The sequence below is a fragment of the Lipotes vexillifer genome, unplaced genomic scaffold (assembly GCF_000442215.2).
Source record: "Lipotes vexillifer unplaced genomic scaffold, Lipotes_vexillifer_v1.1 scaffold247, whole genome shotgun sequence".
NCBI lineage: Eukaryota > Metazoa > Chordata > Mammalia > Artiodactyla > Lipotidae > Lipotes > Lipotes vexillifer.
Window position 1 is genome coordinate 1,500,066 of NW_006794161.1, and position 105,953 is coordinate 1,606,018.

Genomic DNA, 105,953 nt, shown 5'->3' on the forward strand with positions numbered 1-105,953 from the left:
TCTTTCCCTGTTTTGTCCCTCTATCCCACTGCATCACATCACCCATCAGTTCTATGTACTCCACCACACTAGACCAGAGTGCCTTTTGTTATGACTGTGCAAAGATCTTTCTAAAGGGAGTCTTAAATTCTCCTTGGAAGTGGTCATGTCCTATATTGGTGTTTCCTGTTTTTGGTCTCCTCACTTTCCAACACTTTCTATTGTAGAATTACAGAGTACGAAGCTGTGTAAATCAGCAAGTTCCTCCTTTCATATTGCCTAGGTTTGGAAACTGACTCATCCTCTTTTTGGCTAGGTGAGTTGGCAAGTTGATTTAAGGTCGTGTGACTGTAAAATGGGTAAAATAATAGTACCTTCTCATAGATACTTGTGAAGATTAAATGAATTTGTATATATGAAGCTCTTAGTAACACTAAATAACACTAAATTAATTATTTAGTATATAGTATATTAGTATGTAGTATATTTGATATCAATCTCTAAATGCAGATTTTGTTATATCTAACCCCTACCAGAAAACATACACCAACTACTATTGTCTATCATGTCATTAATTAAAGTCTTCTGCGTAATGTTCAAAACTTCCTAAATCTTACCACATGTTGTCTTTCTAATCATCTCTCTTGTTAATCCTGTATTTCTGGCACATTTTCTACATTGTTCCTTCCCTCATCACATTTAGTTGCATTTCCACAACTTTATCCATCGTATTAACCAGTTCTTTGACACCTTTACTGCAGTCTACTTTGGACACTCAAAGTTTTATACTTCAAAATGCAACTCAAGTCTCTCCTTCTTCCTGAAGTTATTGAGTACTCTGAGAAAGTTCTTTTTCTGAATAACATTTATTTTTCCATATTCCATACTTTAGAATTCAATTATAGAGTTTCACAGGTCTCTATATTTTTTAGTGTGCTTTTCCCCAGTTAAAACTTATATTTCTTGAGATAAATATTTATTTTATTCTCTCTTAGCCTCTATACAAAAGCAAATTTCTGATGTCTGAAAACTCTTATTTCCTCAGGATTAGCCATTGTGAATTTAGAGATAAGTATTAAACAATTAAAATAGATGCTAGCACTTCTCCTGCCATCTAACAGAATCTATATGTATAATATTGTTTAATAATAATAAAAAGTATAGTTGTTCCCTATTCAGCTATTGATCATCAATTATGTATCAGAAAAAAAGTAGTCTTAATATAAAATGCTATGCACTGGAAGATTGTCATGACTTTTCTATTCTGAAAACTTTTCCATAGTATAAGTTATAGTCTGTGTGTTAGACCTGACCCTGTTCTCTCTACACAGAAAATTCAGAAGGGAAGCACAGTTTATAGAATATGAAGTGTGTTGAGAAATGACAATTCTCTGTCACACCATTAGATAACCATCACCTCACCATCACCTGTATGTCTCTGTTGAACTGTATAAAAAATGGTATCAAGAAGCCTGGCAATTCCAAGGAAGGAGATGGCATTCAACTTATAATATTTTTTTCAATTAAATGTATGCAGTTGAAGATAGGCAACCTGTTAATAACAGAAAAGATAGAAATTACTATATTATTACTAAGCCAATATAGCAGGCAAATATAGAAAGTGTACCTTAAAATGTCCTATTTTTCTGTCTTTTATACTGAGACAACAGCTGTAATGGTACAATGAGACAATTTATTTAAACTGTAAAACATAAGCATTTTAGCTAAGCGACAAAAACAAATCATTGGAAAATAACAACTTCTTGTCCTAAAAAACTTGACATGAAATTAAATCTACATATTTATTTGTCAAACATGGATGAGGCAGATAATGGTCTTGGCAGGAACAGAAATTGCAGTATGAGTTGGTAGTCTAGCCCATTTTATGAATCAGTTCTTATTCTCCAGTGTGCACTGTGCTTACTAACATCTAGACCATTGACATCTGAACCACGCTGAGAGCTGAGGCCAGCACTCAGATATGTTTTATTTGGCCAGCATTAGGTTTAGAAAATGAACACACATGCCTTTAGGCAGGGCACACAATTTTAAATTCCAATAGTCCCTCTCTTCACTTTATCTTATTCTTGGCATCTTCAAAATTTTTTGTTAAGTTTGTCTTCAAACCCTTGAAGCCACTTGAAATTTGAATTTTCCATCCCTGGTTTAGGACTTCAGCAGATCTGCTACTCCTTATCCTAGTTTTCTGTCTCTTTATCAATTAAAGTTGGTGAGTTTGAAGCTGAATTAGAAAGAACTAGGATGGGGATAAATTTTGGTTTGTTGTGCAAAGTCTGTATACCAAGTCACTTTATTTTTAGTTAAAACTATAGTCAACTTATTATGTATATACTGGGGTATGTCCTATATATTATTTCTGAAAATATTTTTTAAGAATCAAGTATAAAACTTCATCAATAGGAAATATCAATATTTATAAGACAATCATATATTATTACACATTTTAAAAAGCAGTTTAGCAAACAAAAAATTATTTTTTACCAGTTTTGCCAAATACTCCTGTATCAATATTAAACACAATTATGTTTGTTATATATAAGAAATATCATTTTACTTTTCTGAATATTAACCAGAGTGCAACTACTTTTGTAAATATACTCCCACAAAATACAGTTACTTATTTCTTATTCAAAAGCATATCAATATACAGTTTGGACATAATTATAAGCAATTAATAATAAGCAGTTAAGGAATATAAAAAATAAATAGATTAAAATATAATATCAAAAAGTCATCATGAGAGGAGGAGAATACAAATGCAGGTTTTTAAAAATGCATTTGAAATTGAGATCAACAACTTAAAACAATCATGCATGTATATATAGACTGCTATACAAAAACCACATGGTAACCACAAATCAAAAGTGTATAATATATATACATACAAAAAAGAAAATGGAATAAGTCATAACACTAAAGATAGCCATCAAATTACAAGAGAACAAAAGAGGAAGGGAAGAAAAAAGATCTACAAAAACAAATCCAAAAATATTAATACAATGGCAATAAGAACATAAATATCAATATAAATAAATATCAATAATTACATGGAATGTAAATGGACTAAATGCTCCCACCAAAAGACAGAATGGTTGAATGGATACAAAAACAGACCCATATATATGCTGTGAACAAGAGACTCACTTCAGATCTAACGACACAGACTGAAAGTGAGGGGTGGAAAAAGGTATTCCATGCAAATGGAATTCAAAAGAAAGCCAGAGTAGCAATACTTATATAAGACAAAATAGATTTTAAAATAAAGACAGTTATAAGAGACAGAGAAAGACACTCCATAATGATCAAGGGATCAAACCAAGAAGAAGATATAATACTTGTAAATATATAATGCACCCAAAATAGGAGCACCTAAACATATAAGGCACATAATAATGGACATAAAAGGAGAAATTGACAATAACACAATAATAGTAGAGGATTTTTAACACCCCTCTTACATCATATAGATCATCCACATATAAAATCAGTAAGGAAACACTGGCCTTAAGTGACACATTAGGCCAAATGGACTTAATTGATGTATACGGAACATTCCACTTGAGAGCAGCAGAATACACATTCATTCCAAGTGCACCTGGAACATTCTCCAGGACAGATCACAAAAGAAGCCTTGGTAAATTTAAGAAAATTGAAATTATATTAAGCACCTTTTCTGACCACAGTGCAATGAGACTTGAAATAAACTGCAAGAAAAAAACTGCAACAAACAAAACAAAACAAAACACGTGGAGGCTAAACAATATGTTACTAAGCAACCAATGGATCACTAAAGAAATCAAAGAGGAAATCAAAAATTACCTAGAGAGAAATGAAAATGAAACATGATGATCCAAAACCAGTGTTTTGCAGCAAAGGCAGTTCTAAGAGAGAAGTTTACTGTAATACAAGTTTACCTCATGAAACAAGAAAAATCTCAGTTAAACAATCCTAACTTACACCTAAAGGAACTAGAGAAAGAAGAACAAAAAGAAACCTGCAGTTAGTAGAAGGAAAGAAATCATAAACCTCAGAGCAGACAAAAATGAAATAGAAACTAAAAAAAAAAAACAAACAAAAAACTAAAAGCTGGTTCTTTGAAAAGATAAACAAACTTGATAAAGCTTTAGCCAGACTCATCAAGAAAAAAAAAGAAATAGCCCAAATCAGTAAAATCAGAAATGAAAAAGGATAAGTTATAACTGACACCACAGACGTACAAAAGATCATAAGAGACAACTATGAACAACTGTGTGCCAGTAAAATGGACAACCTAGACTAAGAAATGGACAAGTTCTAAGATACAGTCTCCCAAGACTGAACCAGGAAGAAATAGAAAATATGAACAGACCAATTACGAGTAATGAAATTCAATCAGTAATTTAAAAACTCCGAATAAATAAAAGTACAGGATCAGATGGCTTTACAGGTGAATTCTACTAAATATTTAGAGAATAATTGACACCTATCCTTCTGAAACTATTCCAAAAAATTGCAGAGGAAGGAATACTTTCGAACTCATTCTATGAGGCCAGTGTCATCCTGATACCAAAACCAGACATAGTACAGAAAAAAAAAACTAAAAGCCAATATCACTGATGAACATAGATGCAAAAATCCTTAACAATATGTTAGCAAACCAAATCCAACAATATGTTAAAAGGATCATACATCATGATCAAGTGGGATTTATTCCAGGGGTGGAAGGATTTTTCAGTATCTGCAAACCAAACAGTGTGATACACCACATTAACAAAATGAAGAATAAAAACCATATGATCATCTTAATAGATGCAGAAAAAGCTTCTGATAAAACTCAACATCCATTTATGATAAAAATTCTCCAGGAGGTGGGCACAGAGGTAACCTACGTCAACATAATGAAGGCCATGCATAACAAACCACAGCTAACATCATACTCAATGGTGAGAAGCTGAAAGTATTTCCTCTAAGATAAGGAACAAGACAAGAATGTACACTCTCACCACTTTTATTCAATATAGTTTTGGAAGTCCAACTAGGTCAATCAGAGAAGAAAAATAAAAGTAATCCAAATCTCTTTCCACTTTTCTTCAACATGGTTTTGGAAGTCCTAGCCTCACCAATCAGAGAAGAAAAAGAAATAAAAGGAATCTAAATTGGAAAGGAAGAAGTAACACTGTCACTGTTTGCAAATGACATATATTATACATAGAAAATCCTAAATATGCCACCAGAAAACTACTAGAGCTAATCAATGAATTTGGTAAAGTTGCAGGATACAAAATTAATAAACAAATCTCTTGCATTCCTATACACTAATGATGAAAAATCTGAGACAGAAATTAAGGAAACAGTCCCATTTACCATTGCAACAAAAAGAATAAAATACCTAGGAATAAACCTACCTAGGGAAACAAAAGACCTGTATGCAGAAAACTATAAGACACTGATGAAAGAAGTTAAAGATGATACCAACAGATGGAGAGATATACCTTGTCCTTGGATTGGAAGAATCAATATTGTGAAAATGACTATACTACCCAAAATAATCTACAGATTCAGTGCAATCCCTATCAAATTACCAATGACATGTTTTACGGAACTAGAACAAAAAATCTTAAAATTTGCATGGAGACACAAAAGACCCCGAATAACCAAAGCAGTCTTGAGGGAAAAAAGCAGAGCTGGAGGAATCAGACTCCCTGACTTCAGACTATACCACAAATCTACAGTAATCAAAGCAATATAGTACTGGCACAAAAGCAGAAACATAGATCAATGGAACAAGATAGAAAGCCCAGAGGTAAACCCATGCACCTATGGTCAACTAATCTATGACAAAGGAGGCAAGGATATATAAGAGAGAAAAGACAGCCTCTTGAATAAGTGGTGCTGTGAAAACTGGACAGCTACATGTAAAAGAATGAAATTAGAATACTCCATAACACCATACACAAAAATAAGCTCAAAATGGATTAGAGACCTAAATGTAAGACTGAACACTCTAAAACTGTTAGAGGAAAACACAGGAAGAACACTCTTTGACATAAATCCCAGCAAGATGTTTTTTGATCCACCTCCTAGAGTAATGGAAGATAAAAACAAAAATAAACAAATGGGACCTAATGAAATTTCAAAGCTTTTTCACAGCAAAGGAAACCATAAACAAGGCGAATAGACAACCCTCAGAATGGGAGAAAATATTTGCAAACGAATCAACTGACAAAGGATTAATCTCCAAAATATATAAACAACTCATACAGCTCAATATTAAAAAAACAAACAAACCAATCCAGCAATGGTGAGAAGACCTAAATAGACATTTCTCCAAAGAAGACATACAGATGGCCAAGAAGCACATGAAAAGCTGCTCAAAATCACTAATTATTAGAGAAATGCAAATCAAACCTTCAATGAGGTATCACCTCACACATCAGCAGAAAATCTACAAACAACAAATGCTGGAGAGGGTGTGGAGAAAAAGGAGCCCTCTTGCCCTGTTGATGGGAATGTAAATTGATACAGCCACTATGGAGAACAGTATGGAGGTTCCTTAAAAACTATAAATAGAATTACCATATGATCCAGCAATCCCACTACTGGGCATATACCCAGAGAAAACAATAATTCAAAAAGACACATGTACGCCAATGTTCACTGCAGCACTATTTAAAGTAGCCAGGTCATGGAAGCAAGCTAAATGCCCATTGACAGACGAATGGATAAAGAGGATGTGGTACATATATACAATGGAATATTACTCAGCCATAAAAAGGAATGAAATTGGGTCATTTGTTGAGATGTGGATGGATCTAGAGACTGTCATATAGAGTGAAGTAAGTCAGAAAGAGAAAAATAAATATTGTATATTAATGCATATATGTGGAACCAGAAAAATGGTACAGATGAACCAGTTTGCAGCACAGAAATTGAGACACAGATGCAGAGAACAAACGTATGGACACCAAGGGGGGAAAGCCATGGGGGCCTGGGCGTGGTGGTATGATGAATTGGGTGGTTGGGATTGATATGTATACACTGATGTGTATAAAATTGATGACTAATAAGAACCTGCTGTATAAAAAAATAAATAAAATTAAATTAAAAAAAAACTTGTTTTGGTGGTAAGCTTAAAAAATTAAAACAATAATTATATTGACTTCATATATTTAATGTTCTTCTAGAAACAAACTCCTCTTTTTGAGTAGTTTTTGGAATACTTCATTATAGAAATTACTATAGATTTGAAATGATTCTCTTAGAGTCATGTCAGTTTAAATAGGATTATCTAGGGCCATTCCTGATTTTTGAGTCCTAAACAGAAATGCTATTATATTTATTTCCACCCCAAGTTTTACTAAAATAGTAAAATACTGTAAGATTTGCAGTGGTTATGATTCTGGGCTTTGAATTCAATTAATTTAGGTTCAATTTTGGGTTTAATATTATAGTTTCTCTGTGGCTCAATTTTCTCTTAAATGGGTATAAATACATCATATATGGTTACAGATATCAAATAACATTAAATGTAATGAATAAAAATTCATGTATAATGCATGTTATGTTATTTGAAACATTATGATGAAATATTATTTTGAACAACCATAACAGTGAACTGTTATTGCGTATTGGCCAAGTACAGTATCATTTTTAAAGAATCTAAAAAATAGTTTATAGTTTACACAAATAAGAATGATTATTTTCAAAACACTTATGTTAAAATAACATCTGATGAGATGATTTATTTTTATGTGTATACAATTTAGAATATCACGCAAATGAAAGAGCAGCTTCTATCTTAGAACAATACACCTTGAAACTTTAAACCACAACTTGGGCCAGTGAACTAAAACACGTTGTGATTAATCAGATAATAGTTACAGAATTAATTTCTTCAGGAAGATAAAATCCACAACATTTTTTGGCCAAAATTTTCATAAAAATAAGTGTAGCAACAATAAATTCCAAAATTTTCAGTACATTCTGTCCCAATACCTCTCCAATTGTAATTATGATGTTTCTCCCAGGTTAACCTGCTATCTGATGATTGTCTATTTGACTTGTTTTTCCAGTCTAGTAATGACTTGTAAATGAAAAAATTCTGTGTATTTTTTCTCTAATCCTATGGGCCACTGGGCTCTCTACAAAAAAAAATTTTTAATATATTATTTTGGTTAATTTTTGGATGAATATTAAAAGTGATGTTTCTTTTACTGATTTAAACTACATAGTAAAGGACTGAAAAGTACATGCAAATTTTTTTTTTTTTTTTTGCAGTACACAGGCCTCTCACTGTTGTGGCCTCTCCCGTTGCAGAGCACAGGCTCTGGACGTGCAGGCTCAGTGGCCATGGCCCACAGGCCTAGCCGCTCCGCAGCATGTGGGATCTTCCTGGACCGGGGCACAAATCCATGTCCCCTGCATCGGCAGGTGGACTCTCAACCACTGTGCCACCAGGGAAGCCCCATGCAAAGATTTTAAAAACATCTTTCCATATGTTACTTGATAATTTCAGAAACTGTTTGAAATTTACTCTAGAGAATTTATGCCATTTACAGTTACATATAAATTCACTTACTATAATTAAATTAAAACTTTTAATTTCTCCAGAATGATTTGTCCTTATTAAACTTGGTATTATCATTCAAGAAAACAGTTTGCTGATATTTGTCATAAGCTTCCTAAATATCCAAAAACATTAATTTCTGTTTATTTTTATTCTACCAAATTTTATATAATTTATAAAAATTTATATAAATCAGAATCATTATTTGGAATTAATATAAATTACCATTTCCAGTAGCAATTACAATACCTTTGTTCAATTAAAAAAATGCTTAGTAAGAGCATATCCAAAATAGACATTGCGTTTACTATGTTGACAAAGTCAGGTACCAGAATTGTGCGATTAAGATAGAAGTTTCAACGAACTAATGACTCTCTAAAATAATAAGTAGTTAACAACTGCATATTAGAAAGCATGTTGGCATAAGAGTGGCAAGTTATTTAAAGGAAGTAATTGCACTATACTGATTTTTTTTTTTTTTTTTTGCTGTACGCGGGCCTCTCACTGTTGTGGCCTCTCCCGTTGTGGAGCACAGTCTCCAGACGCACAGGCTCAGTGGCCATGGCCCACAGGCCCAGCCGCTCTGCGGCATGCGGGATCCTCCTGGGCCAGGGCACGAACCCGTATCCCCTGAATCAGCAGGCAGACTCTCAACCACTGCGCCACCAGGGAAGCCCCTATACTGATTTTTATTTATGTTGATTTTCATTCATAATTTAAACTAAAAATCATGTATAAATAGCCTAAGTAGACAATGAAAATTCTGCAGCCATCAAATTGGATAGTATGTCATTTTAAATATTAACAAATAAATGTTTACAGATAAACATAATATTTTAAACATCAAGAAACAAAATGCCATAGACTAGTGGGCAAAGTTTTAATATTTTTTAAACATAAAAGGTAGAAAGATTGATAACTTGGAAAACAACACAAACCTAATTTTTAAAAAAGCCTAATGACTTCAAGAAAACAATTCCTGTTGCTGTTGTTGTTATATAACTTCTTAAGAGTGTTTATATAATAGTGTCATCTCCTATCATTTGGGAGATAGAAATCCATTTATTTGAAACAAATCATTATGACTTATCTTTAGAAAGGCTAAGAAGGACTTTTCAAACAAATGCTCCAATATTTGAACAGGGAATTCTTAGGACAAAATAGTATATTGCAGAAAAACCCTACAGTGAAATCCTCATTACAAAAAGTGTGTGAGTTTAAATATGCTTAAAAAATCCAATGTCAGAGCCCAGTGAGTGATTTGTTGCAAGAGGAATTAAAGCAGGAAGGAAGGAAGGGAGGGAGGGAGGGAGGAAGCAAAACTGTTTTAAAGTTTTGTAGTTCACATCCCAGGAAATTTTACCTCTGGGTGATGCCTTTTCTTTATTTTTTAAATTTATTTTAAAAATTTATTTATGTATTTATTTATTTTTGGCTGTGTTCGGTCTTCCTTGCTGCATGTGGGCTTTCTCTAGTTGCGGTGAGCGGGGCCTACTCTTCATTGCAGTGCATGGACCTCTCATTGCGGTGGCTTCTTGTTGCAGAGCATGGGCTCTAGGCATGTGGGCTTCAGTAGTTGTGGCTCGCGGGCTCTAGAGTGCAGGCTCAGTAGTTGTGCCTAGGCTTAGCTACTCCACAGCATGTGGGATCTTCCCGGACCAGGGATCGAACCCATGTCCCCTGCATTCTAAGGCAAATTCTTAACCAATGCACCACCAGGGAATCCCCTGGGTGATGCCATTTCTAGGTGGAGTTTCCCAGGAAAAACAGCTCTATCCATACATGGGAATAATTACAGATTCTCTGAGAACTTTCTCCGATTTTCTGAACTACTTATTGGAGAAAGGAAGGAAGGAAGAGAGAAAGAGAGTGAGAAAGAGAGAGAAAGAGATAAAGAAAGAAGTAAAGAAAGAAGGAGAGGGAGGGAGGGAGGAAGGAAGGAAGGACCCATATACATCCCATTTCTGACATGGCTTTTAAGGGTCTATTTTTATGTTTTGGTGAGGACCCATCTATCTAAGATCCTCAGCAGCATTTTTTTGGGGGGGGATGGGTGTCCATTTTTTCCCTCCAAGTAAGTCAGAGGCCAGAGAGGCAAAAGGAACTAACTTGCTGAGTGGCCTCTAATATACTCTGTTTTACTACACAGGCATAATCTAGATGACAAACTGAGTCCAAGGGATGAAAAGTGAAGATGAGAGAATTATCAGTCTCACTTTGCTCCATGATTTAGCTTCCAGATCTCAAATCATGAAGTTTAAATAAAAAGCACTTTTCTATGAGGCATTAATCTAAAGAATGATGAGGCTAATAATTGCGAAAACTGGAGACTGTTAGTCAACAAGTATGACAAAGAGACCTTAAAAAAGGAGATAGCCTATTTTCTTTTTTAATTAATTTATTTTACTTATTATTTTTTATTTTTGGTTGTGTTGTGTCTTTGTTGCTGCACGCAGGCTTTCTCTAGTTGTGGCGAGCAGGGGCTACTCTTCATTGCGGTGCGAAGGCCTCTCACTGCGGTGGCTTTTCTTGTTGCGGAGCACGGGCTCTAGGTACCTGAGCTTCAGTAGCTGTGGCTTGAAGGCTCTAGAGCGCAGGCTCAGTAGTTGTGGTGCGTGGGCTTAGCTGCTCCACGTATGGGGGAGCGTCCCGGACCAGGGCTCGAACCTGTGTCCCCTGCATTGTCAGGTGGACTCTCAACGACTGCGCCACCAGGGAAGTCCTGGAAATAGTCTATTTTCTAACTGGAAGTTTTTCACCACGTTATCATTTTCTGTTAGTTTTATAGAAGTTTCATGACCACAGCAAAATCCTTCTGTGCAAACCAAAAGATAAAATTTCTCTCTGATTTTTTCAGATAAAGAGACAACTACTAAATAACATTTAATTAGAATTACTATTTAGGATGATATTTTAATATAAACAGTATGTTCTTAAGTTATTTAAAAGAAAGTCATTAGTTTAAAATCTAACCAAATAAAAGGCCTTGCACTTTGGGAGAAAAAAAGGCCCTCAATATTAAAAATACATTTTTGACAAAGAAATTCTCAGAATCATACAGGCAAAACTCAAAATCTTCTGAAGGTTAAACTGTCATCTGTCAGACCGACCAGTTGAATAAATACCTCTAAGTCAGCCTTGAAAGACAACCTAACAGTAACAGGCAGAAATACATTTAGTTCATTGGATCATATTTAAACCAGTCCTCATTGGATTGCTTGTGCTGTCCCTTCTGGGCATGGGTTGGATCCTCTCATTTGCTAGCTGTGCAATACAACTGGAAAGGAATCCAAAGCACTCTTCTTCCTCAAGCGTTGCTTTCTTTTTCCAGAGTATTTTGACTGACACATTTATTGTAAAATTAGTTATAAAAAAATTTTTAGGTTTATTGGGATTCTTTTTTCTAATGTCAGACCACTTAATTACGATAAAGTAGAAATGACCTGTGTAATCTCATTATGCTTTTCATTTAAGAAGAGTAACTTATGGGAATTTTAGGTAATCTAAAAAGATGATTCCCTTATATCTGTGATCTTTTATCTTTGTTGTATTAGTAAAAAAGGTAGTTTAAAGGCTAATTTAATAATTATTTTGATTAAGAATATCTATTTTATTATATTTAATCTGCTTTGATACATTTCCTTCTCAGCCTTAATTCTCACAAATACACGCACATGTGCACACCCTCCTGTATGACAATTCAGAAATAGCCCACCAACATAGGAGTTCAGATGCCATTTTAAACAGCATATCTTAAATATATTGAAAGGATAGTTAAATGATAATGAAAATATGAAGACTATTAGAGAAAGGTGATTCAGAAGAAAATACATGTAAAATAGATGCGTAAGTTGACCCTGAATTTACTTGGATCACTATTTAATCAATGGCCTAATGCCATCCAGTCCTCTGTCTCTGAAGAGGAAAATGTCACACCCTCCCATGAGCAGCCCAAAGAGTCAAATTTACATTCCCAAAGGCAGCTGTTAAGTGTTCAGTCCCATACAGTCCCAACAGTTCCTTAGTAGCTTAGCACACAAGACCCAGAAAACGCAGAGCTATGTAAAGTCTGCAATCATATATTTACATTTTGAGCAAAACATTCAGCTTGAGCAATAAGGCAGAAAAATGCTGTACCCATTTCTAATGTATGTTTGGGTTTCCACTTTAAAAAGATTGTGTATGTGCAATATTTTGAAAGGATATTTTTATGAGGGTATACCTTGCCTTATGTAAATACACTAGAGCACTAGACAAATTCAGTGGAGTGAAAGCTAAAACTGTCAACGTGCTAAAGTCAGCTTAGGCACAGTGCTTTGGGAGCTCTTCTTTTTTTTCTGGAAGACCACTTAGAATTTGGAAATAGACAGACATAAGTGACTCCTGATGTTACCAACACTAGCTATACTGATTGGGGATTAGGAGTTAAATAACTACTTATTCATATTTTCTTAATCAGAAAATGGAGTAAACTAAATAAGAGAATCATAATAGGAATTAATTGAGGTGAGCTGTGTGCAACACTTGACAGGGGCCTGATTATGAGGCAACAAAGTGCTTCCCTTTCCATAGGTCCCTTTCCCCTTTTCTCTCTTTGCTCTAGGTCCTGAGGATTACGTATTTCTATCAGACATATATTTGACCTATTTTTTTGTCCTGTCTCTGCATCTACTAGAATGTTGGCTTCATGGGAGGGGAGATAGTTTTATCTGTTTAGAGGTATAAAATAAAAGTCTTGTTCAACCAACAGTTCTGTTCCTCAGAAGTGACCAATGTCAGGTGTGTCCTCATACCCTCCATTAATTGTAAGAATTTTAAACTTATATACATATGTGTATGGACTATTACATACAATGAATCATACTTTCTGCAACTTGCCTCTTTTAGTACGTTGGAGATATTCTCATATCATTGATAGTGTTAACTCTTTTATTCCATTATTAAAAAATAATCCATAATAAATGTACTATTGTCTTTTAAATGACGAGTATCATATTTAATGAAACTTTTGATTTTTCTAGTTCTCTGATCTTACAAAAACAATGCTAAAAATTCATGCCTGTATAGTTTTGTTTATGTGCTTGGGCACTAGTAAACAGAAAGTGAAATTTCTGGGTTGAAAGTATGTACTTTTTTTTGATAGGGAGAGTTTTACCAAATTTCAGTTCATACAGGTAAACAACAACATGTGAAAATGCCTCTCTCCATACATCACTCACGCTGGTTTATACTGCACTTTAAGTTTTTAGCATTTATTGGTAAATATTTCATTAAGTGAAGTTTAACGTATTTTCTTAATTATATTGGCATTTACATTTTAAAATATTAACGATAATATCTTTTTTTCCCCTTGTGGGTTTGTCCCTTCCTTATTAATTAGTAAGGAAGTAGCCAGCCTTCTTACAGTTGACAATTAAAATTTTTTTTGACTATTTAAAACTTTATTTTTATTGTATTTTTATAAATTACTGAAATTTTCAACTTTTATGCCATTAATTTTCACAGTAATTCCTTTTAAGTATTGTATCATGTTTTGAAAGTCTTTCTCCAAGAATATGAAAAATAGTAAACAAACTTTCATCTAGCATTTGTATGGTTTCAGAAAATCCTTTATAACAGTATTTCTAGATAAGCTGATTCATGGAATTTAACACTTGTGAAGTAAAGGAGGTAAAAGAGTAAGTTGAGTAATTGTAAATATCCCAACATATTTGAGTAGCAGATCACAGATGTATAATAAGAGTTCTAGAAGAGGAATCACATGGCCCAAGTTCTGACCACAGCTTTATTAATAATAATGGGTTTTGTGAACTTGGCAGCACACAGTCATCATATTCCTGATTTCCTCTTTTGTCAAAGAGAATAACTGCAAGCCTTAAGCTGAAAACCAAGTCATATGGTAGATTTAAATTTTAAAATGTAAAGCTATATGTATTGGGTTGGCCCAAAAGTTCGTTCGGGTTTTTCCATAACATTTTTTTTTTTAAACATCTTTATTGGAGTGTAATTGCTTTACAATGGTGTGTTAGTTTCTGCTTTATAACAAAGTGAATCAGTTATACATATATATATGTTCCCATATCTTTACCCTCTTGCATGTCCCTCCCACCCTCCCTATTCCACCCCTCTAGGTGGTCACAAAGCACGAGCTGATCTCCCTGTGCTATGCGGCTGCTTCCCATTAGCTATCTATTTTACGTTTGGTAGTGTATATAAGTCCATGCCACTCTCTCACTTTGTCCCAGCTTACCCTTCCCCCTCCCCTATCCTCAAGTCCATTCTCTAGTAGGTCTGTGTCTTTATTCCCATCTTGCCCTTATGTTCTTCATGACCTTTTTTTTTTTTTAAGATTCCATACATATGTGTTAGCATACGGTATTTGTTTTTCTCTTTCTGACTTACTTCACTCTGTATGACAGACTCTAGGTCCATCCACCTCACTACAAATAACTCGATTTCATTTCTTTTTATGGCTGAGTAATATTCCATTGTATATATGTGTCACATCTTCTTTATCCATTCATCCAATGATGGACACTTAGGTTGATTCCATGTCCTGGCTATTGTAAATAGAGCTGCAGTGAACATTCTGGTACATGACTCTTTTTGAATTTTGGTTTTCTCAGGGTATAGGCCCAGGAGTGAGATTGCTGGGTCATATGGTAGTTCTATTTTTACTTTTTTAAGGAACCTCCATACTATTCTCCATAGTGGCTGTATCAATTTACGTTCCCACCAACAGTGCAAAAGGGTTCCGTTTTCTCCACGCCCTCTCCAGCATTTACTGTTTCTAGATCTTTTGATGATGGCCATTCTGACTGGTGTGAGATGATATCTCATTGTAGTTTTGATTTGCATTTCTCTAATGATTAATGATGTTGAGCATTCTTTCATGTGTTTGTTGGCAATCTGTATATCTTCTTTGGAGAAATGTCTATTTAGGTCTTCTGCCCATTTTTGGGTTGGGTTGCTTGTTTTTTTGATATTGAGCTGCATGAGCTGCTTGTAAATTTTGGAGATTAATCCTTTGTCAGTTGCTTCATTTGCAAATATTTTCTCTCATTCTGAGGGTTGTCTTTTGGTCTTGTTTATGGTTTCCTTTGCTGTGCAAAAGCTTTGAAGTTTCATTAGGTCCCATTTGTTTATTTTTGTTTTTATTTCCATTTCTCTAGGAGGTGGGTCAAAAAGGATCTTGCTGTGATTTATGTCGTAGAGTGTTCTGTTTATTTTTTTCCATACATCTTACAGAGAAACCCGAATGAACTTTTGGGCCAACCCAATAGATTCTGTGTAGTAGATAAAGTCTTTATAAAGATTCATTTCTTTTTTTACAGTCCAGCAAATGAAAATAATTTTAATATCATATGCATTGCAATTCTAACAAAGACCTATAAATTACATGAGTAAGCAAAGATGTAAATTACAGTGATGATAACAGTAACAGAGTGAATACGTATTGGGACCTTACTATCTGCCATTTGTCCAAATAAGTGTTTCACATATGTTATCTCGTTGACCTATCATACCACCTTACTGTGTTCTTTAGAGAACTAGTTGAGGTCACACAGCTAATATTTGCAAAAGAAGGACTGAAACCCAGATAGACTGACTGAGGAACGTATACTCTATTCTAAAAGAAAAAAGATATATATATAAATGAGTTCTTGATCAATACCAACTTTACAAATTCTTTTCAAGACATTTGTACACATTGAATAACAATTTTAAATAACCCGAAATTAGAAAAGAAAATGATATCTATATACAACAAAGAAGGAATTAACAATGACAGTATTCTGTGACAAGTAATAGAATTATTTTGAGATTAAATAAAACAAATAAAATTCATTCTAAAGACCTGTAACACATACATTGTACACATACATGGTAAAGTATCTCAAAACATTAGTTACCAGTGTAAAACCATAAGGTAAGACATGTTTTATCACTTTAATCCTTTGTGTAGCTAACCATAGAGATTTACACACATGTATTTATGCACATACATAATACACATGATTGTGTGTCTGTGTGCATATATACATAAGCAAACATATATTTCTTCAATCGCTGCTTTGTTCATTAATAGAAATACTAAACCAATGGGAGTTTATATCTGCTTTGTATCGTGAGCAGAGTCTTCATATGCAAGGGTAAAAATAAAAACATATGTACATAATTTAAGAAGAGAATATTGAATGCACAAGACATAGCAAGGTATGGTAATGCCAGTGAAAGCTTGAGTGATTAAAATGGAGGTTACTGATATCACCTTTAAAAGAAAATTTAAAGGGCACCATTAAAGATGAAATGTAGACTATCAGGGTCATTAAAATTTAGACTTAAACGATGTAGTTTAATGAATCAAACCACAGAATGAAAGTAAACCTACTGCATTAAAGATATAAAATAAACTTATCCACATGTTTTATAGACGCCACAGTAGGAGCTGTGTGTAAAAGACAGATTAAAGAGAGAGCCCTTTTGTGTATGTGGATAGCTCTCATGTGGGCAGGGCCAGATTAATATGTAAATTTCATGGGCCTGCTGAAAATGTTGGCAGACCTAATCTGGACTTGAACTTTTGCAAAGCTGACTTAACTCTCTACAAGAAGGGGGAAGAAGTCATTTTTATGATCTTATCTATATACACATACCTATGTAAACTCACACTCATATGTATCCTTGTATATACATATGCACGTGTATTCATGCACATGTATGTTTTTGTGTGTTGCACCTTGTACTTCCCTTTGCTCACCTGCTTCAAAATTTTATATGTAACAGGAAATTTTTGTCATGACTAAGAAATTAAGGTTCAGGTGCCTTAGGCACTCACACAAATAATCTATTCCAGTTTGGAACTTGACTGCTGCCAGCAGAAGTTAAGGGTTGTCCTCATTAATTTCCATCCAAGCACTTTCTTAGGAGTAAAGAGGGTTCTTTTTTGAGCCAACATGTATCTTCTTTATCTTCCTTATATTGTACCCATTTATCTGGAGCTCTTGAAATATATGAAAGATGCATAGTCCCTCTATCACTTAGCAGCCCTGTTGAAAAGAAGTACTAAACATTTCCTCGTGTTGGCTTTTCCAAACTGGAATTCTGTAAGTTACTACCCCAAATATTTTTTTAGTATTTTAAGTTTTTTGATAGGAATTAAACATTTCACATTTATGTACAGTTAAAATCACTTTTTTGGTATACAGTTTGATGAATTTTTACACATGCATAGACTAGGTTCTTACAGCCTCGTGCACAGACAGCATGCAGAAAATTTCCAGCACCCGTGTAATTTCTTTGTGCGACCCACCCCCACAGCCCGCCCCAGTGCTAACCCGGTGAACCCGGATCTGTTCTCTATGCTTGTATTTTTTGCCTCTTCTAGGATGTCATGCAAGTGGATATTGTTATACAGTATGTGGCCTCTTGAGAATGGCTTCTTTCACTTAGCATAACACATTTGAAGTTTAACCGTATTGTTGGGTGTATCAGCACTTTTTTCCTTTCTGTGGCTGAGTGCTCTTTCATGGTGTGGATAGGCCACAGTTGGTTTATCCATTTCCCAGGGGAGGAACACTTGGTTGTTTCCAGTGTTTTGTGGTTACAGAAGAAAAAACCTGTTATAAACATTACATTCAGGTTTCTGTGTGAATATAGATTTTGTTTCACTTGGATACCCCAAATTTTTCATAGAAAACACTGTCTTCCATGCTTACAGTTAGAAAATTGGATTAAAGAAATATTGGTGTCTTGGAACATATATCATGCTTATATGTTTAGTGACTTTTCAAGGGGACTATTTAGTTTGCAGTATTTCCCAAATATTTCTCCAGCAGACCAATTTTTTACATATAGTATCTATTATACCCAAGAATTAGTGTTCTAAGGGACACCATTTAGTAAACGTTACTACAGGATAGCTTAATTCTCAATCACAAGCACCTTCAAGGTTTCCAAATTTATTAACACAGGGAGTAATTAGGCTGTTGGTGGCTTTGAAAATCTCTAGCTTTGGGAGGCCCCTTTTATTTTTCAAAACTGGTTTTCTTTTCATGATAATATAACTTAACACAATCTCCATGGCTTAACACAACAGTTGATTTCTTTCTCATAACACATGCCTCACACTTAAGAGCTGGTGGGGCTGTGCTCTACACGGTCACCCAGGAAGTCAAGCTGATGGGAGCCCACCATCTCGTCTGCACGTGGTCAGGTGTAACAGCAGCTGATAAGAACATGAATGCTCTGCAATGCTTCTGAGGCACTTTCTATGCCTCAGAAGTATTCTGTGGCACTCCATCCATGGACAGTCAGCCAGAATTTATTGCATAACTGCTCTGAATTGTAGGGGTCTGAGAGATGAAGGGGAGTGGACAAAATATTTGGGGCTACCACTGTATCTGCCACAGCTAATAACACTCCTTAACTTCTTTTTATGAGCAAAATTGCCATGATGTTAACCGATTGAATGTCATGAATGTCATGATAGAGTAATATAAATATTGTACAATGGTGAATAGAGTTTGCCACAGAATGAGGTTGTATTGAATGTAAAGGAAGAATAATCATTAGTAAGATATCCCACATGTAAGAGCAAGAGAAGAATTTCAGAAAGTTACAGCAGGGAATTAAAGGAATGTTTAGCATTCACTTAAAAATGGTAGCTGTGTAGTCCAAGAATGTGTTATATGGTACAAAAAGTTAATAAAACAATGCAGTTACTACCATGACCAGATGATTAAGGTTAGCATGTCAGTGAAAGCCACAGAATAGGAAAGGCAACTATTTCAAATACTGAGCACTTTATATGTACCTCTTTCTGCCTTAGGCACTTTATTTTATAAGTTTTGCTTTCCCTTTTTAATTTTAATTTTATAATTTTTATTGAAATATAGTTGATTTACAATGCTGTGTTAGTTTCAGGTGTACAGCAAAGTGATTCAGTTATATATATGCATATACATGTTCTTTTTAAGATTCTTATCCATTATATGTTCTTAGAAGATATTGCGTACAGTTCCTGTGCTATACAGTAGGTCCTTGTTGGTTATCTATTTTATATATAGTAGTGTGTATATTTTAATCCAAAACTCCTAATTTCTCCCTTCCCCCACTTTCCCCTTTGGTAACCATAAGTTTGTTTTCTGTGTGTGTAAGTCTATTTAAGTTTTGTAAATAAGTTCATTTGTATCAATTTTTTATATTCCACATACAAGTGATGTCATGTGATATTTGTCTTTCTCTGTCTGACTGGCTTCACTTAGTATGTTAATCTCTATGTCCATCCATGTTACTGCAGATGGCATTATTCCATTCTTTTTTATGGCAGAGTAATATTCCATTGTGTGTTCATACCACATCTTCTTTATCCATTCATCTGTTGATGGACACTTAGGCTGCTTCCATGTCTTGGCTGTTGTAAACAGTGCTGCTAAGAACATTGAGGTACTTGTGTCTTTTCAAATTATAGTTTTCTCTGGGTGTAAGCCCAGCAGTGGGATCTCTGGATCACATGGCAATTCTATTTTTACTTTTTTAAAGAAACTTCCATTCTGTTTTCCATAATTGCGGCACCAATTTACATTCCCACCAACATTGGAGGAGGGTTCCCTTTTCTCCACACCCTCTCCAGCATTTATTAGTTGTAGACTTTTTCATGGTGGTCATTCTGAACTGTGTGAGGTGATCCCTCACTGCAGTTTTGATTTGCTTTTCTCTAGTAATTAGCAATATTGAATATCCTTTCATGTGCCTGTTGGCCATCTGTATGTCCTCTTTGGAAAAATGTCTGTTTAGATCTTCTGCACATTTTTTGATCGGGTGGTTGTTGTTGTTTGTTTTGTTTTTTTATTTTTTATTTTTTGGATATTGAACTGTGTGAGCTGTTTGTATATTTGGAAATTAATCCCTTGTCGGTTGCATTGTTTGCAAATATTTTCTCCCATTTGGTAGGCTGTATTTTTGTTTTGTTTATGGTTTCCTTTGCTGTGCAAATGCTTTTAACTTTAATTAAGTCCCATTTGTTTATTTTTGTTTTTATTTCCGTTACTCTAGGAGGTGGATCCAAAAAGGTACTGCTGTGATTTATGTAAAAGAGTGTTCTGCCTATGTTTTCTTCTAGGAGTTTTATAGTATCCAGTCCTACATTTAGATCTTTAATCCATTTTGAGTTTATTTTTGTGTATGGTGTTAAGGAGTGTTCTAATTTCATTCTTTTACATGTAGCTGTCCAGTTTCCCCAGTACCGCTTGTTATGGAGAGTGCCTTTTCTTCATTGTATATTCTTGCCTCCTTTTCTGTAGATTAATTGAGCATAGGTGGGTGGGTTTATTTCTGAGCTTTCTGTCCTGTTCCATTGATCTAAGTGTTTGTGTTTGTGCCAGTACCATACTGTTTTGATGACTGTAGATTTGTAGTATAGTCTGAAGTCAGCATGCCTGATTCTGCCAGGTCTATTCTTCTTTCTCAAGGTTGCTTTGGCTATTTGGGGTATTTTGTGTTTCCACAGAAATTAAAAAAAAAAAATTACTATTTCTGTGAAAAATGCCATTGATAATTTGATAGGGATTACACTGAATCTCTAGATTGCCTTGGGTAGTTTGGTCTTTTTAACAATATTAATTTTTCCAATTCAAGAACAAGGTATATCTTTCCAACTGTTTGTTTCATCTTCAATTTCTTTCATCAGAGTCTTATAGTTTTCCAAGTACAGGTCTTTTGCCTTCTTAACTAGGTTTATTCATAGGTGTTTATTCTTTCTGATGTCATGGTAAACAGGATTATTTCCTTTATTTTTCTATCTGTTATTTTGTTGTTAGTGTATAGAAATGCAACAAATTTCTTTATATTAATTTTGTAACTGTAAGTTTACCAAATTAATTGATGCAGATGACAGGATATTATTCATAGAAAATCTTAAGGATGTCACCAGAAAACTACCAGACCTTGGCACTGTATATTCATGAACAGATTAAGTGTATTACAGTGATTTTTCTTAAAAGATCAGGAAATAGTGAGAAGCAAGCAGAATAGCAACTGCAACAGTACTTTTGAAAAATGCACTTTGTATGTGTAAGTAATTCTTCTTAAGTAAAAGAAACCCATGGTCATAAAAGTTTGGGAAACACTGAACAGTAAATTTTTCTTTTTGGAGATTTATAGCACATTAAGAGCTTGAAAAACATTCCAAGAAGAAATCAGTTTAAAGTCATTAAACCCAAGTTTACCAAGCTGTTTATCATAGAGGTTAAAAGAGTAAAGAAAAAGTAGCATATCACACACTGCTGGGCCTGGTGTACAAATGAAAGAAATAGTAGTTGTTGGGCTTATTGTTTTCCTACGTGTCTTGCTGGGTGTGCCAAGAAAGACAGGACCTAACTGCTCATTATGTGGGCCTTCTCTTGGGCTTATGTTTTCAGTGGTGAACCTGGAGGGATGATATAATGCCTCACTCCTGCCCTCCAAACCATAAGAGGCCTTGCTTACTGCTTGCTGTGCAAGTGGTAGATCCCTGAAACTCAGTCTTCCTGATCTGCAGTACAATCCCACTATGTGCACAATAACCATTTGACCTTGTTGCACCTCCCATGTGAGACTTGAGGTCCAAGGGAAGCGAAAGCAAATAGGCTGATATTCAAGCTTTTTACTGAGCTATAAGAGAATTTTTGTCTCTCTCCCAGGAGTGTCATGTCTCTTCTGCCAACATCCATGTACATTTTAAGGTAGCTTACTAGTTGTAACTAGGGTAAATTTAAATCCAGGATATAATAGTATAATGTAGTAATAATAAACTTTCAGCTTTTTCCATAAGCTGATTAATTTGAGTAATTTTTCAAGGGCTACCAATTTTGACAGAGGAGAAATATGAGTTACTAGACAATCAACTCATAGATGCTATGATCTACCACAGTTACAAGGTCTTAATTAGCATTTGAGTGCTTACTCTTTCATTTACTGTGGAAAGCACTTGACATGAATTAACTTGTTTAGTCTTCAAAGCCACTCCATGATTTAGGTACCAGTATCTTCATTTTACAGATAAGGGCACTAAGACATAGAGGAGTTAATTAATTTTCCTAAGGTCAAACAGTAAGCAGTGGGCTTGGAATTCAAACCCCAGGCACCAGAACCAAATTTCTATCCATCGCATTTAGAGAAAGGAGATTTGGAATTTTAAATTTATTCACAATAGAAACAAGAAAAAAAAATAATAAAATACTTTATTGAAGAACAATTTTTTGAAATATTAAAAGCCTGAATTTGCAAATGTCTACCCATAAAGAGAAAAGCAGATCAAAATTTTGTCAAACAAGTATGAAGAATATCTGAGAAGAGAGCAAATGAGTTTTGAACTAGGAGAGCCCCACCAATTCAAGATATGGTTAACACTCCTTATTTAATCATTCAGATTGTATCAAGCAGAGCAGCCCCGTTCAGATGGTAACACTGGTCCCTAATCCTGAAAGTCAAGAGTTCCTTTGTTGGTGTGGCAAAGCACTTCAGTCAGTTGAAAAGTATCTATTTCATGTAGCCCCAATTCTTCATGACATATACTTTACATAGCTATGATAGGTTAGTACAACTGTAGTGTTATAGGAAACTTTCAGGCTAACCAAGCCATGCAAAATGATTATTCACGATATGAAGATCTACAAATTTTAAGCACCTTCTGGTACAGGGATCAACAAACTGTGGCAAGTGGGCCAATTCTAGTCCACCCTCTGTTTTATAATTAGATGTTTCTTGGAACACAGTCACACCCATTTGTTTGGTATTGTCTCCGACTGCTTTGTGCTGCAGTGACAGAGATGAGTAGGGCAACTGCCACTGAGGCCATATGACCCGTAAAGCCTGCAATATTTCGTATCTTGTCTTTTACAGAAAAAGTTTGCTGATTCCTGTTTTAGAACCTTATGCAAATTTTCATCAGTAATAAATATTTTATTCAGCGTGTCTATAAAAGTGAGTCAAACATGGAGCTTTAATGTTTAGAAATGAACCCTACTATCAGTATACACTGAACTTCAATAGTTTTTGTTTGTAAATATTTCTACAGTGTGACAGTGAATTAAACTAGTTGACCATAAATTTTTATTCCATTTAATGATGTTAATGGTTAAAGCCACACATCATCTTGCCCATTTCATAGTTACCTTTAGCGGTTTTTCCTTCCCCAAGGGATCCATGAATTTTCTCACTTAACATTTCTCATGATAGACCTTGCTAACTGTTCACAGCCTTTGATCTGCATAGATCTTGGAGACTGTATCTTTCTCAACAAGTTTAAATCATTCTCATCCAAATGATTTCAGGCAATTACTATCAAATGGTTGTTGAAAGAAATTATTTGCCACCTGAGCCTTATACTGAATATACTGTTTGTAACTTTTTGTTTACGTAACAAGTCTGTTGAATATTTTCTTCATATTTTGCATGACAAATTATTCTATTGATAAATAAATAGAAACTTGTTTTTGATCATGAAATAGGAACTACAGAGCTGTGTAGGAAATTTCCTTGATGCAACAGTGTCCTCCAAGTACACTTCCAATCACTATCCCAGTGGTCTTAGAACAAAGAAATCTCAGAGCTTTAGAAGATTAAATACCATAATTTTAAACTGAAATTTAAAATACACAGTGATAAGTTAGGTGAGAAATGTGGGGTAGGTTTACAAATTTAGGACAGGGTGCAAGCAGGGTGAAAGCCCTATTATACCTTAATCCTGAAGTACATGATTCAGGAACAAGGGAGCCAAAAATACAGAAGGTGCTTGGTGTCAAAATCTTCTCTCGTTGTATTGGAGAGACACAGGGGCAAGTATCGCCAGAGCTGTAGGCAACCAGTGACTTGATGGAGAGCATGGATTTTGTTTTTGTTTTTTTCTGTGTGATACTGATGGCACAAATGTGGTACCTCTATACCTCCTATAAATGTAACACCTTACACATACTGCCTCATGTATACTTGATATTTCCATCCCTTCCTATTTTTGACAAATGCTCTACTTTAATTAGTCACATTAGCTTCTACACTTAGTTTCATCTGTCCTTGTTATTTGTTCTCTGATTAGCAGCACTAAATACTTTTTTTGTAAATGGTATAATTGACACACAGTTGTCTCTCCATATCCATGGGTTTCCCACCCACAGATTCAACCAAACTCGGAGTTCAGTCTGTGGTTGGTTGAATCGGAAGATACGAATGGTAGACATGGAAGACCAATGGCCCTATGCCAGTTTATATAATGGACTTGAGCATCCCTGGGGAATTGGTATCCATAGAGGTCCGGACCAATCCCCTGCAGATACCTAGGGATGACATTATAACATTACCTTAGTTTCAGGTGTACAACATAAAGATTTGATGTTATTATACACTGTGAAATGATCACCGCAATAAGTCTAGTTAACAACTATCACTGTAAATAGTTATAATTCTTTATTCTTGTGATAAACACTTTTAAGATTTACTATCTTAGCAGCTTTCTAATGTGCAATACAGTATTATTTACTAGAATCATCATGTACAGTACATCCCCAGGATTTATTTACTTTATTATTGGAAGTTTGTACCTTCTGACACACTTTACTGATTTTATCTACCCCCACCCCTTGCCTCTGGAAACCACCAGTTTGTTTTTTGTATTTATGAGCTTTTTTTTTTTTTCCTTTTGGATTCTGCATGTAAATGAGATCATCCTCTGTCTTCATCTGTTTGACTTATTTCACTTAGCATAATGCGCTTAAGGTCCATCCATGGTATCACAAATGGAAAGATTTCAGTTTTTATGGCTGAATAATAGTCCATTCTGTATATAGATAGATAGATGATAGATACATATATCTATCTATATGTATATTTCTATCACAATTTCTTTTTGTATTTATTCATTAATGAACACTTAGGCTGTTTCCTGATCTTGGCTATTGTCAGTAATACTGCAACAATATGGGAAATGTATATATCTTTCAAAATTAGTGTTTTTGTCTTCTTCAGATAAATACCTAGAAGTTGAATTGCTGGATCTTATGGCATTTTTATTTTTAATTTTTGGAAAAACCTCTAACTGTTTTTCCATAGTGAGTGCTTCAATTTACATTTCCAACAGTGCACAGTAGTTTCCTTTTCTTCATATCCTTGCCAAAACTTGTTATTTCTTGTCTTATTGATGACAGCCATTCTAATAGGTGTGTGGCAAGATCTCATTGTGGTTTTGACTTGCATTTCGCTGATGATCAGTGATGTTGAGCATCTTTGCATGTACCTGTTAGGTCATTTGTATCTCTTTTGAAAAATGTCTATTCAGATCTTCTGCCACTTTTTTAACAAGATTGGTTTTTGTTTTTTGCTATTCAATGTTACGAGTCCTTTATTCTTTATGTATTTTGCATATTAACCCCTTATCACACATATGATTTGCAAATATTTTCTCTTATTCAATAATTTACCTTTTTATTTTATTGGTTTCCTTTGCTCTGAAGGAACTTTTGAGTTTGACGTAGTTCTACTCTTTTGTTTTCGCTTTTGTTGTAAAATTAGAAAAATTATCACCAAGATTGACGTCAAAGAGTTTACTGCATATGTTTTCTTCCAAGAGTTTTATGGTTTAAGGCCTAATATTCAAGTCTTTAATGCATGTTGCGTAAATTTTTGTGTATGGTGTAAGGCATTGGTCTAGTTTCATTCATTTGCATGTGGCTGTCCAGTTTTTACAGCAACATTTGTTGAAGAGACTATTCTTTCCCAATTGTATATTCTGAGCTACTTTGTTGTAAATTAATTGATCATATATGCATAGGTTTATTGCTGTACTCTCTATTCTGTTCCATTAATAATGTGTCTGTTTTTATGCTAATGATGTACTGTTTTGCTTACTATAACTTTGTGGTATAGTTTGAAATCAGGGTGTATGGTGCCTCCAGCCTTGTTCTTCTTTCTCAAAATTGCTTTGGCTATTTGGGGTCTTTTATGGTTCAGTAGAAATTTTAGGATGATTTGCTCTATTTCTGTGAAAAATGCCATTGGAATTTTGTTAGGGATTGCATTGAATCTATAATTTGCTGAGTAGTATAAACAGTTTAATATTAATTCTTCCAATTAATGAGCATGGAAAATCTTTCTTTGTGACTTCTTCAATTTACTTCATCAGTGTCTCATACTTTTCAGTGTACAGGTCTCTCACCTCCTTGGTTAAGTTATCCCTATGTAGGAATTGAAGCAATATGAAACAATTGCAAATGGGATTGTTTTCTTAATTTTTCTTACTGAGAGTTTGTTATTACTGTACAGAAATAAACAGTTGTGTGTGTGTGTGTGTGTGTGTGTGTGTGTGTGTGTGCATGTGCGTGGTACGCGGGCCTCTCACCATTGTGGCCTCTCCCGTTGCGGAGCACAGGCTCCAGACGCGCAGGCTCAGCGGCCATGGCTCACGGGCCCAGCCGCTCCGCAGCAATGTGGGATCTTCCCGGACCGGGGCACGAACCCGTGTGCCCTGCATCAGCAAGCGGACTCTCAACCACTGCGCCACCAGGGAAGCCCAAGAAATGAACGGTTTTGATATTGATTTTGTATCATGCAACTTTACTGAATTTGTTTACTAGATCTAACAGATTTTTGTAGGGTCTTTAGGACTTGATATTATGTAATATCAAGTCATCTGCAAACAGTGACAGTTTTACTTCTTCCTTTACAACTTAGGTATCTTTCATTTCTTTTTCTTTCTGATTGCTATGGATAGGACTTCCAATACTATGTTGAATAAAAGTTGTGTGAGTGGGCACTCTTGTCGTGTTACTGATCTTAGAGGAAAGTCTTTCAGCTTTTCACCATGGGGTATGATGTTAGCTGTGTGTTTGTCATAAACGGCCTTTATTTTGTTGGAGGTGTATTTACTCTAACTTTGTTAAGGGTTTTTATCATAAATAAATGTTGAATTTTGTCAAATGCTTTTTCTGTATCTATTGAGATAGTCATGATTTTTTATCTTTCATTTTGTTAATGTGGTGTATTACGTGGATTGATTTGCACATGTTGAACCATCCTTGTGTCCTTGGAATATATTCCACTTGATCATGGTGCATAATTCTCTCAGTATGTTGTTGAATTTGATTTGTTAATATCTTGTTAAGGATTTTTACATCCATATTAACCAGAGATATTGGCCTGTAATTTTCTTTTCTTGTGGCTTCCTTGTCAAGTGTTGGTATGATGGTTTTGCTGGCCTTGTAATATGAGTTTGGAGTGTTTCCTCCTCTTCTGTTTTTTAAAGGCGTTTGAGAAGGATTGGTATCACTTCTTGTTTGAATGCTTGGTAGATATCACTGATGAAGTTTCAGGTCCTGAACTTCTGTTTAGTGAGAGGTTTTAGATTACTGATTTCATAGCTCTTAGTTTTACTGATCTTTTCTACTGTCTTTTGGTCTCCATTTATTTCTGCTCTGTTTTTATTTCCTTCCTTCTGCTAACTTTGAACCTCATTTTTTTTTTTTTTCTTTTTCTAGTTCCTTGAAGTGTGAAGGTAGGTTGTTTGAGATTTTTCTTATTTCTTGAAGTAGGCATTTATCATTATTTACTCCCTCTTAAAACTGCTTTTGCTGCAACCAATAAGTTTTGGTATTTTGTATTTCCATTCTTATTTGTCTCAAGATGTCTTTTGATTTCTCTTTTGTTTTACTTTCTGACCGATTGCTTGTTCAGTAGCACAGTAGCATGTTGGGGAATTGACACATATTTGTGAATTTTCCAGTTTTCTTCTTGAAATTGATTTCTAATTTCATACCATTGTTGTAAAAGATGTTTGATATGATTTTAGTCTTCATAAAATTATTAAAATTTGTTTTGTGGTTTATCATATGATCTGTTCTCAAGATCATGTGCACTTGAGAAGAATGTGAATTCTGTTGCTTTGGGATGGAATGTTCTATATATACCTGTTAAGTATATACCTAAGTTAGGCAGTATACTGGCCTAACTTATTACAGGTTTTTGTTTTGTGGTTCCCATGAGTCTTACATACAACAGCATTATAACATACCTATAAAGGTTCACATATAACAACATATTTATAACAGTCTATTTTAAGTTGATAACTGCTTAAGTTTGAACATGTTTTAAAGCTCTACAATTTTACTCTCCCCACGGGCTTTATGTTTTTGATGTCAGATTTATGTCTTTATCTTGTTTATCCCTTAAGTAATTATTGTAGCTACAGTTATTTTTACTACTTTTGACTTTCAACCTTTATACTACCTTTAGTAAATATTTACCTTTACCAGTGGGGTTCATATTTTCATAAATTTTTTGTTACTAGTTAGCACCCTTTTTTCATTTAAAAAATTTATTTAACATTTCTTGTAAGACTGGTTTAGTGATAATTTATTCTTTTAGCTTTTTGTTTCAGTCTATTTTCTTTATTTTTTTCTGGTTTTATTTTTGTTTTTTTTTAAATTATTTTATTGAAATATAGTTGATTTACCAATGTTTCACATTACATCAAAGTGATTCAGTTATACACAAACACACACACATATGTATATATATAAATTCTTTTCAGATTCTTTTTCATTTTAGGTTATTACAAGATATTAAATATAGTTGCTTGTGCTATACGGTAGGTCCTTGTTTTTTAATCTATTTTATATATAGTATTGTGTATCTGTTAATCCCAAATTCCCAGTTTATTCCTCCCCACCCCTTTCCACTTTGGTAATTATAAGTTTGTTTTCTATGTCTGTGAGTCTATTTCTGTTTTGTAAATAAGTTTATTTGTATCATTTCTTTGATTCCACATGTGGTATCTTATGATATTTGTCTTTCTCTGTCTGATTTACTTCCCTTAGTATGATAATCTCTAGGTCCATCCATGTTGCTGAAGATGGCATTATTTCATTCTTTTTTATGGCTGAATAATATTTCATTGTGTGTGTGTGTGTGTGTGTGTGTGTGTGTGTGTATCTTTATCCATTCATCTGTTGACGGACATTTAGGTGGCTTCTATGTCTTAGCTATTATAAATAGTGCTGCCATGAACATTGGGCTCCACATATCGTTTCTGATTAGAGTTTTTGTCTTTTCCAGATATATGTCCAGGAGTGGGATTGCTGGATCATATGGTAATTCTATTTTTAGTTTTCTGAGGAACCTCCATACTGTTTTCCACAGTAGCTGCACCAACTTACATGCTGACCAACAGTGTAGGAGTGTTCCCTTTTCTCCACACTCTTCCCAGCATTTGTTATTTGTAGACTTTTTAATGATGGCCATTCTGACTGGTGTAAGGTGGTACCTCATTGTAATTTTGATTTGCATTTATCTAATAATTAATGACGTTAAACATCTTTTCATCTAGATGTTGACCATTTGAATATCATCTTTGGTGAAATGTCTGTATAGGTCTTCTGTGCATTTTTTGATTGGATTTTTTTTTTTTGATATTGAGCTGTATAAGCTGTTTATATTTTGGAATTTAAGCCCTTGTCAGTCACATTGTTTGCAAATATTTTCTCCTAGTCCATGGTTTGTCTTTTCCTTTTGTTTATGGCTTCCTTTGCTATGCAAATGCTTTTAAGTTTAATTGGGTCCCAGTTTTTTTACTTTTGTTTTTGTTTCCATTACTCTAGGAGATGGATCCAAAACCAATTGCCGTGATTTATGTCAAAATTTGATCTGCCTATGTTTTCCTTGAAGAGCTTTATAGATTCTGATGTAACATTTAGGTCTTTAATCCATTTTGAATTTATTTTTGTATATGGTGTTAGAGAATGATGTAATTTCATTCTTTTATATGTAACTGTCCAGTTTTCCAAGCACTACATGTTGAAGAAACTGTCTTTTCTCCATTGTATATTCTTGCCTCCTTTTTTTGTAGAGTAATTGACTATAACTGTGTGGATTCATATCTGTGCTATCTATCCTGCTCCACTGATCTATGTGTCTGTTTTGGTGCCAGTACCATACTATTTTGACGACTGTAGCTTTTTAGTATAGTGTGAAGTCAGGGAGCATTGTTTCTCCAGCTCAGTTCTTTTTTCTCAAGATTATTTTAGCTATTCGGGGTCTTTTGTGTTTCCATGCAAATTTCAAAATCTTTTGTTCCAGTTGTGTGAAAAATGCTATAGGTAATTTGATAGAATTATTCTATCAAATTGAATTGAATTGCATTGAATCTTAGATTGTTTTGGGTAGTATGGTCATTTTAAGAGTGTTGGTTCTTCCAATCTAGGAACACGGTATATCTTTCCATCTGTTTGTGTAGTATTCAATTTTTTTCATTGATGTCTTATATTTTCCAAGCATAGGTCTTTGGCCTCCTTAGCTAGGTTTATTCCTAGGTATTTTATTCTTTATGATGTGATAGTAAATGGGATTGTTTTCTTAATTTCTCTTTCTGCTATTTCATTGTTAGTGTATAGAAATGCAGCAGACTTCTGTATATTAATTATGTATCCTGCAGCTTTACTGAATTCATTGATGTGCTCTAGTATTTTTCTGGAGGCAGCTTTAGGATTTTCTAAGTAGAGTATTATATCATCTGCAAATTACTCCTTTAGGTTTTTCTTGTCTGTGAACTTTTTATTTCTTTCACCTCTGAATGATAACTTTTTCAGGTAGAATATTCTTGGTTGGAAATTTTTTTTTTCTTTCAGCGCTTTGAATATATCATGGTTATCCCTTCAGGCCTGCAAAGTTTCTACTGAAAATTCTGTGGATGGTCTTAATGGGGGTTCTTTTGTATGGGACAAGATGTTTCTCTCTTGCTGCTTTTAAGATTCTCTCCTTGTCTTTTACTTTTAATATTTTAATTAAAATGTCTTGATCAGCATCTCTTTGGATTCATCTTTTTTGGAGCCCTCTGTGTACCTGGATTTGGATGTCTGTGTCCTTCCCAAACTTAGGCAAGTTTTCAGTCATTATTTCTTCAAATAAAGTATGTGCTCCTTTCTTTCTCTCTTCTCCTTTTGGGACTACTGTAATACAAAAGTTAGTCTACTTGATGTTGTCCTATAAGTTCCTTTAACTGTCTTCAGTTTTTTTTTTCATTCTTTTTTCTTTTTGGTATTCTGATGGGTGAGTTCCACTGCCCTGTCTTTGAGTACACAGATCCTTTCTTCTGCTTCATCTATTTTGATGTTAAATTTTCCTCAGTGTATTTTTAGTTTAATTATTGTATTCTTCAGCTCTGTGACTTTTATTTTGTACTTTCTTACATTTTCTGTCTCTGTGTTGAAGTTCTCATTGTGTTCTCCTGAGTTAAAGGAGCATCTTTATGATCATTACTTTGAACTCTTTATCAGGTAAATTACTTATCTCCATTTCAGTAAGATTTTTTCTGAGGTTCTATCTTGTTCTTTTGAGGGGAACATATTCCTTTATTTTGCTTTTTTCTCTGTGTTGGTTCCTGTGCATGAGATGTAATAGCACTCCTTCTCAGTCTTAAAGGAGTGGTCTTGTGTAGGAAATGAAGCATATCATTCATCTGTGCCCTAGTTCTTGGTTTTCTCTCACACATTTGTGATTGTTCAAGCAGCCTATTTTATTTTTAGTAGCTCAAAATAGTTGCATGTGTGCAAGACCTGTCAGCCTCCCAAATAGGAGGAGCTCACCAAGGATTTAGATTCAGGCTGATTGGAAGCTCTTAAATTATGCTGCAGCTCTTAAATTATGCAGATTTATACTGTCTGGTGGGATCATAGGTTTATGCCATTTCGGCCTCCAAAACCAAGTGTTCTGGAGATGTGCCCTGAATGGAAGTTGCAAAAATTAGGGCTCCAGACAAGTAAAATAGTTCTTTTCTGGAAGTTAACAGTGAGCTATACTGAGGCAGAGGGAGAAAACTGAGCTGGTGTTCACCAGCCTATGTTCCCTGAGAATATCTCCACAGGACTCTAGATATATGAAAATACTGAAGTCTGCCCCTCAGGGCAAAGATCCAGGGCAAGCAAATATGCCTCTATCACAGAAAGAATGGGAGTGTTTCAGTCTCTTGTTTGTGCAGTGTCCTTGGCATGGTAGTCTGCCAAGAACTGTCAGTCTGATTGTTAGAGTCCCATGAGACTCAGGAACACAAGGCCCTCTGGCCTCTAGAGCCAGGTTAGGGGTATCCCCTGGGAATCATCCTCTAAACCCAGGGCATCAGGTACAAAAAGTGAATTATTAAGTTCATGTAAAACTCCAATATGGGAGATACTGGTTTTCCTTAGCACTGCAGAGAGAGAGTGTGAAATCAGCATCTTCTGGCTGGAATGGGGCAGAGGGGGTGCATAAGCATGGTGCTCATGGAGGGAGGGGGAGGTGGCACCCACCTGCTGGAACAGGGCAGAGGAAGAGTGTGAAGATGGTGTCACCAGCCTCTGTCCCACAAAAGTATCCCAGCAGACGCCTATATGTGTATTAAATGAGATGCCTGCACCTCAGTCTGACATTTTAAAGTTAGCAAATGAGCCTCTTTCATATACAGTCCGGGTGCCTCTTGTTCTGCTGCTTCTGTACCTAGCCCTGGGGGAGCTGTGCCCTTGTGGGTCTCATGGAATTGCTCAGCTAGTTTTTAGTTTATTCAGAGAAAATTGTTCCTTATGCTGCTGTAGATTTGAAGTGTGTGTGGGAGAAGGTGAGTTCAGGATGTTCCTATGTTGCCATCTTCAACTGGAACCAGAGGTAAATATTCATTAATAACACAGAAAATATAAATAATACAGAAAAATAACACATTTCAGCAAGAAATTGTTTGTAGAAGAAATTTCTGAATCCTAGTGACTCAACTGCCCATTCAGTTGGTTACTCCACTGATACCACTCCTTATACTTCTAGAAACATGCTACATGTGTGCTGGTGGCAGGCTGGGGTGGGAAGGGAATGAGGGTGGGCAAAAGGAAGTGGCTGACGATCAATACAGATAATTCTCACAATCTTATAGGACGTTTAATTTTAAATGATTATTCAGATATCTATGGGAAAATGTGCAACAGTAACGTATGTTAATATTTCAAAAAACTTTCACAAGAAAGAAAACTTTTAGAATCCTGCTCCCTGGTCTCTATCAAAATCTGAAGATATTTAATACTTTCTCATAATCTAGATTTCTATTTTAAGACAGTTCCTCAGAAGTCTCCAATAACTAAATTCTCCTCTTTAATATTTAGGAGATGGAGTTTATAAAACGACCCACCACTTATTTCCTATCCTTTCATGTAGACCCATCTTTTCATAATGACCATAGTCCTCAACTATGTAGACTGAGGGTAGGATTAGAGAAGAACAGTAGCTGTCAACTTGGCTTTTTGAGCCTAGCGAGTTCCAAGCTCAGTTCTGTCCTCCACACTGGCCTTATTTATTCTTCTGTAACTGTGTAGACACTCATTCTCCTCTAGAAATAAACCCTCATCTTTGTATGCTTCTTCATTGCCCCTACTCCTTATCCCTCTCCAGACATCCTCCAAGTAAGCAATCCAACCCATTATTTTGCCCAGAGTAAAGCTCTGTAGCTCTGCAGCTACAGAGCTTTACTCTGGGCAAAATAATGGGCTGGGTTTATATTCGTGTAATATATAAGACTCCTGGATGCTGAAGAGTCCCTTTATTCCGGTGGATAATTTCCATCTCAGATAAATTCTGGGGAATATCTCCAGTGTTAATATCTCTTACTTGCCCCTGACCTATCTGCTACTTTACATGCAGTAAATATGAATATTTGTCATGAATATTGTCAAGCAGATCAAAGAACACATTCTAGAAAATTTAGAGAGTATAAAGCTAGTACTACCTCACCCTCTACTCTGCCATATAGATAGTTCTATTACCATCTGAAAATAGCGTTTACAAGCTCAACAGTCAAATGACAAAACTTAGTAGAATATTTATAGCAAATTTTAAAGTCTGATGGATTTCTTCTCATCTCAGTATGCTTATATAGCTTTGTTCTCTTAAGTTATTCTGCTGATATATCAAACTATTACCAGGAATAGGTCAAATAAAACTGTTACACAGTGGTCCAATTTCAGTATGACTTAAATCAGGGCTTTTTAAATTTTTTGTGTATATAAATCACTTGGGGATCCTATTAAACTACAGATTCTGATTCAGTAGGTCTGGGTTAGCATCTGAGATTCTGCATTTTTAACAAGTTCACAGGTTACGCTGAGGCACCCGACTCGGATTTCACACAATTAAAGAAACAAAACTTTAAAACATTTATGTTTTCCTAGCTATGTCACAGTTCTTCTTCATGAGTGTGTAGAATGGAACGTTTCTGAAGTATGTACACATAAGCTTACTAGCATCTGAGAACAGTTGGGAAAAGAAAATAGGAGTTAATATGTCAATAACTCATAGACAAAAACAGTTAATATACAATTATAGTAGCAATATCAAACAATATTGAAGTCAAGCACATTCAAAAATTATAAATGAAAAGCAAATCATTTTTCTAATAAAGTTTTTATTTTCACAAATATTTTAAAATGTAGCTACCTTTGAGCCAGGAAAGGAAAAAGCAGAGTATGCCTATATGTATTTGATACAGATATTCAACACTGACTCATTCTTAGTTCATTAACTCAGCTCACTGCAAATAACTCAGAAAAACAATCATAGGTAGTTCTGTTAGTGTATGCAGAAAAGGGTAAGGGACAGTGATCATTTAAGTGGAGTGAGTGGAGTGGTTATTTAGAGTTGTAGACGGGCCAGAAGAGGCAGATGAAGAGAGAGAAGCCACAGTGTCTCTAATACATTGAACTTCAACCGGAAACACTGAACTGACAGGTGGAACGCAGCTGCAACAAACTTGAGCTCCAAAGATAATTAATGTGTAGCTCAGACATTGAAAATGGGTTAAGATTGACAGATTATTTCACATGTAAAAATCCAAATACAAATATCCAGCACTTTCACAAGAACAAATTTTCAGGGATAATCAAATTGCCTTATTAGTACATTTTTTCCTGAAATGATACCCCCTTCTCTTTTTCTGAGAACTGAAAGCTGTATAGCTCTTTTCATGTACTTGTCAGCAACAGTAAGCCTTCACCCACTTTAAGATGCTATAGATTCTCTAACTTATGTTAACTCTTTTGCATATGCTATACATTTTCAAACTTAAGTTTTGAACAACTATAGTTTTGTGGTGATTAAACATACCTTGGAATGAAAATGTGCCACTTTACAAAATGGTGCAGGTTTTCTATGGAATAAAACAAATTCATTCATGTGTACAATGACACTTTCTCTAAGTCAAAGTCACGTTTAACACATTCTCAAAAGCATCCACTCCCAATTCAGCATACGCACATGCACACGGAAACACACACACATCCAAATCCATTTTTTATATGAAAAATCTATCTCCCACTTATTAAAGGAAGTATTATTTTTTTCTACTGGGTATTTTTAATGTATTTCACTTATCTTTGAGTATGAATTATCCTTCCTCTTATACATAATAAATAGAATTTAGAGAAAACATGGTGAGGAATGGTAAAGATTAGAATATTCATGTATTATAGATACATAAGTCAAAGCCTTTTTCCTGATATCTATATACTATGAGATGCATTTTTGTATGAAGATTTAAAAATGAGTAATTGATTGGTTATGCAATTCTACCATGAGGTGGACATGTAATTTCTCAGCCAATTCTTTTGAACAATTTCTACTTTATATCATTCAGCCCTACTTAGTTTAAGATTTAAAGAAGTATCCTTTATATTCCTCCTAGATCAACATGTCCATAAATATCCTAATACAGCAAAAGTAGACTCAAGTATCAGAAGAGGATGTTTAGGATCTCATACTTTTTTTTCTGTTCCCAATAAATGAGAGGACATTATTACATCAGTATGTTTTGAGTATCTTCAAGATTTTCCAACAATCCTTCCAAACTGGTGGTATCTCAGTTTGGGGTTTTCAGTATTTACCCTGGCAGCTAAAATGAGGAGACTAATTATTCTTGATTTTAGTATCTCAACAAACCAGTTACTAATAATTTATCCTAGAAACCTCTGTGTGTAAAACACAGGCAGAATGTGATCCATCTTCTCTTTCTATGGGGGGGCCTTTTTAGGGAGCCTAGTGCTCTCTGCCATAAGTGAACCCCTGCTAAAGAAAGCAGGGTTACCTAACAATATGTCTTCTAATAAAAAGGAAATATACTTCATAGTCTAGAATTTAAATACTACAACTCTAAAGCATGACCAAGTATCTTTTTATTTCCTTTTCCCCCAACTGGCTCAAAAAATTAGCGAAGGAAAAAGTGGTCAAGATTGAATTTAGAAATGTTTCAGGAGGAAATATAGATGCATAAAGAAATAAAAATTCAGATAGAATACATCGGTCAGAAAACTAGAGTAAATGTTTTGTGATACAACAGGAACTGGACAAAAGCACAGGAATTTAAAGAGCAACATTTTTTAATGTTTGAAACCAGTCTTTCTGAGGTGACTATGAAAGCAAGAATTATTACAACAATAACTATGAATACACATTCTACTCTTTGTAATCTCCCACACAATAATTTCTTTATTATCATTTACATCTCTTAATACTAGCACAACATTCTGAAGTTGCCAAGCATAAGTTGTATGCAACTGAGTGAAAAGATAAAAATATACTCAGATTTCCAGAAGAGCTGCAGAATGTGGAAAATGACAAAGTCCCTAAACATGTTCATTAGCATTGTCACTGACAAAAATGTGAGCCATATTGTTATAAAGAGCATGGTGATAAGGCTTGCTCATGCTGTGTGAAGGATTTAATAGAGAAAGAAAATTAAGTAATGTTTAATAAATGGTTCATAGGCCAGTCATTTAGTTTCCATTCTTAAATGTCTTTCAAAATAGTTGATACTCATGAAATGCAATGTCCTGACAGTCCTGGGGTCTGTGTATTGCAGGGACACTGATGAGGGTAGTGATGTTTTCCCTTTGATGAGGAAGACAAGAGTTCAGGGTCCAGGATTTGTTTAGAACATCCACCCGTCTGCTGAATTTAGCAAACTGGAACCAATCAGTGAATCAGTACCAAATAAAAATAACTGGACCATGCTGAAGCCACATCTGTAGAAACTGAAATCCATTTCATTGTGAACATGTTGAATTTTAAAAGGTGCTGTTTATTTTCAAAGTGTGGATTTTAATGACATCTTAATAATCCTTTAGAAATGTGCTGCTTCTCAGTACAAAAAAAAGTGCCACCAGTTCTTCAACTATAAGATAAGATGTGTTTTGCAAACATAAAGCATATTAAATCTTCATTTTGTAGGCCGATATTAAGAAAGGTCCTGATGTAGCTGGTGCATAAATGTAAAGACTCATTTGCTTCCTGGAAAGCAGAAGAAAGGTAAGTACTTATCAAAAAGTTGTGGAAAAATAAAACAGGTAATATTCAAATTCTAAATACTGAGGATGTCATGTTTTCTAGTAATTAGCCCAATTTCTCAAGCTGCAGGGAAAAATTCTCTGATGAACTTCATGGATAAGGCAATTATTTTCCCATTCCAGGATACAGGGAAGGCTGCTTCCCAGCTCTCAGGAGCTGTGTGTGGCCAGATAAGGAGGGGTAGCTCATTAAATCTGCTCTGGATGAGCATTTCCACTCTTTGCTGTCCCTTCAGACCATCCTCCATTTAGCGGTGTATATACTACTACTTTCAAAAGGACTATTGGCTTATTCTCTTTGTGATCCATTGAGTAAAATCACACCTTAGCTCCCACCATCTTTGCTTTACTCCCTCTTGTACATCCATCTCCTTATTTTTCAATTGTTTATAAATCTTCCCAAAGGCATAATTATTATAATATTCGAAACTGAAGCTTGTTTAAGGAAATCTATATCTGTGATTCTTCTAAATCTAGTAAATCAAGTAATCTACAGAGAACAGTGTTCTTCTCTATTTGTAAAGAAAAAAGAAAAAAGACCTATTGTGTAAAGAGCAGTAGCTTTTCCCTATAACAGTCAGATGTTAAGCCAAACCAATATACTTGTTGACAAAGACACTCTAGAAAATTTTCAATCTTTCACCTTAATAGAGCCACGTACAGACCCAAGATAATTAGCATTCAGGGCTCATTAAGCACTGATGAAATTGTTCATGTAATTTCAGTAGAGAACAATACAGAAAAAATTTATGACTCATACTTCATTTTGAAAAGCATATTTTCCCCCTAGAAGAAGTTTTTGTTGTAATTTGGCTTGTCTATTGTATGTGTTCATGAATTACTTTGTTTAATCATAACTTATATTTGTTACTGGACTAATGACAGGTCTTAAAAGTGATGCAATCTTTCCTTTATGTGTTATAATGTGCATATATTAGGTTAACATTTTGAATACCTATTCAAATGGATTGTAGGCAGAATTGTTCAGTCCTCTTTTGAGTGAATAGTGACAGAAATAATCAGAACAAAAAATGGAGTTGCCTTTCTAGTCTCAAGCTGTCAATTTCACATCCAAAAAAATATTGTCCAAAAATTCCATTTCATTTTTCTTCATCTTCAGTTTGACTGATTTACACTGTGAAAGTGGACAATTTTGCACAGTTTAAATTTATAACTTTCTGGGATGACTCCATAAGATAGAATGGATGCTAATGAATCCCTGATTATTGGAAACTCATGAAATATTATTACGGATTAGTTGTGATAATTCACGTAAAATATTTAGCATGATTTTGGCACATAATAAAAGCTCAGTAATTATCAGTGGCAGTTCCAGAATTTCTACATAAGACAGGTTACAGTCAACAGGCTGATTGGAAGTAGAACAAGAAGACCTGTTTTGAAGTTGTGATTTTTTCATACCAAGTATATTGCTTTTATTTTGATTGTGTATATTTTTTGAGGTTCCTGGGAAGGGAGGGGGGACAGAAACTATGGGTAAATGACAAATTCCCCCCCTACCCGCCACAGGCCATACCTATGCCAAGTATGATTAGTAAAGAAAGGCTTAGGGAAGATAGGGTCAGGCATTCATTCCTCTATGTACAAGGGGGCTTGTGCAGTAATACCTAAAACACAGAGGCCTGAAATACCTCTACAGTTTTGTCAAAACTCAAATCTGTCTACATTTAGCTGATTTTCCTGTAAACTCTGAATAATTTGGTTTTACTGTGTTGAAAATTTTTGTCTTCTGTTTTCTTGTATTGTTGTATTCAGTTCTAGCTCCTGAATTGTAATAATTCATCAGGGCTTCCACACTAAACATCTAGAGTGCACACTGTAATTCTGGACAGCATGACTATATGCAACAATCCTGTTTCTATATTAATATGCTATCTTCATTTAAAAATAGCATATTTTTACCTAATTTTAGTTCTATCATTTATTGAGTTTTCATTTCTCATTAATTTCTAGCTTATTTAATTTTCCTTTTTATTTTCTTTTCCCTTGTAAATTCTAATTTCCCCAAATAGCTACCATTTTCAGTTTTACATAAACTTTCCTGGTCAGTGATCTATTAAATTAATTATTTGTAATTTTTAAATAATTAACTAGCTAGAAATAAGAAAAGAAAAGTTAGTACATATATAGCTTTTGGGCAACATTCTAACTTTGAAAGGTGACAATTTCATATTTTAGCCCATTCCTCCAATAATAAAGATGAAATATAGTGATCTACTTGATATTAGTAGGCCTTATTACTTATTCAGGTTTCATTTATGTTTTAATTTACATTTAGTATCGAAACTTCGAGGATGTATTAACAATGATAGCTGGCCAGACATGTCCAGAAATATTTGCAGCCTAATTTATAACTCCTGTTTGATAAAATGGAAACAGTAATATATAAACTAACATTACTGAAACCATATATATATTTTGTTATATACTTACTTATTTTACACTCTTCAATCTGCATGCACAGTATGAAATCATAAAAGCAGTAAACATCACCGCACCAACACTGATTAAGATCATTTCTACCAGGCCAAGGAGGTTTATTTTTCCAGTCACTTGATTTCTGAACATTTCTGCCTTCTCATCACCAATTGTGCCAGTCTGTAATCAAGTTAACAATTAGCATTATTTCAGTTGATTAGTGGAGCAAATTACTCAAAACTCTCCACTTATGTATCACTCTTTTTTCGAAACACCGCATAGATGTTAGTCATCTTTATCTATAAGAAAAGACAATGTAATTCCCTTTTCATGTCACAGAAGGCAGTAAATGCCAAGGTAGAATATTTAGAGAGAGAAATATAATATTCCTTTGAAACATGTTATATAGCCCTCTCCAATACACTGACTTCATTGATCTATACAAAGGTCTTACTGAAATATTTTCCAGTTTTCCAAAGGATGTTTCCTAGTGACAGAGGGAAATTGGAAAGGCCAACAGTTTCTTTCCTCTGAAGACTTCTGTAGTGCATTTCCTCATTCTGTGGTTAATCAATTCTGTGATTTGTACTAAAAATATCTTGTTAGGCACTCGGATAGACTGCAGACACCTACCCTTACCTGGTCTTTATAAGTTTGGTTTGCTTTTATTAGCACTACAGTATTCACATTGAGTTACTTGGAGTTACATGTATGTATGACTCTTTCCTAACACAAGCACTATGACAAGAAAAAGTGTTTACTAGATGTATTATGAAAATAATCTAAAATTATAGGAAGTACTTCATCCTTCTGAAATAAAAACACTGAAAACTAACATAAACCTGATATTTCTATGTGGCTTGGTTCTCTCAGAATAATTAATTATATAATTAATAATATATAAACTCACCTATATAGGTAATAGAAACACATACAACTTCAAATTCTATACATATGTATTCAATTTTCAAACATTAAAAGCTTTTTCTATATACAAGGAAGTTTACAGTTTTTGGTGACTAATAGATAAGAATACTAACCTCATTCAGCCAAAGAACAGGCACCATATAATTTTGCTTCAGACCCTTTAATGCTCTGTAATAAACATTGAAAATAATTATAACAATATATACTAACATAATACCCATATATAACAGAAATGTTAGTAATTACTAGTGTAAATAAATGTTCAGAAATTAGTTGCTCTTAAACTTGCTAAGTTCCTTGATTTTTGTTCCTTGTAATGAATCATTTAAATATTACTATGGCTGTTTATCAGACATGTTTCACTCTTAAAAATCTTTCTAATACATATTTCTAATTAGATTGACTTTTTCTAAGCAGGTATTTTCCCTTTTGACAATTTATACCCAGGAAACTAAAACTGAATTTTAGAAACAATTGTCCTGGAAATATTTGTACAGCTAGCAAAATGAGAAACGCCATCATACACTAATTCCAGAATATGTGTAAATACAACTTCAATACACACTAGATATAATTCTAAATTACAGATGAAAGTTATAAACAGTAATTATTTCATGATACTAAGCCAAAGAAATGTTGAAATTTTATATTATTTCCACTTAATTTCATACATATACTCACTTTCTGGCAAGAAAATACTAAAAATCATAATGAACCTGTTCAAGAGACTCACCCAATGCTTTTTCCTGGCTTAACCAGTATATTGATCTGCAGGCGTTTTGCAAATTGTAAAGTGAATCCAGTTATCTAAAAAGAGAACAAACTAAAATAATTACCAACTTCCTTTAAATAATTCATTTATAATATCTAAAACTTATTTTTACTGTTATTATAGAACCTAAGGTAAAACTGTAGTACTTGAAACTTGTGAAATTTATTAAATAATTAATTATACAGACCTATACACACATGTATATATGCACACACACACAATTTCTTTGCCCAACCTACTGTCAAGGTTTTAGTTAGATTTGTGATATTTATCTGAATTGGTTTTGGGGAATCAACAACAACAGCAGTGAAACTTAGAACTCATATAGTCAATTTAAATCCCAAATTATATATGGTCAAATATATATTCAGTCAGAACCCATGTGTCATCAGTATAATTATAATCTATCATTAGTTAAAATTAAATGTGACTACTAAAATTCTGACATGTCTGGCACAAACGTGCCATGTCTGGGACGTTTAACTTTTGAAAAGGAGAATATTAAAATAAATTAAAAGTTGAAACTGTTACACTATAGGAAATTTAATAGATTTTTCCTGACGCTAAGTGTAATAGATCTTGCCTCAAGTGCGCACATACCCATAAAATCTCTTTTAATCCCTCATAATCTACAGTGTCCCTTCATATAAGCAATACTTAAAGTTAAGTACAGAATGACAGTAAAATTGTAATTTATACCAAATTGTTTTAAGCCAATTAGAATCATACCCATCATTACTATCCCTGACCTACAAACAATTAAAAAGGATTATAAAGTTCCATATGCTGAAAAAACTAAAATAGAATTACCTCGACATTTCATAAGCAACAACAGGAAGAAACCAATGTGATTCTCCTTGAAATAAAAGTAGGTAATTATATACACATTACTCTATATAAAATAGATAACCAACAAGGACCTACTATGTAGCACAGGGAACTATATTCAGTATTCTGTAATAACCTATAAGGGAAAAAAAATATGAAAAAAATACATATATATATAAATATAACTAAATCACTTTGCTGTACCCCTGAAATTAACAGAACATTGTAAATCAACTATACTTCAATAAAAATTTTTAAGTAATATGTCAAGATTGTGATACAGTAAATATCATCAATAAATGTGATTGACAGAAAGGCGAGAACTTAATTTTTCTTTCATTTAAAAAAATGCTAAACCAATCAGATCAATAATGTATTTGCTTACAGGTTCAACATCTAAGTATGTGCTATGTTCCTCTTCATTTGGACGTAAGCCTTCAACAGTTTCTGCAATTTCAGGACTTGCATGTAGAAAATGAGGAAGTGAAATGTACACAGGTTTTCCTGAAAACAAGTTTTAAGAGACAATTGGGATAAATCATTTTCCTCATTACGCGTAGCACTCAAAAGATTTCCTTGAAAATAAAGATTTTTAAGTTAAAAGAAATGCAAAGTTGGCTTTGAATGCTAAATGGGGAATGAGGGTGAGGGAAAATTATTACATCTAATCACTTTTGAGCAAAAATAAAATATAAGCTTCTGTATCATCCTACTAACCATTCAGTTGATGTCTGTCGTTTATACCTTAGGTGTTTATTTTCAATATGTAAAGCTTAGCTGCTGAACACAAATTTACAACCACATACCTTCATGTTTTAGGGAGTAATATGTCTGTGGACTGAGAATTTAAGAGGCTTTTCTTTCTTTATTCTCACCCACTCCAATATGAAAAAGGTGAGCAAAATAAGATGGACTCCAAATTTCGTGTTTCTTTCAGAGACATCCTGAAATATATTTATTTTTATTTACCATTTTCTAGGGTAGAAAAAGTTAGAAAAACGTAGATGGGTAAGTTGGGATGCTCAGGGTATTCTGAGAATTATTTTCATTTCACCCTAAATCTAAAAGGAGCACAGGGATTCTGCACAGCAAAGAAAACCATCAAAAAATGAAGTCTACCTATGGAATGGGAGAAAATATTTGCAAAACACATATACCATAAGTGATTAAAATCTAAAATATGCAAGGAATTCACACAACTCAAGAACGTAAATAACCCAATTAAAAAATGAGCAAAGAACCTAAAGAGACATTTTCAAAAGTAGCACAGGGAAATATCAGTAGGGTTTTACCTAATAATAACTAAGCTTTGCAACACTGAAACAACTGGGAGCTTGAAAGAGGTACAAAAATCAGAACAAAAATATCATCACCTTTACTTCCTGCCCTTTTTACTTTCTCACTTTAAATTTCTGGTGGAAAGGAAACCTAGGTGAAATTTACATTTTAAAGAAAAATGCATATTATGCCATGGATTGTGACATCAAGACCTTTTACTCACCGTCTTTGCATTTGCCAATATCTAGCACACCATATAAGGTACAATTTTTGGAGATAATTTTTTCTGTGCAGAAACAGTGGTTGTCTGGATTTTGAAGTGGAGATGCAAAAGCCAAGGATGGAAGGATAAATCTATAAACAGGGATTCCTTTCAGATTAATTTCGGCTCCAAACACAGCATAGAATGATCTAAACACAGATAAGAAAGAGCTTCATTCTGGAAAACTGAACTTCATTATGGAGATTCTGTTTTTCTTATTTTTAAATTAGAAAAACTGGATATAATCTTGTTAGAATTCTTGCTTAAGTCTTAGGAAAAATGTTCTTGTGATATTTTAAGACACACCAGAACTCAATACCTGAGTATGAGCTCTTCTTACCTTTGTTTTCAAAAGCTTCTGAGAATAATTTTTGCTTGTGAACTACCATGGAGTATTTATACTGAGGACATTTCTTAGAGTTAGTTTCCTTTATAGAGTAAATATATGACTTCCTCAAGTCCTCTATTTGTGCCCAGTTTAAATGAAAGAAAATAAAAATTTCAATCTTCCACCACTTAATCCTGGAGAGAAAGGCTGCTCACTTCCTAGGGTGTGTGCATGTGGGTTTTGATACATGTCTCCTATGCTCCATCATTTACCAAGTGTCCACCATAACCTCAGCAACGTACTGGAACTCAATACATAATATTTATAATGCCCAGGTAATGCTGTATGAACAAATGCTACTCTCTTCAATTTTATAGATAAGGAAAATATTCAGAGATATTAAATACTTGCCCACAGCACACAGTGTCTAGAAACAGAGCTAGGATGCAAGCATACCAGTGTGGGTGCCAGTGCTTCTGTGATAGCTACTGGGCCCCATCAATTTGAAAAGATGCTGTAGTGTCAGTAGAGCACATGAACATAGTTCTGTGACTGTGGTATCACCATCTTGGACATTTTTTAAAATTGAAGTATAGTCGATTTACAGTGTTTTGTTAGTTTCTGGTGTACAGCAAAATGATTCAAATATATGCATATATATTCTTTTCCAGATTCTTTTTCATTATAGGTTATTACAAGATATTGAATATAGTCCCCTGTGCTATAAACTAGGACCTTGTTTATATAGTAGTGTGTGTATATGTTAATCCCAAACTCCTAGTTTATCTCTCTCCCACTTTCCCCTTCGGTAACTGTAGGTATGTTTTCTGTGTCTATGAATCTGTCTTGTAAGTAAGTTTGTTCATACAACTTTTTTAGATTCCACCTATAAGTGATATCATACACTATTTGTCTTTCTCTGTCTGACTTACTTCACTTACTATGATAATCAGTAGGTTCATCCGTGTTGCTGTAAATGTCATTATTTCATTCTTTTTATGGCTGAATAATATTCCATTGTGTATATATACCAGATCTTCTTTATCCGTTCATCTGTTGATGGACATTTAGATTGCTTCCATATCTTGGCTATTGTAAATAGTGCTGCTATGAACATTGGGGTGCATATATATTTTTTAATTAGAGTTTTTGTCTTTTCCAGTTATATGTCCAGGAGTGAGATTGCTGGTAACCATAGTTTTATATTTTAAGGATCCTCCATTCTGTTTTCCATAATTGCTGCACCAATTTACATTCTCACTAACAGTGTAGGAGGGTTCCCTTTTTTCCACACCCTCTCCAGCACTTATTATTTTTAGACGTTTTGATGATGATCATTCTGGCAGGTGTGAGGTGATACCTCACTGCAGTTTTGATTTGCATTTCTCTAATAATTCGCAGTGTTGAGCGCCTGTTCGTCATCTGTATGTCTTCTCTGGAGAAATGTCTATTTAGGTCTTCTGCCCATTTTTTGATTGGGTTGTTTGTTTGTTTGTTTTCACACTGAACTGTATGAGCTGTGTGTATATCTTGGAAATTAAGCCCTTTTGGGTCACATTGTTTGTGAATAATTTCTCCCAGTCTTTATGTTCTCTTTACAGTTTGTTTATGGTTTCCTTTGCTGTGCAGAAGCTTATAAGTTTGATTAGGTCCCATCTGTTTATTTTTGTTTTTATTTCTGTTGCCCTGGGAGACTGACCTTAGAAACCACTGCTATGATTTATGTCAGAGAATGTTTTGCCTAGGTCCTCTTCTAGCAGTTTTATGGTGTTGTGTCTTATATTTAGGTCTTTTAGCCATTTTGTGTTTATTTTTGTGTATGTTGTGTGGGTGTGTACTAACTTCGTTGATTTACATGCACCTCTCCAGCTTTCTCAATACCACTTGCTGAAGAGACTCTTTTCTCCATTGTATATTCTTATCTCCTTTGTTGAAGATGAATTGTCCATAGACATATGGGCTTCTTTCTGGACTCTCTGTGCTGTTCCATTGATCCATATGTCTGTTTTTCTGCCACTACCACACTGTTTTGATTACTGTAGCTTTCTGAAGTCTGGAAGGGTTATGCCTCCAGCTTTGTTCTTTTTCCTCACAATTGCTTTGGCAATTCTGGGTCTTTTGTGTTTCCATATAAATTTTATGATTATTTGTTCTATTTCTGTGAAAAATGTCATGGGGAATTTGTTAGGGATCACATTAAGTCTGTAGACTGCTTTGGGTAGTGTGGCCATTTTTACAATACAGTAAGTCCCCTACATAGAAACCTTCAAGTTGTGAACTTTCAAAGATGCAAACATGCGTTCATATATCCAATCACATAAGTTAGTTCACCTGTCTGGCATACATTGTCACGTGTGTGCATCCTCCACAAGTGGTTGTGCTTTTGTGTACTTTACTGTACACTACTGTATAGAATACAATATTGCGGTATCTTTATTTCGAGCCCAGGATGTCCAAAAGTAAGAGTAAATGTGGCGGTGGTGTAACTGGTACTACTGTACTGTACTGTAAGGTTGAAAATGTTTTGTTTTTTGTGTTTGTTTGTTTTTTATGTGTTATTTGTGTGAAAAGTATTATAAACCTATTACAGTACAGTCCTGTATAGCCGATTGTGTTAGTTGGGTACCTTGGCTAACTTTGTTGGACTTACAAACAAATTGGACTTACGAATATACTCTTGGAATGGAACTCGTTTGTATGTAGAGGACTTATTGCATTAATCCTTCCAAGCCAAATGCATGAGATATAGCCGTTTATTTGAATCATCTTCAGTTTCCTTTATCAATGTTTTATAGTTCTCAGTGTAGGTCTTTCACCTCCTAGGTCAGGTTTATTCCTAAGCATTTTTTGGATGTGATTTTGAAAGAAATTGGTTTTTTACTTTCTTGTTCTCATATTTCATTGTCAGTGTAAAGAAATGCAACAGATTTCTGTGTGTTAATCTCATATCCTGCTACCTTGCTTTTAGGGTTTTTCTATATAGAGTATCATGTGATCTACGTATAATGAGAGTTTTACCTCTTCCCTTCCAATGTGAATACCTTTGATTCTTTTTCTTGTCTGATTGCTGTGATGGGGACTTCCAATACTATGTTGAATAGAAGTGGTGACAGTGGGCATTCTTGTCTTGTTCCAGAATTTAACAGGAAGGCTTTCAGCTTCTCATTTTTGAGTATTATGTTGGCTGTGGGTTTCTAATAAATAGCTTTTATTATGCTGAGATATGTTCCCTGTATATCCACTTTGGTGAGAATTTTTATCATGAATTGATGTTGAATTTTATCAAATGATATTTCTGTATCTATTGAGATAATCATATCTATTGTGATAATCATTTTGTCTTTTCTTTTGCTGATGTGGTCTATCTCATTGATTGTTTGCCTATGTTGAACTATCCTTGTGACCCAGAATGAATCCAATTGATCATAGTGTATGATTCTTCTTATATATTGTTGGATTCAGTTTGCTAATATATTGTTGAGGATTTTTTCATCTATATTCATCAAAGATATTGGCCCGTAATTTCTTTCTTGGTAATGTCTTTGTCTGGTTTTGTTATGAGGGTGGAGGTGACTTTATAGAATAACTTTGTGAGTGTTCCCTCCTCTTCAATGTTTGGAATAGTTTGAGAAGGATCGGTATAAGTTTTTCTTTGTATGTTTAACAGAATTCCCTGGTGAAGCCATTCAGTCCTAGACTTTTGTTTGCAGGGAGGTTTTTTGTTTGTTTGTTTGTTTTATTACCAATTCTATTTCACTTCTAGTGATCAATCTGTTCAAATTATCTATTTCTTCTTGATTCAGTTTTGTTGGGCTGTATATTTCTAGAAACTTGTCCATTTCTTCTCAGTCGTCCAATTTGTTGGCATTTAATTGTTCACAGTGTTCTCTTATGATTTTTTGTGTTTCTGTGGTGTCATTTGTTACTTCTCCTTGTACCTTTCTTATTTTGTTTATTTGAGTCCTCTCTTTTTTCTTCTTGGTGAGCTTGGGTAGAATTTTGTCGCTTTTGTTTATCCATTCAAAACACCAGCTCTTGATTTTTTTTTTCTATTTTTTTTTTAATATCTGTTGTATTTATTTCCTCTCTGATCTTTATTATTTCCTTCCTTCTGTGCACTTTAGGCTTTGTTTCTTCTTCTTTTCCTAATTCTTTTAGGTGGTAAGTTAGTTTATTTGAGATTTCTCTTGTTTTCTGAGGAAGACCTATATTGCTGTAAACTTCCCTCTTATGACTGCATTTGCTGTGTCCCATAGATTTTGTATGGTTGTATTTTTATAGTTGTTTGTCTCAAGGTATTTTAAATTTCCTCTTTGATTTCATTGTTGACCCATTTTTTTTTAGTAGCATGTTGTTTAGTCTCCATGTAATCATTATTTTCTCATTTCTCTTTCTGTGGTTGATTTCTAGTTTCATGCCATTGTGGTCAGAAAAGATGCCTGAAATAATTTCTAACCTCTTAAATTTGTTGAGGCTTATTTTGTGTCCTAGTATGTGGTCTACCCTAGAGAATATTCCATGTGCACTTGAAAACAATGTGTAGTCTGGTTATTTTGGGTGTAATGTTTTGACAATATCAATTAAGTCTAACTGTTCTATTGTGTCATTTAGGATCTCTGTTGCCTTATTGATATTCTGTTGTCTGTCCATTGACGTCTGTGAGGACTCTGTGAGCACACTGAGTATGAGGTTGCTCAGGTGGAGCCACACCTCACTGTTTTACTAGTTTAGTAAGAGAAAAGAAATGTTCTTGCTTAGAAATGAAGAAGGAGAAAATGATTTTTGTTATGCAAAGTATCCTTCTACAACCTTCAGTTTTTTAAAGACTTAATAAACATATTATGTATTCCATATTGTATTTATTCTTAATACATCAAGAAAAACTTGCCTAAATGTATTTTATTTTTCTCAAATAATATGGTTATCAAGTATGATCTTCTATGCCTGTGTTTTTTCACTTGGAGAAAGAATTCTGATATATAGGAATATATCAGTTTCTTTGTCTTACCTGCAAATGTCAGAGGAAAAGAATTGCAATACCCGGGTCTTCTCAATGAAAGGTGGAAATGAGGCTGCATCTGTTTAAAAATCAAGCAAGTGGCAAGGGATTAGGTGAAATATGTGTCCTAGAAGAATCTAGAAATCTCAATTCCAGCACAGTTAAGAGAAATAGAATACAAACTGTATATATAACATTAAAATTCTCCAGTAGCCACATTTTAAAAATAAAATAAGTATCAGGTATATTTTATCTAACCCACCATATCCAAAATATCATTTTAACATGTAACCAATATAAAAACTAACAAATCTCAAGATCCAGTGTGTACTTACAGCCTATTTCAATTTTTACTAGCCACACTTCAAGTGCTTAATTGTGACACATGGCTAGTAGCTACCGTATTCAACAAGACTATATACTATACACATTCACTATTAAATTTTCCTACTCCTTAAAAATAAATTAAAGTTTAAAAAAACAATGGCAAAGCCACATGTTGTTAAAACTGTGATTGTTTTTGAAATCCCCACCCTGTCTGTAGAGTAGCACTTTTCTTACCATGAGGTTCATTTAGAACTCCTGTTTGGTAAATGGTCTTACTTTTAATAATGATTCATTCATCTGCCCTAATGGCTGATTAATATTTTTTAAATTATTTATTGAAGTTCTCTCACTAAATAGAATTTCCTGAAAATGGTTGGAAAAATATACACATCAAACTAAAAAGGGCATTTGTTGAGTTTATTGAATCTCTACTATGGTTATGATCCATGCACACACTGGATATAAGAAGAAATAGTTAGGTAATTCCTCCATTTGCTCCACAAATCAATATTACCAAAATGAGCCACTACTGAATTTGTTTGTTCAAAACAGTAAGACCCATCCTTCAATTATGAATACCACACTTTTTTTCTGGTAACTGCACAAACGTTGTGATCTTATTACATTTCACTTATACTCTTGTGATAAGTGAAATACAACAGATGATCACAGTGAATCAGCATTGAAAGAATGAGATATTAAAGATTAGCTTAAACTCCCCAAACAGGTCCCTGAATGGGCGTTGCCTACAACTGCCTTCCCAACACCTTAGCCGTAAAAGAAAAGAATACATTGAAAAGCTTTAAAAAATCATTTGAAATATCATCGAAGATTATGTCTTAATGACACCAGCAGTTACCATGGGTCATGATCATAAGTTAGCTGATATTAGCAGGGCTCTTTTTCAAATGCATTCAAATGTAAATCAGTGTTTTCCTTTTCTGTCTCTTTAAGTTTGTTAAAGAAGATAGAGGAAGTACTTCTAAATCATGGTTAAAACTCCTTGGAACCTTTTCCATTTCATTAGTCTCTTTTCCCTAGTGCCATAACCAAAAATCTCTCTCACAGGGATGCCATTAGAGTCTTCTGGCCTGTTCAGTCTACCTCTGCTCCTAGTTTGTTTTACATCTATTTTCTTCTTAGATATTTTAAACTTCATGCCTGATACTCATGTAGTTAAGTTATTGTCATTAATAAATCCTCTACCTCGTTTTTTAAAACTTCTTTGCTTCTCAGTTTTGGACAAAAGTGTTTAATTTTTTTTTCTTAAACCCATAAAGACTAATTTACTATTTAGGAGAAGCACAATCTATTTCTCTCTGTATCTAAGGATACAGTATGAAGTTTATGGTTATGAAATTACTAGAGTTAGTGGTATTGGGACACTTGACAATTTATTGGCAGAAATGAACTACTTAGAAAGGAATTTCTTCACCCAATTCCATGACTCAAAGCACTACAAAGCAAACTCAACCGTGGTTTTGCTGTTTTTTCTACAAGAGAGTGTTAAAAAATTAAATCAACATGCAAAGCTCAGTAATGCCTTTGGAAAAGTAAACATTCCCCATGTTTGCTTTTTATTCTCTACCTTTTACATAACTTTGTATTTAACATTTTTCATTTTCATTGTATTACTTTCCTATGAAGTATTGCCTAACTAGCTTTGTAAGCATTATGCTCTGCTTCTGCTTTTTAGCAGCTGAGAGCTCACCTCCAGGTATTCAATTCCTATTGCTTTTTACAATCTTAATTCTTAATTTAAACTCATAGGCATCTATATACTTTGTTTTACTTCAAGAATAATAAGCTGGATCTAACCACGCTTAAATCTAAGTACATAGTACTTTCTTTCTTCCTAACTCTAATTCAGAATGTTCATTTTTGCATACATTTTTCATGGTTAGTACACATGTAACCTTGTTTTTGTTGCTGTTGTTGTTCTTTTCTCTCTCTTTCTGACCATCTTCTTCAAAATAGATGGCTCTGCTTACAAGTTCACTGATTCTAACTCAGCCTGAAATCTTTGGAGGTATGTCTTACCTTTTGTAATTATCCTGATATTTTAATTCCTTTAATTTTAAATTATTATCTTTATAGTATTTACAAAAGATGTGAACAGTAACCACTACTCTAAGGTTTTCTAACCCTTTACTTCTGTGGTCAGGGAGGGGTTCATTAAGTTTGTACAAAGCAAACGTTTCCCCAGAAATGCAGTAAAGGTTCATCCTCGATGGTTAATCTTGAGAAGTTCCATCACGTTAGACAGACATTTACTAAACCTATATAAGAACAGAGACTCTGAATTATGTTGCAGGAATACAAAGATAGGCAAACGCATGCGCTCAACCCCCAGAACATTGTAGGTATGGAGGTGGATTTGTGGGAGAAAGGAGTTGGTTTCATTGTGATTATTACCACAAAATATATGCCCTTGGGCTTCCCTGGTGGCGCAGTGGTTGAGAGTCCGCCTGCCGATGCAGAGGACATGGGTTCGTGCCCCGGTCCGGGAAGACCCCACATGCCGCGGAGCGGCTGGGCCCGTGAGCCATGGCCGCTGAGCCTGTGCGTCTGGAGCCTGTGGTCCGCAGTGGGAGAGGCCACAACAGTGAGAGGCCCACGTACCACACACAAAACAACAACAACAACAACAAAAACATATGCCCTTACCTGTACCATTAATCATGTCACAATAACTTGGCCAATAGGAGAGTTGCCTTAGGAATAAAAAAAATAGAAAATGATATTCTTATGTCAAGGGCACCTTTCTCACATCGCTTTGTCTATTATGATTCAGTACTTCTGCTAAAATAATAAATATTGATTAGACTGGTTGTGACAGGCTAAGTTTAAGAAATGTTCTAAATCATTTGATCCATGTTTTGTTTGAAGTTTCCATTTTGTTGAGTTAAATGAAGTGCCTGAAACCATTAAGTGATCAGATTATAAAATAAAAACTGCCAAATGTTGTTAGAAACAACATGGAACAGAAACAGTTCTGCAGAAAAGAAAATTGAGAAACATTTATCAGACACTTAGATCTTTTAGGGGAAAGTTTTTTCTCCCAGTGGGATTATTTCATTGTATGTTGCATTCAAACTGAATAGGAGGAAGATAGTAAATGGATAACTGATGTAAACTCAGTATGAGGGAGAAGAGGGGAGTGTGGAGGAGGAAAGAAAGAGAAGCAGATGTTGGATCAATCAAGATTGGAAACATAGATAATTTATACTTTTCCTTTTCTTTTAACTCTTGCAATAACTGGCATTTAAGTAGGACAGAGTTTATTAATTTATGCTCTGGCATCTACAAAAGATATATATATTCAGTATATATATATATTCAGTATATATATATATATATATATATATATATATATATATATATATATATGGAAGCAATAAAGACAACAGTAGTGATAGTTTCTCTGCACTCAGCCACTTTTTGGTGATGGAAAATGGTTTTTTCACAATCCTAACATACCATCCAGTAAGATTTCAAGGCAAGCTATTGCTTCTTTTTTAAAGAGAATAAGGGATTAATCATGCTCAGTCTTGCCATGATCAGTTATATTAACCTTGTCATAGTCTTAAACTCTCCTTAAAACCTCTCTGTAATATTGAAATAGAGGAAATGCTCATTTTCCTCAATACAGAGATGTGATTCCCCTGAAGTGAGCATTTAGAAGTGTTTGTTTTCCTCCATTAGACTTTTCTATAAAAAATATGTGACTGTGAACTCTGTGGAAGAAAAAGGACTACACGAGTGAGCGTTTAACTGTTTTAAGCAATTTTTAGATAGGAACTCAGTGTGAGGCAAGAGTTACTTAATCAAAATATTTTATCTCTTGATTTTGATTACTTTATTCTTTGTCAGGAAATCACTGATCTAAAACTCATTTGAACTTTAAGGGGGAAAGACTTTCTCCCTTGATATTTATTGGGGTTCTTCCTATTTTAGACATATGATGAATTTGGTATACTCTAGATAAACAGGTAGGAGCTAGGGAAAAATAGGAAATCATGGCTATGTGAACATATCTCATTTTACTACTATTTCACAGGAGGCATGCTCTTTATCTTCAAGTTTATATGTCAATTTTAGAACTTGGAATACTAATTCCATTTTTGCATTGATAAAGGTTTAAAAAAGCTGAGTTATCAATATAGAAAATTATTTCAAGAAAATGTTGAAAGGGAAGGTCATGAGAGCGTTGGCCTGGTTACATTGAGCTTCCACCTTATGGCACATTTAGTCACGTTACTGGAATGAGCAATATTTATATTCCATGCTCAGTAAAAAAAAAAAAAAAAAAAACACCCAGTAAAATTGAAAGGGAATGAGAGCGTTGGCCTGGTTACATTGAGCTTCCACCTTATGGCACATTTAGTCACGTTACTGGAATGAGCAATATTTATATTATATTCTTTAAAAAGACAGAATATAAAAGGTGCCTAGAAATAAGTGCTAGATGCTGAGCAAAGGAAGAAAACAAATATAAGAAGCTGATGTGATCCAACTCTATCACTCTTTGGCATAACTAAGCCAGAAAGGCCATTTTGATCACTACTCCTATTATATTGAGGTGAGGGGATAGTGAACAAAACCTATGAGAACTGTGACAGATTTCTAGAAGTTTTCTCAACGTTATTATTTCTAATAAGTGGTTACTAAAGATTAGGTACACAGAATTAAAAACAGAATTAGCCAAGGAAAGAATTCAGAGTATTTAGTTAAATACTAGTAACTGAATTTTTTATCCCTTAATGCTTTCTTAATTGATATATAACCTTGCAATCCTAAAAAAACATCTACAGTAAAATAACAACAGTGAACTGGAGAATATAGCTAATGTCACATACAGTGCCAAATGAAATCATGGTCAAAATTTCAATTCACTAGTCAGATTATCCTATTTATAACTTGAAACATTAAGGTATAACTAAGTATATCACCAAGTTCACATTTTTCTTAATCTCCAAACTGCCATTTCATAGCTTTTGTAGATTATAGAAATTCTTTTCAACTAATTCTATGAAAATATGACATTGCTGATGTATCAGTCTCATTGTGTGCAATTTTGGCTAAGTTTTAAATATTCAATACAACAAATTTGTAGGATGTCTAGAGAAGGAAGAATGACATGATGAATATATTTAACATAAATAAATAAAAATGTGGCATTAAACAATTTTTTTAGACAGGAAATCAAAACCAAAAACAGTGCTCAAAGCCTTACCAGCTTACAATCTACTTTCAGACAGTTGTATATTTATCAAAGAATGGAAACTTGATTAAATGTTCAGTTTCTTAATTTTAAATTGTTAAAAAAATTTTAATTGTTAAATTCAGATAAGTAAATTTTCCCAACCAGCAAAGCTAAACCCATGTGAGATGGAGACTTAAAAAACTTAGAATATGTATTCCCAGATCAGAAATAGGGTTAACACACTAAATGATAAAATTATGAATTAACAATGCCATTATATTTATCCAATTAAAGTTTAACAATATTGACATTCATATTTGGTACTCACAGGGTAAAACACACCAACTGTAGTAGGAATCGGGTATGGAATCAAGCTCAAGAATGGATCCTTATAGCCCCATAATAGTTCTTTCAAAGTTCTCTTTTGAAACATAGAAGAGTTTGATTTTTTGATAAAGATATTGACTATTATTTGAACAAATGCGCTTGGATAGAGATGGGGCACAGCCTATTAAAAAAAATCACTGTTTAAGACACCAATAGCCGTATCAGATTTTTAAGAAGAAATGGATAAATAGTACAATTAAGTTTAATAAAACAACTTTCAACTGTCTCTTTAAAATTACTGCCAAATCTTTCCAGGACTAAAAGTGTAGTGTTTCTTCATCTCTGAATGATTACTTTTCTCTGTCTCAGTGTGAGCCACAGGAAGAAGATTTCAAAGTTAAATCCTACTTTTTTAAAATGATACACTTTAAGTGGTCTTCTCAATTCAGTTGATTATACTATGATCTTGTCATCTTTCCAAATGACCGTAATTCAAAATAATGCCAAATGAACATATTTTCATAAAAATGACAAAACAAATAATATTTAATGATAGCTCTAATCATGAGATTAATTACAGAGGATTATAAAGTATTTCAAAACCAGTAATTTCGCTCTTTGTCTACTCACTGCTACAGCCAGATTGAGAACAGTGAAAGTGTCATTCTCGGTTCCAACTGATAGTGAGGGTTCAAAGATGGCACCGTTGGGCTGTAGGAAAGAGACTGTGTGGGTTTCAGAGTCTTGGGTTATATTTTCCTTGGCTAGATAACGAACTCTGAAAAAAAAAGTAAATAAAATTCAAAATAATTGTTACAAGTGAACATTAAGTCTCAAATGCCGTTCATTCATGCAACAAATAATTTTTGAGTGCATAGACTATGTCAGAAATTAGGCTAAACAAGTAGGTTAAAATGATATATAAGCAAATGCTGAGTTCCTAGCAAATCAGAGAAGGCGGGGAGGGGTGGGTGGGGAGGTGTCTTAGAGGTGCAGAGCAGGGGAGGAGGAGTACGCGTTATTATAGGAGTTTACCCAGAGTCTGTGCGAAAACACAGAACAGGTACAAACCCAGGCTTGGGATGGTTATGGGGGGATAATGGACAAGATACAATTCCACATAAGCGGTCTGAATGACAAGGAGAAGTTTAGTTAGGTAAAATAGGGTAGAAAGTAGCATGTAGAACGTTAAGGAGTAAGAACATGGTGTAATTTTAGATATGCAAACTTTTTTTTTTTAACATCTGTATCAGAGTATAATTGCTTTACAATGGTGTCTTAGTTTCTGCTTTATAAGTCAGAAAGAAAAACAAATACCGTATGCTAACACATGAATCTGCAAACATTTTACTATGGTTGGTTTACAGAGTTAGAGTAAGGAGAGTGGTGGAAATAAAGCCACTAAAATAAACAAGATCTCAAACACAAAAGGGTTGTGTCCTGTACTCAGATATTTAGCTTTTTATCCTGAGGGTCAGGAGGAGACAGCAGAGAGGTTTAAGGAAGGGAACAGTAAAAGCACGTTTTCTTACATTAGAAAGACTGTTCAAAGTGCACAGCCTTGCCAGCACTGTTGTTTTCATGATTTCCAGTATTTTAATGAGAAGGATAACTAATGGAATATAATTTCCACTTAAGAGATCAATTCCCCTCCATTTCTGCCTCATATATTGTATACTTATTAGCTCTAAGCTCCTGGCTCTAAAATCTCTAGGCAAAGTACCAACTACTTTTTAGGAATGTGGTGAAAGGTTATATTATGGGAAAAAAAAATCTTTTGCAAGTACAAGATATTTACTGAGATGAAATAAGGTAGACATTGCATTATCATATATTTGAATGTCTATTATTTGAGGCTACAGTAGTTATCTATTACTATTTAACTAAGATAAAGACTGAAAAAAACATGGGACTGAAATGTATAAAACATAACATACCAAAACCACACATTTCAATCAGGTACAATACCTGTAGGGTTGGTATTATGAGTGTTTTTTTATTCCCAATCACAGTGCCTGGTACTTGGTAAGTTCTCAACAAAAAATTTTGAATGAATAAATTAATTAATACCTCACATTAATATCTCAAAAGAGAATTCAAAAAAGATAGAAATATGTTTTACTTATAATTTCTTCAAAGCTTTATTATTTACTTTTCTCTGAGTACAGTAGACATACAAAAAATATAAAAATCTGAAACAACAGCCAGGACAATCTATTAATAGTCAATTACTATTTTCTCTTAGATAATTGTATTTTAAGCTTATATTACATATTATTAACATTTAAAATTAAAATGCTCTAATTTTCAGGAACATTTATGTGTATGTAATAATTGAGATAACAGCAAAATAATTGTGACCCAATTCTAGTTTACTTAGTTGTACTTACAATACTATACCAGTAGATGGCACTCACTAAGAGAAAAAAAATCCTTTAAACTGAGGCCTGTGTTTAGAATGTACTTTTAAAAAAGAGAACATAATCACTGAATTTTTGGTTTAAAAATTAGAGTATAAGGAATTTCCTGGCGGTCCAGTGGTTAGGACCCCACGCTTCCATTGCCGGGGGCATGGGTTCTATCCGTGGTTGCAGAACTAAGATCCTGCATGCCGTGCAGGGTGCAGCCAAAAGAAAAAAAAAGAATATATATAGGTTTTAGAAAGGTGTTTTTTTTTTTTTAATTTTTATTGGGGCATAGTTGATTTACAGTGCTGTGTTAGTTGCAGGTGTACAACAAAGTGAATTAGTTATACATATATCCAATCTTTTTTATTTCTTTTTGCATATAGGCCATTACAGAGTATTGGGTAGAGTTCCCTGTGCTATACAGTAGGTCCTTATTAGTTATCTGTTTTATATATAGTAATGTGTATATGTCAATCCCAATTTATCCCTTCCGCCCTCCCCTTATCCCCTGGTAACCATAAGTTTGTTTTCTACATCTGTGACTCTATTTCTGTTTTGTAGATAAGTTCATTTGTACCCTTTTTACAGATTACACATATAAGTGATATCATATGATATTTGTCTTTCTGTGTCTGACTTACTTCACTCAGTATGACAATCTCTAGGTCCATCCATGTTTCTGCAAATGGCATTATTTCATTCTTTTTTATGGGTGAATAATATTCAATTGTATATCTGTACCATACCTTCTTTATCCATTCCTCTGTTAATGGACATTTAGGTTGCTTCCATGTCCAAGCTATTGTAAATTGTGCTGCAGTGAACACTGGGGTGCATGTATCTTTTTGAATTATGGTTTTCTCCAGATATATGCCCAGGAGTGGAATTGCTGGATCATATGGTAGCTCTGTTTGTAGTTTTTTAAGGAACCTCCATACTGTTCTCCATAGTGGCTGCACCAATTTATATTCCCACCAACAGTGTAGGAGGGTTCCCTTTTCTCCACACCCTCTCTAACATTTATTGTCTGTAGATTTTTTGATGGTGGCCAATCTGACAGGTGTGAGGCAATACCTCATTGTAGTTTTGATTTGCATTTCTCTAATTATTAGTGATGTTGAGTGTCTTTTCATGTACGTTTTAGCCATCTGTATGTCTTTGGAGAAATGTCTATTTATATCTTCTGCCCATTTTTTGATTGGGTTGTTGGTGGTTTTTTTTTTTTTTTTAACTGAGCTGCATGAGCTCTTTGTATATTTGGAGATTAATCCCTTTTGGTTTTTTCATTTGCAAATATTTTTTTCCCATTCTGAAAGTTGTCTTTTCATTTTGTTTATGGTTTCCTTTGTTGTGCAAAAAGTTTTTAAGTTTAATTAGGTCCCATTTGTTTATTTTTGTTTTTATTTTCACTATTCTAGGAGGTGGATCAAAAAAGATATTGCTGCAATTTATGTCAAAGAGTGTTCTGCCTGTTTTCCTCTAAGACTTTTATAGTTTCTGGCCTTATATTTAGGTCTTTAATCCATTTTGAGTTTATTTTTTTGTATAGTTTAGGGAGTGTTCTAATTTCATTTGCTTACATGTAGCTGTCCAGTTTTCCCAACACCACTTATTGAAGAGACTGTCTTTTCTCCATTGTATATCCTTGCCTCCTTTGTCATAGATTAGGTGACCATAGGTGGGTGGGTTTATCTATGGACTTTCTATCCTGTTCCATTGATCTATATTTCTATTTTGGTGCCAGTACCATACAGTTTTGATTACTGTAACTTTGTAGTATAGTCTGAAGTCAGGGAGCCTGATTCCTCCAGCTTCATTTTTCTTTCTCAAGATTGCTTTGGCTATTCAAGGTCTTTAGTGTTTCCATACAAATTGTAAAATTTGTATTAGTAAGGTCAAAGGGAGGAATCTGCCTCAGGTTTTGCTTTCTATGTACTCCTGCCAAAGCAAAGTAATTAAAAAAAAAAGACTTATGTTGGATCTGAGAATATTCAGAAGGAGTTACTGGGTCTTCATAGAGATGGTGTAGGTTGGAATAATAATTAAGATGTCTGTCCAGGTAATTTCATGCTTTGACCCATGTCACACCTTGTCAAAGTTTCAAGCTCACATTAGCAGCCATTCTGTTTAAGGAGGGACATCCTCCTCCACTTCCAACTTCAGTTGAGTTCAGGGTGTAATTGATGGGGAGGCAGGTTCAACTCAACACATGGAAGACTCTCAAATTATTAACTTTTTCTGAAAGGTGACCAGTCGTTTTCCCATCATTTAAGGCATCCAAGCAGACACTAAGGACTCTGTTTTGTTGACATCATGAGAAAAGATGACTCACAGTTGATCATAAATTCCTTTAACATTGTTATATAAATCAGAGTTTATTGTTTACATACTTTAGCTGCAAATCTAACTTCTCTTCTCCAATCCTCCCCATACTGCTTCTCCAAGTAAATCAATTATATCTAACCCACCCCCTTTCATCTCTTAGAGAGATAGGTTAAAGCCCCTAAGAATAAAATTTATATTAACTGTCACCTATCAGAGCAGGACTAGCACAGGATTCAATATTATGTTTATGTTTTCCTATACTCCAGTTAATATCTTTAAAAGTAAAAACATAACCCCTTCCAAACAAATAAAAAATTAAACAAAAAACTTGATCAGCTCTCAAATTCTAACAAATATTCTCTTTTCTCACACATACTGAGTTCTCTTAGAGTATATTTATTTATTGACTGATTAATTTAACATTTACTCTATTGTGTTGTATAAAGTACCTATGTAATGCAAGCATATGCCGTCCTAAAATATCCATATTTCCAAATAACATGTGGTGTAGCCCACAGTCTCTACAGAAGCACTGTGAATAACCTGTGCCTTTACACGTTACAATCCATTTATGGCTGCTGTGAAAAGTGTGATAACAGACGAAGAAAAAAAAAATAAAGGTAAGTATGAAGACACCTTTCCAAATACACAGCTTACAATGGAATGCCAATGGAAAAAGTCAAATGAGCACATTTGATGTAGTATCTCTAAAATGTAGGCCTTCAGTAAAAAGCCAAAGGCACATAAAAATATATTTTAACTTTAAAATAACTTACAGTAATACTTTGCTTGTGTCTTACCAACATGTTGCTGACAGTCAAAATTTCAGGATATAGATATAATATATAGGGATATATAAGAGCTACAAGCAAATCTCCGAAACCCATCAAGTTGTTCAAATGTGAAAACGGAAAAATTTTAACAGTGGAGAATTTGCTGTGGTGAACTCAAACAATATAATATAGAAAGGAGTCTAGAAAAAAGGCTTAGGTGTTAAATTTTGACTTCCTCTTGCTCAGAAAATGCCAAAGTACTGTAAAGGTCCTTAATGTGACTGGCACAGCCCTTCATAGCTAGATAGTGCCAATCCTGGCCAAGCCAGATTTCTGACCTGTCTGGAAGCAAAAAAATGTGAGCTGTACATCAGCAATGCCTGCCAAAAATGTGTTCTGACACTCTTCCTCTCTTTGTCAGGACAGTTGGTTTTTTTGTTTTGTTTTGTTTTGTTTTTTTTAACTGTTTTTGCAAATTTTGTTGGAACGTTATTCTAGAAAACCCATCATGTAATGGCAAATATAGTCAGTGAATCTTTCTCTTTGACTGTGGTTAGTTTTGTTTTGATTTTTGAAACCTTTTACCCCAAAAGAGCCAGAGGTGTACTGTTACTTATTTTTATCCGTGACCTTCAGCACTGCATCCAGAAATGAAGGCCCAAGATCAAGCTGCAGGAAGAGAAGGGAACCCAGTGAGATCAGAGAGGGACTCTGATTTTTAGTCTTTTCCTTGACGAGCTCACACCAGGAGGGATGGTCAAACATATTCTTGGCTGCCCAGTAGGAGTACAGTTTGGAGAGGCTGGCGGAGTGGCGGGACTGGGATGGGGACCCACCAGAGCCCCCATGAAACGCCCCCCAATAGACCACACTGTTCTCCTCCATGACCCCCTCACAGCTAAGCCAGGGCAGCTTTCCCGGACCAAAGGACTCCTGTTTGGAATTGAATGTCATCGTTGACAATAAGGGCAACGAGTGCTTGGGACCCTCCAAGGGTCGGGAGGGAGATGGTGTTTTTGAGCACCAGGGTGAGCATTTCTGTGAACGTGGAGTCGGTGGTGCTGCGGACCCTGAAGAACTCCATACACCCAGGGAACTGGCCCATGCGTGCTTTCTCCTGGTTTCCAGGTAGAAGATCAGAGTTCCCCTGAAGAAAGGAAATGTCTCCAAAAACATCGTGCTGGCCATCCTTGACCATGTGAATGGTGTGGCAGAAGTCTCCAAGGGGAGGACTGATCATATCGGGAGACAAGATGCCACTCCGTTTAAATTTCTTTCCTTTCTTATTATTGGCAGCTTTCAGGTAAATTAGGGTCTTGACTGCCCTTCTGGAGTTGGAGAATGTTGATTTTGCAAAAATGGCCACTTTCTTTCTGGATGTTATTTTTCCCCCAATATCCTTTTTGATAGGAACTGTCACATCATTTTTCTCAAGCAGCCTCAGAAGTGGCTGTGAAAGGAGCCGGAGGTTTAGGAGACCTTCTTGGACTTACAGCCGACTGGGGCTTTCTGGAGAGCCGGCCACATCCTCCAATCCCTGGCACAGCGTGGAGAAACTAGCAGTGCCAAGGATCCCAGCTGCTGCGGGATCCACACAGGTGGATGTGCAGGACCCACACCTCCCAAGGGCGCACTCAGCCCCTGCCCATCACGCGCAGATCCAGCCAGGTCAGCCAGCGCCTGCTCACAGCAGTATCTGTGCAGAGGCTGTGTGAAGGCTCCCAGGGCCGGGGTCTCTGGGCTCACCCCCCGTTGTTTGGCCCCTGCAGCTGCGCTTCCTGCCCTCTCAGGCCAGGATAGGAATATTTAAACAACCGTGCTTAGATTCTTATTTGGTCATGTGGGAATTCTAGATTTTCATAGGTACACGTCATAGCTTCACCTTTTTTTTGGACCAAGATAATACTCACATAGGCTTTTGATAATAACATAAGGACTATAGACCATGAAAAAATAAAAATATTTTCCAAGGTGAGGGGTTTTTTTGTTTTTGTAACAGTGAAAACTAAGCCGTCTTTGACAGAGTTGTGAATAGTCACAGGTGTGTCTGGAGACAGGAGACGTGGGGATAATTACTAGGACAGAATAGGCACCCAGGCGCTCGGCATGCGTGCTTATGCTCACAGGCATGCTCATGTGCTGCGGTAGCAGGCATCACCCTCCCAACTACTGTTATTTCATTATATTTGAGTGTGAGTTGTCAATCTAGAAATATATTAATGAATGGAGAGGAAAGAAATTATATAATTATAGACCATCTGAAACAGATAAGAAAGTAAAACTATGAATTAGAAGAAATCATTACAAATATGAAATTTTGTGATAATACTTGATCACGGCATATAACTAGCTGTAATTATTCTTGAGGAAAAATCACACATTTTTATAACAAATCATACAGCAGGATTTAATTCTGTTCCCATATGGGCACCATAAGTGTATTTCTAATCCTTGGTTAAGTTTAGTGTCTTTAGCACCTCAGTCTCTCTTTTTCTTACTTTAATAGTTAGAAAAGACACATAGTCTATAATTTAGATAGGAGAAAACAGACACAAAAATCTAAGAGTCACCAGTCCCTAGGTATGTGTGAACTTGGTAAATCACTTCATATCCCCTGGAATGAGTTTTCAAAATTTACAAAATGAAAGGTTCTGGCTAATTATTTCCCCCTAGTGCTAATGTCTAAGATTCTATTCAAGAATGTGTTAAACTGTTAAGGAATGTAGATAAAGGTATAGCTTATTCAGTCTAAGTACTGGAGAAAATATAAGAATGAAACTACTGGATGAATAAAAACACCCTTAAGACCTGGAAAATAGTTTGAATAGAAATCCTTAGCAGTATTGTAATTACGTAAAATCAGTTTAATGTTGTTCTCAAATTTGAGTGTGTATTGCAATCCCCCAGAGTACTTGTAAAACTCATTACTGGGGTCTAAATCAAGAGTCTCTGATTCATTTGGTCTAAGGTGGGGCCTGAGAAATTTCATTTCTACTTAGTTCCCAGGAGATGCTAATGTGGCTGGTTCAGGAGCCACCCTTGGAGAACCACTCATATAACCTACACTTTCAATTTTAGGATTTTAAAGTGCTCTGGTTTTAAAACTTTGATAGATGGTTTTTTATTTAGCATGCATATTTTAGACTTGTTTTTTAAATTCTATTTATTATTTCTTTTAATATTTATTTTATATTGGAGCATAGCTGATGAACAATGCATTAGTTTCAGGTGTACAGCAAAGTGGTTGATATACACACACACACACACACACACACATATGCACACGTGTATCTATTCTTTTTCAAATTCTTTTCCCATTTAGGTTATTACATAGTACTGAGCAGAGTTCCCTGTGCTGTACAGTAGGTCCTTGTTTATTTTAAATATAGCAGTGTGGATAGATTGGGAGTTTGGGATTGACATGTACACACTGCTAGAGTTGTTGAGAATATATGCCACAAGTGTAAAGCACCTGTAACTTCTTAAATGTAGAGCAGTTAATTTATGCTGGTAAATTCATAATAAAATCTGTATTTCTTATAATCATTAAATCCTTAGATTAGGGTTTTATATAGGCAGAAACAGAATATTTCAATGTATGTTAGTGGCAAGAAAATAATAAGTACATTTCAATACAGTGGCAGTTGTCAAGTGGAAGCTTTTTCAGAAATACATATGGTCAAGGAAAGAATGCCACTTTTTATGGGGACTCGCTCACCTGTACGTGTAAGGACCTCTTTGCTTAACTTTAATTTTGCTGCTGTTAACTGCCACCTCCTCTGGATTCTGTACATCAAAGATCCAAACCTGTCTGTAAACTTCTGTGCCTGTTTTAACCCAACTTTTAAAAGCAATTGTACCTTCTTCAAGGACAGCTTCCTATGAAAAAGAAAACAAGTTTGGGTTATTTACTTGTAGTCAATAGGGGCACTTGTGGGGGTTGAAAAACTTTAGTTAGTCAGCGAAAGCAATAAGCTCAAGAACGTTGCTCATGAGAACCTTTGCAGCCTGCCACATGCTTACAACAGAAATGTTTTCCACACATTATGATAGCAATCTCTTTTAGTTAACCTTTTACAAAGAGAATCAGTGTGTAATATTGTAGACATGTCTGTCGATTGTAAGGCCAGCCACTGGCAAGCTTTAACCCTATGACAATATTGCGACAGTTCCTAACACAATTTATTAAGCAAATTTTATTAAACTTTTTCCAAAAAATTCTTATCATGTCAAACATTAACCTCTCCTCTGCCTTCAGTGAGTTAGACTGAGGAGGCAAAACAGAAAAACTGAGAGAAAAATGTAGTGGTATTGGAAGCTTTTTCATTTTCTTCAAATCTTGGACACTTCCAGGGAAGATGATCACTGAACATTTGTCAGACTAAGAAAAACACAAATTTGGCTTCTCCCCTTCAAAACCCTGCTCAATGAGGCTTTCCTAACTCTCAGTACATTTGCAGAAATTTATTAGTACGTGTTTCCAAAAATTACAACAGTCTCATTCGTTACTATTAGGTTACTACATTTTAGATAAAAGGATGAAGAAAGGACATGTCCTATTATTCTTTTGTGAAATCCGTTAAAAATCTTTGATGCTCCTTGTAGTAAAGACAGATACACAGAAAAAGTACCAGTGACAGAATCAGAAAGCCCTACGTTAGAAATTGGCTCCTGTGCTTTAGGAGCTGGGACTGAGTAGAAAGTCACCAGATCCCTTGGGTCAATTTCAGTATCTGTAAAATGAGGGAATTATAGATGGTCTCATGGTTTCCTTCCAAGGTTTTCACTCTCTGAGCAGCAAGCCCCTGAAGCTCTAGTAGCTAATGCAGACAAAGGTGACTTTGTAGCAGGCAGTGCTTCCAAGTAAGTACCTTGGGAGGGATGCCCAGGTGTAAAGTTCCAACTTACCTTAGTGCTAGAGGAAGAGGGAGAAACGTATTTCACACAAAATGAGCCTAACAAGACCCATGAATACAGGGACTGTATGAGCTGTTTGTTTCCTTCACCTGATTTCATAGAATGGTGGATCAGGAAAGGACATTGAACATTAGCACATTTTCTAGGAGAGCGTGCTGAGGCCCTGAGAAACCAGGTGTCTGGCCCAAGGGTAACTGAGGCAAATACCTAGAAGTAGAATCATGACGAGGATCCTAGTCTCTGACCCTTAGGCTGGTCCTCTTTTACACCGTGTTTTTACTATTTTTTGTTCCTGTCACCTCTGCGCTTAGTTGGTAGAAGTCAAATTAAGTTTCATATCTTCAGGAAACTTTACTTATTACTTAATGCAGAGAATAAGGGAATTCCTTAGAGAAGACCAGGGCATCGGGTATAATGCCTTTACAAAATCCTGTGCTGTTGCAATCCTTTTACACTGGGTACATTGGAGCTGCTAAAGTGATGTTAGATCTTACTTTTTTTTACAACGAATTATCCTTAAAAAATGCTTTATTGCTCCTAAAAATCTTATTTCCATAGTAAGCTGAAAATTAAGACAATACTGTACATAGATAAAGTATTATGGCTGTTCCTCTAAATGTAAAGGTGTTTATGAGGGTGTTTAAGCTGAAATATATACTGAAGTTGAAATCTGTGTTAATTTACCCATTTCAAGAAAACACACGAACCTACACATTATTACTCTCACACTATTGATATAAGAATCTTAAGGACTAATATAATATCAATTGTTTACCATGTACCTCTCAAGGCACATATTTTATTTCAGTTCTTAATGAAAGGAACTCTATAAGTACTTAAAGAATTGAAAAGGGACTGTGACAGAATGTACTTGGCAGGACAGAAAACTTCCTCATTCTAATGGTTATGCATTTAATATCAAAAGGCACTGTAAGCGTATCATGTCTTTTTTCTAAAGGCCATGAATCACTTTGCCTTATTTGTTCATCTGGAGATATTTTTTCATCTGGGAAAGCTGAAACGCAAAGAGTTGAAATGAATGCATTGAATTATCAGCTATTAGAGTTAGGGTCATCTAATTCCATCCATTTTTTAGAGGTAGAAGTGGGTCCTACAGAAAACAGATGTCCGATTCAATATTGTATGACAATTTAGTAGTAGATAATGGAGAATCAAGTCTTTTACTACAATTTTGTGTGGTTTGCATAACACCACGATTTGTTCACAAAGAAAAAAATATTGAAACAGTCAGAATAGGAATGCATTTCTTCTGATCCTAACACAACTATATGTACTAGAAAATTGTATAGACCTCATTGACTACTACGATTATTTTATCATCAGTTCCTCTAATTTTAAAGGGAGCAAAAGTTTTTATGTCCTTCGTGAATTTAAGAGGCCTTGATTTTAAATTGACTTTGGACTATCTAGTCTATTTTGCAAATCTTTTGCTAAATTTGAAGTACAAAGGTGTTAATTATGTGTATAGAAAAAGTAATATAATTTAAGATCCTTACACTTGGCTGATTCAGCCCTAGTAATGACTGGATTCCAGCCTGATGACTCTCACATGGCTTGGTCTCCAGCTGAGTTGAAAGACATTTACCTTGAAACTTCTACATTTGCTACATTTTGTTTACCTTGAAACTTCTATTTTGCTACATTTGCTAATTTGAAAGCAGATGTTTGGAAGAGTAATAGCTTTTATCTAGTCACATGGTCATTTGATTATTGCTGTTACAGGAAAACAGTACTCATCCACATGACTGGCAACTTTAGTATAACTATTAAAATGTCCTTGATATCTTCCTATGCATGAAGTATGTAGAGCACATATGTCAAAAATATATTGTCCCATTTCTCAAGGCTCTTATAGTGTACATGGAGACAGAATCATGTGTAGCATATTTTAATCTATGAGTTGATTTCCTTACCCTACTTCCAGCCTGACCAAGTCCATTGGCTTCTTTACTCAAAGCCTAGAGTGAAGTGGTTAACAATGAAACAAGATGCTATGAGTTTGATCCCCAGTTTGGTCATATGCTAACCATTTAAACTTGGGCAGGTTATTTAATTTTTTTGTACCTCAGTTTCCTTATCTGTAAAATGGGGTAATAATAATATTAAGTTGAACTATACGAAATTAGTATTTTTCAAAGTCAAAATAAGTAGAACATGGTGTAATTAAATATTTATCCTCATGGGTTGTTATAGGATTTATTAAATGTGAGCATTTAGAACAGTGTTAGCACATAGCAAGCATTCAATAAACGTTGGCTACTGTTATACAAATCCTATCCACCCCTTAGAAGGAGAACTCTCATCTCACTTGCTTCCCATCTTGCTTTAACTACTTTGCTCTTAGCATTACTGTCTAAACCAGTTATGTGGCAATAACATGTAAAATCCTGTAACACTTCCTTTTCTGCTATTTAATTATTTATATATTTATTCTCCATCCAGTGAAATCAAAACTTCCTTAAAAAGCAGAAACATACTGAAAATAGTTTTCATCTTCCCCACTCACTACCAAAATCTGTTCTATTTGGGACCAATTAAACAGTTTCCACGTCCCAAAATTTTTCTAATATGTGTATGCATTATGCACATGCATGTGTGTACAGGCTGAGAGAAAGAAATCTCTAATTTGCTTCTTGGTGTTCTGCAGTTAATATCATAGGGAAATTAAATTAAAATTTATTTTAAATTACTTATGTTATACAGTATTCACTAAGCATTTATCAAGTGATATGAAGAATGTGAAGGTGACAAATTATCCTTTGTAAATAGTGGCAAAACTTTGTCCTTTTCCTGAAGTCCTTTGGTAGTTTCTACTCTCCACATACATGGCAGCTCATGCCATTGACTTTTAGTCTGTCTAGCAAGATTGCATAAACCTGCTGGCCCAGACAAATCTACTAGGAAGATCATGCTAACCACAGCAAGGTGTGCCATGGCTTTAAAGATGTCGAAGGAAAGAGCACACAGACTGAAAGCCACTGTCCTGGATTCTAGGTTTAGTTCTACCACTTACTATATGAAGATCACTTAGACTTCCAGTGCCCACAGTCTCTTCATCCGGTAAATCTAGGTAATAATGTCTGCTTCTGAGAGTCACTGTGGAGATCAATTTATGCAATGTACATGAAAGAGCTTTACAAGGTGAGAGGCCCGCATGCCGCAAAAAAAAAAAAAATCCCTTGGAAATAAACAGTAAAGAAATATGAATACATACATACATATATATATATATATATATATATATATATATATATATAAAGTAAACTGTATGGACTATTTTAGGCCATTTCAAATGCTGGAGTCTGGGGACCATCTTTTAGAATTGAAAGGTATCGTAGAGTACCAAATCTATACTTTAAAAATTAGATAACATCATGAGATGATTTTCTGATCTGTTAAAATTAAGCACTTTAATTCTTCTTCTTTTTTTTTAAAATAGTGTTTGTATGCAGGTAATAACTTTCCCAATTTGGTATTAGTATATTAAATAAGCAAGTAATCTGCAATGATTTCAACGGTAAACAAAAACTGACCAGTACTAAAACTTGTATATATTTGTAAAATAACAGCATTAACTTAAGTGCTCTTGAGGTAGGGGTAAGACACTTGGCTCACTGGGTTTACACATAATTCAGAGATGTGACTCCTACTGTTGGCCAGTTTCTGTCTTTTTGTCTCTACATTCAGACTCTCTAGAAAGTGAACCTATTGCTTAGTTTTATCTGTAATCTCTATAGTAAGGATCAAATCTCTCTGAGCACTGACCTTTGAAATACATCTGATGTTCATATCAAATCACTTCTAAAACCTCTGTTTTTTATTCTTCTAAGGAATACATCTTCAGTAACTCAACTGGTTATCTTACAGTTTGCAACTTTCACTCCTCTCCCTATTTAGTCCTTTTATTCCATTGTATCCCATCACCCATCAGTTCTATGTACTCCACCACACTAGACCAGAGTGCCTTTTATTATGTGCAGACTGTGCAATAATCTTATTAAAAGGGAGTCTTAAACGACACGAAAAAAAAGCTGGAAAAAGAAAAACACATGGAGGCTATATAATGTACTTCTAAACAGCCAATGGATCTCTGAAGAAATCAAAGAGGAAATCAAAAATTACCTAGAGATAAATGAAAATGAAAACATGATGATCCAAAACCTATGGGATGCAGCAAAAGTAGTTCTAACACGGTAATTTATAGCTATACAAGTTTACCTCAGGAAACAAGAAAAATCTCAGTTAAACAACCTAACCTCACACCTAAAGGAACTAGAGAAAGAAGAACAAAAAGAAACCCAAAGTTAGTAGTAGGAAAGAGATTATAAAGATAAGAGCAGAAATAAATGAAATAGATACAAAAAATAAAAGATAAACATCAACAAAACTAAAAACTAGTTCTTGGAAAAGATAAATAAATTGATAAACCTTTAGCCAGACTCATCAGAAAAAAAAGAGAAATGGCCCAAATCAATAAAATCAGAAATGAAAAAGAAGTTACAACCAACACCACAGAAATGCAAAAAATCATAAGAGACTGCTGTGAACAACTGTGTGCCAATAAAATGGACAACCTAGACCAAGAAATGGATAAATTCTTAGAAAGGTACCTTCTTCCAAGACTGAACCAAGAAGAAGTAGAAAATATGAACATACCAATTACCAGTAATGAAATTGAATCAGTAATTTTAAAACTCCCAACAAGGAAGTCCAGGACCAGATGGATTTACAGGTGAATTCTACTAAACATTTAGAGAATAATTGACACCTATCCTTCTCAAATGATTCCATAACATTTCAGAGGAAGGAATATTTCCAAACTCATTCTATGAGGCCAGCATCACCCTGATACCAGAAGCAGACAAAAATATTACAAAAAAAAGAAAATTAAAGGCCAGTATCTCTGATGAACATAGATTCAAAAATCCTCAAGAAAATATTAGCAAACCGAATCCAACAATACATTAAAAGGTTCATACATTATGATCAAGTGGGATTTATTCCAGGGATGGAAGTATTTTTCAACATCTGCAAATCAATCAGTGTTATACACCACATTAACAAATAGAAGAATAAAAACCATATGATCATCTCAATAGATGCAGAAAAATTTTTGTTAAAATTATACATCCATTTATGAGAAAAACTCTCTAGAAAATGGGCAAAGACAGAACATACCTCAACATAATAAAGGCTATACATGCAAACCACAGCTAACATCATACTCAATGGTGAAAAGTTGAAAGCATTTTCTCTAAAGATCAGGAATAAGATAAGAATGCACACTCATGTCACTTTTATTCAACATAGTTTTGGAAGTCCTAGCCACACCAATCAGAGAAGAAAAAGAAATAAAAGGAATCCAAATTGGAAAGGAAGAAGTAAAACTGTCACTGTTTGCAGATGACATGATATTATATGTAGAAAATCTTCAGTACACCACAAGAAAAGTACAAGAGCCCATCAGTGAATTCAGTAAAGTTGCAGGATACGAAACTAATATAAAAGAATCTGTTGCATTTCTATACACTAACAGTGAACTATTGGAAAGGGAAATTAAGGAAACAATCCCATTTACCATGATATCAAAAAGAATAAAATACCAAAATAAACCTACCTAAGGAAATAAAAGACCTATACTTTCAGAAATGTAAGACACGGATGAAAGAAATTGAAGATGACAGAAGCAGCTGGAAAGATACACTGCATTCTTCGGTTGGAAGAATTAATATTATTAAATTACCTTACTACCCAAGGCAATCTGCAGATTCAATGCAATCCCTATCAAAATACCAATGACATTTTTCACAGAACTAGAACAAATAATTTTAAAATTTGTGTGGAAACACAGAAGACACCAAATAGCCAAAACAATTTTGAGAAAGAACAGTGCCAGAGGAATCAAGCTCCCTGAGTTTAGACTATAAAACAAAGCGACAGTAATACACTGGCACAAAAGTAGACACATAGGTCAATGGAGCAGAACAGAGAGCCCAGAAATAACTACACCCTATGGTCATTTAATCATCAACAAAGGAGGCAAGAATATACAATGGAGAAAAGACCGTCTCTTCAGCAAGTCGTGCTGGGAAAGCCGGACAACCTCATGTAAATCAGTGAAATTAGAACACTCCCTCACACCATATGCAAAAATAAACTCAAAATGGATTAAATTCTTAAATGTAAAACTGTGTGTCATAAAACTCCTAGAGGAAAACATAGGCAGAATACTCTTTGACATAAATTGCAGCAATATTTTTTGGATCTGTCTCCAAAGGCAAAGGAAATAAAAGCAAAAATAAATAAATGGGGCCTAGTTAAACCTAAAACCTTTTCCACAGTAAAGGAAACCATACACAAAAAAGACAACCTACTGAATGGGAGAAACTATTTGTAAATGACATGACTGCCAATAAGGGGTTAATATCAACAATATATAAACATCTCATACAACTCAACACACACAAAAAAACAACTTTTAAAATGGGCAGAAGAACTGAACAGACATTTTTTCAAAGAGGAAATGCAGATGGCCAACAGCCACATGAGAATATGCTCAACATTGCTAATCATCAGGAAAATGCAGATCAAAACCACAATGAAGTATCACCTCACACCTGTCAGAATGGCTATTATCAAAAAGAACACAAATAACAAATGTTGGTGAGGGTGTAGAGAAAAGGGAACCCTCATACACTGTTGGTGAGAATGTAAATTGGTGCAGCCACTGTGGAGAACAGTATGGAGGTTCTGCAAAAAGCTAAAAATAGAACTACCATATGACCCAGCAGCTTCACTCCTGCGTATATGTCCAAAAAACCGAAAACACTAATTTGAAAAGATACGTGCACACCAATGATCATAGTCACATTATTTACAATTGCCAAGGTATGGAAGCACCCTAAGTGTCCATCAACAGATGAATGGATAAAGAAGTGTTGGTATATATACACAATGCAGTACGACTCAGCCATAAAAAAACGAATGAAATTTTGCCATTTGAAGCAACATGGATGGACGTGGAGGGCATTATGCTAAGTGAAATTAATCAGACAAAATACTGTATGATATGACTTACAGTGGAATCTAAAAAATACAACAAACTAGTGAATAAAACACAAAAAAGCAGACTCACAGATATAGAGGACAAACTAGTGGTTACCAGTGAGGAGAGAGGAGGAAGAAGGGGCAATATAGGGGTGGGGAAAAATGGTTGTTATGGGATTATATGAAATCATGTGTGTGAAACTTTTGAAATTTGTAAAGTACAATAGAATTTAAAGAATATGTCTTTCAATAAAAAATGATATATATGTATGCAAAAAAAAGCATATCAACATACTCTTTGGACATAATTAAAAGCAATTATTTCTTTTAATATGCATACCTAATATAGTTTTTTATCAAAATTTGGATATTTAGACTTAAGATGACAGTGCATTCATATAGAACATACATCATGCTTTGACCATTTCTCTATCATGTAGTTTCAATTGTACATTATCACCTTTGTGTCGAAGACACAAAATTGCCAGTTACAATGAACTATAAAACAGGCACCCTAAGCCAAAAAGGGATGGAAGACAGAATGAATCAGGATGACAAGAAACATTCTTGATAATACTTGTACCTTTTTAACTGTCTTCTCAATAAGCATGTCTCCAACTGGCATTAGAATTCCTCCAAACACAGCCATGAGTGCACCAATGACAGCACCAGCAATGAGCCCACAGTTTCGATCGCAGCACATTTTTCTTGTTCAGGGAAACATTAAGGTTCAGCACTTGCTTCTTTCAAACTCCCAGGTCTGATGAACGTGGTTTCCAGGAGGTCTGGTTCTATCATTGGAAGGAGACCATAAAGCAGAAACTTAAATACCAGTAGAAAAAGATCAAAGTAAACATGCAACTGAAACAGATCATTTTGCCAGTTATAAATAAACAGATGCTTTTTTTAATATACAAAACTTTCTAGGTTTTGTCCTTTCTTGATTTGAACTACCTACCAGTGGTAGAAGTAATACATATTGTCACATAGAGCATTTCTTTAAGATTCTCCTCTTTTAAATTTTCTTTCTATGGATGATTAACACACTGAAATATTAACTAAGGAGAATATGCTTACTGTACTCTCACCCCCTGCCTACCTTCCATCAGCTTGGGACACTTATGGGCATCTTTATCCTCTATCTGGCTTCTCCACTCAAACACAACCATCTGTCTGCACCCTACCTGGAGTTCTCCTGCAAACTGAATGTGGGTGGACTGATGTCTTTTCCATCCAAATGCTAAGCAAGTACAGTGACAGATGTTTTCTTTACTATTCCTTTTTCACCAATAGAAAGATAGGGATTTTATAGGAAATGATCTGATGAGTCTGTGAAGAAATCATTTTTTCTAATCATTTATAAGCTATCTGTTAAAACAGAAAAGCATGGGTAAGTTGGGAAAATAATACTAGAATAGTCTCTAATACCATCAAAATTATAAGCACCATTAAAAGAAAATTCCACTGTCAGGAATATTGAGTTCATGCCTGAATTCTTTCTTATGCACAGTGTTGAAAACATTGAAATATTTTAAAGAGTATTTTCAATTTACTTTTTAATAACTGACTTTTAGATAGTTGTGAGGTAAAAAAGATTTGAAGAAAATATGTAAGGTAGAGGATACCTAGTTTCTGTCACAGCATTGGTTTCTTACTAGTCTCAAATGAATTTTTTAACATATTCAAGTGCAATATTGTTCATTTTGTCATGGACAGCTGACTGTTAAAATATGTAGATTGTGTCAGTATGTGTTTCACCTAGTCAGTCTTATCTTTGGTATCTTCATATAATATATGCTCCTTTCATAAAGATCGAAAGAAAACTCTAAGTGGAATTGGTAGATCCTTCTGTAACAAAGTTAGTAAGAATTTGCTATTCTAGCATTCAAAAACCTGCTCATTTGAGATATTTTATTTGCAACAGCATTTTTTAAAATGGGGTTGACCTGACATTGATAAATGGAATGTGCTTTGTACTTATCAAAAATTATTCCCTGCTTCAAAATGCCCCTGGCAAAGGAAAACAAAAATGCCAACAGAATGGAAGCTATAGACAGAAAAGACACACAAACAATATTTTTGTCATCCTCGTGACTATAATAATAAAACTTATATTTTGTTATGGTCTCAGTTTTTCCCTCCCTAGCTTTGTAGTGGTAGAAATACCTCTCTGATGATTTTATTAGTATTTCTCTCCACTTGAGGAGCCATTTAATTCTTTTAAAGTCTTGATATTAATTAATTCTTTAAGAAAATAAGGAGAGTTAGGTTTTCCCCAAAATGTATAACAAAATTATGACCATTTTTCATGGCATTTTTTTTTTATACAGCAGGTTCTTATTAGTCATCAGTTTTATACACATCAGTGTATACATGTCAATCCCAATTGCCCAATTCAGCACACCACCATCCCCACCCCACTGCGGCTTTCCTCCCTTGGTGTCCATACGTTTGTTCTCTACATCTGTGTCTCAACTTCTGCCCTGAAAACCCGTTCATCTGTATCATTTTTCTAGGTTCCACATACATGCGTTAATATACGATATTTGTTTCTCTCCTTCTGACATACTTAACTCTGTATGACAGTCTCTAGATCCATCCACGTCTCAACAAATGACTCAATTTTGTTCCTATTTATGGCTGAATAATAATCCATTGTATATATGTACCACAACTTCTTTACCATTCATCTGTCAATGGGCATTTAGGTTGCTTCCATGACCTGGCTATTGTAAACAGTGCTGCAATGAACATTGGGGTGCATGTGTCTTTTTGAATTATGGTTTTCTCTGGAATATGCCCAGTAGTGGGATTGCTGGATCATATGGTAAATCTATTTTTAGTTTTTTAAAGAACCTCCATACTGTTCTCCATAGTGGCTGTATAATTTTACATTCACACCAACCATGCAAGAGGGTTCCCTTTTCTCCGCACCCTCTCCAGCATTTGTTGTTTGTAGATTTTCTGATGATGCCCATTCTAACTGGTGTGAGGTGATACCTCATTGTTGTTTTGATTTGCATTTCTCTAATTATTAGTAATGTTGAACAGCTTTTCATGTGTTTCTTGGCCATCTGTATGTCTTCTTTGGAGAAATGTCTATTTAGGTCTTCTGCTCATTTTTGGATTGGGTTGTTTGTTTCTTTAATATTGAGCTGCATGACCTGTTTATATATTTTGGAGATTAATCCTTTGGCCGTTGATTCATTTGCAAATATTTCCTGCCATTCTAAGGGTTGTCTTTTCCTCTTGTTTATGGTTTCCTTTGCTGTGCAAAACCTTTGAAGTTTCATTAGGTCCCATTTGTTTATTTTTGTTTTTATTTCCAGTACTCTAGGAGGTGGATCAAAAAGATCTTGCTGTGATTTATGTCAGAGTGTTCTTCCTATGTTTTCCTCTAAGAGATTTATAGTGTCTGGTCTTACATTTAGGTCTCTAATTCATTTTGAGTTTATTTTTGCGTATGGTGTTAGGGAGTGTTCTAATTTCATTCTTTTACATGTAGCTGTCCAGTTTTCCCAGCACCACTTATTGAAGAGACTGTCTCTTCTCCATTGTATATCTTTGCCTCCTTTGTCATAGATTAGTTGACCATAGGTGCGTGGGTTTATCTCTGGGCCTTCTATCTTGCTCCATTGATCGATGTTTCTGTTTTTGTGCCAGTACCGTACTGTCTTGATTACTGTAGCTTTGTAGTATAGTCTGAAGTCAGGGAGTCTGATTCCTCCAGTGCCATTTATTTCCCTTAAGACTGCTTTGGCTATTCGGGGGTCTTTTGTGTTTGCATACAAATTTTAAGATTATTTGTTCTAGTTCTGTAAAAAATGCCATTGGTAATTTGATAGGGATTGCATTGAATCTGTAGGTTGCTTTGGGTAGTATAGTCATTTTCACAATATTGATTCTTCCAATCCAAGAACATGGTATATCTCTCCACTTGTTGGTATCATATTTAATTTCTTTCATCAGTGTCTTATAGTTTTCTGCATTCAGGTCTTTTGTCTTCCTAGGTAGGTTTATTCCTAGGTATTTTATTCTTTTTGTTGCAGTGGTAAATGGGAGTGTTTCCTTAATTTCTCTTTCAGATTTTTCATCATTAGTGTATAGGAATGCAAGAGATTTCCGTGCATTAATTTTGTATCCTGCAGCTTTACCAAATTTATTGATTAGCTCTAGTAGTTTTCTGGTGGCATTTATAGGATTCTCTATGTATAGTATTATGTCATCTGCAAACAGTGACAGTCTTATTCTTCTTTTCCAATTTGTATTCCTTTTATTTCTTTTTCTCCTCTGATTGCTGTGGCTAGGACTTCCAAGACTATGTTGAATAATAGTGGTGAGAATGGATATCCTTGTCTTGTTCCTGATCTTAGAGGAAATGCTTTCAGTTTTTCACCACTGAGAATGATGTTTGCTATGGGTTTGCCATATATGGCTTTTATTATGTTGAGGTAGGCTCCCTCTGTGCCCACTTTGTGGAGAGTTTTTATCATAAATGGGTGTTGAATTCTGTCAAAAGGTTTTTCTGCATCTATTGAGATGATCATATAGTTTTCATTCTTCAATTTGTTAATATGGTATATCAGATTGATTGATTTGCATATATTGAAGAATTCTTGCATCCCTGGGATAAATCCCACTTGATCATGGTGTATGATCCTTTAAATGTGTTGTTGCATTCTGTTTGCTAGTATTTTGTTGCGGATTTTTGCATCTATATTCATCAGTGATATTGGTCTGTAATTTTCGTTTTTTGTAGTATCTTTGTCTGGTTTTGGTATCAGGGTGATGGTGGCCTCATAGAATGAGTTTGGGAGTGTTCCTTCCTCTGCAATTTTTTCGAAGAGTTTGAGAAGGATGGATGTTAGCTCTTCTCTAAATGTTTGATAGAATTCACCTGTGAAGCCATCGGGTTCTGCATTTTTGTTTGTTGGAAAATTTTTAATCATGGTTTCAATTTCATTACTTGTGATTGGTCTGTTCATATTTTCTATTTCTTCCTGGTTCAGTCTTGGAAGGTTATCCCTTTCTAAGAATTTGTCCATTTCTTCCAGGTTGTCCATTTTATTGTCATAGAGTCACTTGTTTTAGTCTCTTAGGATGCTTTGTATTTCTGTGGTGTCTGTTGTAACTTCTCCTTTTTCATTTCAAATAATATTGATTTGAGTCCTCTCCCTCTTTTTCTTGATGAGTCTGGCTAATGGTTTATCAATTTTGTTTATCTTCTTAAAGAACCAGCTTTTAGTTTTATTGATCTCTGCTCTTTGTTTCTATTTCATTTATTTCTGCTCTGATTGTTATGATTTCTTTCCTTCTGCTAACTTTGGGGGTTTTTTTGTTCTTCTTTCTCTAGTTCCTTGAGGTGTAAGGTTAGTTTTTTTATTTCAGATATTTCTTTTTTCTTGAGATAGGCTTGTATAGCCATAAATTTCCCTCTTAGAACTGCTTTTTTGCATCCTATAGGTTTCGAATCATCGTGTTTTCATTGTCATTTGTCTCTAAGTGTTTTTTTATTTCCTCTTTGATTTCTTCAGTGATGTCTTGGTTATTTAGTAACAGACTGTTTCGCCTCCATTTGTTTGTATTTTTTATGTGTTTTCCCCTGTAACTGATTTCTAATCTCATAGCATTGTGGTCAGAAAAGATGCTTGATATGATTTCCGTTTTCTTAAATTAACTGGGGCTTGATTTGTGACCCAAGATGTGATCTATCCTGGAGAACATTCTGTGCGCACTTGAGAAGGAAGTGTAATCTGCTGTTTTTGGATGCAATGTCCTATAAATATCAATTAAATCTATCTGGTCTATTGCATCATTTAAAGCTTCTGTTTCTTTATTTATTTTCATTTTGAATGATCTGTCCATTGGTGTAAGTGAGGTGTTAAAGTCCTCCACTATTATTGTGTTACTATTTCCTCTTTTATAGCTGTTAGCAGTTGCCTTATGTATTGAGGTGCTCCTATGTTGGGTGTGTATATATTTATAATTGTTATATCTTCTTCTTGTATTGATCCCTTGATCATTATGTAGTGTCCTTCCTTGTCTCTTGTAACATTCTTTATTTTAAAGTCTGTTTTATCTGATATGAGTATAGCTACTGCAGCTTTCTTTTGATTTCCATTTGCATGGAATATCTTTTTCCATCCCCTCACTTTCACTCTGTATGTGTCCCTATGTCTGAATTGGGCCTCTTGTAGCCAGCATATATATGGGTCTTGTTTTTGTATCCATTCAGCAAGCCTGTGTCTTTTGGTTGGAGCATTTAATCCATTCATGTTTAAGGTAATTATCAATATGTATGTTCCTATGACCATTTTCTTAATTGTTTTGGGTTTGTTTTTCTAGGTCCTTTTCTTCTCTTGTGTTTCCCACTTAGAGAAATTTCTTTAGCATTTGTTGTAGAGCTGGTTTGGTGGTGCTGAATTCTCTTAGCTTTTGCTTGTCTGTAAAGCTTTTGGTTTCTCTGTCGAATCTGAATGAGATCCTTGCTGAGTAGAGTACTCTTGGTTGTAGATTCTTCCCTTTCATCACCTTAAGTTTATCATGCCACTCCCTTCTGGCTTGTAGCGTTTCTGCTGACAAATCAGCTGTTAACCTTATGGGAGTTCCCTGGAATGTTATTTGTCATTTTTCCCTTGCTGCTTTCAATAATTTCTCTTTGTCTTTAACTTTTGCCAATTTGATTACTATGTGTCTCAGCATGTTTCTACTTGGGTTTATCCTGTATGGCCCTCGCTGCACTTCCTGGACTTGGGTGGCTATTTCCTTTCCCATGTTAGGGAAGTTTTTGACTATAATCTCTTCAAATATTTTCTCTGGTCCTTTCTCTGTTTCTTCTCCTTCTGGGACCCCTATAGTGCGAATGTTGTTGCTTTTAATGTTGTCCTAGAGGTTTCTTAGGCTGTCTGCATTTCTTTTCATTCCTTTTTCTTTTTTCTGTTCTGCAGCAGTGAATTCCACCATTCTGTCTTCCAGGTCACTTATCCGTTCTTCTGCCTCAGGTATTCTGCTATTGATTTCTTCTAGTATAGTTTTCATTTAATTTATTGTATTGTACATCTCTGTTTGTTTGTTCTTTAATTCTTCTAGGTCTTTTTTAAACATTTTTTGCATCTTCTCGATCTTTGCCTCCATTCTTTTTCCGAGGTCCTGGATCATCTTCACTATCATTATTTTGAATTCTTTTTCTGGAAGGTTGCCTACCTCCACTTCATTTCATTGTTTTTCTGGGATTTTACCTTGTTCCTTCATCTGGTACATAGCCCTCTGCCTTTTCATATTGTCTGTCTCTCTGTGAATGTGATTTTTGTTGCAGAGGCTGCAGGATTATAGTTCTTCTTGCTTCTGCTGTCTGCCCTCTGGTGGATGAGTCTATCTAAGAGGCTTGTGAAAGTTTCCTGATGGGAGAGACTGGTGGTGGGCAGAGCTCAGTAAAACTTTAATCCACTTGACTGTTGATGGGTGGGGCTGGGTTCCTTCCCTGTTGGGTGCTTGGCCAGTGGCAACCCAACACTGTAGCCTACCTGGGCTCTTTGTTGGGTAATGACAAACTCTGGGAATGCTCACACCAAGGAGTACTTCCCAGAACTTCTGCTGCCAGTGTCCTTGTCCCCATGGTGAGCCACAGCCACACCCTGCCTCTGCAGGAGACCCTACAACACTAACAGGTAGGTCTGGTTCAGTCTCCCCTGGGGTCACTGCTCCTTCCCCTGGGTCCCGATGCACACACTACTTTGTGTGTGCCCTCCAAGAGTGGAGTCTTTGTTTCCCCCAGTCCTGTCAAAGTCCTGCAATCAATTCCCAGTACACCTCAAAATCTGATTCGCTAGGAATTCCTCCTCCCGTTGCTGGACCCCCAGGTTGGGAAGCCTGACGTGGGGCTCAGAACTTTCACTTCAGTGAGTGGACTTCTGTGGTGTAAGTGTTCTCCAGTCTGTGAGTCACCCACCTAGCAGTTGAGGTATTTGATTTTACTGTGATTGCACACCTCCTACTGTCTCATTGTGGCTTCTCCTTTGTCTTTGGATGTTGGGTATCTTTTTTGGTGAGTTCCAGTGTTTTCCTGTCGATGATTGTCTAGAAGCTAGTCTTGATTCTGGTGTTCTCGCAAGAGGGAGTGAGAGCCTGTCCTTCTACTCTGTCATCTTGGTTCCTCCTTTCATGGCAGTTTAGTTATTTTATATCCTTTAGGATTTCCCTTTACCTGTGTCTAATACCTAGGATACTTCCACTGTAAATCAGGATGAACAAACTGATTCACACTGAGGTCTTGGTGGCTAGGTAACTTGTATAGTCATTAGTGTCACATGATTTTCCAATGTAAACAAAATGTTGATATTGGAGAAATCAGAAGCCTAAAGAAGTGATTTACTTTTCCTATGGAATTTTATATGTCCCTGAGCAAGTAGGATAGGATTTTTATTAATTGCTTGGGGATGGAGGGTGAAGAATAACATGCTACCTCCTATGGCTTTGACCAGGGTTGTCATAATACAGTGGAACAAGTTATTTAAACCTGATAGTAATGACTAGACAGTTTCAAGTAGGATCTCCTTTGCAAAGGATAATTGCACAGCCCCTTAAAAATTTTGTGAAACGTCATCTGTTAAACGATCATTGTAATTGCTAAGTAGAGATTATCATCCAGGTGTTCTGTAGTATATACAAGTGATCTTATTCAGGTGAGCTGATTAAGTAATATTTTACTGACTGCCCATTTCATAGGCCAGGGGTCCCCAACCGCCAGGCCATGGACCAGTACCGGTCCATGGCCTCTTAGGAACTGGGCTTCACAGCAAGAGGTGAGCGGCGGGTAAACAAGCGAAGCTTCATCTGTATTTATAGCCGCTCCCTATCGCTTGCATTACTGCCTGAGCTCCACCTCCTGTCAGATCAGTGGCGGCATTAGATTCTTATAGGAGCACGAACCCTACTGTTCATGAACTGCACATGCGAGGGATCTAGATTGCATGCTCCTTATGAGAATCTAATGCCTGATGATCTGAGGTGTAGCTAAGGTGGTGATGCTAGCACTGGGGAGTGGCTGCAAATACAGATTATCATTGGCAGAGAGGTTTGACTGCAGAGAGACCATAATAAATCAGTTGCTTGCAGACTCATATCAAAACCCTCTCAGTGAGTGGCAAGTGAAAACAAGCTCAGGGCTCCCACTGATTCTGCATTACGGTTAGTTGTATAATTATTTCATTATATATTACAATGTAATAACAATAGAAATAAAGTGCACAATAAATGTAATGCCCTTGAATCATCCCAAAACCATCCCCCCTCCCCGACCCATGGAAAAATTGTCTTCCACAAAACTGCTCCCTGGTGCCAAAATGTTGGGGACTGCTGTCATAGACCATTCCCCAGTTCTCACCTGCAAGTTATCAGAATACAGGGATCCAACGTGGTGTAATTGAGTCTGGTAGACTGGAGATTAAACCAAAGTCTTGCCACTCTCTTGCCAGGTGACCATGGGCAAGCCACTTAATCACTCTTTTCCTCAATTTCCTCATGTATAAAATAAGATGCTAAGATGAGGTCTGCATTTTTTAATTTAAGCAGTTTTTATTTTAAGCAGCTGATCCAGTTTTTCACTCAGTTTCTTACATGGAAGACCAGGCAGAGTGACTATGATTACAACAGTGGTGGGAACCCTGACCCCAATTCCTAACTTGATCTCCCAACTCCCAGCTAACACTATCCTGTCCCATCTTTAGGAAGCTGAAGGAGAATCTCTGTAGAAACCTATGGTTCCAACTCATTAAAAAGTTGGGACAGAAAATCCCCAGGGTCAAATTCCAGTTTTGTTTACATAACAAAAAAAATATAACTCAAAGATAAAGTCATCTCTTTTGGAAAGATATTTTATTTTCTGTATAAGCACCACTAAAAATTATTCAATATCAATATCCTTTGCAATTCTGACAGGTGGAATAAAAATTGTTCTATTCATTTTGTTTATGGTTTCCTTTGCTGTGCAAAAGCTTTTGATTTTTTTCTTTTTTTTCTTTCTTTTTTTTTTTTTTTTTGCGGTATGCGGGCCTCTCACTGTTGTGGCCTCTCCCGTTGCGGAGCACAGGCTCCGGACACGCAGGCTCAGCGGCCATGGCTCACGGGCCCAGCCGCTCCGCGGCATGTGGGATCCTCCCAGACCGGGGCATGAACCCGTGTCCCCTGCATCGGCAGGCGGACTCTCAACCACTGCGCCACCAGGGAAGCCCAAGCTTTTGATTTTAACTAGGTACCATTTGTTTATTTTTGTTCTTATTTCCATTACTGTGGGAGATGGATTGAAAAAGATATTGCTGCAATTTATGTCAGAGAGTGTTCTGCCTGTGCTTTCCTCTAGGAGTTTTATAGTGTTCAGTCTCACATTTAGGTCTTTAATCCATTTTGAACTTATTTTTTTTATACGGTGTTGAAGAATGATCTAATTTTATTTTTTTACATGTAGCTGTCCAGTTTTCCAGCACCATTTATTGAAGAGACTGTCTTTTCTCCATTGTACAGTCTTGTCTCCTTTGTTGTAGATTAATTGAGCGTAGGTGTGTGAGTTTATCTCTGGACTTTCAGTCCTGTTCCATTGATCTATATTTCTATATTTGTGCCAGTACCATACTGTTTTGATAACTATACCTTTGTAGTATAGTCTGAAGTCAGGGAGCCTGATTCCTCCAGCTCCTTTTTTCTTTATCAAGATTGCCATGGCTATTCAGGGTCTTTTGTTTCTCCATACAAATTTTAAGATTTCTTTTGTGCTGGTTCTGTGAAAAATGGCATTGATAATTTGATAGGGATTCCACTGAATCTGTAGATTGCTGTGGGTAGTATAGTCATTTTGACAATATTGATTCATCCAATCCAGGAACATGGTATATCTTTCCATCCGTTTGTGTCATCTTTGATTTCTTTCATCAGCACCTTATAGTTTTCTGAGTACAGGTCTTTTGTCTCCTTAGGTAGGTTTATTCATAGCTATTTTATTCTTTTTGATGCGATGGTAAGTGGGATTATTTCTTGAATTTCTCTTTCTGATCTTTCATTGTTAATGTATAGAAATGCAACAGATTTCTGTGTATTAATTTTGTAACCTACAACTTTACCAAATTCATTGATGAGCTTAGTAGTTTTCTGGTAGCATCTTTAGGATTTTCTATGTATAGTACCATGTCACCTGCAAACAATGACAGTTTAACTTCTTTTCCAATTTGGATTCATTTTATTTCTTTTTCTTTTCTGATTGCCATAGCTACGACTTCCAAAACTATGTTGAATAAAAGTGGCAAGAGTGGACATCCTTGTCTTGCTCCTGATCGTAGAGGAAATGCTTTCAGCTTTTCACCATTGGCCTTTATTATGTTGAGGTAGGTCCCCTCTGTTCCCCCTTTCTGGAGAGTTTTTATCATAAATGGGTGCTGAATTTTGTCAAAAGCTTTTTCTGCATCTATTGAGATGATCATATGGTTTTTATTCTTAAATTTGTTGATGTGGTATATCATACCAATTGATTTGTGGATATTGAAAAATCCTTGCATCCCTGGGGTAAATCCCACTTGATCATGGTGTATAATTTGTTTAATGTATTGTTGGATTCGTATTGCTAGTAGTTTTTTGAGGATTTTTGCATCTATGTTCATCAGTGATATTGGCCTGTAATTTTCTTTTTTGTAGTATCTTTGTCTGGTTTTGGTATCAGGGTGATGGTGGCCTCATAGAATGATTTTGGGAGTTTTCCTTACTCTGCAATTTTTTGGAATAGTTTCAGAAGGATAGATGTTAGCTGTTCTCTAAATGTTTGATAGAATTTGCCTGTGAAGCCATCAGGTCCTGGACTTTGTTGGGAGTTTTTAAATTACAGTTTCAATTTCAGTACTTGGTCTGTTCATGTTTTCTATTTCTTCCTAGTTCAGTCTTGGGAGACTGTACCAAATTGTTCTAAAATTTACAGAACTACTGTTTCTAAAATGGATATATGTGTGTATATCTGCCAATTTTCAGATTCTGTGCCATCACTAAGTTTAGAATTTACCTGACCTTTCCCAGAATCATTCTCCTTTATTCAAGCAGCCCCACGGACTACAGGGAAGGGTCCCAAAGGGCAAAGAGTCCCAAGAAATTACATTAGAAAACCCATGGGGCAACATATTCTTCAGTGCTTTACTCTCTAAACCTTAAAACTCATTATTATGACTTGCAAGGACCCTGAGTCCAAAGGTGTCAAGTTATGGGCAGACCTGGATACTGCCTAGGCTCTGTCTGCTTTGAACTTAAACCTGAAGTGAGATAGTGTACACAGCCCACTGCTGTTGAGTCAAGCTCATAAGAAAACAGAAGTGTCTTTAATTTATTGTGTTGAATTGCATGGTTAAACAGTTCTTAGTCTAACACTGTCTGGATGATGCATAAGCAAATATACAAGAGTTACTCTAACATTCCTGCATACGTGTACTGATATTTTCAACAGAAAAAGATTGACTTTACCTACTTTTTCAAATTTTGAAATGCCTGACTCACTCTCATTACCTTGATGTAAATTTCCACGTTTTCCTGTAAGAACAGGCAAGATATTTCACATGAGTGTAGTCCTGCTTTATCAGCAGCTTTGCTTTCTATAGTTTTACTTACCCATGGTCAAACAAGGCCAACTGAGGGTAACTGAACATGTAGAAAGCAAAATCATGTAGAAGGGGGGACTGCTTAGGGTTTGGTGCTCTCCTGCTATCCATGGTTTCAGGCACACACTGAGGGTCTTAGAAGGTATCCCCCAACACCTGTGGATAAGGGGGAACCGTGAGTCCATTAATTATGCTTCAGTGTCTTGTCAGCATGATTAAGTATTGCTGTTATAATTGTGCTTTAACCTTATGCTTCATACTACAAAATTCCAAATACATTTGACCCTTGAACAACACAGAAGGGTTACAGGCATGGACACTGTGCACAGTGGAAGAACCATACATAACTAACTATACAGTAAGTCCTCCTTATCTGTGATTCTGCATCCATGGATCCAACCAACCACACATTGTGGATCGGGTAGTATTGTAGTACTTATTGAAAAAAATTCTGTGTAAAAGTGGACTCACAAAGTTCAAACCTGTTTTGTTCAAGGGTCAACTGTAGTTTTATTCACCTGAAGCAAAAGAGAGACAAACACATTATGTAAGACATGCACTGAGTACATAAGAGAAAAGTTCAGGTTACTCAGTATGTTTTACTTAGCTTTTCCACTTATGTTTATCTTTGGAAACCAGTGTTGTTTGTCCCCACTCTTCTCTCAAATGCAGCTATTTAGAGCATATAAATTTTTTGCCTTGCATGCTTGGTTTTCTTAATAGTGTAGCTTCTTACATATTAAAATCTATTTTACCTACTAATTAGATTAAATTTTATTTTTTATTGTTATTTCTTCATCATAAGAAATAGATAAGACATTGATATCTGTAGTAATTTACTGCTTGCTTAAAGTACTTAAATTTAGAAAACAAAGAATAATCACAGGTATAGGAAAGAAAACTAATTATTGAGACTTAGGTCAAGAAGAGAAAATAAGAAAGCATGTTTTAAGATACCACTAATTGCATACCTTTCTTGAGTCTATAGGGAGATTAGCTGTGTCAGCTCATAGATTATTCTCATTTGTAGAACTCATGAGTATATCTACATGTGGGCTATCTTTGAAAGAGGAAATAGAATTTTTCTGTTTCTTTCTTTGCTGTCATATCTACGGAGTGTTTCTAGGATGAACTTATGAGCGTTATGCCTTTCCACTATGTTGGAAACCTGGTGGTAGGAACTGAGACTGAGCTATAAGATGCATGTCCAGTAAATAGGTCAGAAAATCAGAGAACTTTCCCAGAGAATCTGTAATTAGATGTGTGGATAGAGCTGTGTTCCCTGGGAAACCCCCCGGAAGGAAAGGCTTGGCCAGAGGTAAAATTTCTTGGGATGTGAACTACAAAACTTTAAAACAGTTTCAGATGACAAGAGTACATACTTGTACCACAAATGAATGCCAGGACCTGTATGACATTTTTGTACTCATGAGTGAGTATCTCAAATTTCCTATTCTATCCATAAGCCTTCCTTCCACTTTTCCTTGGAATAGGAAGCCAGATCACACACCTCTGTTTTCCACTAGACACATGCTGTGATTCTTTTGATACACAGTCTTCCTCACCTAATAAATACAGTATCTACCCACAAAACCCAGTTTTAGAGTTTTGGTTATGATTAGTGTAACAACAGGTAGAATATGAATGATGAAAGTTAACTTTTAAAATTAAGTTCCTTTTCACACTCTTACTTTACATGATATCTAGGTGTGTTTACAAAGCCATGATTCCCCAGACATGAGTAATATTCAGATTCACATTCAAGCTAGTTAAATCAATCATTTAAATCTGGTTGTGTTTCATTATGTGGAAACAGAAGGTCATTAGACTAGTACTTATTTTACGTGCAATCTCAATACATAAAGATATTTAAAAGAACAGCTATTCTGGTCAAAGTTAGCAAGAACTGTGGCCCTTGCCCTTTCCAGTCACATCTCATTTGGGCTCTGAGTCATCCCCACAGAACCCAAGGGCTCTGTAGAAAATATTTAAATAATTAGATTAGGAGATCTCCAACACCTTTTCTTATTGAAATTACCATAATCCTTCTAATTTACTTCTGCATTTCCATCCTATCAGAATATGTGGAGCTAAAAATATATAATAGAAAAACATTTATAGACATCTATAATATAAAATAATACACTTCACTAAATTATGCCTCTCAAATATTACAACTTACAACTTGTTTTGGTCACAGTCTTAAAAAATTAAAACAATAAATACTATATTTATTGTTATATTGTTTACTAAGGATTCTTCTAGAAATAAGCCTATCTTTTAGAGTACTTTTTGCAGTACTTGATTTACAGGGATTACTATAAGTTTGAAATGATTCTCTTAGAGTCATGTTGGTTCAAACAGGATTATCTAGAGCCATTCTTGATGAATCCAAGACAGAAATGCTATTCTCTGTTTTTATTTCTATCTCAAGTTTTACTGTAAATTATAAGATACTATACAATTTTCAAGAGTTATGATTCTGGGCTTTGAAGTTAAGTAATTTAGGTCAATTCTGGGTCTTAATATTATAATTTCTCTGTGGCTCAATTTTCTCTAACTGGAGATAAGATACATCATATAAGATTGCAAATGTCAGATCAAATTAAATGAGGTAATGAATAAAGATTCCTATCATAGCACATGTTACTTTTATTTCAAATGTTATTATGATGTATTATTTTGAACAATCATAACAGTAAAATATTATTGCATACTGGCCAAGTAATATTTTTTTAAAATCTAATAAATATATATAGTTTACACAAGTAGGAATGATTATTTGCAAAACACTTAGATTACCATAAAATCTGATGAGATGATTTGTTATTTATGTATACAGGAATTAAGACTATCATGCAAATAAAAAGGAAGCTTCTGGCTTAGAACAATGCTCCTTGAAATTTTCAGCTATGACTTGGGCCTAAAACACCCACTTGAACTAAAACATCTTGTGATTAAATCAGATAATAGTTACAGAATCAGTTCCTTCAGGACCAAAAAATCCACAAGATTCAAATATGTTTGAGTAAACTTCACCAAATATTTTCGTAAAAAATATGGGTAGCAACTGTAACTTTCAAGGTAAATTTCAAAATTTTCAGTATACTCTGTCCAAGTACCTCTCCAATTGTAATTTTGAGATTCTTCCCAGGTTAACCTGCTATCTGATGATTATGTATTGGATTTATTTTTCCAGTCTCTTAATGATTCTGATAAATGAAAAAAAAATTCTATGTATTTTTTCTCTCATAAAATCTAGTCGACCACTGGACTATCTACATGACAATTTTTGTAAATTTTTTGGATTGTTTTTTGAACCAATATTAAAAACAATGTTTCTTGTACTAATTTAAAACTACATAGTAAAGAAAGGACTGAAAAGTGCATGCAAGATTTTAGAAAACATCTTTCAATATGTAACTTGATAATTCCAGAAACTGAGATATAGAAAATTTATGCCATTTACATTTATGTATGAATTCACTTACTAATTAAATTAAAACTTTAAATTTCTTCAGAATTATTTTTGTTATCTAAACATGGTATCATCATTCAGGAAAATAATTCACTGATATTTGTAATAAGCTTCCTAAATAGCAAAAATCATTAATTCTGAGTTGTTTTTATTCTGCTACCGAATTTTATATAATTTATACAAAATTATTAAATCTAGAATCCTTATTTGGAATTAATATAATTTACCATTCCCAGTAGGAACTACAGTATCTTTGTTCACTTAAAAAGAACATATCCAAAGAACACATTGCATTTAGCCATGTAGACAAAGTTTCACCAAAAGTTGTGAAATTCAGATAGAAAGTTAAACTAATAACTCTCTAAAATAATTAGTTAATTACTGCATGTTAGGAAGCATGTTGGCATAAGAGTGTCAAATCATTTATAAGAACTAATTCCACTCTACTAATTTTTATTAATGTTGACTTTTATTCATAATTTAAATTAGAAATTATGTATAAATAGCCTAAGTAGACAAAGTTCTGCAGTAATCAAATTGGATAGTACCTCATTTTAAATATTGATAAATATGTACAGATAAACATAAGATTTTAAACATCAAGAAGCAAAATGCCATAGACTAGTGGACAAGGTTTTAATATTTTTTTAAACATAAAAGGTAAGAAGATTACTAACTTGGAAAACAGCACAAACCTAATTTTTTTAAAAAGCCTAATAACTTCAAGAAAACAATTCCTGCTTGCTGTTGTTGTTCTATAACTTCTTAAGAGTGTTTATATAATAGTGTCATCTCTTATTTGAGAAATGGAAATCTTTTTATTTAAAAGAAATCATTATGATTCACTTTTAAAAAGGCTAAGAAGGATTTTTCAGTCAAATGCTCCAACATCGGAACAGTCAATTCTTAGTAGGACCAAATGGTATTCTGCAGAAAAACCCTACACTGAAATCCTCATTACATAAAGTGTGAGAGTTTAAATATGCTTTCAGAAAAAAAAATGAAGACGTCAGATCCCAGTGAGTGGTTTGGTACAAGAGGAATTTTTAAAAAAAACAAAAGCCACACACATCCCACCACTGATATGACTCCTATGGGTCTATTTTTATGTTCTGGTAAGGACCTATTACCTTTATCTGACATCCTCTGCAGCACTTTTTTTTTTTTTTTTTTTTTTTTTTTTTTTTGGCCATTTTCTATCTAAGTTTATCAGATGCCAGAGAGACAAAAGGAACTAACTTGCTGAGTAGCCTCTAATATACTCTGTTTTACTACACAATCATTACTCCAGATGATAAACTGGGTCTGAGGAATTAAAGTGAATAATTAAAGAGAATTATCAGTCTCATTTTCCTGCATGATTGAGCTTGAAAAACTCATTTCATGACATTTAAATAAAATGTACTTTTCTATACAGCATTAATCTAAAGGGTATTGAGGCTAATAATTGTGAAAATGACTGGAGACTGTCAGTCAACAAGGGTGACAAACAGACTTTAAAAAGGAAATAGCCTATTTTTCTAACTGGGAGTTCTTCACTATCATTTTCTGTTAGTTGTACATAAGTTTCATGAGCACAACAAAATCCTTCTATGAAAACCAAAAAAATTAAATTTCTCTTAGATCTCTTCAGATAAAAAGACAACTGTTAGATAACATTTAAATAATTCTACTATTTATGATGACCCTTTAATATAAAAAAGCATAATCATAAGTCAGTTTAAAAGAAAGTCATTATTTTAAAATCAAACCAAATCTTGCACTTTGGGAGGATAAAAAATACCCTCAATATTAAAAATACATTTTTAGGGCTTCCCTGGTGGCACAGTGGTTGAGAGTCCGCCTGCTGATGCAGGGGAGACGGGTTCGTGTCCTGGTCCGGGAAGATCCCACATGCCGCGGAGCGGCTAGGCCCGTAGGCCTGTGAGCCATGGCCCCTGAGCCTGCGCGTCCGGAGCCTGTGCTCCGCAACGGGAGAGGCTGCAACAGTGAGAGGCCCGCGTACCAAAGTACTCTTTTTCCTCAAGCATTGCTTTCTTTCTCCAGGGTTTTTTGACTGACACACTTATTTAACAATTAATAAGTTATAAAATTCTTTAGGTATATTGGGGTTTTTTCAAATGTCAGGTCACTTAATTATGATAAAGTAGAAATGGGCTTGTGTAATCTCATTATGATTTATGCTTTTCATTTAAAAAGAATAACTTACAGGGATTTCAGGTAATTTAAGGAGATGGTTCCCTTATACCTGTGACCTTTTTCTTTGTTGTATTAGTAAAAAGGTAGTATAAAGGCTAATTTAATAAATATTTTAATTAAGAATATGTATTTTCTTGTAGTTAAACTGCTTTGATGTGTTTCCTTCTCAGTCTTAATTCTCACAAATACACACACATATGCACACCCTCCTGTGTGACAATTCAGAAATAGCCTACCAACACAGGAGTTCAGATGCTATTTTATACAGCATATCTTAAATATATTGAAAGGACAGTTAAATTATAATGAAAATACGAACACTGTTAGAGGAAGATATTTCAGAAAAAAATACATGTAAAATAGATGCCAAAGTTGACACTCGACTTACTTTGATCACTATTTAATCAGTAGCTTAATGCCATCCAAATCCTCTGTTTCTGGAGAGGAAAATGTCACACCCTCCCATGAGCAAACCAGAGAATCAAATTTACATTCTCAGAGGCAGCTGTTAAGTGTTCAGTCCCATAGACAACAGTTCCTGAGTAGCTTAGCACACAAGACTCTGAAAATGTAGAGCTATGTAAAATCTGCAACCGTATTTTTATATTTCGAGCAAAATATTCTGCTTGAGCAAAAAGGCAGAAAAATGCTGTACCCATTTCTAACGTATGTTGGGGTTTCCATGTTAAAAAGATTATGCATGTGCAATATTTTGAAGGGTTATTCTTTATGAGGGTATACCTTGCCTTATGTAAATCCACTAGAGCTCTAGACGAAATGAAAGCTAAAACTGTCCACATGCTAAAGTCACCTTAGGCACAGTGCTTTGGGGACTCTCTTTCTCTGAAAGACCACTTAGGGTTTGGAATCAGATGTTACCAGGCGCTAGCTATATTGACTGGGGATTAGGACTTAACTAACAACTCACTCTTATTTTCTTAATCAAAAAATGGAGGAAACTAAATCAGAGCATCACAATAAGAACTAACTAAGGTGAGTTGTGTGCAACACTTGACAGGTACCTGATTATGAGGCAACAAAATGCTTCCCTTCCCATCGGGCCCCTGCCCCTTTTCTCCCTTCTCTGCTGTTTCCTGGAGATTACATATCTTCATCAGACATACATTTGACCTATTTTTTTGTCCTGTCTCTGCATTTACTAGAATGTTGGCTTCATGGGAGGGGAGACAGTTTTATCTGTTTAGTGCATTGCTGAATCCCCAGAGCACAGAGCAGGCTCATAGCTGGTAATCAATTGAATGAATGGACACACACATGATTATCACAATAATATTTTGAAAGGAGTGAGAATGACCAGAAATTAGAGGTTATTATATTGCTAGTTTGTAACACAAATTGGCAGTGCTTTGAGGTGAAAGGCATCTGCTAGGGAAGTGAATGGACCTAAGTGGAATTTGGAATTCTTCCCTTCCTACAGGGTGTGACTTGTTGCTAACTACCTTACCTCTCTTAGTCATAGTGGAAATAGCTCCCTCTCAGCATTGTTGTAAAGATCAAGAGTGGTAATATGAAGGACTTAGCACAGACCCTGACATATAGTATTTGTCGAATAAATAATTGTTATGCGATCATTGGCAAATTTTTATTTTAGGAAATTCATTAAAGTAATATGGACAAGTAAAAAATATTGAAAATTATAGAGGGGTATAAAATGAGAAGTCTCGTTCAACCACCAGTTCTATTCCTCAGAAGTGACCGATGTCAGGTGTGTCCTCATACCCTCCATTAATTTTAAGATTTTAAACTTATATACATATGTATATGGACTAGTACATACACTGAATCATACTTTCTGCAACTTGCCTCTTTTAATATCAGGTGCCTTGGAGATATTCTCATGTCATGGATAGTGTTAACTCTCTCTTTTTCTGTTATTGAAAAATAGTCCATAATAAATGTAGTATTCTCTTTTAAATGACCATGTTTAATGGAACTTTTGATGTTTCTAGTTCTCTGATCTTACAAAAATGATGCTAAAAATTCATGTCTGTATAGTTTTGTTTATGTGCTTGGGCACTAGTAAACAGAAAATGTGAAATTTCTGGGTCAAAAATACGTACTTATTTTTTTGGTAGGAAGAGTTTTATCTAATTTCTGTTCCTACATGTACACAGCAATGTGTGAAAATGCCTATTTCCATACATCACACACACTGGTTTATACTGAAATTTAAATTTTTAACAAGTGCTTATTTTATTGGTAAATATTTAATTGAGTGAAGTTTTAACCTATTAAGCATATTGACGTGTATTTTAAAATATTTCTGAGAATATACTTGCTCATCTTATTTTTTTCTTGTGGGTTTGTTTGTCCTTTCCTTATTAACTAATAATGAAATAGCCTCTCTTCTTACATTGGACACTTAAAAATTTTTTTGACTATATTAAACTTTATTTTTATTGTATTTTTAAATTACTGAAAATTTCAATTTTTATGCCATTAACTTTCACTTTTAAATATTGTGTCATGCTTTGAAAGGCTTTCTCCAAGAATATAAAAAATAACAGACAAACTTTCTTCTAGCATTTGTATGGTTTCAGAAAATCCTTTAGAACAGTATTTCTAAATAAACTGATTCATGGACTTTATCACTTGTGAAGTAAAAGAGGAAGAGTAAAGTATGTTGAGTAATTGTAAATATTACAACATATTTGAGAAGCAGACAATGGATGCATAATAAGAGTTCTAGAAGAGGAATCACACAGCCCAAGTCCTGACCACAGCTCTTTTAATAATAATAGGTTTTGTGAACTGGGCAGCACACAGTCATCATATTCCTGATTTCTTTTCTTGTCAAAGGGAATAACTACAGAGCCTACCTACAGCCTCAGGCTGAAGATCAAGTTATATGGTAGATTTAAATTTAAAATGTACAGGTGTATGCAGATTCTATATAGTAGATGAAAATGATTCACTTACTTTTGCAGTCTAGCAAATGAAAAGAATTTTAGTGTCATATGCCTTGCAATTCTAGATTGTATGAACAATCAAAACCTATAAGTTATGGTGATGATAAAGTAACAGAGTTAACATGTACTGGGGGCTTACTGTCTGCCAGTTGTTGAAATAAGTGTTTCACATAGGTTATCTCGTTGACCCACCACACCACCTTACTATGTTCTTTAGACAGCTAGTTGAGGTCACACAGCTAATATGTGCCAAAACAAGGATTAAAACCCTGATAGACTGACGGAAGAGCCTATACTCTTTCAAGAGAGTCTCTCATTTAGAAAACAAACGTCTGCTTGCGCAAGAGGAAAGCTGAGTGGGGGGGCTTTTTTAAGACATTTGTATAAACAGAATAACAATTTTAAATAACCCTATGTTAGAAAATTATATCTAAATTCAACAAACAAGGAATGACAATGAACATATTCTGTATGTGGCAAATAATAGAATTATTTTGAGATTAAATAAAACAAAACTCATTCTAAAGACCAGTAACACATACACTGTAAAGTACCTCCAAACATTAGTTACCACTGCAAAATGATAAGGTAAAACTCATCTTATCACTTTAATCCTTTGGATAACTAATCATGGAAATTTACACACACATATTTGTTCACATGCATAACACATGCTTGTGTTTTTGTATGTATATATATATATATATATATATATATATATATATATAAACAAACATCTATTTTTTCAATCGCTGCCTTGTTCATTTACAGAAGTAGTAAACCAATGGCAGGTTCTATCTGTTTTATATGGTGAAGAGGGGCTTCACATGCAGGAATAAAAATAAATATATACATACATAGTTTAAAAAGAGAATATTAAATGCACAAGACATAACAGTATACAGCAATGCCAGTGAACATTTGTGAGATTAAAACTGAGGTTTTTATATCACTTTGAAAAGAAAATTTCAAGGACATCATTAAAGATAAAATGTAGAATATCAAGGTCATTAAAGTTTAGACTTAAGCCATGTTGTCTAATTAATGAAAGCACAGGATGAAAGTAAACCTACTGCATCAAAGATATAAAATAAACTTACACATATGTTTCATAGAAGCCGTGGTAGGAACTGTGTGTAAAAGACAGGTGAAATTGAGAGGGCCTCTGTATATGTGGGTAGTTCTCATGTGAGCAGGTTTAGATCAATATGTAAATGCCAAAGGTCTCCTAAAAATCTTGGCAGATCTAATTTTTACTTGACTTGTTTGCAAAGCTGACTCAACTCTCTAAGGAGAGGGGGAAAAAATTATATTTATGTTATCTATATGCACCATATATGTGTATATACACGCACTCACATATGCACGTGTGCACGCATGTGTATGTTTGTGTGCATGTGTGCCTCTTGTACTTCCCTTTGTTTATCTGCTTCAAAATTTTATATGTAACAGGAAATTTTTGTCATGACTAAGAAGTTAAGGTTTGGGTACTTTAGGGACCCACACAAATAATCTATTTGCATTTGGAGCTTGACTGCTGCCCACTGAAGTTGAGGGTTGTCCTCATTTATTTCCATCCAAGCACTTTCTTAGGAGTAAAGAGGCTTCTTTTTTGAGCTAACATATGTCTTCTTTATCTTCCCTATATTGTACCCATTTATCTGGAGCTCTTGAACTATATAAAATATACATAATCCCTCCATCACTTAGCAGCCCTGTTGAAAAGAAGTACTAAACATTTCTTTATGTTGGCTTTTCCCACATTGGAATTCTGTAAGTTACTACCCCAAATATTTAATGGAAAAAACTGTGTTCCATTCTTACGTTTAGAAAATTGGATTAAAGGAATATTGGTGTCTTGGAACATATATCATGCTTATATGTTTAGTGACTCTCCAAGAGGGCTATTTAGTTTGCCATATTTCCCAAATATTTCCCCAGAGGACCAAATTTTCCCATATAGTATGTATTATTATATTCCAGAATTAGTGTTCTAAGGGATACCATTATCTTAATTCTCAAATACAAGGATCTTCAAGGTTTCCATATTATCAAACAGGTAGTATATAGGCTGTTGGTGGCTTTGAAGAGAACCCTAAAAACTTCCAGCTTTTGGGGGATCTTTTATTATTCAAAACTGGTTTTGTTTTCATGATAATATAACTTAACAAAATCTCCATGGCTTAACACAACAACAGTTGATTTCTTTCTCATAACACATGCCTCACACTTAAGACCTGGTGGGGCTGTGCTCTACACGGTCACCCAGGAAGTCAAGCTGATGGGAGTCCACCATCTCATCTGCACGTGGTCAAGTGTAGCAGCAGCTGATAAGAACCTGAATGCTCTGTAGTGCTTCTGAGGAAGTATTCTGTGGCGCTTCCATCCATGGACAGTCAGCCAGAATTTATTGCATAACTGCTCCTAATTGTAGGGGTCTGAGAGATGAAGGGGAGTGGACAAAATATTTGGGGCTACCACTGTATCTGCCCCAGCTAATAACACTCCTTAACTTCTTTTTATGAGCAAAATCGCCATGGCGTTAGCCGATTGATGTCTCCTGAATGTCATGATAGAGTAATCTAAATATTGTACAGTGGTGAATAGAGTTTGCCACAGAGTGACGATGTGTTGAATGTAAAGGAAGAATAATCATTAGTAAGATATCCCACATGTAAGAGCAAGAGAAGAATTTCAGAAAGTTACAGCAGGGAATTAAAGGAATGTTTAGCATTCACTTAAAAATGGTAGCTGTGTAGTCCAGGAATGTGTTATATGGTACAAAAAGTTAATAAAACAATGCAGTTACTACCATGATCAGATGATTAAGGTTAGCATGTCAGTGAAAGCCACAGAAGAGGGAAGGCAACTATTTCATATACTGAGCACTTTATATGTACCTCTTTCTGCCCTAGGTGCTTTATATTCCTGCACAGATTAAGGGTATTATAGTGCTTTTTCTTAAACGACCAGGAAATAAATTGTGTGAAGCAAGCAACATAGCAACGTCCAACAGTACTTTTGAAAAATGCACTTTGTATTCGTAAGTAATTATTCTTAAGCGAAAGGAATCCATGGTCATAAAACTTTAGGAAACACTGTACAGTAAATTTTACCTCATGGAATCTGAAAAATAATATATGTGTATAACTGAATCACTTTGCTATACACATGAAACTAACACAACATTATAAGTCAACCATAAGTCAATTAAAAGGAAGTTAAAAAAATTTTTTTCCTCTTGGAGATTTACAGCACATTAATCACTCTGAAAAGTCTCCCCAGAAGAAGTTAGTTTAATGTTGTTAAACCCAAGTTTACCAAATTTTTTTATCATAGAGCTAAAAAGAGTAAAGAAAAATTAACCTATCACACACTGCTGGGCCTGGTGTAGAACTGAAAGCAGTAGTAGCCATGGGGCTTCTTGTTTTCCTACGTGTCTTGCTGGGTATGCCAAGAAGGAAAGGCGCTAACTTCTCGTTACATGAGCCTTTACTTGGGCTTATATTTGCAGTGGTGAACCTGGAGGAATGATGTAATGTCTCACTCCTGCCCCCAAACCATAAGAGGCCTTGCTTACTGCTTACTCTCAAAGTGGTGGATCCCTGAAACTCAGTCTTCCTGAGCTGCAGTACAGTCTCACGATGTGCACAGCATCCCTTTGACCTTGTTGCATCTCTCCTGTGAGACTTGAGGTCCAGGGGAACTGAGCGTGCTTTTTACTGAACTGTAATAAAGTCTTTTGCCAACATCCATGAACAATTTAGGCTAACTTATTAGCTTGTAAGTAGGGTAACTTCAAATCCAGGATATAACAGTACAAAGTGGTAATAATAAACTTTCAGCTCTTTCCATAAATTGATTAATTTGAGTAATCTTTCCAGGGCTATTGACAGAGGAGAAGTATGAGTTACGAGATAATCAACTCACAGATGCTATGATCTACCAAAGTTACAAGGTCTTAATTAACATTTGAGTGCTTACTCTTTTATTCACTGTGGAAAGAACTTTATATGCATTAACTTGTTTAATCCTCAAAGCCATGGTATGATGGAGGTATCAGTACCTTCATTTTACAGATGAGGAAACTGAGACACAGAGGGCTTAATTATTTCATAAGGTCACACAGTAAGTTGTAGGCCTGGAATTCAAACCCCAAGCACCAGAACCAAATTTCTATCCATCATATTTAGAGAGGGGAGATATAGGAATTTTAAATTTATTCACAATAGAAACAAAGAACAATTGTCACAAAAAATAATAACCCAATTAAAGAAGGATATTTTAAAATATTAAAAACCTGAGTTTGCAAATGTCTACCATAAAAAAAGCAAATCAAGATTTTATTGTCCAACAAGTGTAAAGAATACATGTGAAGAGAGCAAGTGGGTTTTGAGATAGAAGGGAGGGCCTCACAAGTTAAGATACGGTTAATACTCCTTATTTAATCATTCAGATCGTATCAAGCAGAACAGCCCCGTTTAGATGGTAACACAGGCCTCTAATCCCCAAAGTCCAGAGTTCATTGTTGGTGTGGCAAAGCAGTTCAGTCAGTTTAAGAATATCTATTTTGTGTAGCTCCAATTTTGCATAACATGTACTTTACATAGCTGTGATAGGTTAGTATAATTTTAGTGTTATAGGAAACTCTCAGGTTAACCAAGCCACTCAAAATGATTACTCATGATACCAAGATTAAGCACCTTCATCTACAGGGATCAACAAACTGTGGCACGTGGGCCAACTGTAGTCCACCCTCTTTTTTGTAAATTGATGTTCCTTGGAACACAGTCATACCCATTTGTTGGGTACCGTCTACGACTGCTTTGTGCTGCAGTGACAGAGCTGAATAGGGACAACTGCTACAGAGGCCCTATGAGCTGCAAAGCCTGCAATATTTTTTATTTGGTCCTTTACAGAAAAAGTTTGCTGATTTCTGTTTTAATACCTTAAGTACATTTTCATCAATGGTAAATATCTTTGTTTTGTTTTAAATTTTTATTGGAGTATAGTTGATTTACCATGTTGTGTTAGTTTCAGGTGTACAGCAAATTGAATCAGTTATACACATACTACATATATCCACTCTATTTTAGATTCTTTTCCCAAATAGGCCGGTACAGAGAATTGAGTAGAGTTCCCTGTGCTATACAGTAGGTCCTTATTAGTTATCTATTTTATATATAGTAGTGTTTATATGTTAATACCAACGTCCTAATTGATCTCTCCCCACCCCTCTTAACTCCTGGTAACGGTAAGTTTGTTTTCTTCATCTGTAACTCTATTTCTGTTTTGTAGATAAGTTCATTTGTACCCTTTTTTTAGATTCCACATATTAGCAATATCATATATTTAAATACCTTATTCAGCATGTATGTCAAAGTGAGTGAAACATGGAGCTTTAATGTTTCAAAGTGAACCCTACTATCAGTATACTCTGAACTTTGAGTGTTTTTGTTTGTATTTCTACAATGTGACAGTGAATTAAACTAGTTGACCATACTGTTTATTCCATTTAAGGAGGTCAGTGGTTAAAGCCAGACATCAATTTGCCTATTTCATCATTACTTTTAGGGATTTTTTCCTTCCCCTAGGGATCCATGAATTTTCTCACTTAACTTTTCTCATAATAGACCTTACTAACTGTTCATGGCCTTTGGTCTGCACAGATTTGGGCTATCTATTTAACTTTCTCAACCAGTTTAAATCTTTCTCCACCAAATGATTTCAGGTAACTACTATCAAATAGATGTTGAAAGAAACTTATTTGCCATCTGTGCCTTATACTGCATACACTATTTGTAACTTTTTGTTTATTTAGCAAGCCTGTTGAATATTTTCTTCACATTTTGCATGCTAAATTATTCCAAATAAACAGACACTTGTTTTTGATCCCAACGTAAGAACTATAGAGTTGTGTAGAAAATTACCTTGAGGCAATAGTGTCCTCCAAGTACACGTCCCGGCACTCTCCCAGAGGTCTTAGAACAAAAAATCTCAGAGAACTTTAGATGCTCGAATACTATAATTTTAAAATCAATTTAAAATACACAGTGAGAAGTTAGGAGAGAGAGGTGGGGTAGGTTTACAAATGTAGGACAGGTTGCAAGCAGGGTGAAAGCCTCACTGTACCTGAATCCTGAGGTACATGATTCAGGAGCAAGGGAGTCCAAAATACAGAAGGTGCTTGGTGTCAAATGCTACCCTTGTTGTGTTGGAGAGACACAAGGACAAGTATAGTCACAGCTCTAGACAATTAGTGACCTGATGGACAGCATAGTTTTTGTTTCTGTTTTTTACTTGCTACTGACAGGGGACAAATGGGATATCTTTATGCCTCCTATAAATGTAATGTCTTACACATTGACTGACTCATGTATATTTGGTATTTCCACCCTTCTGTTTTCAGCAAATGCTCTACTTTGTATCTAATGAGTCACACTAGCTTTTACACTTAGTTTCATCTGTCCTTGTTATTTGTTCTCTGATTAACAGAGCTGAGTACACTTTTTAAAAAATTGTATAATTGACACACAGTCATCTCTCCATATTCATGGGTTCCCCATCCACAGATTCAACCAAACTTGGAGTTTAGTCTGCGGTTGGTTGAATCTGGGAATGTGGATGGTAGACATGGAGGACCGATGGCCTTATGCCACTTTATATAAGGGACTTGAGCATTCCTGGATGTTGGTATCTGAGGAGGTCCTGGACCAATCCCCTTCAGATACCTAGGGATGACTGTATAACATTACCTTAGTTTCAGGTGTACAACATAATGATTCGATGTTTTTATACACTGTGAACCGATCACCACAATAAGTCTAGTGAACAACTATCACTGTAAATAGTTACAATTTATTTCTTGTTATAAAGACTCTTGAGATGTACTGTCTCAGCAGCTTTCAAATGTGCAATAGAGTATTACTACCTAGAGTCATCATGCTGTACAATACATGCCCAAGACTTACTTATTTTATAACTGGAGGTTTGTACTTTTTGATTCCCCTACTGACTTCACCTACCTCCACCCCTTGCCGCTGGCAACACCAATCTATTTTCTGTATTTATGACCTTGATTTTTCTTTTTTCTTTTGGATTCCGTATATAAATGAGATCATACTGTGTTTGTATTTCTCTGTTTGACTTATTTCACTTAGCATAATGCCCTCAAGATTCGTTCATGTTGTCACAAATGGCAAGATTTCACTTTTCATGGTTTAATAATATTCCATTGTATGTCTGCTTGTCTATCTATCACAATTTCTCTATCCATCCATTTGTTAATCAACACTTAGGTTGTTTCCAGATCTTGGCTATTGTCAGTAAGGCTGCAACAATATGGGGAATGTATATATCTTTCAAAATTAGTGTTTTTGTTTTCTTCAGAAAATGCCCAGAAGTGGAATTGCTGGATCTTATGGCATTTTTATTTTTAATTTTTTGAGGAACTTCCAGCTGCTTTTCCATGGTGGGTGTTCCAATTTACATTTCCAACAACAGTGCACAATGGTTTCCTTTTCTCCATATCCTAGCCAAAACTTGTTATTTCTTGTCTTTTTGATAATAGCCATTCTAACAGGTGTGTGGTAAGATCTCAATGTGGTTTTGATTTGCATTTTCCTGATGATTAGTGATGTTGAGCATCTCTGAATGTACCTATTAGGCCATTTGTATCTCTTCTTTTGAAAAATATCTATTCAGATCTTCTGCCACTTTTGTAACAAGATTGGTTTTATTTTCTTTTTTTTTGCTATTCAGTGTTATGAGTTTTTTATTCTTTACGTATTTCACATATTAACCCATTATCACATATATGATTTGCAAATATTTTCTCTTATTCCATAATTTGCCTTTTTATTTTATTGGTTTCCTTTGCTGTGCAGAAACTTTTGAGTTTGATGTAGTTCTATTTGTTCATTTTTACTTTTGCTGTAAAATTTGAAAAATTATCAACAAGATTGATGTCAAAGAGTTTACTGCATATCTTTTCTTCCAAGAGTTTTATGGTTTCAGGCCTAACATTCAAGTCTTTAATGCATGTTGAGTCAATTTTTGTGTATGGTGTAAGACAGTGGTCTAGTTTCATTCATTTGCATGTGGCTGTCCAGTTTTTGCAGCAACATTTGTTGAAGAGACTGTTCTTTCCCAATTGTATATTCTGAGCTACTTTCTTGTAAATTAATTGATCATATATGCATAGGTTTATTGCTGCACTCTCTTATTCTGTTCCATTAATATGTGTCTGTTTTTATGCTAATAACATCCTGTTTTGCTTTCTATTACTTTGTAATATAGTTTGAAATCAGGGTGCATGATGCCTCCAGCTTTGCTCTTATTTCTCAAAATTGCTTTCGGTATTCAGGGTCTTTTATAGAAATTTTCAATAGAAATTTTAGGACGATTTGCTCTATTTCTGTGAAAAATACCATTGGAAGAATCTGTAATTTGCTTGGGGTAGTATGGACATTTTTACAATATTAATTCTTCCAACTCATGAGCATGGAAGTTCTTTTTTTGTGACATCTTCAATTTATTTCATCAGTGTCTCATATTTTTCAGTGTACAGGTCTTTCACCTCCTTGGTTAAATTATTCCTAGGTATTTGGTTCATCCTGATGGAATTGCAAATAGGATTGTTTTCTTAATTTCTCTTTCTGAGAGTTCATTATTAGCATTCAGAAACACAACATTTTTGTATTTTGATTTTGTATGCCACTTTACTGAATTTATTGATTAGTTCCAACAGCTTTTTTTTTTTTTTTTTTAACTGAAGCGATCCCTGTCTTCGGGTTTCTGTTTAATTGCACCGAAAGAGAAGAGCACAAACATTGCCAGTCCATGTTCTCCACTTTCATTTTCCACTACAGATGAAAAGCAATTTTCCAGACTGAATCCTTTGCTATTTTAAAGGTTATTGTGGGAAACTGAGCTAAAAGGAGTTAGCATCTTTATTTTTGTATCAAAGATAAAGATTATTTTGAAACTATTGGGATTTTTACACAGCTCTGAAATCTGTTGCTTTTGTAAACAAGTTGTTTGATGCCCCCCGCATCGGCAGGCGGGCTCCCAACCACCGCGCCACCAGGGAAGCCCCCAACAGCTTTTTTAATAAAAGTCTTTAGGGTTTTTATATATCATATCATGTCATCTACAAACAGTGACAGTTTTACTTCTTCATTTCCAACTTAGATATCTTTCATTTCTTTTTCTTGTCTGACTGCTATGGCCAGTGCTTCCAATACTATGTTGAATAAAAGTGGAGAGAGTAGACACCCTTGATCTTGGAGGAAATGCATTCAGCTTTTCACCATTGAGTATGATGATAGCTGTGGGTTTGTCATAAATGGCCTTTATTATATTGAGATACATTCCCTTTAACTTTGTGGAGAGTTTTTATCATAAATGGATGTTGAATTTTAAAATACTTTTTCTGTATCTATTGAGATGATCATGATTTTTTTATCTTTCATTTTGTTAATTTGCTGTCTAACATGGATTGATTTGCACATGTTGAACCATCCTTGTGTCCTTGGAATAAATTCCACTTGATCATGGTGTATGATCCTTTTAAAGTGTTGTTGAATTTGGTTTGCTAATATTTTGTTGAGATTTTTGTGTCTATGTTCACCAGGGATATTGGCCTGTAATTTTTTTTCCTGTGACTTCCTTGTCTAGTGTTGGTATCATGGTTTTACAGACCTCATAAAATGAGTTTGGAGTGTTTCCTCCTCTTCTGTTTTTTGACAGAGTTCGAGAAGCATTGGTTTCAATTCTCTTCGAATGTTTAGTGTAAAACAACAATGAAGTTGTCAGGTCCTGAACTTTTGTTTGGTGAGAGGTTTTAGATTACTGATTCAATCTCTTTACAAGTAATTGATTTATTCAGTTTTTCTGTTTCTTCATGATTCATTCTTGGTAGGTTGTATGTTTCCAGGAATTTATCCTTTTCTTCTAGGTTGTCAAATTTGTTGATGTGTATTTGTCAATAGTAGTCTCTTATGAACCTTGAACCTTTGTACTTCTGTGGTATCAGTTCTAATGTTTTCTCTTTCTCTTGTAATTTTATTTATTTGAGTCCTCTTTTTTCTTGGTGCACGTAGCTAGAAGTTTGTCAATTTTATTTCTCTTTTCCAAGAATCAGCGCTTAGTTTCGCTGATCTTTTCTACTGTCTTCTAGCCTCCATTTATTTCTGCTCTGTTTTTATTTCCTTCCGTCTGCTAACTTTGGACCTCATATTTTTTTCTTTTTCTAGTTCCTTGAAGTGTGAAGGTAGGTTGTTTGAGATTTTTCTTGTTTCTTGAGGTGGAATTTATCATTATGAACTCCCTCTTAAAACTGCTTTTGCTGCATCGAATAACTTTTGGTATTTTGTATTTCCATTCTCATTTGTCTCAAAATGTCTTGATTTCTCTTTTGTTTTACTTTCTGACCCATTGCTTGTTCAGTATCACAGTAGCATGTTGTGGAATTGGCACATATTTGTGAATTTTCCAGTTTTCTTCTTGAAATTGACTTCTAGATTCAGAGCATTGTGGTTGTAAAAGTTGCTTGATATGATTTTAGTCTTTGTAAAACTATTAAAACTTGTTTTGTGGTTTAACATATCATCTATTCTGGAGATCCATGTGCACTTCAAAAGAATGTGAATTCTGTTGCTTTGGGATGGAATGGTATACATATATCTGTTAAGTCCATCTGGCCTAATTTATCATTTAAGGCCAAAGTTTCCCTATTGATTTTCTGTCTGGATGATATATCCATTGAGATAACTGGGGCATTAAAGTCTTCTCCTAGTATTGTTTTCCTATTTCTCCCTTTAGGTCTGTTAATATTTGCTTTATATATTTTGTGCTCCTGTGTTGGGTACATAAATATGTACAAATGTTACATCCTTTTATTAGATTGACTCTGTTATCATTTTGCAATGCTCTCCTCTTTCTCTTATTACAGTCTTTGTTTAAAGTCTTTTTGTCTGATGTAAGTATAGCTACCCCAGCTTTCTTTTGGTTTCCATTTCCATGAAATATAATTTTCTATCCCTTAACTTTCAGTGTGTATGCGTTCTTACATCTGTATTGAGTCTTTTGTCGGCAGCAGATAGATGCATCTTTAAAAAAAAGTCCATTCAGCCAATCTTTGTCTTTTGATTGGAGAATTTAATCCATTTACATTTAAAGTAGTTATTGACATATATGTTCTTATTACCATTTTGTAAATTGTTTTTTGTCTGTTTTATAGTTTCTCTCTGTTCCTTTCTTCTCTTGTTCTCTTCCTTGTTGGTTTCATAACATTTTTTGTGGTGTGCTTAGATTCCTTTCTTTCTATCTTTTGTGCATCTATTACAGGTTTCTGCTTTGTGGTTCTCATGAATCTTATATATAACAACATTATAACATGCACATAAAGGCTACATAACAACGCATTTATAACAGTCTATCAGTTCATAACTATTTAAGTTTGAATACATTTTAAAGCTCTACATTTTTACTCTCCCACATGTTTTATGTTTTTGATGTCAAATTTACATGTTTTTATGTTGTAAATCCCTTAAGTAATTATTGTAGTTAGTTGTTTTTACTTTTTTTTTTTTTTTTTTTTTCGGTACGCACGGCTCTCTCTCT

General features: G+C 34.9%; 2 protein-coding genes across 2 annotated transcripts; both read right to left on the bottom strand.

Annotated features, from left to right (window-relative positions):
- Positions 1–40,368: 40,368 nt before the first annotated feature.
- LOC103079811 (platelet glycoprotein 4-like) lies at positions 40,369–73,801 on the bottom strand. Its single transcript, XM_082931401.1, is given in 11 exon segments — positions 40,369–40,533; positions 41,394–41,448; positions 42,014–42,087; positions 43,266–43,384; positions 44,382–44,569; positions 49,757–49,826; positions 52,742–52,870; positions 55,581–55,788; positions 56,238–56,385; positions 64,832–64,992; positions 73,682–73,801. Coding segments are annotated over 11 exon segments (1,437 nt in total).
- On the bottom strand, positions 61,723–63,243 carry LOC103082091 (cdc42 effector protein 3-like). The gene is given in 3 exon segments (XM_082931402.1): positions 61,723–62,086; positions 62,088–62,563; positions 63,190–63,243. Coding segments are annotated over 3 exon segments (894 nt in total).
- Positions 73,802–105,953: the final 32,152 nt, after the last annotated feature.